General features: G+C 39.3%; 3 protein-coding genes across 3 annotated transcripts; 2 read left to right on the top strand and 1 right to left on the bottom strand.

Annotated features, from left to right (window-relative positions):
• Window positions 1–6,124: 6,124 nt before the first annotated feature.
• PBK (PDZ binding kinase) lies at window positions 6,125–19,917 on the top strand. The gene is made up of 7 exons (XM_054575918.1): window positions 6,125–6,182; window positions 10,193–10,286; window positions 14,206–14,348; window positions 14,891–15,060; window positions 16,118–16,247; window positions 19,054–19,227; window positions 19,718–19,917. The coding sequence occupies exons 1-7, from the start codon at window positions 6,125–6,127 to the stop codon at window positions 19,915–19,917; spliced, it is 969 nt and encodes a 322-aa protein (XP_054431893.1).
• A 4,612-nt stretch (window positions 19,918–24,529) lies between these two features.
• On the bottom strand, window positions 24,530–43,385 carry ESCO2 (establishment of sister chromatid cohesion N-acetyltransferase 2). The gene is given in 10 exon segments (XM_054575917.1): window positions 24,530–24,662; window positions 28,573–28,748; window positions 30,410–30,553; window positions 31,419–31,508; window positions 32,384–32,515; window positions 33,610–33,736; window positions 36,481–36,538; window positions 38,716–38,809; window positions 41,738–42,547; window positions 43,329–43,385. Coding segments are annotated over 10 exon segments (1,821 nt in total).
• A 2,886-nt stretch (window positions 43,386–46,271) lies between these two features.
• CCDC25 (coiled-coil domain containing 25) lies at window positions 46,272–85,878 on the top strand. Its single transcript, XM_054576008.1, has 9 exons — window positions 46,272–46,400; window positions 51,030–51,077; window positions 55,425–55,464; window positions 60,693–60,744; window positions 65,378–65,453; window positions 70,642–70,745; window positions 70,965–71,167; window positions 78,455–78,500; window positions 82,604–85,878. Exons 1-9 carry the CDS (start codon window positions 46,373–46,375, stop codon window positions 82,631–82,633), a joined length of 627 nt encoding a protein of 208 aa, XP_054431983.1. The 5' UTR covers window positions 46,272–46,372; the 3' UTR covers window positions 82,634–85,878.
• Window positions 85,879–112,575: the final 26,697 nt, after the last annotated feature.

Here is a 112,575-nt window from a genome sequence, read left to right as displayed (position 1 = left end):
ACTCCTCAATTTCCTTCTGATTCTTTTCCTCCCCTTCCCTTGTGCTGGAGTTAGCCACTCTCCAGGGAAGGGTCGGTGTCTTAGTCTGCCCAGGTCGCCATAACAAAATGCTGTAGGCAGGGCGGCTTAAACAACAACTCTGGAGGCTAGAAGTCCAAGATCAGTGTGCTGGCATGGCTGGCCCTGGTGAGAGCTCCCTTCCTAGCTTGCAGGTAGCTGCCTTCTCACTGTGCCCTCACAGGGCAGAGAGAGACGCGTGGGGGAGAGTGCTGTCTCTGGTGTCCCTTCCTATAAGGACACTACTCCCAGTGCATGAGAACCCCACCCTCATGACCTCATCTAACCTAATTATCTGCCAAAGGCCCCCGACCTCCAAATACCATCACAGTGGGGGGTTAGAACTTCAATATATGAATTTGGGGGTGGAACACAGTCCGTCAGTCTATAGCAATCAGCAATATTGCTCCAGGGAACATTGTTAAGACATTAAGTTAATTCAGACCAACTTCCCAGACCAACAGGCATATTCTTTGTCACTGAATGATGGATGGAATTCTATATGTGATAATGTTTATCAATCTTGTCATTCACTCACATATTCAAACTATCCTGAGCAGTCACCCAGGCATGTGGGGGAGGGATATAGACCCGATACTCCAGGGGGGCAGATGAGAATAGAGAGAAAATTCCAATGTACTGGGATATATGCTGGGGCAGGAAGAATGGGAAGGCACTGTAAGATCTTGGTGTAGGAATAACCTAGACTGGGGATATTAGAGAGAGTATCTGGGGCAGGCAGCAAAATGCCTGATGGCATGAAGGACAAAGTGTTCATGTATTTACGGTTCAGCACTCAGACTTGGTGCTGGAGGCTGAGGAGGCGCTAATCCAGTCAGAAAGAGGGTCGAGGACTTTCCTGCCTGAGGGGGAAGTGTGGCATGTGCAGGAGACATGGGAAAACATGAGTGCTCTGGGAACTACCATTAACTCAGTATAACTGCAGACCAGGTTTAGCGCTGGAGGGACCCAAGTTGGAGACACCCAGGTTCAAACCTTATGAATTTTTTCCCCTTGAATTTGAGGAGGAGCCCTGAAGGATTTCAAGCAGGCAAGTGACCTGACCAGATTACATTTCAGAGAGATTAACCAGGCAGCACTGTGGCAGTCACTGAAGGAGAGGAATGACCAGTGCCAGGGGCACAACTTCGAAGGCCATTGATGTCATCAATGGTGAAATGTGAGAATTTATGGTCCAAAGCAGAGGAAGATGGGGTGGGGAGGAGGAAAGAGGTTTTAGAGATGCATGAGGAAGAACCCTGGATGGGTGGAGGAAAGGGAAGCTCCTGGCTCATGCCCTGAAATAGATGGAGGTTCTAGCCACTAAAACTGAGACCTAGAAGAGAAGCATGATTGGTGGATGAAGAGGTGGGGGGCGTGTACTCAGGCAGCCTCAGCTGTGGCCCCAGTGGCTTCAGGATGCCTGAGCAGCACCTTACGGACATGGTGAGTTGGCTGATTGGATACGCAAATGTAACAAGATGAGATTTTTGAAATTTTCATTTTTTTCTTTCTCGTCCTGAAACGTTCTCACCATCCTTCTAGCCAATCAGCAACATATATATATATCCTCAAAGAGAATTTAAATGTAATAGCAGTAGAAAAGAAGGGAAATGTTAATATTCTTTTTCCCTGTTCAAAATAGAGACCTGCAAGTTAAAAGGGGAAGCCTTAAATGGAGCAGCAGTTGGAGTCTGTGCCATAAAAAGGTGATGATACATATGTCCCTTGGATGCACAACCAGCCAAGAGTGAGATGTGGAGTTCGGGGCTTAAGCCAAGGAATCCAGGCCATTTACACACTGAGAGAAATAACTGATCCAGGGTGGAAGCTATTTCCCATGACAACTAACTGGTATGCAAGATTTTGGGATTAATGATCACATTTCACTAACATTAAGCTTGTGGAGTTTTGATGTTTCTGCGAATAATCTCTGGAGGTACTTTTATGGTTACAAGATGGGGAACAGAATGGTTATGAGTATGTTTTTACCCCAGGGCCTTCATTCTTGTGAATATTTTCTGCCTCATCTCACACCTGTGTCAATATCCTCATCTCCTTAGAGTTTCTTTTCACAAGCAGTGGTTAATTAAGAAGCTCTTGGTCTCTGGCTTTAGGTAGGATTTTAGTAGCCAGTAAAAATAGAAAATAGAAGGTTTGTAAAAAATGTAGGACTTAATAAAACGTATAGAAAATTACAAATATTTTTTATAAGATGGTGAGGTCTATGTTATGCCTCCACAAAAAATTACAATGAGAATAGATTGAAGGTGTAATGTGACCATCTATACTTAGGAGAGGGTGACCAAAAAGGGGAAGGCTCTGGAGATGGAGAGGGTGTGTGTGTGTGTGTGTGTGTGTGTGTGTGTGTGTATGTCTGCCTGCCCACCTGTGTGTGCATAAGATGGAAGCTATTTTGAGCACATTTGTTAAAGAAGAAGTCTAAGCTCAACAGGGGTTCAAATCCTGACTCTACTATTTATTAGCTCTGCGACTTCAGGCAAATTAGTTAACCTCTCCGTGCCATAGTTTCCTCGTTTGAAAAGTGAGGTATATGATCATAACAGCATACATCAAGGTCTCTTTTGTATTGTGAAGTGTGAGTGTGTTTCTTCTTAAGGCACTCCTCCATCCCTCCCCACTGCCTCCACCCCACAGAGTCCAAGTTCCTCCTAAGCAGGAGGGAGTTCTGGCTTAATTGCCGTTGTGTCTCTTGTATTAACTGATAGAGTATTTCCTACGTAGTGGGCATTCAATACACTCTTGGAACGTGGTAGGTGCTTGTAGGGTAAGTGGAGGCAGTCTGGCTTCCTCACGCATATAGGAGGCAGCTTCTCACAACCTTGAAGGAGTCTGATGAAGCAGTGTTCCCATGGCCTTGTGCCTGGGTGCGATAAACTGCCCCGTTGCCTTGAGTAGGCTCACATGCGCAGCTCATGCTAGGTTACTTGACATTCTGGCTGCAGCCGGCTTTGTTTGGGGCTCATACTTAAAGAGTAAGAGCTTTGGAGGAGGGAGGGAGTCGGGCGCTGACGAAGACACGGGCTTGTGGCCTGTGTGCCTCTTCCGAAACAAAGGCATGTCAAACATCCCCACGGCTCCACACATCTTCTTCTATCTACCTGAGTCTTGAGTGGACCTGCACAGCCTAGGGAGGCTGCAACACAGTGCTCTATAAATACTTGTTGAATAAATGAACAAATGTTGAACTGAATGTGGTAATTACATGTCAGCAGAATTTCCAAATATCTATTTTTCTTCTTAGCCAAAAATGATTGCTACTCTAGGCTAATGCATTTTTTTAATTATGTTTCAAGGCCAAATAACTGTGTAGTAAAAATTTATACGATAATCATTACACATTCTTAGTAGAGTATTTGTAATTAGGGAGGAATTTCAGCCTTAAATACAGGCACATTCCTTTAAACCAGATTGTTCCTTTAAAAGCCTGGCAGCGGCTATTAAAAAGGTTTGTTATTTCCTGAGCTTCTCTTCCTTTTATGTGACTTCAAAGCATCTCTATTTGGTGATAAAATAGAATCAGTAAGAAAACCAAAAAGAAGGGCGGATACGACTAGTTTTGTCCTTCGCGACACCCCGTAGTTCGCGGCTGACGCTAGGGCGGCGCGCGCTTTTGAAAACGAGGATTCCAGTAGCAAAGACAGTTGGAGAGTGTTTTGGTGTGCTGGTTAGACGTTGTGGTGGCCGGCGGATCTTCCTGAGGGCCACTCGGGACCAGTTTTCAAGACATTCTTGGCCAGGACCTCTCGCCAACCGGATTTTTTTCTCCCTAGAGTGTGACTGCTGCGCCCCACGGCTTTGGTAAGGGGAGCTTTTCTCGGGCCGTTGACTGCTCGCTGCTCTGAGTGCGGGGGTTGAGCACACACAGTCCCTTCCTCCACCCTCGACCCTCCCGGCCCTGGCCGAGGTCTCTGCGTTTACTTTCGTAAAAAGCTCTAGTCCTCGAAGGAAAGTTGAAGTCGTTGGAAATAAAGCGTTAAACCGGGAATTGTCCTAGGATTCATCGTTGCGACCCAAACTCGAGTATGCATCTGAATCACGGGGTAGGGTGAGGATTTCGGTGAAAGGAATTGCTCTATCTCTAAGTGAATCTTGACAGTCCGTACTTGTAATGGAAGCGTCATAGGAGAATGCGATGGTTAGACAGGTTTGGGAACTCCTGATCTAGCAAGCTGTCATTGTTTTATTGTACAAAGGGCGTTAACTTACGGAATCCAAGGGGCCCGGACGAGACCTCGAGCTTCAGGCATATCTTAGTTGGGCACCAGATCCGAGCACGGGGGCTTGCACCTGGTGGAAACAGTTCATTACTTCAGCCCAGCGAGTCTCAGTTTCAATTCTTATGGGAGGCTAGAACTGGTAAAAGATTTCTGGTGGGAATGGAGGCGGTTGGGGGTTTAGAAAGGAGCGAGAAGCACAGTTCCCTACTTTGACACTCAACTAATGTTGCTTCCAGTGCTCAGGTGAGCTGACTGCGCAGGTGGAAGAAAGATTTTAACAACCAGCCCCTCTGTAAACTCTTGGATTAGGGATTAGGGAACGGACAGTCTGTGCCTTTACCCTTCAGGAGCCTACTGAGGGTTGTCAGGTGAAAAGGATCTTAGAAATAACCTAATCAGAACTTTCACTTTCTATAAATTCTGTGTTTTTCCTCTATTTTTTCCTTTTTCTCAATTATCTTTTTCTCTAGTTCTTTTGTTTTTCCTTTTTTACGGGCTGTCTGCACCTTAGCTTTGCCAGTAGTGTATGTATTTGTTTAGTCGAAGGGTGGGTTAGAAGTTCATGAAAAGGGGATCTTCAGTGGTCTCAATAAAGGCAAATCTGACTGAGGACAATGGTGATTGTGCCTACAGTTAAAACAATGAACACACTTCTTATTGGAAAATTAAAGCTGGGCCTTTGAGATGATTTCTTTGTTCTTGGCACAGATTTTTAAAGATGATACTTATTAAGGCCTCTATAAAAAATTACACGTTCTCTGCTTCCAAGTTAGACAAACCAAATGAGCTTATAGACATGTAGGAACAGTTTGTGGGTTCCTAAATAAATAACTCAATGTGAAACCTAACTTTTTTTTAAAAGAAAAAGTAAAAGATTTTTTTGTAAATTAAGAACTATGCTATGGAAGAAATAAAATACTGCTTGCATGTTATGTGCAGTATGTGCATTTTCTTTGCATAGACAATTTTTGTAATTGCTTATTGAGATATAATTCACATAGCATACCTCTGAAAGTACATAATTCAGTGATATATTCAAGTCTAGATTTGAATATATTAAACTACCTAATTTAGAACATTTATACTACTACCTAATTTAGAACATTTTCATTGCCCCCAAAAGAACCCCCACACCCACTGGCTGCTGCTCCCCATCCTCCTTTTCCCCCAGCCCCTGGCAGCTGCTAATCTATTTTCTGTCTGAGTTTGCCCATTCTGGATATTTCATGTAAATGGAATTAAATATGTGTTGTCTTGTGTCTGGCTACTTCTGCTTAGCATAATGCTTTCAAGGTTCATTTATATTATTGTATATATCAGTTTATTATTCCTTTTTATGACTGAAAAATAATCCTATTGTATAGAGTGTATTTTGTTGAATAATATTCTGTCATCATCTGATGGATATTTCTGATTCCTCTTTTTGGCTATTATGAATAATGCTGCTTGCATAGACAGTTTCTTTAAAGGGTATAAAAAAACCCGTTAACTATTTCCAGGAAGTGTGAGAAGGAGACTTACTCTTTATCTTTTTGTACTAGGTGATTTTTTTTAACCAAGTGCATATATTTTTAATTAAGACCCTTAAAATCCCAATTACTATAGTATGGTCTGGGGTATAATACCTCTGAATTTCAGTTCTCTTATTGTAAATAAATTTGGACTAAATATGTGTCATGGTCTTTTTCAGTTCTCAAATTTTATGCTTATATGATAAAATGAGTGATAGTATTATAGGAAGTTGGGGTTTTTTTGTGTTATATTCTTTATTACTGCAGTGTAATTTTTAATTTATTTTTGTCATAAGACCTACAGTGATTACTACGATGGACGAGGTCAATAATTTCAAGACACCTAGCAAATTATCTGAAAAAAGAAAATCTGGTAAGATATAAAAACTTTCCTCATTGTTATTGCTATTAGAACTGTCTTATTATTGTAGTTTGATGCTTTATCATAGACAATTTTAGAGTAAGTCCTCTTTATAACGTTGATTTTAACAAATTAGGCTTTTTTTATAGGCCAGGATATAGTTATTTGTGAGCTAACTTTTTTGACGTTTTAACAGATTTGGAGGTTCTTTCTAGTGAAGAATCAACTTAACTTGAACCATTAAGGAACTCCTTATGTTTTCATCCTCTCAAATGTGCATTGCTCTTGTGAGGGAAAAATATTTTTTAAGGCAATTCAAAGGACAAAGGATAATCCTCTCAACAAATAAAAACAATTGGATATTAATATGCAAATTAACCCTAATCTCACCTACAGGCAAAATGGATCAAAATTATAAAATTTCTTGAAGTTAACAGGAGAAAATCTTATGTCATTCATTTCTAATATATAGATTTTTGTATAGTGACCTGGCATCCTGCAAACATACTAAACTCACTCATTCTAGTAGTTCTTTTGTAGTTGCGTAGGATATTGTCCATTGTACATAGTTGGTAATGCTGTAATAAAGACAGTTACTTTTGTTTCCTCATCTGTATTACTTTATTTCTTTTTTCATTCCTTATGGCACTGTTTCCAGCATATTTTTTAATAGAAGAGGTGTGAGTAGATATCCTTGCCTTGTTCACATGAAGTACAATATTAGATGTAGGGTTTTTTTTAATTGTTCTGTTTTTTTTGTAATAGACTGTTTTTAGAGTAGTTAGATTCATAGCAACATTGAGTGGAAGGTACAGAGATTTCCCATACACTCCCTTCCCTCACACAGGCATAACTCCTCCCAGTCAACATTCCCAACAGAGTAGATGCAGGTTTTTCAGAGATGCCCTTTATGAGGTTGATAATCAGGAACTTTTCTTTAATTCCTGATTATTATTATTACTATCATGAATGTGAGTTTAACTTTGTCAAGAGTTTTTTTCAGAATCTTTTGGGATAGTTTTCTTTTTCAGTCTGTAGATATGGTAAAATAAATTGTTAATTTTCAAATGTTAAACCAACCTTTCACTCCTGGTTGATAAAGTACATTTGGTCATGATGTATTTTCTATATTGCTTGATTCAGTTTGCTAATATTTTCTGTGTTTATGAGGGATATTGGACTGTAGCTGGGGGGATTTTTGGAATGTCTAATTTTGGTATCAGGGTATTCTGTATTTGTAAAGTAAGATGGGAAATAGTTCCTTTTCTTGAAAAGCATGTGTGGAATTGATAGTATTTATTCCTCTGCTGGTAGAACTCACCAGTAAAGCCATGTGGTCCTAGAGTCCTCTTAGTAGGAAGATTTAACTGTGACTTGACTGTTAATAAGTATTGGGCTATTCAAGTTATCTCTTTCTTCTTGTGTAAGCTTTATTAGTGTTTTTCAGGGAATTTTTCCATTACTTCTAAGTTGTCAAATTTATTGGCATAAAGTTATTTATGATATACTCTTATTGCCCTTCTAATGTCAGTAGGATCTGTGGTGATACTTCCTTTTGATTTCTGGTACTGGTGTTTTATTTTCTTCCTTGATCTGTCAGATTTGTTTTATCTATCTTGGTGAATGTTTCATGCACTTGAAAAATATTTTCTGCCATTGTTCGGTGCAGAGTGCCATAAATACAGTTAGGCCAGTGGTTGACTTCTTTATGTTGTTTTGTTCAGCTCTTCTGTATCCCTACTCATTTTCTGTCTGTTCTGTCACTGAGAGAGGTGTATCTCCAACTGCAGTTACAGATTTATCTACTTTTTTTCTTTCAGTTCTATCACTTTTTGCTTTGTGTATTTCGAAGCTTGTTACTAAGTACATATACATTTTGGAATTTTTTTTTAAATGAATTTACCCCTTTACTGTTATGAATTGTTTTTCTTTATCTGGTGTTGCACTCTCTTTTTAAAGTTCACTTTATGTAATATTGAGCCACTCCAGTTTGATTAGTGTTTGAATATTACGTTTCATAACCCTTTTAACCTATTTGTGTCTTTATGTTTAAGGTAGGTTTATTATACAGCATGTAATTAGACCTTGTTTTATTTTTACCTACTTTGCCAACTTTTGCCTTTGATTGGACTGTTTAGCCACTGACCACATATGGTGACTTAAGTTTAGGTTCAAGGGAATTAAAGTTAAATAAAATTGCAAACTTAGTTTCTCAGTTTTCCTAGCCATATTTCAAGTGCTTGGGAACCATATGTGGCTAGTGGCAGCTGCACTGGACAGCAGATAGAGAATATTTCCATCATGACAGAAAGTTCTATTGGATGACACTGTTTAGACCATTTACATTTGGTGTAATTCTCTACGGTTGGATTTAAATCTATTATTTTTCCATTGTCCCATAGCAGATTGGTGATTTCCTTATTTTTTCCTAATATTTTCTCTGTGCTTTATTTTTGGTATTTTTTGTTGATTTGTCTTAAAATTTTAGTGATCTTTTGCTCTATGATGGTGTTATTCTTATCCCTTGTGTTTTTTCATTTCTTTAAGTACCATTAGTATCTTTTTTACTACTCTGTCTTGTCTTGTTATGCTCACATTTTCCTTTACATTATTGAGAATATTTTTAAAGATTTCTATCTTAAGGCGTTTATCTGCTACTTCTACATTACAACACTGTCATTTTATGGCCTGCTTCTCTTGATTTATTTTTCACCTGGAGTAGGTCATATTTTCTTGCTTCTTTCATACCTGGTATTTTTTTTTCTTTTTATTGGTGGTGAGACATTTTACATTGTTGAGTGCTGAACTTTGTTAAATTCCTTTGAAGGGTGTGTGATTATTTTGTTGTGCTCCACCTGCAGTAAAGTTTTCTGCACATGAACTTGTTTCTTTTGAGGCTTGCTTTTAGGCTTTGTACTAAACTTTTCCCTTGGGCTAAAATTTAGCTGTACTAAATGCTAAGTCATGACCCTTTAGAGGATTTTACTCAGTGCCCTGTGTGTTACAGGGTTATCACACTGGCTGGTGGTAAGTGACTGTTCCTAGACCTGTGTGATCGCCATGACGATTTAGCCCACTACTTGGGTTTGGTAGTTTCCCCAACCCTGGGGAGTCGTGTCCATTGTATGTGCAGAAAGTACTTAGGTGTTTAAAGGAAGACCTCTTTGCAGATCTCTGGAGCTTTCTCTCTGATTTTGTGGCTCCCTCTTTAGTTCCGTGCTCCATAAATTCTAGCTAAGTAGGTCTTCTTGACCTTCGGTCTCCACCTCCTAAGTTTGACAAGACCTCTAAGCTGTTTTCCTTTGTGCTGTGGCCTGGAAACTGCCTTTAAGGGGTAAGTTAGGGCAGTGATAGGGCTCACCTCATTTGTTTCTCTTTAAGATCACAGTCCTGCCCTGCCCATTGTCGGGTATATGAAAATGTTATATTTTGTCGAGTTTTCTAAATGGAAATTCCAGGAGCAGTTTTTCATTAGCAAAACGGCTCGTCTGTCTCATTTTTTATGACTGTATAATGCTCTGTAATATAAATGTAATTATGACAAATGATGATTACTTAGACTTTTTTTGTTTTCTGCAGCCACAAAAGTGAATCCCGACATTCAAATATATATGCTTGCTTGCATGTGTATGTACGTCATCTTGGGCACATGATGTACTGTAGGTGTTAGCAAACTCTTTGCAAAGGACTAGATAGTAAATAGTTTAGGCTTTGTGGGCCAAGTAGGGACACTATTGAATATTCTTTTTTACCCACTTTTTTCAACCCATTAAAAAGCAATTTTTAATTTGTGGGCCATATAAAAACAAGCTATTTGCTGACCCATACTTCAGTGTTACTGTAAGACAGAGCTCCAAAAGTAGACTTGGTCAAGGGGTCTCCATTTAAAATTAGGACAGATAGTATCAAATTGCTGTCCAAAAGATTATGGCAGTTAATACTCTTAACAATAGTATGTCGCAAATGTTAGAATGTATTTGCAGAGGTCTAACACTTATTTTTTATTTCTCTCTGGCATTTAGCATTATGTTCAACTCCATGTATAAATATTCCTGCCTCCCCGTTTATGCAGAAGCTTGGCTATGGCACAGGGGTGAATGTCTACCTTATGAAAAGGTGAGTAAAAGATTTTAGATTAACCTTTTGACATGGAACAGGAGTTCCACTGTACTTGGAGACAAAGGAATATGAACATTCAAATATTTAGATTTGAGATATGTTCCTGATCCTATCTGACTGCTATATTTCAGTCTTTGAACCTTTTATAACTCTACCAGAGCTCTGCCTGGTATACTTTTCATCCAGCTTTCTCCTGATGGATTATTAAAGAGCAGTAATTTACTGTGTAACTGTTCCTTAGCTTGTATGGGAAGGGAAAGGGAATCAGCCTGACCAACACAGCATGTTTTTATGTTTATATTGTTTCTATTATGGATAGACATTCTTTCTTTAATAAAAAACTAATGAAATGAGAGTAACATGGCAATATTATGGAATTGGGTATTGAAGCATTTTTGCAGTCTAAACACGCGTTAGGGTTTGAACCTTCTATTTTTTTAGTGCCTAAAAACTCTTGTTTAAGTTATTTTGAAAAAAAACTCTCATAGGTTCATGGCTAGTCTCATTTTTCTTTCTTGGAAAAATGTCTTTAAATGTAAAGTATGTTGTTAACAAAGTTATATTGTATGTAACTTAATCAAAAAGCTTTGTATGACTGATTATTGAAAAAGAGCAGCTGCTGCCTGATCCTACCCCTCCTCAGCCTGGAATTTTCCCCTCCCGGTAACCTGGAGGTTTCCTTTGCTTCTCTGGTGAAGAGGCTCCTCTGTTTTTCTGTACCTCACGTCTATTTCTTGGTTTATATCTTGGACATCTAGTAGCTCCCTATGAAAAGATACACAGGAGATAAATTTTTGAGAATTATGCATTTCTGAAAATGTTTTCTTTTAACCCTCATACTCGAGTGGCCATTTTTGTTTTTCTGGGCCAGAATTCTCATTTGGCATAATTTTCCTCCAGAATTTTGAGGACATCATTCCATTATCTGGTACCTTGCAGTGTTGCTAGTGTGAATTCTGAAGGCTGTCTGATTGCTGATTCTTTTTTTTTTTAACCCTAAAACTGAGGACATTTTTCATTGCTCTTAGTGAGAGAGGAAGGGGAGGGCAAGAGAGAGGGAGATAAATGTGAGAGGGAAACATTGATCTGTTGCGTCTCATCCTTGCGCTGACCGGTGACTGAACCTGCCGTCTTGGCATTTGCCCTGAGCAGGTGTTGAACCCGTGATCTTTTTAAGTTTACAGGAGGATGCTCCAACCAACTCAGCCACACCAGCCAGGGCTGATTGCTGTTTTCTTTTTGTTACCTGTTTTATATCATCTGTTCCTCCCAATGTTCTGAAACCTCGTATGACCATCTGTTTGTCACTATTGTTTTGAACTTTCAGTGTTGATACATGGGTGTGTGGCCTCTTTGATTCTAAAAATTCCTGTTCTTAAATTTTTAGGAAGTTATTTTAAAAATTACTGCATTGATTATTTTCACCCCTGTTTTACTGTTCTTTATGTGGAACTCCTATTATTTGGATGTTGCACTTACTGAATGAATCTCTGGGTTTTTTTCTTGATTTTCCTTTTCTCTTTGTCCTGTGTTCTGGGAGATTTTTCCAACCTCCTCTTCTAATACTTCAGTTGAGTTTTTCATTTTTGTCAATATTGTTTTTAATTAATTACCTGAAAGTTATCCTTTTTAAAGTGGCATCTCAAGTCTTTTGGGAGTGCTGGGAATGTTCTCTGTTGATCTGGATGGTAGCAACACAGGTGTATGCACATACAAAAACTCATTGACCAGTTAATATGCACGTGGTCATGAATTACTGTGTTCCTATCTGGTTCACAGATATTCCGCTTTGCCAGTAAACCTCGAGCTAACGACCCTCTGCTTTAGCCCCCTTTAAAGCTAGTTTTCAGTCTTGAAAGAGGATAGGAAATGAGCAACTGTCTAGTGATACAGGATCAGGGAGGTACCTAGGTAGGAATCCACCTGCTTTTGGAATAACTTTCAAGAAGTTCATTGGTCTTGTTAAGTCATTTACTTTCATATGCTTTCCAGCTTGCAAAGGTTTGTTGCTATTGTTTCTTCTTTGTTATTTCCATCCTTGTTGGTGGGTATGTGTCTGAAAATATCCATGTGCTTTTATTTTAGTGAGGCTTGAGAGGGATCAAAATTATGTGTGTATGTTTAAGCTATCATTTTGATCTAAAAGTATAATTTTAGTGTTAAATCAGGTTTGCATCTCTAGATTAAATCTAGTATACTACAATAGTTTTGATGTATTGCTTTTTAAATATGCAACTTGCTGTGTTTAGAATTTTTGCATCTATGATATAACTGAAATTGGCCTGTGATTTTCCTTTTACTGCTGTTTCTCTTTGATTTTTTAAAAATAAGGTTATACTAGATTTTTAGGTGTTTTCCTTTCCATTCCTTAACAAGTTGAATGGTAGTTTCCTTGAAAGTTTAGTAAACTCACCTGAAAAGTTAATTTAGGCTTTGCATTTCTTGTGGGAAGATTTTAAACTCCTGATTAAATTTCTTCTTTCATCAGTTTTCTTAGATTTTTTCTAAGAATTTGACCATTTTGTCTTTTAAATTTACTGGCTAAAAATTTTAGTATTTATTCGCTTATATTTTTAAATATTTGCTGTGTCTCTAGTGATGTCCCCATTTTTTATTGTAATATTATTTGTACCTCCTTTAATTTTTTTCCTTGTGCAATCTGATCAGAAATCTGTCTCCTTTATTAGCCTTTTCAATAACTCAGCCTTTAGCTTGACAAAGTATTTTATTCATGTTTCATAAATATGTATTTTTGTCATTCCATATGTTAATGGGAAAGGTAAAGATTTATTTGGTCACTGAATTCTAAACATTCGAGGGTTGTGGGTACCCCTTAGAAACTGAAAAATATATTTTCATAATAAAATGACACGAAAGAGGTTATCCGCAAATGCTGCTGTTATTAAAACTGGAAGGGTAAGAATAGTTCAGATAAATGTATAGATGATAGATGTAGATCTATTAAGAAATCTAGTGATCCTTTGAGTACATGTTTTTTGATTTTCTTTTTTAGAAAAAGGTCTTGCAATAATAGAGCTATGCTTGTATGTGGTATACAAAGCTAAATGGATTTTTGGTTCAATCTATTATGATCTTATAAACTTTAACTTTTGAGGCTGTTTACTAACTTTTGTACCTATATGCTTTATATACTTTGCTTTCATAATTTGCTGTACTCATAAATAAATGGCTACCTTGTTAAGTAAACCTTTCTCTTACTTTGTTATACTCGTTTGTTTATTTATTTAGGTCTTAAAACATTTACACTTTTAAGTATTAAGATGGCTGGTCTTCCTAGAAAATAGACAACTTACATTATTTTTTCTTACTTATATCTTTATTATTATTGCCTTAACTCCTGTTTTTGAGTATGCAGTGAAAGGTATAAGATGGATTGGTTAGTGGAAAGTCACAGTATTTGTTGGTGAAGAACAGTCTGCTGTTCTTTGGATGATTACATATGTGCCAAATATTTCTTGTATGTCTCTTCTTTAAATTGTTTCTTGGAGATTAGTGTTTATTACTTTAGCATTCTAGAATTCGTCTCTGATACATATAGTTAAATGTTTGATAATTAGTTGGTAGTGCGACATGCTTGAATAGAAAAATTTTTAAAAAGTAATTGTGAAGTTTAAAATTTACAACATTCCATCTTTTTCTTTCTTGTTCTCTTTTTATCCCCTCCCTTCCAGCAATAGATATCAGACTATTCTTGTAATCAATAGATATGTCAGCTATTTATATCAATTAAAAAGGAAATGTAGCAGAGGTATTGGTAGTATAAAATTTGTAAATATTTTTTTAAAAAACAACAAATTATCAAGTCCTTTTCAAAATTTGGAAGCTCTTATTAGTCATTTGAAATGTATTATGGTTATTAATCTTTATACATTATGATTAATTTTTTCTTCTTAAGATCTCCAAGAGGCTTGTCTTACTCTCCTTGGGCGGTGAAAAAGATTAATTCTAAATGTAATGGTCATTATCAAAGTATGTATCAAAAGAGACTAACTGACGAGGCTAAGATTTTGAAAAGCCTTCACCATCCGAATATTATAGGTAAGTTTAAATTTATTTGGTAGTAGTATCTGGTTTATTACTCTCTCAGAAACAGTTTATACAATTTCTTAACCAGTTTCAGTAATAAAAGTGAAAAGGATGGTGATTGGTAAGAATCAAATTAATATGAACATTCTAAAATAAATATTAGTGTATAATATTCTTAGATGCTTAAGTATATGCTTAAAACTTCATGGGAATAGTTACAGTCATGATGCTGGTATTATGGAGAATTCAGGAGTATAAAATGATCTTCATTTAGATAATTTCCTTGTTTTCATTTTTTAGTATAAGTAGGGCTCGTGAACCATTATATTTAGGAAAGCATAAAATACTTTAAAATATCGGTTTGTGATACTATTTGCAAATACTGATGGCATTTTAAATTAGATATATTGAATTAGTTGTATAAATAATAGCTGTTTCACTGTGTATTTGTCAGTGTTAACCCAGGTCCATTTTCAGTTGCAGCACTATAAAAAACTCAAGAACTGTTTGGTGTTCTTTCCCATTCTAGTAAGAAAATGTCATGTTTCTTAAAGGTTATCGTGCTTTCACTGAAGCCAGTGATGGTAGTCTGTGTCTGGCTATGGAATACGGAGGTGAAAAGTCTCTAAATGACTTAATAGAAGAACGAAATAAAGACAGCCAAGGTCCGTTTCCAGCGGCCATAATTTTAAAAGTTGCTTTGAACATGGCAAGAGGGTTAAAGGTAACTATGCCATTATATTTTACATGACTTTTATGGAACATTAAAAAAGGTAAATACTTTATATACCTAATTATATGGTAGGATTCCCCCTCTCTCCCAACTGCCCCACAAAAAGGGGTTGCCTTAAATGAAAGTTGCCTTATGGAATCTTTTATATTGCAGACTGCACTATTTTCTTATTTTGATCAACAAAGGCGACTGTTTGAGGCCTTTGCATAGCCTGAAATAACCCAAGTCAGGTAGTTTTGCTTACAGAAGATCCCATGTTAGATTTAGTTATAAAAGGATGAAATTTAACATTAATTTACTGATTATTCCTGGGAGTAGCCTCAGCACCCATTGATGTAAACAAGTTTCTTAAAGATTGCTTTGTGGGATAAGTTTTGAGCATCAAGACTAGTCATCTACAGGTCAAAAGAGAAAAAAGCTCTCACTTTGATGCAAATAAATTATTGCGCCTTTGGATGGACACAGTGTTAGAAGTGAAAAGAATTCTATATCCCAAATAACTTAAACAGAAGTAATGATGGCGCTTAGAAAACTGTTGGTTGACTCAAAAGCAGATCATGGAATGTAACTGCTGTCAAAGTTAGAAGCTGAGTTGAAATAAAATTGATTCATGAAATGTGAAACTGGTAAATGGCAATATTTCTAAATATGTATATATTTTAATGTCTATAAAAAAATCAAATGGATAGGGTAAATTAAATCAACAATTTAAATTATTTAATAAAAAATTAAAAATATATAGTAGAATTAATAAATTATGTTATAAATATATTCAAGCATAAACATATTCAAGCATATTCTCTTTTTAGGCAACATTTAAATTAAGCTCAGTGAGTGTTTCATGTTATATTCAAGAATTGTCTCTGCGTCATTTTCAAACCCAATCACATAGTAGATGCTCAGATGCTGATGAGTGAACAGATAACTTTTGTAGGATATTTTTGATTATGGATGAATATCATTAGCAATTCTAAGAAAGGGTTATATATAGAGAGAGATATATAGTTTGTATTTTTGCTCAGATGTGTTAAATTTTTCACTGTTTTAGTATCTGCACCAAGATAAGAAGTTGCTTCATGGAGACATAAAGTCTTCAAATGTTGTAATTAAAGGTGACTTTGAAACAATTAAAATCTGTGATGTAGGAGTCTCTCTACCACTGGATGAAAATATGACAGGTGAGTATTCTAATTTTTTAAATTTGTTTTTATAATTTTAAAATTTCTAATTTTTACATATTTAGATAGATATGTTCACATTCTTCAAAAATCAAAATCCATTAATAAAAATGTATACAATAAAAAGTATTTCTCCTGTCTGTTTCACTCAGCCTCCAGTCCCCTCTCTTGCCATACATACAATATAAATTGTTTTCTTATTAGTAAATATTTTAACTGAAGATAACTTTGGAACTATATCTAACCTAGATTGGGGTTTTTAAGTGGGAGAAGATCTGGGAATAGAAAATAAAATTTTAGTAAGGTTTCATAAAGGAATTTATTTAGTGTCAGTATAGTGACAAGGTTTGGGAAAATGAAAAGAAACTGGAGTGGAAGCAGGAAAGAGGTGCAAGTGAAGGCCAGTCTTCTGCTGTTTGCTCCCTGTCCCACCCCACTCATTCTTCTCACTTTATTATAAATAGTGATCATTCTCTTCTTAGGGATCCTAAGGATCCTAATTTAGGATATGTTCTTAGTGAGAACCAAGAGACAGCCTCAAAAAGAAAGCTTCTGCTTTCAACTATTTAATAAATAACATTTGAATTTTCTTTTTTATATGAATGTTGTTTAGAACATACACACACCTTAATTTCTAGGTAAAGTTAACGTCTACAAGTTGAATTAAAGGAAGAAGTCAAAATATATAAAGAACCCTCAGGCTAAATAACTGCTACAAATTTGAAATTTTGGAAAAGAAAAAAATTTGTTGAAAAGAATAAAAATAAGATTATTAACATAATTTTCTCAATCCTTAATACAGCAAATAGATAAAACTGAGATGTAGAAGATTGAGTAGATAATAAGGTCAATCTCTGCATTAGAATATTTATTAAAATTGACCATATATATTAGGTTACAGAAGAAAACCTGATTATAGAAAGTGGAAATAGCTTAATGGTTGACATTCATTGTCCTCAGTGCTATACATCTAGATATTATAATACAATTGGAAACAAAGAAGCCCAAAAGTTTTAGGAATTTAAAATACTTTTAATTGATTCTTAGTTGGGTTGCTCAAGAAAAAAAGACCACAAATCACAATATTAGGAATGAAAGGGAGGTTATTGCCACAGATTTTACACACATTTAAAGATCAGTAGATCATTACAAATAGCTCTGTGCCAAAAATTTGACAACTTAAACAATTTCCTTGAAAAATACAATTTACTAAAATTGACATAGGAAGAAATAGGAAATCCAAATAGCCGTACGTGAAAGAAACATTCCCCCAGAGAAAACCCAAAACCCAGATGCTTTCACTGTTAATTTCTATCAAATGTTCAAGTAAGAAATGACACTGATTTTACACAATTTTTTTTTTTCAGAAAACAAAAGAGTAGGGACCATTGCCTAATTTGTCCTGAGACCGGCCTAACTCATATCAAAACCTGACAAATACATTATGAAAAAAAATCATAGTCCAATATCCTTCACAAACATAGCTACAAAAATCCTTAACAAAATATTGCAAATTTAATATAACAGTATATAAAAAGGATAGTATATCTGACCTACTAGGCTTTATCCCAGGAAAGAAAAGTTAACATTCAAAAGTCTACACAACTTAGCGTATTAACAGATTTGAAAACTATATAGTCATCTCAATAGATGCAGAAAAATCATGTGACAAAATCCATCTTCCACTTGTGATTTAAAAACAAAAACAAAACTTGCTAAATAAAAATAGAAGGGAAGTTAACTTCAGAAAGGGTATCTACAGGAAAACCCACAGGCAACATTATACTTCAGTGGAGGACCAAGGCAGCATGCGTGCTCTGGCCGGTGTGAATTTACACTGTTCTATAGCCCTAATACCATCATGGAAAGAAAAAAGCCATCAAGATTGGAAAGGAAAGGAAATTGTTCGTATTTACAGATGATGTGATTGTTTATGTAGAAAATCTCAACCTACAGAAGAACTACTAGAATAAATAAGTGATGTTATCTGTTACATAGTACCAAACAGCATCAAATATTTAAGAATAAGTCTTAACAAAAAAGTCAACTAGGTAACTGAACACCATAACACATCACTAAGAGAATTGAATAAAGTGTAAGTAAATGGAGAAAGATCATGACTGTCGCTTGGTAGACTCAATACTGTTCAAGATGTTGATTCTTCCCAAACTGATCTGGAGATTCCACCCAATCCCAATCAGAATTTTAGCTGGCTTTTTCACTGAAATTGAAAAGTTGACTGAAATTTAAATGGAAATGTGAATGGATCAGTGTCATTTCCTGGGCAGAAGCCAATACATGATTAGACCCTTTCCCTTTTCCCTGATTTAGCAATCACAGGAGCATAGAAATGGTACTTCATTCAGCTAATAATGTTGAATAGCATAGTTTGAAAAACGAAGAAGCAGGCACAGAGATTAAATGATCTATCTGCTTAAGGTAACAAAGCTTGAAAATGTCTTTGAACCCAGGCAAGACAGTCTAGCTCCAGATTCTATACTCTTGACATCCACAATCTTTATATTCTTAAAACTTCTAAGAGAATTGCTGTTTCTGTACACCCTTGCCAACTATCCAGCTTTTTGAATATTTATCAGTCTGACAGGGATAAGTAATTCTTATTAATAAGTTGAGTGTATTTTTCATGTTTACTGGCTGTATTTAATAACCTTTAAACTATGTGTCAAATCATTTGTTCCCTCCCCCCTTTTTTTTTTTTCCCCCCAGGGTAGTGGGGAGTGGTTTGCTTGCCTTAATGATTTCCAGTGCTTGCCCTTAAGACCATTTTACCTGTATTTTGTTTCAGTAACTGACCCTGAGGCTTGCTATATTGGCACTGAGCCATGGAAACCCAAGGAAGCTTTGGAGGAGAATGGCATTATCACTGACAAGGCAGACATATTTGCCTTTGGCCTTACTCTGTGGGAAATGATGACTTTATCTATTCCACACATTACTTTTTCAGATGATGATGATGAAGGTATAACTATATTTTTAATGTAAACCCCAGTCTGTATGGTTTGAAGTAAGATTAGTTTATAAAATTTTATTTTATTTTTCTATTAAGTTAATTTTAAAACGAGCAAAGTGTTTGATTTAGTGGCATGAGGTATAAGTTACATTAATACTGATGACTAATTTGGTACCATCTTCATTTAATTTTATACAGTTGAGATGTAGATTAATTCAGAACAGGGAGATAAAAAAATTGAGAAAACTGAGGAGCAAGTTACTTTAAAAACTCCTCCTGCCTGAGATTAGAAAGCTACCCTAGTAAGGGTTCATGACCACGGATTAAATCCATGGCAGTTGCTAATCTACACCATGGCCAGACAATTGAAGAGACTGTGATGTAATGAAAAGCACATTGGATGATGAATTCTTGTTTCAGAAGGGTGAGTTTGAGCAGTCAATAAGTTTTCTTCATGATTTAAAGTGATTTTATTTGTTTCAAACTCCTTCATGAACAGATAAAACTTTTGATGAAAGTGACTTCGATGATGAAGCATACTACGCAGCTTTGGGAACTAGGCCACCAATTAATATGGAAGAACTGGATGAAACATACCAAAAAGTAATTGAGCTCTTCTCTGTATGCACTAATGAAGATCCTAAAGATCGTCCGTCTGCTGCGCACATTGTTGAAGCATTGGAAGTAGATGTCCAGTGAGCTCATACTCATAACTTTCTGAGCTTCAAGTATGGCTCATGTATATAACTGTTCTGTTTACTGTAATACACTTATGTAGTTACTATAACCCATAATTATTAGACTCTTTGAAAGAGGCCTATTTTAGAACTATAGCACCTTGTTAACATTTGAAATACTATTTCTGTTATAAAGATATTTCATGTGATGAGCAGTTGATATAGTGGGTTTCCTATAAAGTTTAAGAAACTATTTTGAGTTTAAGAAGTATTGAAACTTATTAATAGAGATTTAAAATAGCAATATTTGTCTAACTTTAGTTTGGTAGAGTGACCAATACTTTTATTAAGGATCTTAAATATTCTATTTTAATAAATCTATTTAAATTAGCACTTTGCTGAACAAACTATGTCTACATTAGCTTATCTTTTGAAACATTAAACTTTGCTGTTCTGGGCTGATGTACTTATTAAATATGGTCACTTGGAAGCTGAGAGAATATGGCTCAAAAGAGTAGCTCCTTGGGTATTCCTAAACACTCTTAGTTAAGGATTGTCTTGTGCTCCTGGTTCTCCCCAGATATTTGGTCTTTGCTTTTATTTATTAAATCTATTTTCTGTACTGAGATCCCTTTTTTATTTACTAATCTAAATCTTAAGCATTTCACAGTTCTGGTGTAAAAATAATAAAACTCTAATAGGATGATAAGAATAAAAGACACTTTAGTTACCAGAGGATGTACTATCGGTTTTATACTCCATTGATCTGAGTGTTGTCATTAAAGTTGCTGAGTGAATGTGAGTAGGTTTCTCTCTTGGCCTAATTTTGTTAATCTGTAAAATGAGGGTGATTTGGATCAGTAGTTTCTATCTGTGAACCACAGCCCTCCTGGGAATTTTCAGTTATTGAATTGTGCTTGTCAGTCTAAGTGGTATGCCCAGAATTGACTATAGAATTTTAAAAATTACTGTCAAATAGATGATCGAACTGTTGTGCTCTGAACTTTAGCAATTTTAGAATCCACTGGAGGTTCCTTTTTTTTTTTAGAGAGGGGGAGAGAGGGAGAAAAACATTGATGTGCGAGAGAAACATCGATGGTTGCCTCTTGCATGCTTCCAGCTGGGGACCTGACCTGCAACCCAGGTATGTGCCTTCACCAGAAATCAAACCTCTGACCTTTTGGTTTGCAGGACAATGCCCAAATCCACTGAGCCACATCAGTCAGGGCTAGAGGGTTCCTATTATGTGAGATTGTACTGTCAGTGGTACACAGATCATTAACAAGATTATCTTCTATCAAAATATTAATGTGACAGCTCTGGCTGGTGTGGCTCAATGGATTGAGTGTCGGCCTATGAGCCGAAAGGCCGTTGGTTCAATTTCCTGTCGGCACGTGCCTGGGTTGCGGGCCAGATCCCCAGTTGAGGGTGCACAAGAGGCAACCAGTCAATGTTTGCTGTTTCTCTCCCCCTTTCTCTCTCTGTCTCCTCTCTCTAAAAATAAAATCTTTAAAACCTACAAGATGAAATTTTTTTAAAAATGTGACAAGCAATGATCAAAATAAGAGATTTTTAATAATGAAAATATATATACATGTTATTTGTGGGATGTGGCTAAAGATATGCTAATCAAAATTTGTAGTCTTAATATTAGAAAAGTCTGAAGGCCCTGGGGTTTCCATTGCCAGGTCACAAAGCAAGACTTACCCAATCCTTAAAAGCCATGAAACCTGGCATTTACTTGGCCTCTTTATAGATGAGTCCTTTCCAGAATAAGGAGAGTTCATACTGAATTTTGGCTCTGGCACATAAATTTCCCCCACAATCAGCGTATCTAGAGTTTCCAAAAATTCTTGATTTTCCATTTGTACCTCAGACTCATCTCCACTTTCAAAATACTTTCTTAATCATTTAAACCACTCAGAGCTCTCAGTAAATTCAGTGTCATACTCAGGTCCAGCCTTTCAACATCTCAAGCAAAGTTTGCTTTCCAGTGATCATCAGGCTGAGGGGGTCATACCCATGTGTCTGGTCTTCAATCCAGGTTTAGAAATTTTTCCAGTTTTTGTTAGTATTGTGTTCAGGGAAGCAGATTCCTTAACAGCATCCATCACTTGGGTCTCGGTCTTCAAGAATGCAGCTATCGTGGAATGGGACACATCTGACTAGTGAGCAATAACCATTACTGATTTCCCACCTTCGTAGTCCTTCCTTAATCACTTTAAATTTGTTTCCAAGTCAGTCACTCCGGGTGGCCTCTTGGTAATGTTAGCAGTGGATTTTAGATGCTTAGGGGCCATGATGAACAAAGCATGAGATTAAATCAAGAGAAAAGGACGCATTCAGGGAATGTGTTAAACGTGAGATGAGGCTGCCGCTGGTGTAACAGCACACTGTTTTACAGTGGACTTCTTAAAATAAATAGAGTACACTGAAATAATAGTAAAAAGTGTAGTAAACACAAAAATCAGTAAGCCATTTGTTATCAAGTATTATGTACTGTACATAATTATATGTGCTATTCTTTTATACGACTAGCAACTCAGTAGTTTTGTTTACACCAGGATCACCACAAAAACTTGTTGCGCTGTGACATTATGGTGACTGACATTGCTAGCTTGGCAATAGGAACTTTGCAGCTGTTAAAACCTTATGGGACCACCATCATATAGTCAGTCCGTTGTTGATGGAAATGTCATGTGGCGCATGACTATATACTCATATTTTCAATGCCCTAAAAATCCTGCGCTGCTCCTACTCATCCCTCCCTCAGCCACATATATTTTTACTGTCTCCAGTTTTGCCTGTCCAGAATGTCATATAATTGGAATCATATAGAATGTAGGCTCAGATTGGCTTCTTTCACTAGTCATTTATGGTTCCTCCATGCCTTTTTGTGGCTTCTTTTTAGTGAATAGAGACAGTAATCCACTGTCTCGATATAACTGTTTGTTCATCTACTGAAGAACATCTTAGTTGCTTCCAAGTTTTGATAATTATGAATAAAGCTGCTGTAAATATGTGTGCAGGTTTGTGTGTGGATGGATATGTTTTCAATGATTTTTTTTTTTTTTTACAAAGAACATATAGTATTTTTATAATCACAAAAATAAAAAGATTAGTACATTCAATTGTATGAGAATAGACAGAATATTGAAAAGAATTTTAATTGATCCATCACAAAAGCATTGAACAAGCAAATAATGTTAATAAAATTTTTAAAATACAATATTTAAAACAAACAGCAGTGCAGAAAATAACATTAAAATGTTTGCATAATTACATACATTTTAACACTTTCACATTCTTTTTGGAACTTAGGCTTTTAATGTTTGGTACCATGTTAACTTACAGGCAAATAAAAGAACATAAATGAACATACTCTAAAGTTATAACCTGGAAAACTACTTCCCTAGAAAATTATTGCCAGATAGCAGTTAAATGTTTCTTAGAATCAACAATCTGAAAAATTCTTTGCTTTTCAAAATATCCAAGAATTATAATAGAAAACTTAGTTTTAAAAAGATTAGAACATTTAGCTGTAGTTATTTAAGATCATGTTTTCTGGCCCATCAGCCTAGATGTACAGGGTCCAACACAAGTAATGCCCCCTTTTTATTACAAAATCATAAGCATGTAATTCTGTAACATAACAATATCACACTCAAGCACACCATAGGACATTTTAGGTGAAATATTCAAATTAAAACTACAAATCATTATACCCACATTATTACCCTACCAACCACACTCAAGCAGGCATTACTTCTGCTGGACCCTGTATTTACTCAGTAAGCTTGGTTTTGATACTATGCATTTTGTTAGATGTCTCAGGACAACTATGATGTATATTAGACATGCAAAACAATTTTAAGTGTAACCAACTGTAGGAATCATCTAATCCCCACTGGGGCATCCATTTTGTTGATGAATTTCAATTACCAGTAATAAGTTCAGTAAAGATAAGTAGCACAGTTAGTTATACCAAAAATTAAATGATAATAGTGCAATTACTAAGTTTAGTTTAAATCTGGTGAGAACTGCTTTTGATTAATGATTTTTAAAGATAGTAAAACTTGAATTCTGTGCTACATAAAAGCATATGGAAATCTTTACCATCTTACTCTATTAGAAATTATATATTCATAACATTTCTAAATATATTTAAACTGAGCTCCTACCTATAAGGTGAGAGTTCTGTGTACAGAAATGAGGAATCACCTTTAAAAACTGGGCATGAAAATTATGTCCTTAAATTTGCCTGTTTACTTCTGATTGAGCATGAGATAATCCTGGTTCAAAAGTGCTCTATAAAAGGTAAGTGGTCACATTTCTGTCAAAAACCACCTTGCTTTGTCAGTGTTATTATGTGAGAAGTAATTTTCCAGTTATAGCTACTAAGTTTCATAAGGATTCAGAGTGCTGGTCAGTATACATCATCCAAAGATTTATCCTCTCTTTGAACCTCCAGGTACTTTTCAACAAATAACATCCCTGACTTTTCAATTCATAAGGAACAGCAGTTTGTGTGTGTGCATCTCAGTATTTTTATTTTAACATTTGCTAAATAGTTCTTATTATATAAGCTGTCTGAACTCATTCATATAGTAACTCTTCCATAGTTGAAATTAGCTTTAACTATTAAAATTGTATACAAGGAAATTAGGGGTGTTGCAGTACTTGGTTGCAAATAACTTGCCATCTGGTGTTGGGTCAGAAAATGCTATTTCATCAGTGCTGAGAAAACAGCCAAACATAAAGCGATTCCTAAAAAAAGAGGAAAAGACATTTTAACAATGGAACCAGATTAAATTTTGATTGAACTTTAGCACAACTTATTTTAAAGCAATCCAAAAATAAAAATTAAATCTCTTTAAATACTCGATTAAAATTAACATTTTGGCCCTGGCCAGTGTGGCTTGGTTGGTTGGGGTGTCGTTATGTAAACTGAAAGGTCACCAGTTCAATTCTGGTCAGGGCACATAGCTGGGTTGCGGGTTCAGTCCCCTGTCCGGGCAACGTACAAGAGGCAGCCTACTGATGTTTTTCCCCCTCTCCCTCCCTTTCCTTCTCTCTTAAAAAAATTTACATTTTACTAAGTGGCCAAATCACTTAATGCTTGATTATTTTTTTAATCCTCACCTGAAGATACATTTATTGATTTTTTTTAGAGAGGATGGCAGAGACAGAAACATCCATTTGCTGCTTCCTTTATGTACCTTGACTAGGGATTGATTCCTGCAATCTAGCTATGTGCCCTGACTGGGGAACGAACCGGCAAACTTCTGGAGTACAGGATGACACTCCTACCAACTAAGCCACTCAGCCAGAGCATAACTTAATACTTCAGATTTTAGAGATGGAAGTCTAATATCTCACAGAAGAGAAAACAAGTCCAGAAAAAATTCTGCTAAGACAAAGGGAATCCTAAAAACCCTGCAGCTGACCAGGTGATCCACAGTAACAAGCAACTAATAAGTAATATTGCTAATTAAAAGCCATAGGTAATGAAAACCAAAGAAACCCATCACTGATTTTAACCAATAACTATTATTTTCACCTATACCACATTCTCAGAGCTTTAAGGCAAAAACTAATCTGCATTTTGATTACAACTCTCCTTGATCCACAGCTCAATGAGAATTAAAAGTAACAAAATGGTTGAAAGAATTCAACAAAATTGAGGGATAGTCTATAAAGTAACTGGCCTGTACTCTTCAATGTCATAAAAGACAAAGGCTAAAAAACTGGTCCAGGTTAAGGAGAACAAGGACTAAAAAGGATATGACAACTAAGTGCATTATGCGATCCTAACCAGGGAAAAGGCTATAAAGGACATTTAAGACAAACGATAAAACTGAAATATGAACTCTACATTAGACAAAAGCATTATATCAGTATTTAACATCCTGAATTTGATCATTGAACTGTGCTTATATAAGAGAATATCCTTATTCTTAAGAAATATACTCTGAAGTACAAAGAAAGGAAATGTTAAAACTAGATTAAGATATATATGGGGGTTCTTTTTTTACTTTTTTTTTTTTTTGAAACCACTAAAATAAAAACTACAGATTGGATTCAATGAAAAGTTAAGCTTCTGGTATCCTTATTGTATAAATGAATAGTGTTCATTGCTGAATGTCCAAGGCAAAATATAGGCTTGATTAAATAGTTCTTATTACCTTTATTAGTGATACCAGCTATAGAAAAAACATTACATCTGTGGGTTTGAGTCCTAACTGTCCTTTCACTAGCTAGATCAGTGTAAGTTTGTACTTAATAATCCCACTTGACAAAGGGAATCTCAAAAACCCTGTAGCTGAGCCTAGTTATGTAAAATAACTAGGGATAATATAGACAAGAGACAATTCAGCCTAATGCTCCTCATAAATAGGATAGCCATCAATTATGTTACCTGTATCTTAACTCAGGCATGTCACAAAAGACATGTTCTCAAATGTTTTATGTTTCTCCTTTGAAGGCAACTTAATTTTTATTCATTATTGCTTAGAGATAACCTACTGCCTTAGTACTCAAAGTATGATCTACAGACCAGCAACATCCACCATCACCTGAGATCTTGCTAGGAATGCAGAATCTCAGACCCTACCCTGACCTACAGAACCACACCTGCATTTTAACAAGACCCCCAGGTAATTCACATGCACTTTCAAGTTTGAGATGCACTAGACTACTTCCCAGTTAGATACTGGTATTCTACATGTCAAATTTATGTATCTCTTAATATAAAATATAGGAAATAAAAGTGTTTCATAATTATCCAATAAAAATCTCTATATAGACACCAATTTTTCTCACTGCTCCACTTTATAAAGTATGTGGGCGAGTAGTAGTATGACGAAAGATTGGATCCCCACAGTGGTCTTTGGTGTTCTTAAAAAGTGTATAGAACTCAAAAGGTTAGAATAGTGCTACTCATTTTGTTCTTGTTTTGGTCAAGGTGTGGCCCCCTACTGGTTTGTAATCTGTTAGCAAGTACAGAAGTTGAGAGAATGTGTTGTGAAACTCACCCATCCAATCTAGATTAGGTAAATTAACATGAGCAAGAAATAAGCTCCTCTGTCACATTAGAAACTTTAAGTATCAATAGTGTTAGTGCATAGGAGTTTAAAACACAGACTCGCTAATTTATTTTTGAGATACCATAATTCATGTACCATAAGACTTGATCCTTCAAAGTGTACAATTCAGAGATTTTTAGTGACAGTACAAAACTCTGCAACCATCACCAATATCTAATTCCAGAACAATTCCACTACCCCCCAAAACACCCCTGTACCCATTCATTAGTCATCACCCTCCATTCACCCTTCCCTCAGGCCCTGGAAACCACTAATGTTTCTGTCTATGGACTCGCCTATTCTGGATACTTTCTGTAAGTGGAACCATACAATACGGGGTCTTTTGTAACTGGCTTATTTCAATTAGCATATAATGTTTTCAAGGTTTATCCATGTTGTCGTGTCTATCAGTATGCCTTTCCTTTTTGTGACTGAATAATATCTGATTGCATCACTGTATGGATATACCACATTGTACATACCCATTAATCATGAACTTGGTTTTTTGTTTTTTGGCTATTATGAATAATGCTGTTATGAACATTCACATACCAGTTTTTGTGTGGACTTAGGCTTTCATTTCTTTTGCATATATAGCCAGGAGTACAATTGCTGGGTCATATCGTAACAGTTTATTTCTGAGAAACTGCCAGACTGTTTCAACAGCAGCTGCACCATTTTACATTGTGATAGCAAAGTGAAAGGACTCTAATTTCCTCCACATCCTCACAAACGCTTGCTATTTTCCCTTTTTTTGATTAGTCATCCTAGTGGGTATGAAGTGGTATCTCATTGTGGTTTTAATTTGTGATTTGGCTTGGATAACTCTATGTTGAGTATATTTTCATGTGTTTATCAGCCATTTGTATTTCTTCTTTGGAGAAATACCTACTGAAGTCCCGCCCATCTTTAAATTGAAATATGTCTTATTTAAATTTAAATGCCTTTTTATTATTGTATTAAAAGAGTTTTTATTCTAGATATAATAGATCTTTACTAGATAAATGATTTGCAAATGTTTCCTCCCTCTCTGTGGACTGTCTTACTAATCCACTTTTATATTAGTTATGCTTAAAGAGTTATAATAAGTCTTTATTGATTACCTACTCACACACTATCAACGGACATGTACAATCTCTGATTCTTTTTTTAGCTTGCATTTTCTTTGTTTTTATATAGTCATATTAAATATTTATTGAAATGTTAACTTTACATCTGTTGAATGAAATTAGGGCTTGTATTTTCCATTTTTTGGTTTTTTCTATTTTATTTTCTAGCAATTCATCTTTTATTTTCTCTTATTAAAGTGTTGGTCTGTAACAAATTAAACTATTCTTTTACCACAGGTAGTTTGGAAAGCACTGGGTTAGCATATTTCAGACCTGGAATGTTGTGTTCTAAAATTGAGTATATTTAGTTTAGGTTTTGGGGGTCAGGGTAGGGGGGGTGTTCAGTGCCAATACTTGTCTTACTTAGCCTGACTCTTGATAGAATTTATACAGAAGTGTCTTATCAACATCATTCCCTTTCGGTCATGAGCTGGGAATGGTTCTGGGAAAATCAATCTGGGTCCATTTTATTTTATCTCTTACCTGAGAGTATCTACCAGTCGTCTTGCAATGCGCTTTCTTCTCTTCAATCTGAAGACCCAGATTCTACTTATCCCACAGACTGCAGGTACTGGCACGTTTGAACATTGCCAAGCCCTGTGACATTCTTTAGAGTGTGGGTATTCTGGACCAGTTGGTTCAGACAGAACACGGAAGGCCTTCAATGATAGAAAGAAGCACTGAGAGTTAACGATACAGATAAGTTCACATTTCTTTTTAAAAACCATTCCTTAAACAAAACTTAAGAGTCTAAAATAAATCTTATTATACCTTCACCAAAAATGTTAAAAATTCTTTCATATTTATTGAATTCTTGTTCTTTCATAGTCACACAATGCTTGAAAAAATTTTAGTGGCGTTGAGATATTCCCAACATGCCAGTGTACTGCATACCATTATGAAACTTCCCTTTTATTTAAAAAAAAAGCTGTTAAAAAAAAATCAGACTGATTTTTAGTACATAAAATACATAAACATCTCCTATCCTCTCCAGCCTAAAATGTATATTTTTTTAAAAACTGAAAACCCTGAAGATTTTTACATGTTAACTACAAAATTTGGTAGGCATCTGTTTAAGAAAATTTTTTATTTTGAAATAATTACTGATTCACAAGAAATGGAAAACTAGTATAAAGAGGACCCACGTACACTTTACCCAGTTTCCCCCAAGAGTTACATCCTCCATAACTGGTATAACACCAAAACCAAGAAATTAACACGGGTATAATGTATGTGTATAGTTTTGTGACAGTTCATTATACCTGTACTTGTTATTCATCTAACCACCACCATACTTGAAGTACAGAGGTATTCTATCATCACAAAAATCTTCCTCTTGCTACTACCTCTTTATAACCACACCTACCTTTCCCCCTCCACCAAAGAGTATAAGATAAATTTATGCTGCTTCATCTCATAACACAGATATTTTAAAAGGAGATGTAATTGTGGAGTATGATACAGATAAAGAGAACACATTTGAACTATAAATCTGTAGCTAAAGATTACTCTGTAAGCTCCTTGAAGGCAAAAACTACATCTCTATTCTAGAATGAGGCTTGGCAACTTTTTCTGTAAGGGGCCAAATTATAAACATTTTAGGCTCTTTGAGCCACGGACTCTGTTGCACCCAGTCTAACTTGCCATTGTAGCACAAAAGCAACCACATATAATATAGAAGTGAGTGACAATGACTATGTACCAATAAACCTTCATTTACAAAAACAGGTGGCAGCCACATTTGGCCCACAGGCTGTAGTTTGCTAACTCCTTTTCTAGAACATTGCTAATTAGTACCTAAAGTAGATTCTAATTAAGGGACAAGCAATGACTATTTTGGCAAATACACAGGGGTCAGAAAAAGTAGGTTAAATTACCAGCCAGTATTACCTAAAAGACATAAGAAAGGACATAAAATAATTACAATAATATAAAGAAAAAGAAGACAAATATTACAAACAAATAATACAGGCATAAACTGTTTTGTGTACAACTGTAAACCTACCTTTGCCCATCCCTGTATTAACCTGCACTAAGCTACATATTCAATAACTGGGATCCACAGATTTACTTAAATCACTGGACTTTATAGGCCAGGTATAGAAATGACTACATGAACATAAGACTAACTTACCTGTTTATATAGGGCAAAATACCAAATATTAACAAATAAATAACTTCAGGTATTCATATGGTCAAGGATGTTTCAGTAGGCAAAAAAGTAATTTATGGTAGTAGTCTTAAATGCTTATTGAGACTTCTTCCAGTAATTTATTTTGCTTACAAATTATGCCAATAATTTAAAAGACTTACAACATACCTGTGTAATAGGCTCTGCAATTAAACACCCAACTACTCTCTTTTCATCAGATATAAAGAGAAAAGTTTTGGTTTTGTTTGGACATCTGGGAACAACGTGCTGGAAGCCCAATTCATTATCGACAAGTTCTTGGACATCTTCTACCTAGTCATTTTAAAAAGCAAAAGAGGAATTTGTTTTAAAAAGTGCAGGAAACTATAATTATATACACAGAACTTATGGTGACTATCATTTAAGCCGCTTTTATCTCTATTTCCTAAATTTACATACTTCCCCCCTTCCCCAAATTATTTCACTATCGATGCATGTATCTGCCACTTAGGAAACAGGGTTTTAAGAACCTATTTTAAAGATCATTTTCAGCAGAAAGAAATTCAGACTCCTGGGAGGGAGAAGGAGTATCAGTGCCAAAACAGACTTTGTTTCAGCTTTATTCCCTGTTCACTGGGGCTAAACACCCAGCCAAATAAATACAGGCAAGACTAACACAAGAAATAGACTCTGGAGCCATTCATCTCTCAACATTGAAAAGTGTATTTACCTTTCTCAAGTGGAAGATAAATGTAAAGGATAAGTTCTTTCTATTTTTTTAAAAAAGATTTTATTATTTTTAGAGAGAGGGAAAGGGAGGGGAGAGAAAGAGGGAAAGAAACATCAATTGGTTACCTTTCACAGGCACCCCGACCAGCCGGGGACTGAACCCACAACCCAGGCATGTGCCCTGCCCCAGAATTGAATTGGCAACCTTTCTCTCTGTGGGACAAGGCCCAAACAATTGAGCCGTACCAGTCAGGGCACAAGCTGTTGTCTTTAAACTCCAACTGCCATTCCTTTATTTGTCTTATAATTCTAAGTTTAGTTTTGTATGAACTACTATGAAAATCATCCCTACATGTGTACCAAAGTGGATTATATCATCAAAAGTGTTTTATACTTCAACATAGGTGATTTCTTGGTAGGGAAGAGGAAGTAGGAGGAGAACAAGGATTAAAAAACTAATATTCCCTACCTTTTTGATAGCATAACTTGGATCATGTGGCAGGACCAACACAATTTTCCCATCCCAAAACTCTGCTACTACACGTTCTTTTTTCCAGCCCTACCAAAGGGGGAAAAAAAAGTCACAGTTTAATCTGAAGAGGAAAACAACTCCAAAACATTAAATAAATAATTAGTCTGGAGAAGATAAAAAGAATACTGAAAGACATAAAAAGAGAGCAAAATCCAATTAAAAAGTAGGGGAAGGAAAATAAAAGATCCCTAAAGCAAAGTGCCTCTCCTCAAGGGGCTGACAGTCTCCTGGGAGACGGGTACATACATCATCTATTATAAAACAAGGCAAAGTCAAATAAGTGCTCTTCATAGGTATATGTAGGATCCATCATACCTACCAACTTGGAGAAAAATTTTTAGGAGTGGGAAAGTGGGGGATGGGTAGAATAATACTCCAGGCTAAAAATATTATGATATCAACCATGGCAATAAAAACGGGGAAAAAAGGATGCATCTGAGTGGCAGGTACAATCATAAAGATAAGGCCAGAGATAGGATATATTTGGACCAGAAATTTGCTTGATAAAGAGACTTCTCTCAGAAAACAAAAAACGTGGAGAAGTCATAGAAAAGCTCTTTTCTAAGGCTACCTATAAAGAAGAAATGAAAGTGAGGAGGAAGCGGGGCATCCTCAAGTCTTTGAATTTTGTATCTTGACTGTTGAGTTCTGCTCAGGAAGCTAAAGTTAAGAATGCAGGGTATTCACTTAACCTAGAACAATACTTCTATTATATTAGGATAGAGGGTTTAAAATGGCGTTTTTTAACTTTTAAATACTGTTAGCCTCAAATATTAAGGATAAAACTACAGATGATGAAATATTTATGGATTTATAGGTCTTTCAATATTTAAGCAAAGGACATGTATCTTTTAAAGCAGTTTTACCTTTAGAACAAACTGAAAAACTACTTTTTGACTTACTGTGTATTTGATTCCCTCCAGAAACCTGTGGTGATACTGCACATGCTGCAGTTCATCTTCAGGGTTGGAAGCAGTGTAGATCATGCCACAAGACTTGCACATGGTGGCTCCAAAACGTCTCTGACCTGCGTCCTGTTAAGGGGCGGAAGGAGCCATCTAAACATATCACAAATAGCTCTACATTTAGTCCATATAACCATTCGTTCAAATTTCTCCTTATTTTTCTTCTATGTTGGCACAAGGGAAATACTAAATGAAAGTCTGGTTACTATATCCTCCTTCCCCGCCCCCCAAACAAAATGAAGAAGAAAAAACCTAAAAATGCAATAAATTAATAAAAGAAACATAACTACCTCTTGGAATGGACAGGTTAAAAAAAAACAACAAGATTCTTTAGCTAAATAGGCCCATAGTTCTAAGAAGGAATAAGATTAAATCATAAAACTTATAGCTAAGATGAATAATGTATTATAATTTCTTTATTAAACTCTTAAATAGAAACCTAAAAAAGCCTTGTTTCAAAGATAAAAGGCAAAAATTTTAGCATTTTTATATTCATTATATAGTATTTTTCCCTTGAGTATTTAGAAATATTAAAATTCCTTGCCTCAAGAGCTGATCAAAATAAATATGATACATAACAAAAGTTAAGGGAAAGCACAGATAAGTTAATAGGGAAATCAGGAATGTTTAATGTCATGGCTTAGTGACTACCCCCCATTCTATCTCATAAGACCTTGCTGAATGTTACAGAAAATACCAGGTTCTGAACAGGTTAAAGGCCAGAGAGTAAATATTTTATGCTTTGCAGACCACAGATGACTTGTCACATATTCTTCTCCTTTTTCCCCAACCTTTAAAAATTGTAAAAGCCATTTTAAGCTCAGCTCACAGACCGTGGTCTATACCTGGCCCATGGCCATAATGTGCCAAACCCAAGCCTAATAAAATGTAGCTATTCTCATTAAATCTTTTGCTGATCAACAATAAACTTATCTGAAGACAACTTATTCATCAGCATTCTGCTAAATTACTAGCATCACCCAACAGTATCAATTTGAAAATTCACTTGACTAGCTTTAAAGGCTATCATTACAACAAAGCTGGCATTTACAAAATTCAAAATATGTATAACCCACGTTAACTATGCTAAGACAACATGTCTGACTTCACATTCTGTATGTGAGAGCCATGTACAGGAGGCGCTTTGTTTTGAATCTACTCACAATAACGAGCTGGTCTTTTGTTTCTTTATTTGTATCTCTGGCATTAGTACTTTTCTGTGCATTGATCTGTTTCAAGAAGTTAGTAGGTATGACGGATCCCACAGAAGACTGTTCTTCAACTAGAGATCTTGAAATAGAAAGTTGATAAATGTTACTTAATGATTTAAAATGTTTTAGAAATTACAATGAAAAGAAAACTGATATGTATATAACATTTGCAGAGCACCTGACAATTTTTTGTGCTTTCTATAGATAATACTTGATAAAGTAAAAGAACTAGGAAAACGAGAAGCCTCAAGCCCACTCAGGATCAGTGATTTACTCAAGGTAAAATAACTAGTAAGGAATGCTGCTAACGACATAAATCCTCGTCTTGCAACTCCAAATCCAAGGGACTTTCATCTGTGGTATCAAATGCACATACGCAGGATCTCTTCGTACTTTGACTTCACTCATAAAAAATAATCTTTTGTTTGCTTTACACATGTTAGAACAATATTTACCCATGTAGGTATGCAGAAATTCCTAGAATACTACAACAAATAAGTAGACTCTAATATTAAAGCTTACAGATCCATAGGAAGTCAGCCATCAGCATATGCAATCCAAGAACTTTTTACGTGGGCAGTGGTTGAGGTTAATACATGCACTTGTCCTGATACCTAAAGCAGCACCCTATTATTCTCAAATTCTTAGGAAAAGATGTTTTTGGCTGTATAGATGTTGTCAAGGCAACTTTTTCCCATTAGGAAAGAATGTTTTGATTATCTTATAGAGGTTGCAGATTGAAGCCCCTCAGGCCATATTCAGCTAGCAAATAAATTGTGAATGACTCACAGTGTTTAAAACTTTGGATTAGCTACTAATATTTTAAAAATCTAGATATTTCACTTAAAAATGTGTATTTCCAATATTGCAAGAGACACCATAAGATCACTAGACCTCTATTTCTTCAAAGAACCTACTAGACGAAGCTAAACAGCACGTGCTCCTTTGGAAGGGGCATGCATTCTCCAGCTGGCTCCAGCCTCCACCCAGCTTTGCTGGCTCTGCAGACAGAGTTTGTGACCCTTGCCTTACAATAAAGAGAACCTTGGTTTTTCAAAAGAGCAAAGGAATAGATCTCTCTGGAGAGTAAAGGCATGAGAAAAATAGGCATGAAAATAAAAGAAGTGCCTAAAGCAAGGAATTCAAACAGGAAAAAACCTGACAATAAGAAAACTCTGGGGGGAAAAAACTGTCTAATGCTTTAAGCTAAGCCAAGCTGTCTCGTTGTCTTGTGATCATTTGATTGCAATGGCTTTCAAACTGACCTCACTAACCTATGGCAAGAAATATACTTTACATCATGACCAATGGAGATACACACATATAACTTAAAAAAAAATGAGAGAGATGCATTATTCCATTTAAAAAATGCTGGCTTATAATGCCCTTAAACTGCTCTGACAAGCTGCTAGTGGTAACTATTCAATACCTGTGATGCAGAAAGCACTCGTCTAGGTGGCTGACACTGGCCTCTTTAGGCAACCTTTGCTGGGTGACTCAGCTTTTCTCATCCCGGCATGCGTGACCACACTCTACTTCTATCTTAACAGTTTTAACACTTACTATATGTATTTGTTTAAATGCCTATCTTCCTTTAACCACAACTTCCTTGATAGAAGGACCATGTGTTATTTATCTTCACATAACTGAACACTCAGTATAGTTCAATACCACATAATTCTCTATAAATGTTTGCCAAATGAAGGAATAAACAAAAAATGAATGTGAGACTGTGAACCTAGAGAATTTGTTGTCTACCTAAAGTAAAACAGATTAAACCACAAGAAATTGTAGGACCTTTTGGGTCCTATATAAATATCAGTTTCAAATGACTCAACCAATAGTATCCTAATACCTCCTTATGCTAGGTTAAATTAGTTTACACACCTTTATAACCTAATCGTGATCTATTTCAACCCTTAATAAACAGAAGACATAGATGAGAAAAGGGAAAGGTAAAAAAATAGAACTATGGCCTTTGAAGGGGGAAGTTGCCCACCCAACCCAATCTCTGAGGTGATTTAAGGTGAGGAGCACCTCAGAGGAGAACTTACCTAGGAAGTTCCTTGCTCAATATCTGTAGTCATTTATCATTAAATGGGAAAGGAAGTACCAAAGCTGCTTAGGAAGATGTTCAGACTATAAGAAACTTCCTTTTCAGAGCTTTTCACCTGTCAAGGTCACATCCACCCATGCCTCCCTACATTCCACTCTTAGCTTTGGCCAGGACAGCGGTAGCTTCAGTGGGGATTTATAATAGCATCAAGCTGCTGCAAGTCACTTATTCCTCTAGCAAGAGTTTTCTCATCTATAAAGTGGGGGTAATATACCTATGTCTAAGGTTGTAAATGCTCATTAAACATTAACTATTACTAATATCACCTAGGGAAGGCAATATTGTCTAATGGGCTTTGATTCGGATACGGATTCTAGTCCTGGCCCTCCCACCTAATAGCTGTGCAACAGTGGCTGAATTACTATGTTTCCTCAGCTAAAAACGGAATTTATAATAATATCTTCCTTTTAGGTTGTTGCAAGGATTAAGTAGGATAATGGATATAAACTACTTATTATGAGCCAGGTTCTATATAAAAATGTTAGCAGTTATTATTACTTAAGCCCATAAAGATCTTTCTCTTCTCTCAACTCTTAGGTTCTTAGGAAGTTTCTATGAAAGGGTGTGATTTCATCATCTATTCTTAATATCCCCTTTCTGGAGAAAGAAAATGTGTTCTCCAAATTAAGTAGTTCAAGAAAGAAAAAGAGACCCATAGGACTCATAATTAAATAATCAATTAACATTAACATAAGAGCAATTCCTACCTTTTTGTATTAACTGAAGATGCACTGAAGATGGGATAGACAGTGAACTCAGGAGAAACTGGTGGGGGAAAAAGTGACAATAAAAATTTGTATTACAAAATAAACTCAAAGTTTTATAGCTTAAGATTTTACAGGCTAATAAGACCAAAATACTCAAATGGTTTGACATCAAGGATTAACAGTAATCAAGACCATATGGTACTGGCAAAAAGATAGACAGATCAATGGAACAAAATAGAGAGCCTAGAAATAGACCCTTCAAATATAGTCAACTGATTTTTGACAAAAAGGCAAAAGTAATACAATGGACAGAAGACAGTCAACAAATGGAGCTGGAACAATTAGATATCCAAATGCAAAAATTGAAAACACTCACATACATACATTAGCTCAAAATGGATCACACATCTAAATGTAAAATGTGAAGCCAAACCTGGGTTCAGTATCAAGAAACAAACAAACAAACATGGAAACAAGGAAAGGACTGAGAAAAATGTCACAGAGTCTTCTCTGTGACTAAGGAGACATGAAAAGTAAATACAATGTGGTATCTTAGGCTAGATCCTAGAACAGAAAGAGGACATTAATGGAAAAACTGGTGAACTCAAAGTCTAGAGCTTAGTTAATAGTAATGTACTAATATGAGTTTCTTAGTTTTGACAAAGGTACTATAGTAATATAAGATGGTAACATTAGGGGAAATAGGGTTAGGGATATATACAGGAATTATCTGTCCTATCTTTACAACTTTTCTATATCTAAAATTATTGTAAAATAAAGCTTATTTTAAAAAAGACCAAAATTAAAATAGTAGTTGATTAGAGAAAAATAACACGTTGAAAGTGGGAAAACCTTTAATTTTGCATTGAAAAAAGAATTAGAGCTCATTGTTTATTAACAAGGCCAAGACAGGTGTAAGTCTGATGTGCTATGGCTAAGTTACTAAACCTAAGTCTGTTTCCTCATCTATAAAATGTGCACATAAATCTATTCCCTAGGGTTGCTGTGAGAATTTAATAATAAACTATAGTTATTATGTAATAAACTTTCATCATTTGTATACTACCTTCATGAATTTTGCCATATCCTTATACCATCTGCATTATTTGTATTCACTAAATATTTTTCTTTAAGTAGACTAAGACAATGTACTGAAATACAATGATTCAAAAAGTTTTTATAACTACTATAAATAGAAAGCCATTATTTTTCTGTTACATGTTCCATTATATCAGTGATAGCACAAGCCGTGGGAAACATGATGCACACTAAATACTTAGCACTGCCTGATACGAGTTCAGTACCCAGTAAATACAATACTAGCTGTTACCACTATGAACAATCATGATATGTATAAATATTTATAAAATTATGTGTGTATGCATATATATGTGTATACCTAGTTTTATATGTATATATATATATGTAAAACTAGGTCCTCTTAAGAGCTGATCTTCCAGATTATGTTTTCAGTTTTTATCTTTTTTTGTTTTCTTCCTGTGAGCTACAGTTTCTCACTATATAGCGTCAGTATTTCTACTTCTAGAATTTAAATTGATTTCCAAATTTTTAAATATAACCAATGAGGTAAAGTTACCAAGAAGCTGGTTGATAAGTAAAATGTTAATTAACCTCTTTATAAATTCATAGCCTGGTAAATACTGTTTAACTAAACAATGACACCACAAATTAGTAATAGGATTTCAAAATGAAGAGGAATTTAAAAATTAAAAGTAGTCCTTACTTTAGCTATCTCTTCTGTAGACCACACAGTTAATTAGCGGCAGACATAGACAAAAATTCCAAGTTTTCTGATGCCCAATTCATTGTCCTTTCCATGGCTTAGTAAATTCTGCTTATACTTGGGCTTTGATCAAACATACAACATAAACTGTTTTTAGTCCTTCATATTATTTAGAGACAAAGGTAGGTATGGTAAATATGAGAATACCCAGCTCTAGAGAGCTTAAACAACTTGGCCACATCCCATAGACCAATTAAACATCAGTATTTTGCCTTAAATTTCAGCCTAAGTTCTCCTTGTCTCCTCCTTTTAAAAATGCACCTTATTGCTTACCCCTCAAAAAATTATCACCAAAATAAACACAAAACAGAGTTAGAAGTGCAGGCCCATACACTAAATATAAAAAATATGTATTATTGTGTATGGTTTCATGTTGATACATGTAATGCAGCACTGTCATTATAAACTCATTCTGAGACGTTTTCTCTTACCTGCCTTGTTCTCACTGTGAGAATCTTCCAAAGGAAAACACTTATTTTCATCAGGTTTATGTTCCCTTGAAGAAATTATTCCACTTGAGGAATCCTGAAGATAATGAATAGGTAAATTTAAAGAAAACCGGAAATTCTTAATCGTTTTCCATTTAGTGAATGAATTCCAATAAATGTTTCTAAAACAAAGTAACTAGTTTATTATTATTTTATAACAGTTTTAAATTCTCAATTTTCAGCTTATTTTAAGGACAGTTTCCTTTATGTTTACTAAATATACATAACCTTTTAAAAGACAGAGTATGCATATTTAAGTCGGCAATTTGTCATCGTATCAAAAATGTGTTATAATTCACGATAAAGATGGCAGAATGGAGAAATTCTTTCTATAATAAATTGAACAAAAAAAATTAGTGAAAATGGCAAAAATTCCCCTAGTAGATGCTATACTAGAAAGGGACAACCTTTTGTCGTAAGATTTAAAAATAGGCGGCCAAGGAAAGAAAAAGAACATTCTGAAGTTTTGGAGTGGCTTCTAACTCTCACTTTCTGGGCAGTAGCTGAGAAGTGGGAAGATAAAAGTAGAAAAAAATCCTGACAAATTTCACTAACATTACTAATTTGGTAAGACTTAAGTGAGAAAGTTCTTTTGATTAAAGTATAACTGTCCCAGACAATAATATCTCAGTAGAGATGGGACAACCCATCAGTTTGCCATTTCTTAGGGCTCCAAAATGAGCTGAGGGAAGGTTATTGTACCCAATAACGAAAACAGGATTCACCCCTCGCTATCAGAGATGAATACTAGTGGTGGGTATTTAACAAAATCTTAAGAGAGGAGAACCTCATTCCACAAATTTAAGATGCACAAAAGCACAGTTTCTCAAGCTAATGACACTAGGCAGAATCCAATACCCAGCCCCTTAAAATGAAGCTCAGAAAGTAAGGCAGAAAAGAGCATTGCAGAGAATTCATCATGTCACTGTATTGAATAGACATGGAGAATAAATACTAATCAGGAGAGGCCTGGCTGGCAATGCAGACCTCACTCTACTTTGTTTTGCTGGATTGAGAATTAATTTTAGCTTGAATTGTCCCCCCAAATTTTTAAAAATTGAGGGACATTTATATACAGTAAAGTGAAAAGATATAAAAAAATGGTTTGATGAATTTTGATAAACTTATTATATACCCATGTAACATAAACCCAAAACCCCCATCAAGATATAGGGTTTTTGTGTTATTTGTTTTTTTTTGGCAGAAACAATATGAAGAATTAGGAGAATTAGACTGACATTGCTTAGCTGGGGAGAACATCTTCCATTTAACAATAATACATAATTGGCATTTAACAATATTACATAATTGGCAATACTTGATAAACAGGAAGAAACATTTACAGTGGAAACTGCAAACTTAAAATGCCTACACGGACAGCAGGTGACTTAAATTAATAATGAAACTAAAATTAATAGTAAAATTAATAGCAAAACTGATCTAAATCAGTATACATGTGCTGATTTAGTGAGGAAAATGAAGAACCCATACCTGTCAAAATGGTAGGTAGCCTGATACTCTGTTCTGAGAGATCATTGCTATGCAGGAATGAGGGCTTAGCTTTGCCAGACCTCAATTTTTCATGATACACTAGAAATCTGTTATCTTACATTTTAAAAAAGAATGCTGGCTCAAAAAATTTTTTAATATTATATAGGCCAAGCAAAACATGGCTGGATTTGGTTCACTGGCCACCAATTTATAATCTTTGACATCGAAATTTGAAATTTAGGTGACTTCAAGAGGTAAGATCTGGGACTGAATTTGACAGGAGGCAATGAAGAGAACAATGAGAGAAGGTAAGTGAAGAGATAAATGACTATAAAGAGTTGGAACTGCTCAATATATAAGCCTCAGTGTGAAAGCCTACCATTTCTCCAACTGCAAAGATTGTGATGAATAGAAGTCGTCCCAGACATGGAAGACCCAAACTGGAAGGCAGCCTTTCTTAAAGCCTGTTGACTCAATTGCTTTCTGTCCCTAGCTACCTGAAAACAAACAAACCAAAAAAAACCCCAAAAACCAAACAACAACAAAAAACCTTTCTCTGTCTCTGATGAGATTACTGATAGGAACAAAACAATAGAAGGGGTAGACCTGTATTGTCTGTCCTGGTAGCCACTAGCCTCAAGTGGCTAATGAGAATTTGCAGAACAATTGAACAAAATTCAAATGTGCTACACGAGAAAATAAACATGGATTTTAAGAACTTAGTATAAAAAATGGTAAAATATCTCATTAATTTTTTATACTAGTTACACTGACATGGTAACATAAAATATATTGGGCTAAATTTTTTTAAAAAACTTAATATGGCCTCTAGAAAATTTTAAATTACATGCAGTTGGTCTTCTATTTCTATCAGACAGCACTAGTCTGGGCTAGCTGTGTTAAATTTAAGTGCAAGATCAAAAAAGCATAGAATGGCAACAATGAAAACATACTACATAAAATAAACAAAAACCCATCTTACTGTATGTTAACAGTGACAATCTCCAAGCAGTGGGTTTACAGACAATGTATTTTTTATACTTTCTGTCTTCTCTAAATTGTCCAGAATAATCTAGCACTTTAAATAATAAGCTGAAACAAAAAACAATATGCTCATACTCTGGAAACCTACTCATGGATTTTGTTATTTCTACTTTCTAAAAACAATGACTACCAAATAAAAGTTGTTAAGCTTCTCTGGACTTTAGTCATGAGAGAATTTAATAAAATGTATATCTTAATGCCAAGGAAATAATGATAGGCTCCCTTAAAAAATAAAAAAGGGAGAGGAGTCCCATCTTTTCACCCTGCCTCTAAATTCTTTATAGTGATTAAACTATACTATTTGGATTCATAAAAGCAGTCCTCCAGACTGCAAAGAAAATAAAATTTTATTCAATTATGTTCATAGCATGTATATTGAAGTTTTGTTATATAATCAACTTAAGTTTTTTAAATGATGTATTTTCTTTACCTTTATTAATTTCTCTTCATTTTTACTTCTTGTACCCAGCAGCTCAATGTTCAGTTCCTTTGCTATTAACAAGCACTCAGGCGCTTGCCTCGTCTCAAAACATTTTCTTTGACTGACAGTCTCTGCATCAGAATCTTTAATCACTTCCGATTTATTCTCTTGGGTGAGTCCCAGGATTGGCTTATTTTCCAGAGACAATTTTCTAAGAGAGGATTTTTTTCTAACAAAAAATGCTGCTCCACCCTGGAGCGTTACTTGTGGTTTGACTTTTTGGCTTAGAACTCTAGGAGCATGCAGATTATTCTCAGCTGAATAACAGTTGTTCTCTTTCTCTGCACTTGGTTTGTAGGCCACTCGATTTTGCATGGAATTTTTAGAATTCTTTGACATAGGCTTGATGCGCTTATAGCTTGGTTGACACTTAGCAGTTAAGCTCTTCCGTGGTTTTTTGTTCATCTTCTTGGAGCGGACTGGTTTTCCCTGAGTTTTTTCTGTCACGCTGGGAAGAGACTGAGCTTCATTATTAGTTTTTAGACAAATGGATCTACTCTCTTTTATTATCTTTCTCTCCAATGGATTGAGGTAACACTTATTTTTGTTGTAAAAGGATACAGTAGACACAGAAGATTTAAAAGGTGAACCTTGATTTGCAGATGGTAATTTATTTTTTTTAGTTGTTTGGAGCAGACTTGAAATGAAATGGCCTTGTTGAGAGTAATGCACTTTTTCTTCATTTTTATCACTGCTTTGGCAAATGTGTTTTTTATTCGGTGATGAAACTATGTTTTCAGTAAAGTCCAAAATTAATTTCTTTGATGGAATGTCTGATAATAGGCTATGAAAAAAAACAAGGTCCATTGATAAGAATTGTTATTTTGCTTCAATTTTTGTCAATTTACTGCTAAGTAATGAACACCTTTACCTATAGGTCACACTAAACATTATATCTTCTCCACCAAACATCCATCCATGCACATTATCTATTAGTTTAACAGTAGGTTTCTCAAATTGTTTTTACCAAGCAAAGCATTCAAATATTTTTCAAAAGATAATGTTTGTGAATAGAATGTTTACAAAGAAATTTTCTTTGTAATTGTGTATGTGTATGTTTTAAAACCTACTTTAAAGTCATGGCCATATACAAATTATAGCTTATATACTTTGCTTTGGTGGTTAGAAGTCTTCTAAAATGATTAATTCTATGTAACTAGGGCCTGTTCTATAGGGAGTATTTTGTATTTGGTGTGACATACAGTAAGTACTGAGTACACAGACTTTCTAGACTGGCTTACAGACAAGCATCTACTGTATGCAAAACACTATGTTAAGAACCACGTAAGAGCAGAAAGTAGCATGGTAATGAAAGATTGGACATTCGTTTTGAAGCCACAGTAAATAGCTCTTTCTCTGATTCCCTGCAAAAGCAGTAAATAATTCATTTTGAAAGCTTACTGTATTTCCAGACTAGAATTAGTATATAAAATTTAACTATAGCCAGTGGAAGAATGGAAATTTTAAGAAAAAGAGAGAAGGTAAGAAAGATAGGAAGGTGATTTTTCTTTTTTAAGAGTTTCTACCCGTAAGATGAGACTCACTTGTCACAATTCAAAGAATTCTGCTTCCTTTTCCTTGGAGTAAAAGCTGACATCTTCTTAATTGAAGTCCTAAAAGCAACAGGACACTTACAATAACCAAATTCATCCAATGTACATAGAAATCACTATATCAAAATTATACCTTAGAAGTCTAAATTAGTTTTTGTATGTGTGATGGTCCATAAAGATCCAAGAAAAGGGTTTTTAAGCAAATAACTTTAATAAAACTTTAAAAAGATTAAGGTTAAAACAAAGGAAAAACACTACATTACAGGAGCAATTAGAACAGGAAATAAAAGCAGTGATAGTACATATGTTTCAAGCTGGAAAATGATCCTACCAAGAAGGAAGTTTTTTTTACCCCATTTTAAGGCACACTCTCCCCTTTAATTAGCCCGATTAATTCACACTCAGTTTAAACACTCTTCTGTTCTGCAACGACTTCCTTGCCAGTGCCCTCACCCGACCCCTACCACCGTCCGATGCAGTCCTATACCTCCATTCCATCTACGCTTCCTTAATATCCATTTAACACATTTTCTTGTCGGTGTAACTACTTTTCAATAGTCTGTATATGCAATGAAGCTTTTCTAAATTTCATCGGAGTCCAGCAAGAAATACTCTTATTTTACTAGCTGAGGGGCCTTAACCAAGACACTTGTTTCCTTTTACAAAATACCCTGACCTCCTTAGGCTGCTGAAAATAAACAATCATGCACTTAACTCGAGCAGATGGCAGGTTGCTCAGTAAAAGTTTCCCCTTCCCCTTCCTTCGGACAAAATATATTTTTAAAAATGACACAAGCGCGGTTTCAAAGTTAAATGAAAGACCAAGGTCTCTGGGAATTAATGTCAGCGGCGAATTAAGGGAAGACCCTTCTAAGGCTGAAGGAGGAAAAGAATATCCTTCAGGGCAAAAACACAAGAAAACTCCAGCGTCAGGAAGATAGGAACCAGGTGACCTGGAAGTGCGGAGAACCGGTTGGTGGCTTTGGTCCTTGACATTCACCACCACCACATTCTATAGAATTTCCCGTTTTTCTCAGTCTTCCAGCCCACGCCTCGGCCCCCTGCAGCAATTACCTGCACCTCCGCGCCCGGGACCTCTCCTCAGTTAAGCCAGCTGCTCCGCCACTGTATTCAAATTGTCGCGCGCCAGGCAAGGCTGAACCTGCTGCGTTCTGATTCGCCACTTCTCAGCGCTTCCAGAAACTAGCTCAATGATTGGTCGCATCCCAGCTATTGCCCCACCTACTCAAGAGGAGGTCGCCAAGATTCTCCCGCCCTGAGAAAGTGAAACGCTGTCTTCTTCTGGAACCATGCCATCCATAATCCCTTGCGACCGCGCCGGGTTTCAGGCCCCAGACCTTGTTTAGGTGCGTTCTGGGAATTGTAGTTCTCCGTAGAATCAAAGACCCGCCTCCCCACCCCAACATTCTGGGGTCACTTAGTGTAAGATGTTTTTGTAAAGTAGCCTCTCGAGGTTCTCGAAGCAGTTACATTTGAAGCTTTAGCGTTAAACTTTTTTTTTTGTTAGTAGTATGTTAGGTTTCTAGCTTATTTTTTTATTTTTCAAGTTAAATTTAAAAAATTAACTCATGGCACTAGTATCTGCTACATGCATTCTTGCAAGCTTTCCATGTTTTAATTCATTTACTCCACACCACAATCTTTAAGGTATGTATTATCATTCCCATTTTACCTCGGTTAATAAAACCGAGGGCATAGGCCAAAGCTAGGTTCTTGCTTTGGGGAGCTGGAACGTTCCTAAAGTAGTCATTGGTACTTTTTATTTTTATATTTTTAGATACAAGCTATCGCTTTTATCTTTATGTAACCAGCTGATACTTTCCCCTTTAAATAGCCTGATTAATTCATACCAAATTTAAACACTCGTATCTTCTGCGACTGAACATTTTCAGTTCTAATAAATTTAAGTGATGCACTTAACTTCCTAGAATGCAGTCAGAATGAAATAAGAGAAGGAGGTCAAAGCGAAGTACTGTGTGAACTTTACCAGAGCGAGACTATTACCACTTTACAGCAGGAAGATCTCTGAGACCCACAGGCTTGACATTTGCTCAGTCTCACAGGTAACAATTGGCATACAATAAAGGCAGAACAGTCCTAGCCCAAATACCAGAGGCATGTTGCTTCTGGGGAGCATCACTAACAACTCACCAGAGTTGAGTGGTGTGTTCTAACCCTTTCCTCCTATTAATTTATTTAACACTACCAAAATAATCTATGAATTAGCTGCTCTATTCATCTTTATTTTGCAGGTGAGGGAGGTGAAGCACAGAATGTACCCAGATGTGGGCCTTACTAGTGGTGGAGCTAGAATGAGAATAGCGGAGGAATTTGGGTTCATTCAAAGTATAATGAACTACCCAAGTATCAACTGCCACGATTGGCTCAGTGAAAACCCAGCTGTGAAACAGGCCAACAGTTTCTGCTTTCTAGGAGCCCTTGCGGGGATGTTGGGAAGCAGATAATACCAACAAATAAGCCTCAGGACTTAACCGCCCCTGGGTGGATATCCCAGCCAATGGCAATTTTTTTTTTAAAGATGGAGTTTCGTGAGGGGTTGGTGGGGGGAGGTAGAAGAGGGTAGAGGGGGCATAACTGGTGATGGAAGGAGACTTCGTTGGGCTGGTGAACACACAATACAATATACAGATGATGTAATTATAGAATTGTACACCTGGAAACAATATAATTTTATAAACCTGTTACCCCAATAAATTCAATTAAAAAAGAAAAAAGGAAGATGGTGTTCTCCTCTTCCCGCCCATGTTTTCCAAGCACCAGCTGTGCCGGCCCCATCCTCTAGGCTTTGAAACACCCTGTCCTGCCAACACCTCCTCCTCGCCAGGATGAAAGATGGCACCGAGGGGCCGGCGTTGTGACGCGACCCAACACCCGCCGGAAGTGCGCGCCGGCGCTCCAGGAAACTGGTGGCCCCCGCGTCTGGTATCCTGCACTTCGCTAGTTGGGCGCTGCTGCTGCACGCTGGGGTCGCTGCGCCGCCGCCGAGATCATGGTGTTCTACTTCACCAGCAGCAGCGGTGAGTGGGCGCACAACCTCCGGGGTCCCTGCTCCACGGTGCGTTTCCGAAGCCGGGACGCCCCAGGCCGCCGCGGAGCGTGGACCTTGTGCTAAGGTGCCTCCTTCGCGTCGAGCTGCTCGTCACGCTCCCACTTGGTCCCCTGCCCCTTTGGGCCCGGTCGTCTCCGAGGGGCCCCTTGTCAGAGCCCGCGGTGGGGTGGGGGTGAACGGAGGGACTGTTCCCTCTGCTGTTTTTGCATCCGGAAGTGTTCTCTCGCCTAAGTCGGGAAGACTTTCCGACTTTGGGCAGTTTGTGGGCTTCTTCACACCCCATTTCACGTCCCCCTCCCCGTGGCCTTTATTCTGGCTGTACCCTGGTAATTATGCACTTTCATAAACAAAGGAGACACCTGCCAACAACTCTACCAAACGGGAAATACGCTTTACCTTCCAAGAGAAGGGTTGTAGGTTTTGGATGCAACAGCGTAAAAGACCTTAGAATGGTAAGAAAGCCAGTCATTGGGTAGACTTCATGTCCCAAATCTTGAAAAGTGACATATGATGATGTTTCTGATTTTTTGTTGGCAGTCAAAGAGAAAGGGTGCTATTCCCAGGAAATACTGTGTGTAGACCTCGTTTCTCTGCTTATGTTCTCTTAGCCAACCCCCAGTTAGCTGCTACACCCTTAAGACAGAGAGCTCTGGCTCATCTTTTTCAAATGCCTTTCCCGACTTAGCTTCCACCCAGGGATGGCTTAGGTGTACCTTTTCCGGGATCCCCTTAACACTCCGTGTATACCTTTCCTATTGCGCTCAATAGTATTAAACGCAGTCTGCTTGAGCTAGAGTGTAAACCCCTTGAAGGCAGGGACAGGATCTCCTCTTGTTTCCTAGCATAGTGCCTGGCTCTGAATAGTTACTCAATAGATGGCTTGTTGAATAAACAAATGTTACCTTTTTTAACTATAAGACTATTCTATTGCTGTTGTCTCTACTTACTTGTTAAAGGTGAGCTCCATGTTGTTTGTGTGGGTTTGAATAGAGGGTACTTTCTCTTTCGAGGTGAGAACATTGAGGCCCAGAGATGTTTTAACTCCCAGACTCCCACCTGCCATCCGCCCTACTCAATCACTGTTACCCCTCATTTTTTTCTTTGTAGTTTAGACTTCTGCTGTGTGCCATATGCTAATATTTCTCTGCCTTTGTAGGTTTGGTTTGTCTTACTCATATTATTAAAATTACTAGAGACAAAATTCAAACTAGCCTGAAAAATCATTTTAGGCCCCTAATAGTATTCTCAATCCCTCCCCTGTTCTGTTTTGCTCTGTCATAAGATAACTTGAACATCTCTTTGTAGCTTCTCTACTCATGAAAGTCCCCAACAACGTAGGTACCGATATGAGCTCAAAAGGGAATAAAAAGTACTGGGAGGGTATATAAGTACTAAATGTATTTTATGCTCGTTGCTTTAGCTATTCTAAACTCTTTGAGCCCTAGTCATACATATACAGATGCCCTTAATAGAACAGAGTGCTTCAGCAGATTTGTGGATCATATTTTTTTCATTGGCTTCCATTATAATGTCAGAACCGCTTCCTGTTGGAAAAATATTTAGCCTCTAAGTCTAATGAAACTGCCCTTGTGCAGCACATCTCTTAAAATTGCAAAGTTAATGGGAAAAATATATAACTTTTCCAGTAAAGTAGTGGTAAAACAACATATTCCAGTAGAGAAAACATTTTGAAATCCAGAATCTTCAAGGAAATGACTTCGTATAGACAGCCAAGCTTTCAGCCAAGTGGTTATAGCCTAAAACCTTTTTTAAAAGATGAGGAGAAAATCTCAATAGAAAGTTTTTGCCTTTCCTTTTGTTTTAAGATTAGTATCTCTGACTAAAATCTATTCAATTATATTCTTTCATGTTTTCTCATAAGGACATAATGAAACATTAGTTTTATTGTATTTCCAGTGTCAAATTCAAGACCATCAGTTTTATGGATGCACAAAATACCTGTACTTTGCTCATTAAGAGATACCTCTTGATAGCATTTATCTTAGGATAGTTTGTTATATAAAATATGAAATTATCACATAGCCTCTAAAGTTGGGTTGGTTGCCACACTTCAGTCACCTGTCTTCAAGATAACTAGTTCCCCTACTAATCAACCCTGTTATTTGTGTGGGAATAACAAAAGCACTAAAATAATTCAATGTATTTTTTTTCTTTATCTCTTTAACATGGACAAGAGCTTAATTCAGAATACTTGCTCAGCAATCATGCTCTTTTTAGTTTTGACATAATGTCAGTCTTTCAGAAAAGTTACCGGAAAAGTAAAAGATTTCTTTTTTATCCTTCTCTTCCATTCCCCAAATTCTAACATTTTACCATTTCTTACCAAATTCTAACAATTGCATTATTTTAATTTTCCCTTAGTAGTTCACTCTTCTCCCTTTCTCCCCTTCTCTCTCTCTCACCCTCTCCCCATACACACACACAATTTTTTTCCTGAACTGTTTGTTAGTAAGTTGCCCTTTACCCATAAATACTTAAGTATTTTTTTCGTAAAATCAAGGATATTCTCTTATTAAAAGACATTCTTCGTATCAAAATTAGGAAATTAACATTACAACAATACTATTATCTAATCAGCTTTTACTCCCTGAGTCTCTTTAAAAAGACTAAAGTTTACGCTTAATCTCATCTAATCTAGAGCATTTGCGCAGGCTTTGTCTTTCATGGCACTGTTAGTTGAAGAGTTATTTGTAGAATGCCCCTCAGTTTGGGTTTGTAGCAGTTATGTTCCTACTCACCTCATTTTGTAGGTCAGCCGTCCAAACAGTTGTCTGGCATTCTCTTGGCAGTAAGTTGGATAACTGGGCCTACACAGGGACAGCTTTGTTTTGTTTTAATCATTTTAAAAATTACTTTTGTTCTGATTGCAAAAAACCGTCTGTATATTTTGTGAACAAGCTAGTGAAGGTAACTAAAGTTAACAGATGTATATCCTTCCATACATGTAAAGAAAATGGGTGCATATATGTATACTGTTACATATTTATTTTTACAAATTGAATCTTACTGTATATAAACACATAGGAATACTGTGTCCTTTTCTTTTTCATGGGTACATGGCATTTTGTTTATGGGTGTACTATAAAGTGTTTAACCAGTCTTAATTAGTGTTTAGGTTGTAAAAAGAACATCATTCCTTGATGGAACATTTAATTAGTAAGGTATACTTCTAGTGGTGACATTATAGGATCAAAAGGGTATACACATCATTGCCAGGCTATGCACAGAGAATCTGTGCATTTCTGTGTGATTTCTGCACTTTTGGCATTTGTTATATGCTATGCTAAGGCCTTATCAAGCTAATATAATGCTCAATTATAGATAAGTAGTTCTGTCAACTAGTCAATGCAAACATTCCTTTTGAGAATTTCTCTCAACTACTTCCAAGTAATTATGGACTGTAGTCATTATGACTGCTAATTGAAAGAATTAGGAGTTTTCCCTCCCCAAGAGAGGCAACTGCAATTGATAACTGAGGGGGTGTCTCCTTACTGACGGTAAAGGCAATCCTGAGTTTTAGAATTTATAATGAAAGAGTGCTTGCTCCCTGGCCTTCAGAGTTCCCTGGTGTGTGGTAGTTCTGTGCTCTGCAGTGACAACCAACAGACTACCCCGGCCAGCCTTGCACCTGTCTGTCAGGCCTTACAGCCTGAGGCCCCAGTGACTGTTCATTCAGGAGATCAGATTCAGATGGTATCAGTTAAGTTTGGTAGATGAGCTTGGAAACCCATTGCCCAGTTAGAATTTGAATTAGGAAACTTAACTTTTTGTTTGATTCCAGATGGCACATGCCCACGTTAAAGCACACTATGTCAGTAAAGTAAATGTCATTCCTAACGTGAGCCATACCCAGAATATTCAGCTTAATTTAGGATAGCGGTTCCTAACCCTGACTTCACATTAGAATCGCTTGGAGATCTTCTAAAAAACACCATTGCCCGTCCTCCAGAGGTTAAGATTTGGTTAGTCTTAGTGGAGCTGGTACAGAATGAGGGGATTTTAATGTGTAATCAGAGTTCAGAGCCACTGATTTAGAAGTTTAAGGGCCAGGTTTCTCCCGAATGGGACAGGCAGTCCATTACAATTTGCAGCGCGCCTCAACATAATTTAACATCGACTAGTACAATTACGAAAAATAAAACTTGGCTAAGTCTAGGAGCCTGTTTTTAAATGATTGAAGTGAAGGTTGGAGTTTTCTTTTTTGAAAATTCTTTTGAAGAAGGCAAAAGTATAGGACTAGACTGGAATTACATCGGACTTTATCCAGGAAAGTAGCTCCTTTTTTTTTTTTTTAATAAGGGTCAGAAAACTTTTCCTGTTTGGGCCAGATGATAAATATTTCAGACTTGTGAGCCACATCTCTATAGCTTGTTCTTCCTTGTTTTGCTTTTTTTCAGCCTGCTGAAAATTAAAATTCACTCTTAGCTCAAGTGCTGTCCAAACACAGGGTTCGCTCTGGCCTGTGGGCCATGCTTTTTTGCCAACCCCAAATCTAAGCATTTGTCACTTGTTTTTCCCATGAAACACTTTAGGTGATGAAATTTTCTAACTACTTTTTATTTTTGTTTTGTCTTAGTTAACTCATCTGCTTACACTATATACATGGGAAAGGATAAATATGAAAGTAAGTTTTCAAAAGCATTTGATTTTGAAATTTCCAGAAGGTAAGTGTTAATTGCCTTTTCCCTCTGTGGTTTTTGTTGGATATGAATTTTCAACTTACTACTACTAACTAACCCATTATAAAGAATTCCAAGGGATTAACTTGTCTAAAATTTAGTTATATCAGACAATATTTGAGCTAATTGGACCACTTGTTGCTCATTAGCAGCTTCTATGAAAGTTTTGTGGTATCATTTTATTTAGGTCGATATGAATCAGAGGTTAACCTTTGCCAGCTTAGAGCAAATAAAAATAATCTGTGACTTGGACTCTGAAAAAATCATTTTCTGCACATTTTCACCACATTTAAGATTAGTGGAAACATATATTGGTTTTCTGAGGCTGAGGATGGCTCTTTTAAGTCATGGGATGTTAAGTTTTTTATCTAACTTTGCTGACCATTGTTTTCAGAATGAAACACATTATTTTGTACTGTATACACAATCATATAACTGAAAGGTATACATAGTCATAAAAAGAAAACAAAAATACCCACATTGTTTGCTGTGCCCTGTATTTTCTGTTTTATTTCGTGTTTCAAAAGCTAGCCTCAGCCTGTTAAATTAATTTTTTGACCCACTAATTGAACTAAATTTAAAAATAAAAACACTGTTTGAGGGGGTAACCTTTTTGACTGCAGGAATGAGGAGGGGGTGAAAGTGCAGCTCAGCCTTCTTGACTGAGAGGGCGGAGAGGAGGCAGCACCGACCCTCAGAGTGGGCGCTGCTCGGAGGTGAGGGAGAAAGGAACGGCAGTAGTAAGAGCTCTGGGAGAAAGTGCCGGAATTACTGTTCTTCAAGCTTGGAAAACACAGCTGCTCATCTCACAGGGCAGTGTAACATTTTGGAAGAGACAGCTCCTCAGTCACGCCAGTCTGGATTAAAATTCCAGCTCTTGAGAAAACTAGCTATGCTTACTTAACCTCTTTGAACCTCAGATTTCTTAGATGTAAGAAGAAGATCATGGATGGTATTTACCTTGCAGGGTTATGAAGGTTAATGAAAGAGCCTGGGTAAAGTGCCAGGGCCCTCGTGGGCGCTCAGTAAGTAGTAGTCACCTTCACTGGAGCTGCTTCAGCCGCCATCCCCACCCCCCAACTCTCCGGGGCTGGGCTCTGCCTCAGGGGTCTGAGAGCAGGGTGTGCACTGCGGTCACCCGTTCACTTCCAAGTCTTGCGGGTTTTTTTTCCTTTTTTAAAACCACCAGTGTCTGTTCTAGGTGCAGTTTGAAACTGACAACACTTTAAACTTGATCCTTTAAAAGACACAAGTATAGCATTCTTCAGTATGAGCCATTTGACATTAATGAAATCAGTAAGGCCAAAAATTAAAAGACATCAGGAGCGGTGATGTAATTATATAGTTAGTATATGTATACTTACACTTAAATTGCTATATTTGCATATCATAAATATGCATGTAATACATAGCATATATGATATATAATAATGTGATATGTAATTGTTATGTAACTATAGTTATAATTCAGATCTATATAAACAGTTTAGAACCTTGCTGTAACATGGTTGCTATAAAACAGAATCAGTATAAGCAAGACTCTCATATCCTAGCCAAGAGGAAAAGAAACATAGAATAATGTAACTCATTTATAAACAGTTTTTCCTTTTAATGAATTTATGACATTGATTCTAGGTGTGACTTAACGGAGAAGCGGTTTGCAGTATATCAGTACTTCAGTATATCAGAAGTGACCCATAGTGTGCTATGGGTCACTTCTAGTAACCCATAGATTGTCACAGGTACTGTGTTCTTCTCGTAGTGCCCTGCTGATGACTGCAGCTGAAGAGGGGACGCGACCTTCCCCTGTTACAGTGAACAATAAGGCGCCGCTGTAATAGCCGTAGTTATATCGACAGCAGATACAGATTCAAACCTGACCACATCTGCTTTTCTTTCTGTCACATCAAGTGTGTGAATCCAAGGTTGAGGTTCCTGCGAAGCGCCTCAAGCAGAGCTGCTCTGTGAGCTTGTGCGGGTTTTGCACCGTGCCTCTCGGGGTGTGGGCGGGGACGGGGAGTGGGCTTTATGTATTTCTTATAATGAAGAGCCGCCTTGATTCTGGTTCACACGGACGAGCCACCAGTGGCGCTGACTGAGTGAGGCAGCTGTGCCCGGGACATTCCCACCATGTCTCTTAGTCCTTCCATTTTAGTTCACTGTTTGCTGGCTCAGTGTGTGCCAGCCGCTGTGAGTGTCCGGTGAGGAAGATTGAGTCTTGGGTTTTCATAGTATTCAGGTGGAGCCACGCACTTAAACAGGTATGGGTCAGCCTTGCTGTGAACCTCAAGTTGCCTTAAAAAATAAGGTTTATTTAAAAAGCGTGGGCAAAATACGTTGCTATTAATAGCAAACACTGTGGAAATGGAGGCAGAAAGACAAACCTTGATTAAGGAAAGCTGAGAAGGCTTTGTGGAGGAGTAGATTAGGATGGGCTAGGTTGTGGAATCCTTCATGTTTTTTGTCTGCATATGTAAACCTAGATTCTATCTAGAGTCTACTGGAGTGATGTTTTGTTGTCATTAAAACATATGTAGGACAAATCTATGTATAGAACACTTTTCCCCCCAAGAATTCTGAGTCCTTTGGAAACGTTGACTTCCGTCGCTGCTCTGTGAGAAGGGTGTGGCATTTTTAAAGCACCCTGTCCTCTACTGCTCCTAGCACAGCCCTCTTAACTTCTAATAGCCTGGACGTCTTCAGACTAAGGGCTGCATGGAACACAAATGAATTTCTAATTGAATTACTTTCACTAAAAGCTTAAAGCTTTCTGGTGTGTTCCTTTTATTAGTCAGCAGGTGTCACCAGGGAGCCAAACATTGCCTGAGGAAGAGGTTTCCCTTTTCTCGTTCTGATTGCCTGTTGGCTCTTTGCTCAGCTTCCCACTCAGGGTAGTAGAAAGCCCCTCGGAAACTCACTGTGTCTGCCGCTAAGCGTGCTCTCGTCCGAAGTTGATCATCCTTTTGCTTTTGTGGGAAACAAATACCTCATTAAAGTTAGATAGGTTATACTCTCTGGGGTACATTTGAAATCACATATGTATTATTTTCTTTACAATTTTCAACTTTGTGTCTAATACTTTAAATATACTTCTGTATTAAATGCAATTAGTTACTAATTATTCATATGGCTGTTAGAAGTACAGGATAGGTTTTCAGTTGTGAGTAGGCAAAACAGTTTATTTTTGTATTAATTATTGCATTATTTTCCATTAGAACAACTGTAAACCTACTTTTGCCCCACCCTGAATATATAAATACAAACTTTCTGTGGTGATATATTTTATTGGTCTTAAAAATGTGCATAAATTTTGAATACTCGCTTTTTAGAAATACACCTTAAGGAAATCATCAGGAATATGAACACATTTGTTTAAAAATATTAATTGAAACATTTATAATTGGAAACAACGCCAAGTTAATGTCAACATTAGTGAATTTATCCATATGATAGAATTAAGTTGTCATTATTTGCAAAGAACTTTTTAAAATCTTATTTTATTTTTACCTAACATACATAGTGTAAAAATTCTAATAGTGCCCTGGCCAGGTAGCTCAGTTGCTTAGAGCATTGACCTGATACACCAAGGTTTTGGGTTCTATCCCTGATCAGGGTACATACAAGAATTAATTAATAAATGCATAAATAAGTGGAACAACAAATCAGTGTTTCTCTCTTTCCATTCCACTCTCTCTAAAGTCAATTTTTAAAAATTTAAAAATTCAACAGAATACTTCTAATAAAAAACATCAGTTCCCTACTGCATCCTTTCCAATACTGATGTTCTACTTTTCTATTTTATTTTAGGCCATTTTTAGTTTTCTTTTTTATACTTCTGCTGGTTTTATTCCCTAATTTTCTATGATTTTATAATTCAGTTTTTTTTTAAAGAAGTAAAATGTAATTCATTGGTTTTAAATTTTTAGCAAAACAATTTTAACGTAAATATTATTGCAATGAATCAGTTTTCTAAGACATCATCTAACGTCAGCTGCTCTGACTTGCCAGTTTTACTATCTTTAAATAGAAATATGTTTGAAGTTTATAAGTATTATTATAAAAGATTAAAACACTTATAATTATCCAATTGTAAAAACTTTTTACAGAAGTTTTCAAGTATCAAAGCCTCTCTGAATTACTCTTTTCTTCATTGAGGGAGGGAAAAATGTTGTGTGAAAGATTGATAGTTCCTCCCTTCCCAACTCTCTATAAACTCTGGCATATATTCATTTGACAGGAGGTTTTTTGTTGTTTTTTTTACCTTTTCTTTGTTTTCTTATATCTCCCTGTAGATGAGGATCTAATAAAATATGGCTGGCCTGAAGATATTTGGTAAGTAACAGTTTTGGTTCTGCTTTCAACAGATCGTTGTTTACCTTCTTAGAACTGGCCAACCAACCACCTGACTCCTTTGATTAAACCCAGAATTCGTGCTTTGTATTTTGTTTATGAATGTTCAATGGTAATTAGCTGACTGCCAGCTCCCTTCACTTATAATTACCATCTAAGCTGGAAATGATGTCTTAGGGTTAGATCTTACACCAGAACATATACTTTTATTTTTGCCTCCTGTGTATTTCCTCATAGTATTGGGTTGGCCAAAAAGTTCATTTAGTTTTTTCCTTACAATGGCGCTAGTAGTGCTTAGTTGTTATTAACATTTGAAACAGTTTTGTTAGATTGTATTGTGATAGCTGTCTTATCAGTGTGCATTAAAAAAAACATCAAAATTGGTGAATTTTTGTGCAGTCTTTTTAATGTTGAAGATGGAATAAGATAACGCAACATTTTCAGCATATTATGTTTTATAATTTCAAGAAAGGGGAAAACAACCAAAATGCAAAAAAATATTTGTGCAGTGTATGGAGAAGGTGCTGTAGACTGATCAAACGTGTCGAGTGGTTTGTGAAGTTTCTTGATACTATTGACATTTTGGCCAAATAATTCTTTGCTGTGGGGCTGTCTTAGGCATTGGAAGGTGTTTAGCAGCACCCCTGGGCTGTACCCACCAGAAGCTAATAATAGCAGGAGATAGCTGATGTACTCAAAATATCCGAATCAAAAAAGTTATTGGTAAAAATGAAAAATGTGTCTTTTATTTTATGGAAAAAAACTGAACGGACTTTTTGGCCAACCTAGTAAGTTACCGAGACCGCCGCACTCACACATTCGGACCACTCTTGAGTGGATGCACTCAGGCTTCACAAGAAGCGTTGAAGGAAATAGACACACGCTTCCCGGTAGGTGGATTATTGAGCATCTGACTCGGTCGAGCTCTAAAGAAAACACGGACTGAGTTCCCTTTGTCTTTCTAACTCTTCGTGAGTTTAGCCCTCTCTTGATCCAGTTTCTACCCCCTCTTTCTAAAATAATTTGTGGAAATTTAAATAATACATATTTTCTTAGCCTCTTTCCAAGATAATTGTGCTGCTCTCAAAACTTAGTCCAAAAAACAACAAAATAAATGAACAAAAAAAACCTCTCTTTATTCTAGTTGAATTCCATTCTTCTTCTAACTGCCTTAGGACGCCATATGGGTTTTTCTGCCACTCAGACCCAGGACCTTTCAGTAACGCATGGACTCCTGGTAGTTTGTTTCACTTTCTTGTAACACTCTCAGGCTGTTTGCTTGCTTTTTCTGTCTTCAGCTCCCACCACTCATTCTGTCCTTGTGATTTCTCTCCTGGAGCCTAAATCCACCTTAGAGAGGGATGTGATCTCCACAGCTCCTAACCCCTATCATATGCTCTCCCTGAAGACAAGCTCATGGATCCTGTTGCTTTAATGATGATAATAGTGAACAGTTACTGAGCACTTAACTATATGCCTGCTACTGTCAAGTGTTTACCTCCATTAATACATTTAGTTCACAACAACCTTGTAAAATGGTTGCTGATAGTGTGCCTGTTTTTCAGACGAGAAAACTTAGGCTAAGAGACCCTGAACAGGTCTGCGCCGGGTGTTGCTGGGCCCCCAGCTGCCTGTGGTTCTGAGTCACCACTGCTCCTCTGTCCCTCTAGGGGGCTGCTTTTTTGGGGGCAGGTCATTTCCCTCTTCCCTCAAGCTCTGGCTGTGGCACTGTCTGGCCTTCTTTTCTTCAATTGTGGGCTCCAGTCCTTCACTTAAGTCCGTCCCTACAGAGTTTAGGCTGCCACTTTTTAGAAGAGTTGATTGACTTTCAATGAGGTACACAGCATTGAACATTTAGCAGGAGAAATATGACAGAGACTAAGTGAAGCTCCCCCTAGACTCAGTGTGCGTCCTTTTACTGTCCCCAGCCTTGTCTGCAGGCACTGCCGCCTCTCCTGCTCCAGCCTACCCCACATGGGGGGGCTAACTCACAACCCCAGTGGAAATGCTTTCCTATCTGTCTGCCCTCCCTAAAGTCCACGTACCAGGAACCAAGAGGCACTTAGAAACCTGAGGAATTTTAAAGTTTGTTGTTTTTTTTAATCTGCCCCGGTCCCAGTACAATGGCCCATCATCTGAACTCAAATTCGTTGTTGTGGTAGACAGTGCTTGGTGCCCCTTACCTCAGGGGGGCAGTTTGCACTGCTGAGGGCTTCTGGATTGGGTGCTGCCTGCCGTCCTCGGACCCTGGACTATAAGCTGCATGAGGACAATGATCTGTTTTGTTTACTACTGTATTCTCAGTAGCTAGCGTAGGACCTGACTCCTAGGTGTTCAGTAACTGTTAGCTGACTTTCTAGTTGACTAGCTCTCCACCTGTCTAGAAATGGTCTCCACTGAACATTTCTTCACAATGACTGCATTCTGGTTATCACCCTTTTGAGCACCAGGCACCCCCAGCTGGATTACTTCACTTGTCTTTAAAGCCCAAAGATCTGTAGACTCTGTCAGGGGGGATCAGAATGGCTGCCCTTTCTCATGTAGTTGCCCTTTGTGAATGTTGAACATGTCAGGTTTGAGGCAGAAATATCTGCATAGGAAAGGTTCTGTATTCAGATGCACCATGAAAGCCAATTTACCTGACATTTAAGAAAAGAATAAGTGGAAGGGAAATTTCCAGTTTACGAAGTGCACCCATGTATTATGATTGGGTTTTCCGTTTCGTTAACGTTGGCTGTCTCCTGGAATACTACTTAATCAAACTGGTGTCTACTGATACCCAGACACCCTTTACCCTGTTTGACACTCTTTAATAGTCTTGAGATCAATGACTATTATGGAAAGTGATTGACTTACTTTCAGAAACTATTTGAGTTTTGATGGAAGCTGGAAGAGCGCTGAATTCAAGACATGTTCTGGTGCACTGGTGCATACACTGTGGATCCGAGAAGCAACCCTGGGCGCACTGGGAGGGATGCGGTTGATCTGCATTCCAGCGCAGGTTTTCCTGGTTCACTGCCTCGCTCTGGTGCGTTACCTCTGAATGTCAGCATCTGAGTTTATACCGGGAAACCTCCTGAGGTGCCGTTAAGCAAAGGATTTTTCTAGGATTAAATGAGAATGGAACTAAATTCATCTTTAAACTAAGGAAAACAGAAATAGTGTGTGTTTATTGGCTCCAGATTCCCCAGTGAGTCGTATTTCCAGAGATTCCGCTTGAGGGAGTTAACCCAGGATAGGGGCCCTGCGTCTCCTCGTCCTTCGGTCATTGATTCTTTTATTGAAGCTTGTAGTCTCTGCACTTGGTAAGGTAACAGTGATTGAGCAGGAAGACAAAGAACACAGAAGAGGGAACTATTGGGCATAATTTAAACTTTGAGTAAGCATTTTGGGAGGTTTGGAAAGGTTTTTTTAAGGAAACTTAATCAAAATCATTTATTTACAGAGATGGCCTTTCTGTTTCTTGTACATTTCAACCAAAGACCCACAGTTTTATGCATCCCCCAGGCCTTTAGGTAGAGGTGTACCTACGAGCCTGATATGCTTGTGTATTTTAGTACTTTGAGTACTTATGTATGAATCCATTAGATGCATATTGAATTATTTGTGTATTTCTTTTAGTAAAATTTTATATCAAAGGCCTTTAAGAAAAATCAGAATACAATTGGGCTATTATGGGTGCATAGGAGAGTTGTAAGTAGAGAAGTGGCTCTAAACAAATTGGAATGGGAGAAGTTACTTCTCAGTTGAGCTTGCTTACTAATGGGGTATTTTCCTAAGATCCTGAAAGAGGGTAATGAGATATATAATTTCTAGATTTGCAAAAAAAAAAAAAAAAATTTCTGGGGGGAAGAATGCCAAGCTCAAGATGACAATCTATAGGAATCTCTTACATGGGAACGCAAATGAGTCAGTGAAGCAGTTGGAAAAAAATAAGATTTTATACGCATTTCTGGTTATCAGTAATGGTTAAGAATAAAACCTAGAGTCATCATAGACTGTCATAAATGTGTAATGTGTTTCTATATTCAAAGTGACTAGCCAAGATGCTCATCCTCTTTAAAAGAAGGCATTAGAAACAGCATAATCTTAACTTTTATGAAGAATCACACTGAATGTGACCATTTCACTTCTAAAACATACACCAATGCTAAGAAAATGCCTAGAGAAATATATAAAGGTATGTAATGGTGCCTCCTGGGGTTTCGCCACCCGTTCTTCAGTCTGGAAAGGTAAGGACTAAGGAGGAGAAGACTGAAGTTGACAGAGGCACAGAGTGACGGTCCTGTGCTATCGTTGCTTGATGCTAGGATTCTGGGGCACCTCTGGGTGTTCGGAAGAGAAAGGGAATTTCATTTGGTAAATTGTAAAATATGAAAAACTTCATATCCTAAAATGTTCAGCCAAGTGAAAAAGAAAGTACATTTAAAAAAGGTTTAATGAAATTGGTAGATGATAGAGTCTTAAGGAAAGGTAAATTTCGGACATTGGGGCCAGTGGGCATTCAGAATGTTTTTAGGACAGTGTCATAAAGGGCAGTCACCGTGCTGTCCCAGGAGACGTATGTTAGTGTCGTTGCTGGGTTTAAGGCCGGGTGAAGTGTTGGGCTGAGCCGTTGTGTGATGTGTGCACTGTCTTCATGCCTCACCTGACTCTTCCAGCTCTGCTTGATCTTCTCTTTGTTTTGCCGTCACTTGGAACTCAAGATGTCCCATCTTTTTCCCTAAACCAGTGCCATCTCCCCCTGTAAGGCCTTTCTGTCAGCAGTCCTGCAAGCCTCCCAGGACTGAGGTGTTGGAATCTTGCTGACTACTTTCATCCCCCTCTCTTCTCAACTGACATTCCTCTCCCTGTTCCCTGTTTTTTCTAAGTCCTGTGCTTCAGTCAGGGACCCACCAAGTCTCAGTTGGCCAGTGAAGCCTTTGGTCACTGTTAGGGCCGACTCACTTGAAATAGCACCCGTCCCAGGGCGTGTAACATTTGTTGTCTCTTGCACTCATCTTGACACTTGGCCCCACCCAGCTGCAGGACTTCCCCTGTGCCTCGTCTCTCTCCCAGCAGATAGCGAGCCCCGTGGAGGCCAGGACTGCGTTTCATACTCCCCTTGGGGCCGAGTTAATACTTGCTGGATAGGAACGCTTTAAGTGCAGAGGGCCGGAGGAGATGGTTGTCTTGTACCTCTTGCTAAAAGTGGTTTTCATTCTTTGTAGGTTTCATGTGGACAAAATCTCTTCGGCTCATGTATACCTTCGATTACATAAGGTAACTGGATTTGAACATGGATTCATGACTTTTTCTTTAGTGATGAGCATCATATCTTGTCCTCTGTCCTTTTTTCTGCAATTGAATTGCTTAAAGTAATGTGTACAAAAGTCTGAAATTAGCAAATAAAGAGATGTCTTCCCCTGACCCAGATAATCACTAAGAGGAAGGCTGGTGATTTTTGAGACTCGGACATAGTACATATTTCCCAGGTAGAGGCACTGCCTTGTCCTGTCAGGTCAGGTGTGTTCTCTGTCACCTCTGCTTTCTCTCCCTTTCATTTCAGTTGACACTACTGGACTTACTATCTTCTCCATTGGAGAGCATACACTGGTTCTTTTTTTTCAGGCTCATGCGATTTTCCTGCCTCACCAAGGGCAGATGTTCCCAGTTATCAGGGGCTTTGGGAGGTTTAAAACAGCATTGTAGTAGTGAAGGGAAGAAAATTTAATGCTCCCTAGTAACATAAAACCACCATTTTTCTAATCTGTCTTTCCATCCATATGTTATATTTTATATAGTTGAATCATAGGGTCTATGTGCTTATTATATGTATTGCTTTTTACAGTGTTTTATTTTGAAATGATTTTAGATTTACAGAAAAGTTGCAAAGAGAGTGCAGAACTCCTATACCACACACCCAGTTTCCCTCACGGTTAACATCTTACGTTACTATGGTAGATTTGTCAGAACCTAGAAACCAACATTCGTACATTACTGTCAACTAAACTACAGACTCTATTTTGATTTCATCAGCTTTTCCATTAACTTTCTCTTTCTGCTCCAGGATCCAGTCCAAGGTCCCACATTGCATTTAGTTGTCATGCCTGCCTAGTCTCTGGTCTGTGGCAGTTTCTCACTCTTTCCCTGTTTTTCATGACCTTGACAGTTTGAGAAGTGTTGGTCACGTATGTTGCATTGGGTTTACCGGGTGCTTGTGCCACGCGTAGACTGGTGTTAGGGGCTTGGGGGAAGGATAGCACAGAGGCCCCTCAAGCTGTCACAGAGCTAGGAAGCACGTGTGTGTCTAACCCGTGCGTACGCTCATCTGCCCGGTTGCTTCTGTATCTCTCCCTGTCTGTCCCCACTAAGCTAAACACGGGCTCAGACAAATGTGTCTGACAGATCCATTCCAGCCTTTCCTCCTCACTCATCTGCAAGTTCCTCCTCAGACAGCGAGCAGCCTGGCTCTCCCACCGCCCACCCACCGTCACTTTGCTTCTCTCTTTAACTCCAATATGCGTGCAAGTGGTTTCAGACCTGTTAACCCACATTCCCATACGACATAACTTTATCAACTAATGCACAGTGTTGGTGTGCAGTGTTTTGGGTTTTTTTTTTGCCTTACAGTTTCCAGTCAAAACAGTTTTTCAGAGTTACTTTTAAGTCCCTCCCTGCTCCCTGCCCCAACCTCCTTCAGTGATACTGTGTCATACTTTTGTAATAAGATTAGATTCTTTTGTCTCACTCAATGTTCCATCCTGGCATGCCCTGGTTGATTGCATTACTTTTAAATGGACAGTTTATGAACTTTTTCATGTTACTCTTATTATTATTATTATTATTATTATTATTATATAGATATGTATTTTTTTTTGGCTGACTGCTTTGAGTTGGCAATATGCCACAATAAATGAAAGCTTATATCAAAATTTAGGTTATTTACAGTTTTAAGCATTATGACTCTCCAGCAAGAAATATCTTTTTATGAAGTGCTTTCTGTTTGTTTGTTTGGTTTTCCAAATTATTTTTTATAGTAAGTCTCAAATGGAATTACTGAGTCAAAAGATCTAAACAGTTTGGTAACTCTTTTTATGCCCGATTGCTTTCTGAAAGTATTCTGCTAATTTAAAGTACTATCTAATAATTATAGATTTTCCAAACACTTTGAGGAATTTTATAATTTAAAAAAAAACAACGCAACCTTTTGACCATTTTAGTAAATATATGATGCTTTTTCATTATGGCTATAATATGCATTTCTTAATTTGCTAGCAAGGTTGAACATTGTACTCCATCTTATACTTTTGTTTTTGAGAACTGCACTATCCAGGAAAAGACAAAGATTATGAACTCGGTGCTAGAATACAGTCCTGAATTCTCCTAAGCCACTTCTTGACATTTGGGAACTATTTAAAGTTTAGAAAAAATAGCATAGTGTTACCACCTTTCTTTTTGGTTCACATTAAAGTTTTTCCTTTGGGTTCTGCTGTGTTAGAAAATGGAAATAACGGTGATTGTCCCAAGTTCACCTTACCACCAGTTATTACCATATTTTACCGTGTATAATGTGCACCCACATTTTGGTGCACATTATACATGTGATTATTATACCCATTATGCCCATGGTATATAATCATTATACCCACGTATAAAGCGCATCCTTATTTTTCCTTCAAAAATTTGGACCAAAAAGTGTGCATTATAGACTGCAAAATATGGTGCTTGTTTGAATAGAAGTTTTAATGTTATTTTCTTTTGGAAGCACATGATGTGCTCAATAAAAATATATTCTCTTTAAGGAATTCTTACCTGGTTCATCTCCTGCAATAAACGGCATAGCCCTTTGTGCCTAGTAGGTACCAAGTAAGTGCTGGACATGCAGTAGGACTAAGTGGTTCAGAACCCAGACTCTGGGTTTGAATCCTGGCTCTGCTCCTTGCTAGGTGACTTTGAGTGAATTACTTAACTGGGCCCATTTTGTCATCTGTAAAAGGGAGCTAACAGTACCTATTTTATTGGCTCCTTGTGAGGATTAAAGGAGCTTGCCTATCTCAGGCACTTAGAATCATTATTGCTAAGCATTATATGTGTTAATTCTTTTTTTATTGAATTCAACCCAAACCTTGAAGAGCATAGATGTTCAGCTGAACTCTGTCCTAGGCCTTTGATTTTTAAAAACCCATAGAAACTATCTCACTTATCTAGAGGTTTCTTATCTTTTTAACAGAGATGACACAAAGCCCACAGTTAAAATTCTGACCTTTACATCTTGAGAGTACCTTAGACTCTCTCCACTCTGTGTCTTTACTCTGACTTTGTGCATAATGCTAGGCTGAATGAGGTTTTTTTCCTGTTCATACTATATTAGAAGTTGCAAAACAGGAATTGGAGATTGCTGCAGGAATAGTGACTGCCTCAGGTAGTAAGGAGGGTTATTAGGACACAGCCTGACATCGAGGCCAAGAAACTGTTTTACAAGAACTCCATAAGCACCACACTCTGGGGCGAGTTCTTAGAGCATGGTTCTAGCCCTGGCTTCATCTCTCAGCTCCGTCACTCAGCTGGATATATAGGACCTCAGCCCAGTTGCTCAACCTCACTAGGCTTCACTTTCTTCATTGGTAAAGTGAGGGCAGTACTTGCTATCCATTTCATATGCCTGTTTATGTACTACCTGGCATGTGGTGGGTGCTCAAAAACTGGTAGCGATTGCTTCGTTTTTTAATTATTCATTTTGATTTATTTAGCATAGGTTGATCAGCTCCTGTGTATTGTAGAAGCCCCTGAAGGCATCACTATTACTGTATTATAGTCTAGTATAATGGTTAATATTCATAATGATGACATTGTACTGTCAAGATATTAAATTCAGAATCCTCTATGTGGTCAGCGAATTGCACAGGATGAGGTACACCTTCTTTTTATTTTTTTCAATTTTTAAAAAATGTATTGAGAAAAGGAGAGAGAGACATCTGTTGCTCCACTCATTTATGCATTGATAGGTTGATTTTTGTATGTACCCGGACCAGGGATCAAACCCACAACCGTGGCATATTGGGATGACACTATAACCAACAGAGCTACCTAGCCAGGGTTCCAGATACATCTTTGAAGTAGTGACAAATTTTAATCATGTAGTTTTGGGTCAAAATTTATGTATTTGAGAGATTCCCATTTTAAACATTTAATATAAGCATAAAAAATGTAGAAATATATTGGAATACATTTAACTTATCTAAAATATTTATGTAGGTAGAACATTTCATTCCCAGACAGAAGTGCTTCTGTAATCCCATGCCTAGTAGGAGTCAGTGCTGAGTTGATTTCCATTTGCTCTTGCCTCTGAAATATTTTTGTTCTTCTGGAATGGCTTTGCTTATTCAGCTTTGACTTTGATACAGTGTCTGTAGAGGAAAGAATCAATATTATTCCTCCCTTACTGTGGATGGTTTTATTTAACACACCAAGACCTTGCTTCCTGATTAGGGCTGAGGATAGATGACCCACTAAATGTCTGAGATTCAACACTATGCCTCTTTGAGAGGAAGGTCATAAGGGACCTTGGCTAAGAAGACGTCCAGTTGTCTAGAAACCTTCCCCACAATGTTTCTAGAAGTAAGGAGAAGAAGAGAGAAATTACTCAGACATAATTATAGTTAATATTTTGGTAGTTTTCTTTTATACCCTCTGTTTGTATTTTTCACTTAGGTATCAGTATTTTCCATATTACTGCCTTCTCTTAGTTTAAAATGTTCCTGTAATGGACTTCAGTTTTCAGTGTTCTGAAATATATTTGAAGATCCTCTGCTTATAATAAAGTTGTGCCGGGTAAGACAGCAAAGCCCAGTGAGTGCTCTAGTGTTGATCAGCAATAAAGTGCTGGACCATTTGGTTTACTTTTGTGTTTCAGGGGGAGAAGATAGAAGACATTCCAAAGGAAGTATTGATGGACTGTGCCCATCTTGTGAAGGCCAATAGCATCCAAGGTCAGTTTTCCTAGAAGTGTTTTCAGAATTAACACTGATTTCTCCATGTCTGAAATGGATTGCATTTTAGGGAACATGTTCCTGACTTTGGCTTGAGTCAGAGGACTAACATGTTCTTTAAGATGGCAGTTCTGCCACCTATTAAAGAACTAAAAACTAATCTCCCCACCCCTCTGATGTTTATGGCCCTATCTCAACTCTTTTTTGCCTTGTTTTTCTTATATGGAATAGTAGGTTGTCTATACCTGCCTACCCTTAAGGTTATTTGTAGAGAGACTTTTGGAAATCAAATTATCTTAATAGCTAAGCAAAAAATGTGTCTCATGGCTTTATTTTTAATGTTGTTTCATATCTTCATTTCCATTATTTGTCATTTGATACTAGAACTCAAGTCTCCAAATCACTCTTTCCTGCTTTTTCTTCTTCCTTTCTCCCTAACTTTTTCCTCCCTGTAAACTGGGAAAGTATCAGATCAGTTGATCTTTATCCCCCAGAGAGTCTCCTTTATCTGGTGTGGGGTAGTCGGGAGCTTCAGCTGCTGCCAGTGCTCTCCAGGTGAGTCTAAGCTGCAGAGGGCTTGAGAACAATTGGTGGTAAGTGTTTTAGGAAGGGCCTGTAATACTGGGCTTGGTGCTTGTCTACGGTACGAGACTTAATCTGTCAATAGCAGTGTGCGTGAAGGAGGACAGTTATGGAAGCGGAGGTGGGAGTTGAGAAGGGGAGCCAGGAGATGGTGTTCTGCTAGAACATTTGAGTTAGTAGATTGGGTTTTAGGTATAGGACATAGACCTAGATAGGGTAGAGGTAAGTTTGGCTTGATATGAAGTTGCTGAAAGATCCAGAAGGTTGGAAAGAAATAGGTTTGGGTAGAAGATGAGCATGGGGCAGACACATAGCCAATAGCAGGTACCAGGAGCTGGGGGGTATACCCTCTTCTCTGTCACTTACACTGTGTGTGCTGAGTCTAACTCAAGCAGCTTTAATGTTTCAGGAAAATGGAAGTCTTATATGAAACCACTGACTTTTAACTTCATAAATCATTAAATTGCAGTTAGTTTTACAACATTCCTTTTTTTAAAATTTTCAGTCCTCACCCTTTTGGTGTACGGGACAATGCTCTAACCAACTGAGCCACTTGGCCAGGGCAGGACGTTCCATTTTCATGAATAGAACAGTGTCTTAAGATTTCCAGTTAAGATACTCAGTTATTGACAGTAAAAATGGTGTAAATTAAAACCATCGTTATCTTCTTTCCTTGTGTGTTGCAACCTCTTGAGTCCCTGGCTCGCAGATGTGACTTGATTAAAGGAGCTTCTTGGCCCAGCTTCTTTCTTCTTAGTCTCTTTACAGATGACTAGTTTTATAGAAAACAGGAAAAGAGGAAGGAAGAGTCTTGACACAGAATTACTCTTCTCTCTTCTTCCATCTTTCACAGCCATGGCTCACTTAGCAGGAAGAGGAGCTGGGCCGAAGAGGCTCACTCTTGTGAGGGAATGGCAGATGGTGCTGGGAGTGAAGAACAGTATCTGCCATGAGATTCACTACATACACTCCATTTGTGGCACTGTGTAGTTAAAATATTTTCCTCCATGGTTGACCACCTTCAGCATTCAGAATCAAGGAAATTGGGGTTAAACTTGTTTGTCTTCATAGAATCTGGTGATCCTGTTTTATATTCATCTTATACTCTCTTGCCAGATTAAACTTTCTAAAAGCTTAGACACTTTTCATGACACCCCACCTTGTCTGTACAATTAAGTCCAAACTTCTTAAAGCTGGCATTTTAAGCAACTTTGATCTGACTACAGAACTCTTTTTTTCCCTTCACATATTTCACACACCAGCCAAAGCAAATATTTGCTGTTTTTCTACCTTGTGCTTTTGCTTATACAGTCATGTGTCGCTTAATGATGGGGATATGTTCTGGGAAATGCATCGTTAGGCAATTTTGTCGTTGTACAAACATCATACACTGAATTTACACACACCTAGATGGTACAGCCTACTGCACATGTAGCCTATTGCTCCTGGGCTACAAACCTGTACAGTATGTTAACGTAGTGAATACTGTAGGCAGCTGTAATGCAATTGCAAGTATTGGTGTATCTAAACATAAAAAAGGTACAGGTAAAAAAAATGTGTAAAAGATAAAAAATGGTAAACCTGTATAGGGCACTTACCATGAATGGAGCTTTCAGGACTGGGGTTGCTCTGAGTGAATCATTGGGCGAATGAATGTGAAGGCCACGTGGAGAGGGAAGGCCTGGAATGTTACTGTATACTACTCTGGCTTTTATAAACACTGTGCACTTATGCTGCACTAAGTTCATAAAAAAATATTTTTCTTCAGTGTAACCTTAGCTTACTGTAACTTTTCAGTTTTTTAACTTTTGACTCTTTGTAATAACAGCTCAAAACACACATTGTACAGCTGTACAAAAATATTTGCTTTTTTAATCTTATTCTATAAGCTTTTTTCCATTTTTAATTTATTAAAGAAATTTTTTTTTTTTACTTTTTAAACTTTTTGTTAAAAACGGAGACACTAATACACACATGAGCCAAGGGCTACACAGGTCAGGATCATTAATATCGCTGTCTTCCACCTCCATGTCTTGTCCCATAGGAGGGTCTTCAGGGGCAATAACAGGCACAGAACTGTCATCTCCTATGATATCACTGCCTTCCCCGGGACCGCCTCCTGAAGGACCTGCCTGAGGCTCTTCTTGAGGAGATGCCACTCTTTTCAGAAAAAGATCCATGGTTTTTGCTCTTTTTTGTTTTTGTTGTTTTGTTGGGGTTTTTTTTTTAAGCATAGATTTGCTTATGAGCAGGCAATGCACCATAAATATTCTTCCCTATTAATGAAAACCTTTCTGTGTTGGGGGTCCATATTTTCTAACTTTGTAAGGGTTTTACTGAAGTTTGCAAAAGCTTCTGCTAAACCCTCCTTCACTGTGAATTTTCCTGGAGGTTCTTCTTCATTTTCTTATTCTGAAGCTTCCTGTTCTCTTGCCTCTCCTTCAGCTGTGCTTTGCTGTTCCAGTTCCAACAGCTCCTCATTAGTCAGTTTCTCAGGAACCACCTCTAGGAGCTCCTCAGTGTCACCCTCATCCACGCCCAGGTTGAAGTTGGTTGCCACCTCAACCACAGCCTTGTTGATTTTTGCAACCTCCTCACCCTTGGCAAACTCTTGGAAGTCATGGATGAACCTCTTGAGCATCTCCTTCCTGATGTCATTTATACATCTCTAGGCAATAGAAATTTTTCAGCCCCATTATAATTTCACGGGACAACTGTCATAGGCAGTTCATCATTGACCGAAATGTTACGTGGTACAAGATTGTATCTTTCCCTCTGTTCTCAATTTTGTTCTCCTTGTCAGTCATCACAAGTCCACATCCAGGCTAAGGTTCAAGGTCTACATAATAGTTGTAGTAATAGCTGACATTTAATGTTAATTATATGCCTGGCACTTTGCAAACTATTCCATTTATCAGCCCTACTAAATTAGAGATTATTATTGTCATTTTATAGATGGGGAAGCAGAGCTTAAAGAGAATTAAGGAACTTACCCAAGGTATCAGAGCTCTGACATGCAGGAGAGGCTGCATTGGAAGCCAGACAGTCTGACTTTAAAAGTCTTCTGTCTTACCCACCAAGCTGTATTAACCTCTTGTGGAGCCTTTCCCTTTCTCCAGCTCTGAGTGACCACTTCCCCCTCAGTATCACCTTAGCATTTTACCTGTCCCTTCCCAATATTTGATGAGTTCTAATTTTAACTGCAGTTATTTATGTACTTTTCTGCCCTCCTTTAGTCTTGGAAGGCAGGAGCCCTTGTCTAAAACTCAATTTTGAACAATCTCAAGCCTACAGAAAAGTAACCAGAAGAGCACAGCTCTCATATACTCTCCCGTTAGATTCAACAATTTTTCCATATTTATTTCCTTTCTCTCTGTAACACACTCATGATTAACTTTTTTAGCTGAATCATATAAAAGAAGATTGTAGATCATAACCCATCATTTCTGTCCTGAGAACAAGGACATTTTCTTAAGTAACTGCATTACAGTAATCAATTAAGGAAATTTAATGTGGATCAAATACCTGATGTACAGTCCGTATATGTTTTCTCAGTGTCCCACTACTGTCCCTTTGTAGCATCTTTTATGATCCAGAATCATGTGTTGCATTTACTTGTCATGTCTCTGGTCTCCTTTTATCTGGAGACACTTCTTTGTCTTTCAAGACATCGATACTTTTAGAGTGAAGACCAGTTGTAGACTATCCCACGGTATGGCTTGGCCCGGTACTTCCTACTGAGTAGGGTAACCGTGAATTTTCAGGCAAGAATACTTCATAAGTGAAGTGAGGTGGTGGTCATCAGATTTCGCCCATGTATGTAGTGATTTAATAAACTGTAAAATATATTGTCATCTAACTTTGAAGGGCCTTAAAGGGTGTTGGGCCAGCAATTAAACTGTGATTCCTCAGGCTGCCTGGGAGGCTGTCGGTGGGGAAAGGAAACGGAGGTGGGGGCGGCGAGGGGAGAGGCGGGGCGTCAACAGGGCGCCAGGCGTCCCTTTCATCCGGGGCGTCTCTGCTTTGATTACCGTGGTATGTTTCTTTGGTAAAAGAGGTTCCAGTGGTAAAAGGAAAAAAAAAATTTTTACTAGACTGGTTCAGTTTCCTCGTGTTTCAGATGGGATTCCGAGAGCCACGCAGACCTGCCCAAAGTGGCACAGCTGGTGTGTGGCAGGGCCAGAACACAGTGCAGGTCTCTTGAATCCAGGCCGTGACTTTTTGCTTTGTCTTGCTTCTTAACATTCATTGGATCAAGGACTCCTCTGAGAATCTGAAAAAACCTGTTCTTACACTTTCTCTGTAAAAAAATGCATATTATAAGTTTGCATTCAATTTTAGGGCGTCTCAGAAGTCCCTGAAGTGAACCCATGGACCCCTGCTTCCCACTGTAATACTGTCGCTTGAGCTGTGTTTGTCAGCTTTACCATTTGCCTTTTGTGGGTTTGTTTGGTTTTTTTTTAAGTATTTTGTGGTTTGAAACACTTGATGCCTTGTTCTTTCTAAGCTTCTTGTTGGGTTATGGTCATTTGCCAGTGGGTAAATTTGACACTTTGCTCAGTGCCATCCTGCCCGCACGTTGAATGAAGACAGTCTCTCTCGGCAGGCTGCAAGATGAACAATGTTAATGTGGTGTACACTCCATGGTCCAACCTGAAGAAAACAGCCGACATGGATGTGGGACAGATAGGCTTTCACAGGCAGAAGGACGTAAGTGTTCTGCGCCACTGAGGGAGGCGGGGTCCTGCCATCAAGTGGAGCGTCATCTTTTCTGTCTGACGCCTCTGTTGTTGAGTTCTCAGCATGTGACGTATGTTTTCTAAAGGGAGTTAAACTGGGTTGCTAAGCTTCTGGAAAGCCTCTCTCCCCCATTCTGGGGGATAATCATATAGTAAAGATTCAGTACTTTTTCCCCTCTCTCCCTCAAAGGTAAAAATTGTGACAGTGGAGAAGAAAGTGAATGAGATCTTGAACCGATTAGAAAAGACTAAAACAGAACGGTTCCCAGACCTAGCAGCAGAGAAGGAATGCAGAGACCGTGAGGAGAGGAATGAGAAGAAAGCCCAGATTCAGGAAATGAAGAGGAGAGAAAAGGAAGAGATGAAGAAGAAGAGGGAAATGGACGAACTTAGGTATGTTGGAGCTATGGTATTAGTACTGACTTTGAAGAGGCTTCACTGTGATTTTAATCAGGAATTAGCCTTAAAGAATGATACACGAAAGAAAAAAAAAAAAAGAATGATATGCTGGTAGAGGAAGGGACAAAAAAAGCTCAGAGCTTTAAATGACTTAAAAAGACATTTATATGAATGTGTTCATCAAGTGAATTGCCCTTCTATAGTGGCAGGATAGGAGCGTGTATAAAATAAAATAGCTTATATTATTCTGGAATAACTATCATAGGTAATCTTCAGAGCTTGGTTTGTAAAAATCTTCTGGAAAAGAAATGATGCTATATTAAGTGTTTAATGTTAACTAGCTATGCTATTTTAAAAAAAATCTTAGCTCTAAGGGCCAGTGCTAGTAACTCTGAAAAGTTGTTTTTAAAACCTCTTTTTTACATTTTCAAAGTTTAAAGCAATTAATGTAGTGAGGTCTGCTCCAAAACACTGCATTTTAAAATAATAAATAGTTAAAATACCGTTTGGATTCTGAAATTTTAGTGTATAAGACCATTAGAATACTTGTCTGTATTAGTTCTCTATTGCTATTATAACAAATTACCACAAATTTAGTGGCTTAAAACAACATAGGTCCACTGTTTTATAGTCCTGTATATTAGAAGTTTGATGTGGTTCTCACTGGGCTAAGTCCAAGCATCGGCTGGGCTCTGTTCCTTGCTGCGGCTCTAGGGGACAGTCTGTTTTCTTTTCCAGCCCTTCGAGGCCGCCCACATTTCTTGGCTTTTGACCCCTTCTTCCATCTTCAAAGCCAGCAACATTGCATCTCTCTGGCCTTTCTTCCATAATCATAGCCCCGTCTTTGATCATAGCTTCTTTGCTTTTAAGTTCCAACATGATGACATTGGGTTCACCCAGATAATCCGTAATATCTCCCCATCTAAGATCCTTAATCACATCTGCAAAGTAGTCCCTGTTTCCATATGCGGTAACATTCATGGGGCCCAGAGATTAGCCTGTGGACATCTTTACGTAGGACCATTATTCTGCCTACCACGCTACATCTGTACAGATGTATAGTTCTTTACCCGAAGAGTCCCCTTGTTTTCCTTTGTGAAGGAAGGAAATTGACCCTGTGACGTCTGGTCACAGAATTCCTAGATTTTTTCACAGCTGTCCATAGATATTATGTATGAAGTATACCAAAAAGAAAAAGAAAAAGAGGTATTGGTGTGTTATTACCTTTGGGATTGGTATAGTATCAAAATGAGCTGTCTTGCCATGTTCTGACCCCCGTTTCCTTGGAACCTGGACTGTTAATCATTCCCGTTTTCTAAGCTGTCCGAGACACTTGTAGTTTTTCCATTTGTTTCTTCAGGCAAATTTTTACATCACTCTGGTCCATGTATGTAAAAAGGAACATGTAAGTGGAATAAACTGAAAGTTGGTTTTCTAGTCCATGTTTTCCTACACAGTTTTATCCCTTCTGCTTTATTTTTAATAAATTATCATGGGCCTCAGAAAACCAAAAACAGTTGGTGTGTTTATTTCTGTGAAACATGTGCCACAAAAATGACTTCCACATGCTGCCGAAAGTAGGAGAATGTGAAGCAGGGCTATAACATGAGGAACCGAGGAACCGAGGAACCGATGTGGTGACATATCAAAGGTTTGCTTGGCATGTGTGGAGCCGCTGTTGGCACGCTGTGTTCTGCAGCTTTTGTGAAATTCCAACAACAAATTTAGGTTTCTGATGTTTTATACTGTGTGTTTACATCGCTAGTGCTGGCATCACTTTAATTTCTGGCTTTGACTCTTCCACCTAAGAAATCAAATGCTATATGCCTATAAAATCTCATTCTAAAGTCTTTCACTTGGCTTTTTGACAATGAAAATACCATTGAATTTCACCAACTATTGATTCTTTCATTTGAACCATCTGGTAAGGAATGTCCACTTTAATTGTTACAATTGCTTAAGAAATTGACTTTTGAGTCTCTGGGGATTCTACAGATAAATCAAGAAAATATTCTTATCCCAGGCAATATCCCCAGTGTTTCCATATGATTTCAGTGAAAAAGTACTTAGCCCAGTGTCTAAAAGAGCTACATTCCAACGTCTGTCCAATTCTAAAACTTATTTATACTACTCTGGACGCCATTCCAACTTTTTGAACAAGAATGACAGAAAGCTTTTTATTCTAGTTTCTAGTGGGGGGAAAAATGGATGGAAGTGTCTTGTATAGTCCGGGTTCTTTGAGCTCCAGTCAGGATCATATCCATCAGCCCCTTCGCTCAGAGGTGAACGGAGCAAAGCCCACAGCAGAGAAGGCGCTGCCCTCCTTCTCTGATTAAAGAGCAGTAGCCCTTCGAGCCCCGTCTCGTTCTTGCAAACGAGCACTTCATCCCTGGTCCTCAGTGTGCAGAAATTGCAGTCATGTAAACAGGCCTACATGATGCTCATCCTTTTTTAGGTAGTTTTTAGAAACATTGGAGTTGTTGGAAGGTTAGATAGTAGTATATTAACACCTTCTGTTAATCATTTTATTCATTTAAACAATAATGAAAGTTTTCCTTTCCTTAGACTTCACATTCTCACTTACCTATATTGTTCGTTAGCTCTTTAGCGCACATTTGCCCTGTCAGCCTAAGGGCCAGTGGGACTTCAGTGTAGAGACTCTTTGTACAGGGCTGGGTGTAGGGAAGAAGCCACATACTGTTTTCTTTCCGTGCCTGTTAGGCTGGAAGCCATCCATGGAGTTCAGAGAAAGTAGAAGGAGAGGCTCAACATAGATTTTGAAAGTCTTTGGAGCCTTAGAGGTGATCTTGCCTGGAGAGTTAGAGAAGCAGATCATCTTTCATTCAGCCTACATTTGGTTTTAGAGAGTGCGCATTTGGAGAAGTCCTTTAGGCCAGTACCTTTGAGACCCCCAAAGACACCATCAGGTTTGTTGTTTTGTTTTAGAGTGATTGTTTTATTATTTATTTACTCATATCATAAATTGACAGTCAGCTCAGGATCAAATCACTCCAAGCATGATAAGAATATCACTGATATCACATGAGATGAGTTTTGGTGGTATGTCCAAGGACATGTTTTAATAGTTAAGTAATTATTTTAATGAGTATGAGAAGAAAATAGCACACCATACCTCTGATGTAATGGATGTTATTGCTTAGAGCTAGGCAAAGTGTGAAAAAGGAGTGGGTGTAAAGTCCATGTAAAGAGAAATATTAATACTAGTGCAGGTGATGGGCAGACACAGCACACCAAACTTGCAGAGGATGCCGTCTCTTCCTGACAAGCTAGGGAAGAGTGTCCATGGCCGCCTTCAGTGTGTCACAGGACTGTTGTTCCATCTGAGTAGTTGAATTTGTGGTGTAAACAAAAGTCCAAAGGATTCTTTAGAGAAATTTAAAAATTTTATTCAGACAATGATTTGCAAACCAGGGAATGTAGCCCCTCATATGAACCAAGAAAACACTCCAAAATGGGATGGAGGGAGGGAGGCAGGTGGATAGGGCAAGGTTTTTAAAGGCAGAAGCTATAAGGAGCTAATGATTGAAGAAATGGTTTGCAAGGGGAAACAAGACCACAAACTTACATCATTTGTTTTCCGATCGGTGTGGCCAGCTGGGCTTTGAATGGTTGGCCGACCAGTGGTCAAGCAAGGGCGTTGTGCGATAAGAATAACGGGCAGTGTATGGTCAGGCATTTCTGAACATCTCGTCTCAGCCCAGGCATGTTGAACAAAAAGGTTTTTTTGGTCACACAATTACAGTACAGGGAGTGTTATTTATTGATATGCAAAGAGTATAATTTACCAAACAGGACCGTTAGCACAGGGGCGTTAGCTCGCCCTGCAGGTCGTGTAGGAGCCCAGCACATTGTGATACTAAAGTGCTTATGAGTCCTCAGTGGTTACATCCAGCGGTATAATCCAGGGAGCGCTTACCTGCTCTATGTTAATTTTGTGTTCTCCTAACTGAGCTTTTGTGTAATTGTAGCAAACTTTTATTAACATCAGAATCAAGCCTTGTGGATATTGAAAGAAGAGTCAGGGAAATGCAGTTAATAGAGGATACGTGAGTAACAGAGCAGAAAAGTCAAAGGGCAGGGACTGGCTCCCTGAGACAGGGATGATCCAAGTGGGAGCCTGGGAGGTCAGCATTGCAATCGAAGGCTCAGGCGATTGGAGTCAGGGAAGTACAAGACCCAGGTCAAACGGCAAGTCACACAGGTTCATGTATCATCAGCTTGAACATTGGCATGAACTTGATTTGGGGGCAAAGATTACTTCAGCAAGGAGGTACATGTGTGATAGGTGAAAGCTTATAGTTGATAAAATGACAGAGCAGGAATTCAGACTCAAGTCTGTGCTCCTGAAGTCCATGCTTCTGCTATACCACGCTGCCTGTGAGGCAAGAAGGAACAAGTTGGCAAGGCCAGAGTCAAGGTCATACATAGGGAAATAAAAAGAATAAAAGGTTTTGTTCAGTCCAAAATTTCATGTTGTAAGTGATAAGGAGACACTGTTGGTTTCTTGGGATGTCAGGAAGAAGAAGACTGGTAAGGATGATGAGTTTGGTGGCAACATGTAGCCAGGGGTCACGGTGAGACCATTGATTGAAAGGATGATAGTGTGATGTGGAAATGACTTCTAGTGGTAGCTGCTTTTGATCTCTGACACACTGCTACTGCTGCCTTCTGTAAATAATGCCGGGTACCATAGCTCCTCATTTTAATGATAAGCTCTTTCAAAGAAGCGCTTATATGCATCCTTGTGTCCCCTTATATATGACCAGTGCTTTGCATATGCAGTGAGTGAGTAGTCAGTATATCATGGATGAATAAGGAACAGAGATTAGCTTCCCTGATACAGTGGTTCGTGAGCTACATCGAAACTGCTAGTTAAAGAACGTGGGGGTGGGATGGAAAGAGTGCTCTGAGCAGAGGGAACTGTGTGTGCAAAACCCTGTGTGAGAGGGAGCGAGGCAAAACACAGGACTCAAACAGGCCCCCCATGTCGGGAGCAGCTGGCCTGCAGGGTCACTGGCTCAAGGTGCCAGTCCATGCAGGGCCTCAGTGACCATGTTTGTCCTCATCCTGAGAGTTTTGTGAGGTCATTAAGCAAGGGGTAGCAGCATAAGGTTTGTGTTTTGGAAAGGTTGCTCTACTGACCTGATTGGAAAGGGAACCAGGTGGGCGTGGCTGGGCCGGTTAGGAAGCTGTTGCAGCTGTCCACCTGGAAGGCAGTTGTGGAGGTGGAGAGATGTGAACCAATGACAAGTGATTTTGTACATAAAAGGACAGGATTTGAATGAAGATTGATTGGATTAGAGGGAGACGGGGAAAGGATGACTCCTGGGTTTCTGGTTTGTGAGGTGGAATGGGAAGCTATGCGATTCTTTGAGCTGGGGGGTGGACTGGAAAGACCCCAACCATTCTGGGTAGTGGGGAAGACTGTGAATTAGTGCGGATATACAAATACGAAAATAGCTTTGAGGCATCCAAACAAATGTCAGATAGGCAGTTGGATGAATGGGATGGATGGAGCTCAGAAGAACGTGTGACCTAAAAAAGGGTAAAGTGGGTGTTACTTCATGTAAGTGGGAATTTAGACCCAGTGGTTCTTGAACCTAGGTTGTAGATATCCACAGTGGGGCATCTGAATATATTTTAATCTTCACAGGTGATTTGAAAATGCCACCAGTGTTGAGATTTTCTGTTCTAACCACTTTTTAATCAACATGTCTTTCTCTTTCTGCTCATGCAGCTTATTGATCTTATCTGTTCACTTATTTCTTGCAGATACCACTTACTGTTACTAACATCTCTCTGGATGTCTTCTCCCAGCTTGCTCTCTGTCTCTGTGACAATTCTCCTGCCCTCTGGTCCTCAGTTTTCAGTTTTTATAGTTCATATTTACTTGCATGTCTCACCATTACTTCAAAACTAATATGTCCCAAACCAAGCACATCTTCATCGCAACATTTTCTCATTTCTCTCAGTTGTAGCGTTATTTCAGCCACACTAGAAACCTTGACGTTGTTGTCGATTCCTCTCAGATCTACCCCTTCCGACCAGCACAGCTCTTAAGTTGGGATACTGCAGTTGACTGGAGCATGAGGGCAAGAGTGTGGACTTAGGAGACAGACCTGGGTTCAAAACCTAGCTGCTCCACTTGGAAAACTTCCCTAACTTCCCTCGCTCTGCCTCCTGTGTGTTCAGTGGGTGTGATACAGTGCCTTAGGAGGTGGTTGGGGGGAGTAGCAGTAATTTATGAAACACATAACCCAGGTCCTAGCAAATAAAGGATACTTAGTAAATGATAAATACTGTAATTATTAAGTGATCTTTGCTTTAATCTCCCTTCCTCTCTTTTGTCTGCTACAGATTATTCTTTTTAAAACACTGCTATTACAGGATCTCTCTTTTGTCTCTGTGTATTTCTAATAGAAACTTTTTGCATACCTGTTGCTGAATAGGTCTTATTTCCCCTCCTGATAAATCCTTTGGGGGCTAGGCTTTGTTTTAGTCATCTTTTTCTATTTTCTTCCCATCCCATCCTTCACCCAGGCTCACTTAGCACAGGGTCTTATATACCATGGATATTTAATAAAATACTTTTCAATTCTTACATGTGTCTCCCCTACTCCACCGTGTACTGTGGCTTTTTGCTGATCACATTGTGTCAACTCATGCCAGTTAGACGGACATAATCGGGCCCCACACATCCAGCCAGATTTCCCACTACTTTGCTTTCAGACACCACTTGAGTTGGTTTGAAATGTCATCAGATACCATCTCTTGTCACTTACTGTTCACACTCTTTGTTCATACTGTTCTCTGGATCCATCCCCCTCACTCATCCCCACTTACTGGGCTCAGTTTGGGTTCTACCTCATCTGAGAAGAGTGCCCCAACAACCCTGCCCGTATGGATGCATTTCCTCTTTTGAGTTCCTACATCTACAGTTTGGGCAGTATACTGCAGCGATGAATCAGATCTGCTCTTGGCCATAGAATAATTTCCGCGTTTGAGTAAGGCCACCTTCCACACAGTTACGGAGGTGGTGTGAAATGAGTGTTAGTGAGCGCTTCGTAAACTGTGAAGTACTGTGTACATCTTATTGTTTACAGATATTTATCCTTTTTATATTGCAGTCTTCTGAGGTCACGGATTAATATCATCTTTTTTTTTTTGAAAGACCCTGAGCTGTCCTGGATACATGTAACGTCCACCTAATACTTGCCAGCTGTATAACCTTATTTTAAACTTTTTTCCCCCCCTTTCCAGGAGCTATTCATCACTAATGAAAGTTGAGAATATGTCTTCAAATCAGGTATGCTCAAGTTGTTTGCTCTTATCTTGTGCCTTGAAATAACTCGCTGAGTTACTGACCAGTATTGACTCACATGTTGTATGTGGCTTGATGTGATTTAGCAGCTATGGGACACTCAGGTGGATTCTATTAGGCATAGCCCTTCCTTCCTTGTGGACTTCCTGGTGTTTGTTTTTAAGTAGGTCGCCTGGTGTCGCACGTTGTCTCCTGTGAAGTGTGGGCCTGTTAGAACTCACAGGACTTTCCCAGTCCTCATTTCCCTCTTTCTAGTTGCAGACATGCAAGAGCCTTTATAATGTATTAGTGTTCTGTACTAATGTGACTGTCGATTCTATATTATATTATACTTGAGTGACAACAAAATTACCGCCTTCAATTAAAAAATAAAACAAGTTCTAACCCTAAGATCTTATCTGTAGTCTAAGTGACCACATTGGATGTTTTCATGCTCCTTGGGACCTGAGATAGAGAAATGGCATCTATGATATAGTACCGAAAGGATTTTCTTAGCATTAGCACCTGGCTATTTTAAACAGTTCTTTGCACAAAATTGAAACTGAGTGGATATATTTGCTCTATTAAATGTTTTATAGTATAGTTCACATATATGTGTTTTAGATCTGTGTTTTCCAGTGCACTAGGCGCTGATTACATGTGGCTATTTACATTTAAATTAATTACAATTTAATCTGATTTAAAGATTCAGTTTCTTTGTCATACTAAACCACTTGTGGCTAGGGACTACCATATTAGTGCAGAAATAGAACATTTCCATCATCACAGAAAATACTATTAAACAGCACTGCTTTAATACTTGGAAATAATTAACAGAATTTAAGGTCCCTTAAAGGTCATCTAGTCAAACCCCGTATTTAAATAGTGCATGAATTGGAATTGTTTATAGGATTTTACATCTCTTTCATGTCTATATATTCTTCTAAATTTAATAAGAACAGTATCTTTATTCCTATCTCTGTGAAGAAGTATATTTAATGAGGCTTCTTTATGAGTCAGAGATGTATCTTTATAATTCCTGAAAAAATCCAGAGTAGCAATATGTAATTAAATAGAGCCTTGAGTTTGAGGTTTAGAGACTTAAACTGTCATTAACTAATTGAATAAACCTAGGGAAGTTATTTAACCTCTCTGAAGGGTATTCATCAGCAGTGGAAAGGAGGCAGACTTCCTCATGGGGCTGCTCCAAAATTCAAACACAGGCATGTGTGAAAGTTCTTCTTTGACTTAGTCACTATGAATACAAATGGTCATTATTATTTCTTATTCCTGTCGTCCGTAAGCTATTTTCCCATCAACTATCAGTGTTAAAATATGAGACGTATTTAATCTCTCCTGGAAACTATTAGATTTCTCAAAACTCATAAAGTAGTTTAACAGTTAAACAGCAGTCTTTCACATGCCCCAAGTCTGATGTCTTTGCTGTGGCAGTTGTTGCGTGTTGAAGTTTTCTGTTACTTAGGGGCAACTTTCCAGCAGAAATCTGGCGCCTACGTTATGTTATGATTTTAAGCATTTTCATTCCTATCATTATGGATTTTTAAAGTTTTCATGTTGTTCTAGAATTATGAAGTAAACATACAACATACACACATATGAATATACATATATACACAAACACCATGTGATTATCAGCAGATGTTAAAAGTTCCCAGATTAGGAAATCAGACTTGTAGACCAAAGGGCCACTAACCCTGCTGCTTGTCCTCTCCCTCTGTCGCTTGCTACCTCTGTTCTTGACTCCACGTTTGAATCGGGCTCAGGTTTCAAGGACGTTCTGCACTGGGTCTTGATTCTTTCTTGCAGTGGAAGGAAGGACTCTTAGAGCTTTCTCCCATACTTGAAAGAATAAGCTTTAATTCTCCGTGTAACTATCTTCCATTAAGGAGATGCAGACCTTTTATAACCCAATTTGGCAACATGATCAGTGGATTTTCAGTTAAATGCTGGCATTTATGAAAGATAATTTTTAATTTAGTTTATACCAGTGGGAAAACTATTAGTCTTCCACTCTGAAACTGGCTTTAATTTTGTTTGTGCTCCCCTATTTAGATTAATTCTCTTCAATCTGTAATTTCTTTCTAGTCTTTCTAAATTTGGTACCAGGAACCATAAACAATTACTTTTAACATTTTATTTGCTTATCATGTTATAAGTGGATGCCAGGAAGCCTGTTTTGCTATATTGAAAAACATATTGACTGTTAAAGGGAATCTGAAATATAAAAATTGTCCTAACAAAGTCTTGGATCTCAGATATATATTTAAAAGTTACTATAATCCTAAAATACAGATTCTCAGACACATAAGAAATCTTTGCAAATGTATCTCAGAACATTTATAGGGAGTAATGCACTCATTGTCACCAAAGTAAATTATCTTGGTGAGTTTTCCATTCCCTGTGTTCTGGATCTAAAGCTAATCCTCAGAGAGAGAGGATGACTCAACCCCTCTAGTGCTATTCAGTTTAGGACTCTAGGGCGGTCACAGCGTTAGAGCTGGCCTAGAAGACAAATACTGGTGTGCTGTCTGTACAGTTATTATTGAAGGCATTTTATGTGTGGCCTCAGTTTATTGCACTAATTGAAGAGACTCGCACAGAAAACTACTAAATGAAACTGGAGATTAAGCCATTGTTTTCTACCTGTGTCTCATATTTGCCTGCCCACCTCAAGTAAGAGCTGTTAGGAAGGAGAAAAGCATATATAACTATAAACCTAAGTCTTTTCTCTTTCTCTAACAACTTGGGCATTATGCACTGGGAAAGTGAGAGAAACAGAAACAAGTGACATGTTCAAGTTGTGACATTTTCAATTGTGGGGGACCTCGTCCCGCAAAGTCCCCTGGAGCCACAGATTAAATAAATCTACCTACACATGATCTGCGTGGGGAGAAAAGGCTAGCCAGTCTCTCCGAGGAGAGGGGCCTTGGCCTCCTTTTTCCCTCGGCTTTCACTGAGCTCAGCAGGTAAGGGAGCACACGGCACTCACGCACAGCTCCTCAGTCAGTGCCGCATAGTGTTGGTCGAAGGAGAATAGAGATTGTTCACAGGTGAGAACTGCAAGAACGTAAGGGTCTTCTTAAATCAGCGTGTGTGAGGCAGCATGACGCTAGGCGGTCAGGACAACCTTGTACTTCGAACCTAAACATCCAGTGTACATTAACCCAATTAACTAGGAGACATTATTCTTAGCAAGACAGGCTTCAAAGGAAATAACATATTCTTCTTCAGGCCTGATTTCCCCAGGGGGCCACCTGCGCCTTTATTGGTTCATGCCTGTCGGCCTTCATTCTGGTTTTCCCCTTGAGACTTACAGGTCAGCCCTTGCTCACGCGGGGCTACAGTCCCCGATACGAGGCAGGGCGGTTCCCCACATTTAATCAAAAGTACCAGAACTTACACTATTAGTAAATGTTGGCCTTCAAAGCAGTTTTCTTAGAGTGTGCAGTATCTCCAAAAGGATTTGGGTTCTACTTTTATACTTGTTCTTTAGGACTTGTTTAAAACCACACAATAAAATCAGCCCATTTATACTATATACCATCATGTAAGATTTTTTACCAAAAACTTGGCAAACCAGGTAACTTAGTAACTAGGCTGTGGCTTCCTAATGACTTCCTGCTTTAAAAAAAAAAAAAAAAAAAGCCATCTGTGACATCACTAATATGTGACAACTTCTGAAGCTCAAAATAGGGTAATTTAGGACCAAGATGTTGTTGCATATCCGCAGCAGGGTTGGCAGAAGGTGTCACACGGTGCGTTTGTTGAAGGAGCAATCGCATTTTCTCGTTGCACCTGCATTCGGTCGCTTGGGCCTTACTGCACAGCTTGGATATCCCTGGTCTCCTGCTGTGTAATTCAGGCCATGCAATGACACCTTAGGGAACATAGCTGCTAACTGCCTCTTCTAAACAGCTAACAATTTAAGATAGAAAAGTGATGAGTAAATTTAATTATTTTACTATTTTTTTTCTGAACTTGACAGTTAGGCATAAGGAGGCTTGTTACTTAAGACTTAATTATAAATTTTACAAATTCAGTTATTTATTCTGAAGGCTCTTATGGTTTCACCTTTTTGTTTCCTACAGGATGGCAACGATTCAGATGAATTCATGTGAATGAAGAAAAGGATCTTTTAAAGATGTGAATTTAGGGACATTTTGATTTCATTTGTGTTCTGGGTTATAAAAAAACAACCAACCGAAACTCTATCTTCAGTCTACACAAATATCAACGTGGGAGTTTTTAAAAAAAATTCTTCCCTTTTTTGCTGATATATATGTATATATCAGATACAGTTGGACTTGAAGATAGCATATAACTTTAGGAAAGTGAAAATATGTGCACCTGAACATGTCTTGGTGGCTCACAAAAGTTGGCTGCCCTTGTTCTTGGGATAGGCTTTAGAGCAAACCAACTCTGAAAAGTATTTCTGGTATGTGGTCTGTCTCTGAAAACAGATGTCTTGAAAAGCTTTTTATATTCTTAAAATAGCTTCACTTCCGTTAAGAAGAATATAGTGGTGAGCAATATATGGGAATGTTCCTTTCACCCTTGACTTCCTGATTAGAAAAAGAAGCATATGGGTTTGAAGATGATAACAATATATTCAAAGGTTGCTGGCTTCATTGTCTACGTTCCCTTGTGTCGTCTGACTCGATTAGCAGAGCTGTCCTTGCCTCTCAGCTTTCCCTAGCATCTACATTCTGCATCCTTATTCTCCCTGAGTGAGGGCCTCCACCTAAGTACCATCAGACTTAAAGAAGTAGTTGGTATTAATCAAGGTTGGGACTTCTGGCAGTTTTTACCTGAGCACCAAGTGACTCGGGCCACATGGATTACAACCTCCCGGCCCTGGAGTCGTTTCTCAGCACTGAGGGGACACATAGGAAGGAATGCTCTGTGAATCATTGTGAAGATGTAGGTTACCTGATTTTTGTCTTGGAATACAGCATGAAGCAGAAGTCCGTGTTGTAATTATGATTTTAAGAAGATCAAGCATTTCATCAGCCAGCCAAGTAATTTGCGTATTTACCTTGAAATAATATTTATTTTGAGTTGTAACACCAGTTAAAATTTGTCAATTGCAGGCTCAGTAACTTAATATGTAATAGTACTGCTCATTCAAACTACCTGCTCTCCAGTGTGATTCTGAACGGAAGATACATTTTTATTAAAACTGTAAGGCAACCGCTGTAGAAAGAAACAAAGCAACACAATTAAAGGGAAAGAGAACAAAGCCTGCAGGTCAGGAGGCATATAGATTCACATTTTAACCACACCCAGAACTGTGTATGCATCATTCTTATTCTTGCTCTAACCCAGCAACAATGACCTCCAACAAATTTTCTATCTATAATAGCACTTTGGAACTGTGGCTAAAACCAAAATACTACCGTGTTTCTTTTTACTCCAAGTTGGTGTGTGGGGTTGAACTGGAAATTTTCCCTGAGACATAACTCAGCCAAATTTTGAGACAGAGTATTGTAGACATCTCCAGAAATTAATAGAGAGAGAGAGAGAGAGAGAGAGAGAGTGTGTGTGTGTGTGTGTGTGTGTGTAATGATATTCAGCCTGGAGTTCTGTGATTTAAAAATATAATAAAGAATTTTTTTTTTTATTTGGAAGGACATTGATAGATGAATTCTTTTAATTTCCTTTTTATCCCTATACTCAGGCTGCTTTGGGGGGGGGCTCTGGCTGTAGAAACAAACAAACAAACAAAAACCCCATCACCTGGTAAGTTCAATCTGGCCAGTTCGATGGAGGTTCCCTCTCTCCCGCTGATAAGTGCATCTCTCCCCAGCGCCCGCCTGGGCTGAAGCGGGCAACCGCAGTGGCTGTGCTCTCCTGCCTGGTGACTGGAACCACTTCTTCAACACTCTGCTGCCAGCATCCAAAATGGGGAGATTTTCCCCTCCAGCAGCCCCTCCGTCACCTCCGCTTTCTGCTCCTCCTGAAGGACTCCTCTGTACCCCACATCACAACATAGGCGCACAGAGGTTTGGAGGACTACATCTGTTTTTACTGTAGTGTACGAGATCCAAGAGTCCAAATTTTAAAAGTGTTGCGATTCAGCTTTCGCTGGTTTAAAGTGTCACAGCCTCTCTTCTGGAGTCTCCAAGTTGCAGTCCAAGCTCTCAAACCGTGCCAGCCGTCCTGGGCTGCTTTCCTCCAGCCTCTGCCTGTGTCTTGGGAAGTCTTCTCCCACAGCTCTCTTGGGCCCAGAGAAAGCAAGGATCTTTTCTTTTGAGAACATTGATTTTGGTGCCAATAGGTCAGGCTGTTGGCACTGAAGTCATCTCATTTCTTGCTGTTGGCATGTTTCCTAAACTTCCTATAGGAAAATTCCAAATTAATGGCACTTTTATGAGCTGTGCCCTTGATCAAATTTGTGCATCCTGAGGATTTCTTTCCAATTCTGTCGTCGGTTTTCCCTACTCGGCTTGATCTGCACGCAGGTGAGGTTCATGATGGCATTTAGTTTCCTTCACAAACTACTCTGTTATACTTCTAGAGCTTTAGAATTTGTTTCTTGTCCACCGTTGTGGATATAGGGTCACAGTCTCTGGGCAAGAGAGCTTTGCCACGGTGCTGGGGAAGCTCGCCAGCATACAGGTTTGTACGATAGCAGGCAGCCATAGGCTGTGGCTGCACCCTTTCAATATCCTTTATTACATTGTTCTTAACTTTAGTGAAGCATGGGTTTTGGTGAGCCTTATTAATGCCAACGGTTTCCCCTCCCAGGAGGGGAGGGGCACATGTACCACAAGGTTAAAGAGGGGCATTTCAGCTCTGGCCTCCACTTTAAGCACAAAGCACTTCCTTCCACTTCCGCATCTGTCTGAGGAGGGCACGCTCTTGTCTCCCAGGCTGGAACAGGTTATGGGGAAAACGGAGCATGATGGAGCAATGGAACACTCTCCCAGTCCTTCCTGAGCTGTGATCTTGGAAACTGCTCTCCTGTCAGTTTGATTTGAAGTATGGCATCGTGTATGACATATACCGTTCTCAGACTGATCGTAGTAGAATGAGTGGATGACGTTTTGATTTTAAAGTAGGCTGTAAAACAATCAAACTGTAATTAAAAATGTAAAATTAGAAACTTAAAATCCAACCTAAGTGTCAGTCTCGACCCATCTAACTCCAGCAAGTCTGTGACAGCTCAGACGTGAGGACAGCTCTGCTGGTGCCCGACATGCTCACGTTCAAGTCACGCTGAGAGTCTGCTGGGCACACGAGGGTCTAGCGCAAAGGCAAGAGGCTTTATGTGCACTGTATCATTTCACAAATGAGATGATGTCAAGTGTGTATGCATCATGTTCTGGATGAATGATAAGTAAAATATAATAAAGTTTATAGTTTGAGTAGAACCAAGCGTGTGTTTGTGTGATTTCACTTTTCACCTTTCTCCTCCAAGACTCAAGTCTCAAGAATGTGCAAGGGGGGAGAAGGAGGTCCCTGGCTACCTGAGGTGCTGCCTTCAAACTGACTTTTTGCTCCTTAACAGGACGAGGAAGAGCAAATCTGAGCAAAAGGAAGGTGGCCCAAGGATTCCAGGAAGAGAATGTAGAACCCGGACCTCAAGGACCATGATGTTTGAGCTCTAGTGTTTGAAGTTTACAGCTTGATTCCCCCACTGCACCCCCAGGTTCCTAGGACCCTGCCTGAGATCTCGACCAGGCGAGGCTGCCAACGTGAAGACGCGTTGGAATGGTGTCACTGATGAAGGCAGTGGCTCCGGACCCATGTTCTGGTTATAAATTCGCCGCCTCTGTGGCAGTGCCTGGTGCTAATGTCACTCCTCAGTATGTCCGCAGAGAGGTCCCGGGGCAGAGGGAGCCACGGAAGCATTCAAGCTTCCCTCCCAGCTGTAAAAGCATATTTGAATATTAGTGGGCATTTCTCGCTAGTCAGAGTAATGCCTGCATCCTTTTGTTTTTAACAGCCTTGGCTACTAAAAGTCTTGGGTTTAAGTTTTGGAGTAGATTAGTTTATATGGGGAATGTAGGTTGAAACCAGAATTTCTGTATAGAAAAATGCAGAGATCCATGCATATACTTAGTGGACTTGGGAGAATACTGAAAATACAAATACCTGTCAAATGCCACGTATGAACTATGGTTTATCATTAGGAAGTATATGCCTCTGGGTTTTTCTCTCACCTTGATTGCTTCATGTTGTCTTTCTGATTCCATGGCTCTGTCGATTATTGGAGGACCTCTGAGCTCCCTACCTTAGGGTGGGACCGCAGTTCTGCACCGTAGCCAGATGGAACGAGAACCACGTCTCCGCCGCTGGCAGGCACCGACTGGTGCTGACGGGGCATTTTCTGCCTTTGTTGACGGCCAGGAAAGGAGGCCAGGGGAAACGAGGGCTCCCCCGAGAAGCCCGTGTCACTTTTGCTGGTTTCCAGGCCTGGTGAGTGGGTGTCAGTACTTAAAGCCGAAAAAAAAAGGAGGAATTCTCCCGAGTCAGTATTATTTTTCATTCCCACATCAACCCCATCCTGCAACCACTGCAGTAAAAATATAAGCCTAATGGCCTGACATTTCACATCCTGCCCAGATGAGGCCTTCGCTGCCTGCGTCCTTGCTGGTATTTTGCTTTCTGCCTCAGCAGTTTGCCTTGCATAGAGAAGACTAACATTTGCTTATCGCTTCTGGGACATGCTTTTGAGAACAGGCTATTTCAGGTGTTACAGACTGGTCTGTCGGTCTTGAACCTTTTTAGCTCTTTGGTCAAATTCCGGGTCAACAGGTCAAAATTACAGACGGAAAAAGATAAAGAGAAATATTAGAGGCAGTGCCCATTTATCCAGCTCAGCCCTGCCAGGATTGTCTTCATCTGTGAAGCCCTTAGCTTCGTTACCTCCCTGCAAAACCCCGAAATGCTTATTTTATGGTTAATGTACTCAGCATCAATGAGGTTTACATAACTTTTCAAAACTAGAATTGCTTTAAGAATCTCTTGAAAGGGGTAGAAGGTCTGAATAGACAGGTTCAGTTTGGTTACACGAAAAGCTTTACTGGTGCCTATGGTTTCATTTTTTCAACAAGAAAGGAGAAGGGGGTCCATATTCCTGCCCCAAAGAGGAGCCCCGCCGCTTGATCTGGTCCCTCCTTGCTATGGTGGGAAGTGTTATGCTGCCGTGTTTGAAACCAGTTGTTGACTGGGGCTTTGTAACAGTAAACCCTTGGTGAGCAGAACAATTCATGGATTACCTGGACTACTTTTCTCCCTCACTTCTATCCAGACAACTGCTCACGTATCAGGGAGTAAAGACGGTAGAGGAAACGCAAACCTTCCCTTGCGTCAGCAAGCCCGCTCCTCCCTCCGTGCAGCGCTGAGCTCCTCCGGGGGAGGGCTCCCCAGGATCTGAGCTGGGAAGAATGTTTGAAATGTGTTCTTTAAAAAGAGCATAGGACACAGATTTCCAAGGAAGCGGAACTGTTCTGTTTGAGGCTGTAATGGTAGGTATGTGTCATTAAACATGTCCAAACTCACAAAATATCCAAAACAAGTGGCCCTAATGTAAACTGGATGCTGCATAATTATGATGTGTCAATGTAGGATCATAAGTTGTAACCAACATGCCACTCTGGTGGGCAATTTGATAATGGAAGGGCTGTGTGTATGTATGTAGGAGGTAAACGGTAAATATCTGTACTTCGCTCAATTTTTCAGTGAACCTAAAACTGCTCTACAAAATGAAGTCTATTTAAAAGAAGAAAAGGGTATGTAGGGCGATCAGTGTTTCCAGTTTCCCTTTTTGGAGGCAACCAGTGTTACCAATTTTTTGTTTTTGTTTTTTAAATTAAAGACACTGGTTCTAGATCTCTGCTCAATGAACTTGGGCTCCTGCCTGCCTTATGGCCTGGGCGTACCAGTGGCTCAGCTGCGGAATGAGGGCAGAGGAACGCCTCTCTGCCTTTTTATCCTGGGGCATTTAACCTAAGAGAGAATGTCCAGCCACTTCCCAGACATCACCCCTGGCTGCTGGGGCTTGGGGCAGGCAATGAGTTCAGACACAGAGGGACACGAGGCTCAGGAGTGCCTTGGTGTCCCACCCACTAACAGCCTCTGCTCCTAAACCAAGTTACAGAGCAGGCTGTGAATAAGCTCCTGTGTTCCCATTAAAATCTGAGCCCAGTGGAGAATGAACCACAGACAGGAAGAATGCCACTTGCTTTCATCTCAGTTTGTGCTTCAGGGTGGGGAGGGAGGACGTGGGAACAGGACTGGCCTCAGGCAACTGAAGATGTCTGCGCCCCAACTCCAGTTCCCTCTCCCACCCCCAGCCTGCCGCCCCAGCTACCCAGTGTCCTAGTGCCTCCTCCTGCCGGGTCAGAAGGATGGGAGAAAAGGTCTAGTCGGGGTGAGGATGTGCACACTGTAATGAAGTGAAGGAAGCCATACACCTTTTCCACCCCCCATCCCCGATTTTACCTTTAGAAGTGTGGGTTTTAGAATACAACTCACCTCCTTTTGTATGCTTCTTAGACAAGTCAGTTGCCCCCCGGGCCTCCTTGTGCTCACTGGAAAATGTGGACTAGGGCTGGGCAAGGATTATAAATTCCAGGGCTATTGGGGTCAAGCAGGTGACGGAAAAGAGGGTCCAGGAGGCGGGGTGAGCAAGGGCACGCATGCACCGTGTGTGAGCACCCAGCCCTGCTACGAAGGATGGCTGCCCCTCTGCTCTGGCTGAGGAGAGCCGTTGGGGTATGGAGTTTATAAGAGGAACCAATGAATAACTGATTCATTGAAGGGGCTGAAATTGATAGGGCAAGAGAAAAAGGAAATGGCTTTTTTCTCCCACTTTCTTCAATAATGCTCTGATTTCTCTTCCCCACCCTTTGATGACATCGTGGGTGAATAGACCAGATTCTGTGATGTTCTGATCCCTTCTCAATACAAGAACGGTTCCATTCTTAAAATCACAGCTTCCTTTTATGTTAAAAGCCTCAGTCTCATTTAAATCAAATTTGTAATCACAAATATAATTCAATGCAGCAGCTCACCTTCTAGTTCAGTTCTGATTCTTCATCCTGCCTCTTCTAACTCAACCCCCACGCTTCCCTCTACTCCAGCAACTGGCTTCTCCTGAAGCGGGGCAGAGGCTAGAAAGGTAGGTTTCAGGAAGGTTACCGCTTAATTCTCCACAGGGGCTAAGGGGAAGGGTCTTTGGTGACAGGCACTATTGTCATCTGGTTATGGATGTGTCTTGCAGTTAGGATGTGGAGGTACTCAATTACTTACTGCTCTCAGCTTTGAGACTTGTGACTATCCAGTAGCAAATGACATTACAAATCTGATTTTAAAGTCGAATTTCCCAATTTATATGTTACCTCAAAATTATTCAACATTGCTGGGCCAAACCAGGCCTGCCTATGGGCTGGGTGTTGCCGTGAGCTCAATGTTTGAGGGCTCTCAGTTGGAGCGGGTGCCAAGGTCTCGGGCAGTCCCCGTCATCCGTGGATTTATGACTCTCCTAGATTTAGCAGAAACCACCGGAAGTCATCCATGCTTTACCCCTTTAGGCAGCTGCCACCCCACCCACACACACACACTCGGGAATTCTGGATGGCAGCAGCTACCTAGAAATGTATTATCCTGAGTGCCTACCACCAGTGTCCTGGAGAAACAAGGGACGAAGGGAAGGGCCAGCAGGTGGCAGGAGAGAATAGCCTCAGCTTCCTTGTCCTTGTGAGTCCATATTGTGTTCTTGCAGTTGGACAGAAGGTTGAACACAGGACCTAGGTCCCCTCTGGTACTAAAAACCTTAAAGCACATGTGGAAAAGCTATACTTCTAGGGGTAGGACATGAGTTTCAAAGCCCTTTGCCACTGAAATCTCAGAATTATGAGGTAAGCAATGCCTAAACCCTCTAAACCAACACCATGTGATGATTTTAAAAGAAAATGGCTATCAAAATAGAATGCTTATATTTAAAAACAAATGTCTTTTGTTCCAGCATCAGCTTCTTGCTTTACTTTGCAGGCATAAGGCACAGGTTTTGTGGAATCATAGCCTGGGGAGGTTGGGAGGGAGTGGAAAGGTCATCTAAGCCAAGCGGACACTCTGTGCCCTTTTCCACATCCTGAGACAGAATCCCTCCAGTCTCGGCACGGATGCTTCCAGAGATGGGAAACTCATTACTTTGTACGGCCATTTGGCTGTTCGAAAGCAATGTTACTGAGCCAGAGTCAGCCCCACAGCGACTTCTAACCACTCTTCTGTCTCCTGGAGCCACACGGGGCAAGTTGAATTCTTCCATCTAACAGCCTTGAGAGGCTTGAAGGCCACAGTCAGTCGCCAGCGGGGACTGCTTCTAAAGGCCCATTGGCAGGAAAAGCCGGCATCTGAGGACGGAAGATGGCTCCTCACATCACATGGGTTGAGTCCCCCCAGCTCTCCCGTTTTCCTAACTCCCAAGAAAGCGCGGCTCCCGACTGCACAGGCCCACCATGGCCCCAGCGCTCGCACAGCGCAGGGTAGAGACCATTTTTCTCCACGCGCAGCCTGGACCACCTGACTCTGGCTCACTCTGCCAGCCGAATCCTGAGTCCCTGCCACACCCCACGTTGTCTGGACTGCTGTTGGGAATTTAGGGGGTTTTTGGAGCATAGGACTTGAGACTTATTCCTTTTAATTTTTTCTTTTTTACTGTAAAATATCATAAATGCCCAAAGGAGTACATGGAAATATACATTCATCTTCAAGGATAATAATATAAGTACCTGTATTCTTTTCCCAAGCTAAGAAATAGGACAGCCTCCCCCTCCAGCCTCCCTTCCCACCCACCCTCATCACACCCCTCTCTCCCTTCTGACCGGCCTGACTTCTGTGACCATCATTCCCTCTCCCCTCTTCCTGGCCTTTGTCCCCCACGTGCATTTCTCAAAACACACTGTTTGGTTCCGCCTGTTGTGAACTTTATATAAATGGAATCGTTGTAATTTTTTTTATTACTTCTTTCATTCGATATTACGTGTGTAATGAATTTTCCCTGTTAAAGATATGTTGTTAGAGCCTATTGAGTTAATTCCGGCTTTAATTATTTTCTCTAGCATAATCTCCTTTACAAATATTATCTACATATTTATAAACATCCCCTCTGTATTGTCATCCAAAAAAATCGGAACAACATTGGAAGGGGTAGGTCTCAGGGTTGTGCTTTCAGCCAATTTCTAGACACATCCTTTCTGACTAAGAAGAATCAGTTATTCAGCACTCTTTGGGCACACTTATCCAGTACCTAATCCTCCAAATTTCACTTGAATCCAGATCGTATTTTCTTACTTCCTCAGCTGGTTATCAAAACACACCTTGCTTGAAATCCAGGTAAAATATATTGATGGCATTTTCCTGACCTACCTGTCCAGGAGCCTGGTTAAAATGAGACTTAGAGAACTCACGGTGGCTCCTGGTAACTGCTGTACCGTTTTCTAAATAACAAAGCAGCTCTTTGGTCTCCGATTTTGCCTGAGACTGGTGGCAAGCTCACCGAGCCTATCGCTGTGGGAAACAGGCCTTTCGAAAATCACAACTACACTTTCTGATCTATTGCATGATATGATTTCTAAAAGTTCACAAATAACATTTGAGTGGCTTCCCTCCACAAGTTTTCAATACCTGGAGTGTCCTTTTTCTGGGCCAGGAAGTTTTGACTCAGAGAAAACAAGAGGCAACTAATCCACTGAGACAAGGAAGGCATTTTTAATGCAGAGAAGGGAACAGGACAAAACTCGTAATGATTGGCTTCCAGAAAGTCATAGCTAAAGTAATTTTAAGAAACTGGCCATGGGAGCGGATTTAAGAATTTGAGGGTGAAGGGGCAAGGCGGAGATAGCCACTGGAGTAATGAAAAGCATGCTGTTAGGAGACATGAACCAAATTGCCAAGAGGCAGTGCTGGAGTTGGAATGATCTTGTATTCGGTCCATTTAGCATGAAATAACTTTCTCCACCAGCCAAGGAACAGGAGAGGTGAAAGAAGACAGAATATTCCAGGGCCGAGGGTGTACCAGCTAGGGGGACATCTAGTTGAGTTTAGGCTGTTTGTGAGGGCAGCACTGAAGGGGCTGAGGAGCCCCAGGCTCCAGGGACAGGTTACTTGACTGGTGACCTGAGGAGAGGAGAGTAGATTCTAGATATGGCAGGAAAGGGAAGACACAGAGTCTGAGGTTGGGTGAATGGACACGAAGTAGGGTGACAGTGTGGCCTGGGCAAGTGGGGTACATGATGCTGAAGACACAGAGCAGAATGACGTCAGGAGGGCGGAGCAGGCACAGGCGGGGTGTCCCTGTGCAGGCCAGCACCCCTGGCCGTCAAGACATCAAGCCCACACATTAAGAGCCAGAATCCCTAGAGTTAAAAGGGAAGGTACCAGAACCAGGTGTGAATGAGCTTCAGAAGAGCAGGGAGACAACGATAGGTCATGGTCTAGAGGCTGCAGGAGGGAACACAGCAAGGTTTCCGACATGACCGTAGAGTGTGATGGCAGCGGGAGGTGTCCCCATAGCACAGGGGAAAGCCCTTTGGCTGAGGAGATGGGCGGAGGAGAAAGGGGGGATGGGAGTGAGTGGAAATTGGTCATGATAAAGCCGGAATGCCAGGGCTCAGGGCTTTGTGCCAGCAGCTCTAGGAGCTGGACTTTTGGGAACGGGGATGAAGCTGATCGGAGAGTTGCTGGACGTAGCAGGGGAGCTCGTGAATGGTTTTTCAAGGAGAGATCTGCAGATGATAGGGATGAAGGCACAAAGAGTTGGGAGGTCTGCTTGAGGGCCAGGAGTGATCTTGTTGAAGCCTCCAACCGCCCTGTGGGGTAAAGATGTTCTACTTTTTATAGGCGCAGAAGCCCAGGGTAGATAAGAACATAAGCAGGGAGGGTTCCACAAGCAGGGTCTTCCCGGGGCACCACCCTCCCATCCACAGGAGCACCTGCCCGCTGGAGTTCATAACAAGAAGGGCTATGCACTCGGCACAATACCCGCGAGCTTTTCCAGGATGTACAGGAATGGGAGACCTTCAAAAGCACGCAACGGCTTCCAAAATCAAATTAGAAACCAGCACAATCTCATATATATTTAGCTCATGTCTACAAATGTATTACTGATATGCCATCCTTATGTTTGGATTTAGCACTCATAAAACATTGCATTCTGTTTTACACTTGTAAGTTAGCAATGTGCATTGACTGCTGAGAACTCTTAATCATCTATAAACTGAGTTAATCAAAGCCAAACAACATATGGATCATCTCTGAAATAAGGTTGAGCCTGAGTCCTGAGTGTTCCTGGCAAGGCCCCAGCCTCACCAACTTTATCTTAGCAAAGGCCACCAGGGCTAATCTGTTTTATCAATCATTGCCAAAGACTAGAATGCCGGAACCCCAGGTCTTTCTGAGTAATAAACCAACCCAACTCTCATTCTTGCTGTATTTTTTAGTTAAAAATATTTTTTTCTTGCTTTATTTTTCTCTATAGCATGTGTCACCATCTGCCATACTGCATATTTCCCGTGTCTGTTGAGCTTGATCTCACCCGGGCTCCATAAGGGCAGGGATTTCTGTTAACTCGGTGCCCTGGTGCTCAGGGGGCCTGGCCCATGGCAGGCTTGAATTTCATGGAAAGACAGGGAACTGTTCTAGACGGAAGGAGACTAAAGAAGCCTGACAATTAAATGCCACATAAGGTTACACATTGGACTTTTGTTATCAAGGACACTGTTGAGACCATGACAAAACACCTGGAATGTGGTGTGTATATTACATGGCAGTAAAGTATCACTGTTCATTTCCTGATTTTGATGGTTATACTGTGTTTATGGAGGAAACTGTTTCTGTTCATTGGAAACACAAGTGAAGTCTGTGAGAGTTACTTGACATTCATGCCAGTAGTTTACTGTCAAATGGTTTTGGGGGAGAAAGTTCTTTGTATTTTACTTGCAACTTTTTCATAAGTTTGAATTTTTTTTCAAAACTAGAAAACAGTACCATTAAAGAACGTTCCTAGGCCTATCTATTAAAGAGACTCAGAAACAGTGATTAAGCAGTAGCAACAAGTGTTCTCTGTGCTCAGATTAGCATTCCTAAATACCATTTTCCACCAAGGGGAATCAGAGCTTCTTAAAGACTATTGGCTTAGGCATCTAAGACAGGAAATATACAAGATAAGCCAAAACCGTTTCATCACTCCTGAAAGCAAGGAAACTCTCAAAGTCTACTGAGTCTGGGTCAGAAGAATTTAGGGAATAACCTAAAGAAGCCAAAGATGGAACTATCTGAGCCCAAATGAAAATAAGTGCAATAGATTGAAACACATCAAAATCATTAAAACCCATGAGTTCATAATAATAAAAAGAATGTATAGGTCACCTTGGGATGATTTAGTGTGGGAACCAACTCATTCTGAAAACTGGAAAACAAAAAAGAATTCACTCTGCCTTTCCTATAGGCATCATTACTTGAGGAGAAAGTTTCTCTTTCAAAGAATTCCAGCTGGTAAGTGAATATGCAATATGAGAATCACCATTTTGTGAAGCTTTTAGGAGCTAATGGACTGAGATAGTGATCACCAGTATCCACTAACATCACAGAAAGAGAGACCATAGACGTGTGTGTACCTCCTAATGGCATGACATCGTGTGACCATAAAGTATCGTTGCTCAAAATCACATCTCACATCTATACATCTAACTATCATTTTACAGGAAACACCTGGGACAGGAACATGGTTTAAGAATGTGACCAGCATAATTCAGAATATGGGATACGGTAGGAAAAATGACCTGGCTTCTTTAACAATGAAGTTTACAAGGAAAAAGGAAAAGGAGGGAGCAGGAACCTATGGATTCAAAGAGACTTAAGAGACATATCAACCGAATGTTACATGGACATTTGGGGGAAATCTGAACACTGACTATTTAATGATAGCATGGATTTGCTTCAAAACAATCCATTTATAGAGATGAGGAGTGGAGTGGGTAAGGATACTGTTGAAGGAAGTGTGGCAGGAGTTGATTTTTTTTTTTTTAAATCTGTGCAGTCAATCCATTGCTCTCTACTTTTGTTATGTTTTAAGTTACCCATCATACTTCTAAATGCTATTAAACCCAATTGCCTATTAAACCAAATTGCCTATTGATTTCTGCCTGGGTTGTTCTGGCTCAGGTGCCTCCCACCTCATCTGAGGGGAGCCGGAGGTCCTCTGACACGATGTGTTAATAGCATCCTCTTTGACCAAAAAAATAAAAAAATAAAAAGCCTTCCTTCTCCCCCCACCCAACAGTAAGGGAACAGAAACAGGAGAAGAGGTTGAGGCCGCAGGCAGTGTAAGGTTTTGGGTTTCAAGCCTGGAATAACAACTGTAAAGAGTGATTGTGGGGCTCGAATATCCGAGATAATATATGCGAAAGAGCTTGTATGTAGAAAATGACTTGCAAATGTAAGGCGAGATAGTTTTTATTTTCAAGTCCTTCTCTCAAAGAGGATTTTTCTTGGCCCCAAGCTATAATAAGAATATAAGAAAAAGGAGTATGGGGGAATTATTCGAGCCTAAGAGAAGCCTCTCTTTGACTTTCTGCAACCACATACCACTGGATTTGCTGACCTAGGGATCCTGACATCTGCGTCCTAGGGCAAGAACTGCCCAGGCCAGCCAGAGGGAGGCCTGGAGGGAGGGAAGGAGGGAGGGAAGGAAGGAGGGCCAGTGGGTGAAGTATATGAATCAGAGTTGGCTGGAACCGGGCATCAGCTCTAGGTTGGCCGTGCAAATGACACAGCTGGATTTTCTGGCTCCAGCCCTGGGCCAACATCCACGCCTCTGGGCACAGAGGGCATTCGGGGAAGCCAAGCAGCTGCCCACTTCGCAGAGGGGCTCCATCGGCCCAGGGAGCCTGAGGTTGAGCAGGTGATCCTGAGCTGGCTTCCACGGGCCTCGAAGCCTCCCCTCAACCACTCCCCCGCCCCAGCGCTGACTCTCAGCAGCACTATCCAAAGAGATGCATGGTTGAAGTTTCTTGGACCCAAGGGGGTGCATTAAAGAGAAACCCAGGATGGCATGGAAGCTTAGGTGGCTGTGGGGAGGCCACAGCTTTGTGGGCAGGACACCAGGGACTTGTTCCAGCCCTGCCTCTTCCTGGCCTGGTCACTTATCCCACCTCCCTAGGTCCAAGTTGCCCCAAGTCTTGAGTAGGCCCCAGAAACTTTACTAATCCTCATTTCCTTCGCCCCTGGCACTGAGAGAAATTCAGACTGAGGATGTTTTGTGGGGGGTGGTGAGTGGGAAGTGTGAGGGAGGCCGCTTGTTGGTGTCCTCACTAATGGCTCCCTTAATGAGCCAAGGTGAGAGTTCCGTTTTGGACAAACCCAGAGAACGCTGCCCTCTGGGGAGAAGTCAGGACTGAGAGTTCAGATTATTTTGCAGCTCTTGAAGCAAACATCCACTCAGAAAATATGATGTCAGAAGGGATGATTTGATTACTCTGCGGGGTGCTGGCAGCTGACACCTCTCTTGCATCTCCAGTTCATCCTCCTCAGAGAGACAAGAAGAGTCTTTTCAAAGCCAGAATGATGCTTTTGCAGGGGGTTGGCCCAGTGTCTTCTGGCTCTGTGTGCCCGCGTGCGCGTGCGCGTGTGTGTGCGTGCGTGTGTGTGTGTGTGTGTGTGTGTGTGAGAGAGAGAGAGAGAGAGAGAGAGAGAGAGAGAGAGAGATACCCCCAAACCAGAGGGAGTGAAGCAAAACCCATGCAGGGCTTCTGTAAATGCTTTTAACTGTCCTCACAGCTGGAACCACAGCTAGTTCAGGAAGCTTTCCTCCAGGCCAGCCCAGCCTGTGGTCTGTAGTATTGACCCTAAGAAATATGAGGGAACACTGACTAATACTTTTTTCGTGTCCCTACGGCCTTACTCTTTGAGAAGCCTGTAGGGAGTCCCAGGAATCCATGAGGAGAGTATTAACTCTTCATGCCCACATTATTCTTATCACTCTCCCTTTCCTCTCTCATCTCTTTTCTTTTTTGCTCTGATTCCTTCCTCATTTCAGATATTCCTCTCTTTTTCCCTTTCCTCCTGCTTCCTCTTTTCATCTTCTCACACTGAGCTGATAATATCTAATGCTTATTTATCTGTTATTATATGCCAGCTCTTCATTGTTCTAAACACCTTATGCGCAGTATGTCATTTAATACAATTTTTCCCCTTGCATGCCTTGCATGTTTTACACAAGTAATTCTTGTTCATTGTTTAAAAGAAAAAGAACAGAATGTTCAGGTGAACGAAAAAAAAAAAAAAAAACTACAAAAAATTAAGTCACCCCTTAATCATATTGTTTACATTTTGGTGTATGTTTTCCCAGATTTCTCTGGAAGAATAACCCCTTCAAAATCTTCTAGAAGAGTCTTTGGAAGTCAGAAGTCCTGGGTTTGTGATTGGAGCTCCACCTTGAGCAAATCCCAACCCCTCCCACCCCCCACCACCCCCACCACCCCAACCACAGCCTGGACCTCAGTTTCCCCAGGCTGTGCCTGCACTGCAGGGAAAGGCCCGTCTGTGTCTGGGGTAGCCACGCCCAGGGTGAGCGACGACATTTTGCTCTCAAGGAAGCCTCAACCAGTTGCCTTTTTGCCACCATTGTAAGGGTCAGACCTGGATTCTCGGCCCAGCCACACGCCCCTTCCATCCCCTCCTGCCTCCCTCCTGACTTCTCAGCTCTCACTTTTCTGCCAACACATTGGAAATAGCTCCTGTTTTCCCTCCACCTGTACTAACAAACACAAAGTGCTGCCCCAAGCACTTTTTCCCACGTTCTAAGTGTCCTGGGCCAGGCACAGGTGCTGTACAAGTGGGATGGGTGCTGAGTGTTCCTGGGTTGTCTCCTTTCTCCATTGATGGACCCGCGTGGCGGTGCACTCAGGAGCTTCCTCTCCTGTGTGGCTCAGGGCTGTTTTTCCCTCTGGAGGATCCCGGCCAAGTTTCCGTGGCCCCGTGTTCAGGGACCCTGGGCCAGGGCTGTGGTGTGGGTAGCTTTTGGTTCCATGTGGGTTCTCAGCAGGAAGAGCTTTCATGTGGGTGCCAGCTGGACTCCCGGGCCCAGCCTCGGGCCCAGGCAGGGCCTGAGGAGGGAGAGCTGTGAGTATGATAAACACTCTCTGTTTGGGAGCTGGTTGGTGGAAAGGAAGGACAAGGGGATGGGGGACAGCAAGTCAAAGTGTTTGTCCAGGCTGAGAGGGACCATCATGACCCTGTGGCAATAAGACAGTATGGCCTTTTCCATCCATGACGAGGCCTTGGCGGAAACACAGGGAAGAACAGTCCATTGGGTGGGGATGGAAAACTGTTTCTCAAGCTGCCTTTGCTCCCTCTCTCTCCCCAGGCTCACGGAGCCTAATCAGGTCAAGCCTCCAGCTCCGGCAGCCAGACACAGTGGCATTGTTTTAATAGCCCCAGGCTCCCCCCTCCCCTCCCCCCACTGAGAACTGAGTTCCGACAAAGGAGGCCCTGAGGGACGGGCCTGAGAGGACAGACGCCCAAGGTCTGGGGAGACAGGGTCACTCCCTCTGTCACTCTCTCTTCCCTCCCACCAGTTATTTTTCTACCAGAGACCTGAGAGGGAAAACAAGTTGGCCTCTGGAAAACCTGAAGGCTGTTTTTGTTTACCTAAAGGCACTTTCCGAGCAAACTGCTCCCTGAAAGGTCAGCACTAATCCCAGGCAGCTCTGGGACTAGGGAAGGGTTTGGGAGGTGGGGGGAGAAAGGAAACTGGGGGCCCCTTTGGGTCAGATGACTTCACCAGAGCCAGGGAAGTGGCAGGCCAGGCGGCAGGGAGGAGAGTTTCCTGTAGATGAGGCTCTGGAAGCCATTGGCTGCTACGTAAAACTTAAATAGGGCTTGTTTATCTGCCTTCCAGAACACCCAAGAGCATGGCTGAGAGACTGGAACCATGAGCCACAGGAAGGACGCAACCACTCGCCATCTGGGCCTGGGTCTGCCACTTCCTCTGGCTCCACCTCCCTGGGCCTCAGTCTGTGTGGGGACATCAAGGCAGAGCAGCCTTGAGGCCTCTGCTAATCCACACACCGTAGGCTTTCAGCAAACATTTACTAGGCTTACACTGTGTACATGATACTAAACCCAAGGTCCCAGATAAGGCGACCCATAGCTCTAGTTGGCCAGGGACTCTCCTAGTTTTAGTACTGAAAACCTGGATGGTTGTTCACGCCAATTCTAGACCTCAAGCAGCTTAATGATCTGAGAACAGTGACAGATGCATAATAAATAGCATGTGGTAAGTGGGCTAACAGAGTATTCAAAGGCATGGAGCTCGGTGGAGGCAGAGACTAACTCTTGGCAGGGGAGCTGGGAAATTTCACCAGGCTGACGCTAGTGAGCCATGGGAAACTATGGGCAGACTTTTTAAAAAACCAACTGTACTGAGGTATAAATTATGTACAATACAATGTACAGTTCAATGAATTTTGACCAATGCACACACTCACATAACTGTGACACCAGTCAGAATATTTATCTCACCCCCAAAACTTCCCTAGGGCTCCACTGGAGTCAGTCCCCTCCTAATCATTCCGTCTCAGGTGACCACTTACCTGGTTTCTGTAACTGTAGATTAGTTTTACCTGTTCTAGAACATCATATAGGTGGAGTCATACAATCTGTGCTCTTTAGAGTCTGACATTCTTTGCCCAGCATAATGTTTTTGAGATTCACCAAAGATATTGCGCACATTAGTAGTTTGTTCCTTTTTCTTACTTCAGATTATGGATATAACCACGATTTGCTCATCCATTTATCTGTTGATGAGCATTTGAGTTGTTTCCAATTTGGGTTTTTTTGCTATTATGAAAACACTGTTACGAATATTACACTGCTATTATGAATATTACGTGCAAGTCTGTGTGTGGATGTGTTTTCATTTCTCTTGGGTAAATACCTAGAAGTGGAATTTCTAGGTCAAAAGTTAAGTAAGTGTTCAAATTGATAGGAAATTGCCTAACTTTTCCGAAGTGGTTGTATCATTTTACAGCCATATAATTAATGTATGTGAGTTCTGGTGGCTCTATATGCTTGTCCACATACTGTCAGTTTTTTAATTCTGTCAGTTTTTAACATTTTAGCCATTCTAATGACCCCTCATAGTTTAATTTGAATATCCCTGGTGATTAATGAAGTTGAACACTTTTCATTTACTTACATGTCATTCATATATCTTCTTTTGAAAAATGTTTGTTCAAGTCTTTCCCTTATTTTAAAATTGGTCTGTATGTCCTTTTTAAAATTGACTTTTAAGAATTCTTTATATATCCTGAGTGCACATCATTGTTTGTTTATATATAAAATATTTTCTCTTGGTCTGTAGTTTGCCTTTTTATTTTCTTTATTTTTTATCATTTTTAATTTTTTAATCCTCGAGGATATTTTTTTATTGATTTTTAGAGAGAGAGAGAGAGAAACATCAATGTGAGAGAGAAACATCGATTGATTACCTCGCATACATGCCCTAGCTGGGGATCTAACTGCAACCTTGGTATGTTCCCTGAGCAGAAATGAACACATGACCTTTTGGTCTATGGGATGATGCTCCAACCAACTGAGCCACTTGGCCAGGACACCTTTTTATTTTTTTAAAGGTATATTTTGAAGAACAAAGAGTTTTAATTTTGATAAAGTCCAATTTATCGATTTTTGTTTTATGGCTTTTGACTTTTGTACACTAAGAAGTCTTTGCCTGTTATAAGGTCATGAAAATGATCTCCTATGTTTCCTTCTAGAAGTTTTATAGATTTACTTCTTACATTACATTTATATATCACATAAATATATTCAAAGTACTAAAGGAAAATATGCTCACTTGACTGACAAAATAGGGAATCTCAAAAGAGAAGTCTAAGTTATAAGAAAGAAATTTTAAAAGTGAAAATTATAATAAACTGAAATAAAGTATTCACTGGATGAAATTAATAGCAAGTTAGCAATGGAAAAGTCAGTAAACTTGAAGACAAATCAATAGAAATTATCCAAACTGAAGAATAAAGAAAAATACAGTAGAAAAATGAACACACCCTCAAGAGCATATGGAAAAATATCAAATAGTTCAACAACATTTATGAAATTGGAAAGCAGGAAGAAAAATTGAGGATACGTGCAAAGGAAACCACACCTATGTACTTACTAGTCAAAGGGCTCAAAACCAAAGATAAAAAGAAAATTTTGAAAACACCCAGAGAATAAAAGACACATTATAGACAGAGGAACAATGATATGAAATATCACTGACCTCTTATGAAAAGCAATAGAGATGAGACAATGGAATGAAATCTGTCAACAGAATTTTATATCCAGTAAAAACGTCCTTCAAGAGTGAGAGGGAAACAAAAAATTTTCAGAAAAATGAAAGCTCATAGAATTCAGAGCCATAATAAGAATTATAAGAATTGCTAACGGTTATTTTTTATGCTAATAGGAAATACCAGATAGAAATGTGGATTTATAGGAAAAAATGAGGAGCAGCAGAAATGGTAAATAAGTGGATAAGTATTAAAATTTATGGGATTTTTATCTTTGAATTGTCTTAAGAGACACCTGACTGCTTAAGAAAAATAATAAGGTTGTAGGGCATGTATAGTGTATCAGGAAGATAAAACAATAGCATATTAGACAAGGGGAAGTGTGTAAATGAAATTGTGCTGTTTTAAGGTTATTAGTGAAGTGGGAATGTCAGCTGTGAAGTGAGAAATAGGAAATGTGAAGTCAAAATTGTTAATTATAAAGTGTGAAAGGGTACCATATTGATGCTAAATAAACTTTAATAAGCTAAAATGCACATTATTAACCTAGAGCAAGCACTAAAATATAACATGCATAGATAAGAAGCTATTACAAAAAATAAAATAGAATATTAAGATTTTTAAATTAACCATGAGAAGACAGGAAAGGAACAACCAAAGAATAAAAACAGAAGGAACAAATGAAAAACAAATATAAGACAGCAGACTTATAGCCTAACACATTAAGTGTTACATTAAATGTTGAAGGACTAAACACTCTAGTTAAACTTCAGAGATTGTCAGGCTAGATTTTTTAAAAAGACTCAACAAGGTTCTGTTTACATAAGATGTACTTTAAATACAAGTATAGGTTGAAAGTATGTAATAGAATGGCAAAAGACATATCACAGCAATAGCATGCCTGAGAAAGCTTGCATGGCTATACGAATAACAGATAAAGCAGATCTCAAGACATTACAAGAGATAAAGAGGGGAAAAAAGAAAACTTGGGATGTGTCAGAATAAAAGTTATTCATTTGCCAGAAAGACATAACGGTATTACATTTATATAAACTGAGTAACAGAGCTTCAAACTTATGAAGCAAAAATAACAGAGTTAATGAAAGAAACAGACAAGCTCACAGTCATAGGTGGGTGTCATAACCCCCCTCTTTCAGTAAATGATGGAATAAATAGACAGGAAACAAACAAATCCATAAGTATAGAGAAGATTTGGAGCAACTTGAACTAATGGATAATTACAGAACACTACACCAAATAACAGCATAATAAACATTCCTTTCAAAGAAATATAGGTAATCAAAATACAATATATCTTGGGTCATAAATTGTCTCAATAAATTTTAATAGATTAGAATCTTACGTAATATGATTTCTGATTACAACAAAAATAAATTAGAAATCTACAAAGATAAAATATCTAGAAAATCCCTCAAATGTTTGTAAATTAAATATCATACTACAAATAACACCACTTTAGTAGGAAAAAAAGTCGTATCTATTACAGAAACTTAATTTTTAATTTTTGTGTGTAGTGTGAGGTAATATCAAGGTTTATTTTTTCCATATGGAAAATAAATCATTTGTTGACAAGATGCTTCTCTCCTCATTGAAATTCTTTGGCTCCTTTAAGGAAAATCAATTGATAATATAGGAGTGGGTCACTCCCAACAGGCTGTAAATAGGCCCTTCTCTCTCTCTCTCTCTCTCTCTCTCTCTCTCTCTCTCTCTCTCGATGGCCAGCTTCCATTCCTCCTCCATGTCTCCTGTTATCCTGGAGAGGTCAGACTCACAAATTTAATCATAAATAACATATACTTACCAAACTGACTTAGAGGGAAACTTCATATTGGTCAGAGCTCCATTTACTTCTTATTCCCATACAGTTCCTTACCTTCTAAGCTGTTCATTTCCTCGACTATCTCCCCCATTCCCTTTTTTTTTTTTTTTTAAGTACATGCTTTTTCTCTATTTTCTTTCCTATTTAAGAAAAAACAAAAGTTGTCTCTTGGGTCATATGAATGTGATCTATAGATCTTTATGTAAATCAATTTATATGTATACAAATCAATTTATAGATGGAAATCATTTTACGTTTATAATATATTTACATACATATATATTATGTATGACTAATCTACACAAATTGATTTACTCATATGTGCCTGATGAGGGATGTTTCTGCATATATTGGTCAGAGCGTATGTGACATAGTTTCTGTGGAATTAGTTGGCAAAACGGAGTTGAACATCTGGGAGAGAGAACTACATGTATTAAGCACTGGGACTAAAACATACCCTTTACATACAAATTTCATTTAACCCTCATTATTACTCTATGAAGTAAGGAGTTTAACACTTATTTTTCAGAAGGAAAGCTGGGGCTCAATGAGGTAAAAGTAACTTGCCTGAGACACAGCTGGTAAACAACACAGCAAGAATTCAAACCAACATCTCTCTGGTTCAAATGTGCACTCTCCTCCCCAGAAAGATGTCTGTTAAGAAGTGTAATCAAAGGGCACATAGTTCCCAGACTCAGGAGTTTGGAATAAAGGGGAGAAGGTATATGGGCAGTAGACCCACACTCCAGAACTGCTTTGATGGAAATGGTCAGACCGCAGGGGTCCTGTATTATAATCTCCCACCTGGAGCCTGAGTGATCTGGGCGGGTTTAAGACGGCGCAGGAGAGCGAGAGGGCAGGGAGAATTGCATCAGAGGTTCAAGTAACTGAAAACCGCCAAAAGGGAATCAATCACAGGACTCCTAAAGAGATGGGCCCAAGGTCTAGGAGGAGGAATAGAACCCTCAGGTAATGAAAGGGTCATTCGGTGCAGAAATTTATAGGAATCCACTGTGGGCAGGGTTAATGAAGCCGCTGAGACAGCCGTCCCAGAAGTCAGTCCCCTGTGGAGAAACAGGAACTGGATGAGTGCGATCAGCCCCCCTCGCCTCAGCAGGGGGGCGCCAACAGCACTTAGAGTCGGGATGAATCCAGTGGTCTAGTTGGAGATGTTGAAAGTACATCCAAACGAAGCAGAACGTCATGACAAGTGCAAGAATAAGGGACGGTGTCGGAGAGTTTGAAAAGAGACAAAAGGAAAGGGAAGAAAGAGATTCTGCCACTCTGGCCAAGGGAGAGAGACTGAGCTGGGAGATTAGGAAAAAAAAAAAAAAAAAAAGCGCTCCCTAGAAAGCTCCAGCCTTATGAGTGTAATGATTTGCTAAACTTTCCCACTCTGAATTAAGTGTAAACACACCTGGCTTTGGAAAGGCAGCCTGGCTTCTTTACTTTTTTCAATTTCACAGTAAAAACAATGGCTTAAAAACAGTCACAAAAACCAAAAGAGGCAAAAGAATATACAGGAAAACTTAGATCTGCCTCCTATGGTTGTGCCCCAGTGCCCCAGTTCCCCGTCCCAGAGGCAGCTTCTGTCACCAAGCTTCATGCAACCCCCCAAAGATATTCTCAGCGTTGAAAACAGCTATGCATGTATTTACGGTTTTCACACAAGGGGCAGCATGCTGTCCATTCCTGTTGGTGTTTTGCTTTTTACAAATTTTAACTTTTACAGTTTATTTTCCTTATATTAAGAAAATTATTCCTTATCAGTACATAGAGAACTCCCTTATTACTTTTTAACATCCTTGAACATATGTCATTTTGTGTGTGAGAGAGAGAGAACACAGGAATGGGCTTGGAGAGGCTTTTGTCCAAGAAAGTCAAGCTCAGCAAGTTGCTGGCAATTCCAAATTAACTGGGTAACTTCTGATCAGTCTGTCAGGTGCCCTAATGCAGGGAAAGTTTGCATCTTTCTGAATAAAGGACAGAGATATTTGATCTCTAGAAGTATGTATGTGTGATTCATGACAAGTGACCTAAATCAGCTTTCCAATCCAAGTTGGTCTTAGGTTTGGGTCTGGGATTCTCAGTGTGAGCAGAGCTGAGACAGCACACCTGGCTCTCTTCCCATCCCACCAGGCTCTGCAATGCCCTAGGGCGCTGAGGTGACCCGGCTGAGCCACCCCCAAGCACAGTGTTCCCAAGATGCTGGAGCAATTAAGTGTCTTCTCAGTGCCCACACATCTAAACACAAGAGGACTTTTGTTTTCAAAGACAGGGCCTTGGGAAGCCTGCTCTACCCACCGCAGTCCCTCCTGTGTGGTGTGGGAAGATCATGAGATAGAAACGGGACACGGCTCAGTGCCTTAGTAACCTTGCATCGGGCCACTTGGTTTAGTTTGGAACCGCCGCACAGTGACCGTGCTTTTGATCAGCGGCTCCCGTTTCACTTCCTCGTTCCTCAGGAGTGTCTACCTCCAGCCTGGCTTAAAGCCCTTTCCCACTTAGCTTTCCAGATTCCAAGGAAACCGAAGCTGTTCCCACGGTGTCCCTAAGTCAGCCCTTTGGTTGGAACTTAGGGAGTCTGTAGACGCCCGAACCCAGAGAGTGTCTCCCCCAGACACTTCTGGAACGGGCTTATCAAATGTTTCTCTCAGGACCCTTCTGGGCTGTCTGGACAATCCTTTTAGGGACTGCTCCTGGTTTTCAGGCTTTTCTGATTGACTGGATTGGTCACTAGTGTTTTCAGAGTATTCCCCACGGAGTTCCAGGTTCTCAGGAGGTGCCTTGGGTAGAGAGCCCCTTTACCCACAGTTTCCCCACCTTTAAAAAAATGCAAACTATATATCCTACATTCTGAAAAGTACAAAAACATATATGTGCAGTTTAAAAGTAATTAAAAAGCCAATACCCATGCAACCTTTACCAGGCGAAGGGGTAAATATTGCCAGTGCCCCAGAAGTCCCCTTTGTGGCCCTCCCTAGTCAATTTTATGACGGACATTCAGGGAAGATTTCTCCTCCTAAGCAAGTCTGAAAAACACTGAGTTAATGTCCTTCCTGGATGTCCCTCCAGCCACATTCGCGGCATCTGATCGTACACCGTGCTGGCTTCTCTCCAGGTCTACGAGGCTCTGAAACTCAGCTCTCTCCCGGACCCTGCCTTCCACCCCACCGCCCAAGCGAGTCAGGAAGAAGTGTTAGTCTGGAAAAATACTAAACAAAGTGTAGAGGCGAGGGAGAAGTTGTTTGCCGAGGTAAATCTTCCCTTTGCCTTTTCTTTTTTTGAAAGAAGAACTGTTGAAGGTTTTTGGCCACAATCAAGGACTTGGGCAGCTTTTTCCCTTTAACTAAAGTCTTTTTATCCCTGTCTTCCTTTCTTCCTGATCATAAGTCATGACTGTCCAATCAGTCATGAGTACAACAAAACATTGTAATTTTAAGGTACAAACCATACACAGATCACTAATTACAGGTACAATGACTGGGCACAGAATCCATCTCTGTCCATCACTTTTCTTTAGACTACCTAACGTACAGGAGGCAGAGTCAATAAATGGTTTTGAACAAATAAAACTTTCCTTGGACCAGTTCCTGTTGTCCACCCCTACCCCAGGCTCAGAGTTGCTTTCTACCCGAAACCAACCAGCTTCCTGGTTGTTCCTGGCTCCTCTTTGTTGTCTAAGTTGAGTACCTTCCAGTTCTCATGGCCGAGGCCTTGACAGAATGGTCCAATTTCCCACCCTTTTCTTCCTGGTTTGCTGTATCTTCAGGGTCCAGGGTTGCTGTTACTGGTAAAGAAGGGAGGTATGGTGATGCTCACAAGACCCAAAAGTTTGCAGGAAGCCGACAAGAAGGAGTGAGCCCCTTCTCCCCCTCTGGTCTTGTATTCTGCATCTAGTGCTCGCTCTGGGCAGAGCCGAACCGGAAGCCAGGTGGGTAAGAGAACTGAGGCACCATAAAGCAGGTATTGAGGGGTGCAGAGCTTGGGACTGAGAGACAATAGCTTAATAATAACTGACCCCGTTGGTCAGACAGGCAGCTCAGGACTAGCTCCCCTGAAACCACCAGCTGAGGGGCTCTATTTGGTCTGTGTCAGCTCACATGGATCAAGCACTCAATTCTGGGGAAGCAGAGATGAACGTACAAAAAAACGCAGTGCCTGCCCTCGAGGACTTACAGTCTTGTGGGAGAGTACATCTTTATGCGGATTATTACAGTGCGAATGGCCAGTGTGAAATGCTCCCTGTCTGCTGCTCACCCATCCTCATACACTTACTTTCTCCCCCTGGTTTTGAAGAATTCATCAGGGAAGGGCCCCCTGAAGAGGTAACATTTAGTGGGTTCTGAAGGATGAGAAGGAATCAGCCAGAAGAAGGTCATGGAGAAAAGAGTTCTAGGCAGTGGAATCCACAAGTGTTTCTGCCCTGAGACTGGAACGTGCTGGCCTGTTTGAGGAAGATCAAGGCCACTTTGCTTGGCAGAGTGAGTGAGGGGTGGAGGGACAGGTTAGAAAAATAAGCAGGGTCTGGAGCAGGCACAGCCTCCTGAGCCTTGTTAAAGAGTTTGGATTTTATTCTAAGTGTGATGGGAAACTGCTGGAAAGGCTTAAGGCCCGGAATTGATGTGGTCTGATTTACACCAAAACAAAACTCCAAATTCTGGTTGCTCTAAAGAGAACAGCACCATGCATGGAAGAAGAAAGAGCAGTGTGCTGGGACTTGGGCTGCGCGCCTCACACGCAGCAGGTCCCCTCCAGCTCCACAGCCCTGCGGAGGCCTTTCCTTATCCTCACTTCACAGACACGGAAAGTGGGGCTCAGTAAGTCACACGGGTGGCCGGGGCAGAGAGCCAAACCTGGACACCGGACGCATGCTTTATCCAGCCCCGCCAGGCTGCAGCCTTGTTCTTCTGTTTCCCGTTCAGCAGGGAAGAGAAGGCGCCCAAGAAAATCTTCTCCAAGTTTTTGGGGGGCAAGGGGAGGAGAGGGTAAGAATCCTCTGACTGGCAGGCACATAATCACGTGAAAGCCAGGTTATTAAGTTCATGGCGAAAGGTGAATGGCGAAATAAAGGGTGTTGACTGAATTAGCTCATCATTGTAGAAAATAAGAGCAAAAAATACCTCAGACGCCAAGTGCCTTTTACCTTTTATTACCATATGTCAGCTCCTATGCCTTTTACCATTTATTTCTTTTCATTACTTTACTGAAAAATACAGGCCCTCTAGTTCAGTGTTGAATGCAAAGTGTCATAGCAGCAGACACCCTTGGTTGGTTTTCTTTCTCAGCATTTAAGTTTTTTTGTGGTGGTGTTTTTTTTTACATTTTGGTTGACATGCAATATATTAATTTCAGGCAGATACCCTTGTTCTTGATCCCAAAGAGAATGCATATTCTCTCTCTGTCTCTCTCTCTCTCACCCTCTCTCCTTCCTCCTTTCCCTCCCTCACTCTCAAGAGCATTTTATTAATTAGTGAACCGCAAGGTGGACGGAGAGGACAGTTTGAGGGGAGGAAGCGTGGCTATAGTCAGGGACCATAATGTTGTCATCAGGCTCTGAGCCTGCTTCCTTACTGTGGCTTCTTTCTTAGGCAGGGTCTGCATCTCTTTTTTAGGCAAATGGCCACTGCCACTCCAGGCTTTTGGTCTCCTGACTTGTTTATCCATGAAGAGAAAATGCCTCTTTTCTAATATTTCCAGCAAAAGTCTAGAGGTGACACTCTTTGGCTAATTGGGTAACGTGCCCATCCCACAATTAGTGTGGCCAGACCTGAGTCACTGGTCCACGTCTGGGGGATGTGGGTGGTGAGGTCAGCCACACTGAACAACATGAAGTGATTATAGGTATTTTTACAAAGGAAAACAGGGGCACTGCTACATGAAGACGAGGGAGCGGGTGCTCGGCGGGCTGACAGCGGCTACCTGCCGTAGACAGCGCTGGAGCAGGGGTGCCAGATAGGCAGGGTTTAAGCCTGGAGACACATCACCATATGTAATATTTTCTTACCATGGTCTTGTAACAGACCTGTGTTCACATTTCTATGATTCCCTAAAAAAAAAAAAAAAAAAAGGTCTTTATCACTTGATTTGTTTGAATTAAAATCCAAGCAAAGTCCACACATTGCATTGGATTGATACATCTCTTAAGTCTCTCTCATCAATAAACTTTTACTTGGAGATCATTTTAATTGACATACAGTATTAGTGTCAGGTGTACGGCACAATCATTCCGTATTTGTATATGTTGTGAAATTATCACACAGTGAGTCTAATTAGCATCTGTCCCCATACGTAGTTACAAACTTTTTCCTTGTGATAAAAACTTTTAAGCTGTACTCTCTTAGCAGCTTTCAAATAATATGCAATACAGCATTAATTAACTATAGTGGCCATGCCGTACATCCCATCCTCGTGATGTATTTATTTTATAACCGGAAGTTTGTACCTTTTGACTCCCTTCACCTATTTTGCCCCCGCCCCCATCCCCTGCCTGTGGTGACCACCAATCTGTTCTGTGTATCTGAGCCTTTAAAAAAAAAAATTCCACACATACGTGAAATCCTATGGTATTTGTCTTCTTCCACCTGGATTATTTTGCTTACATAACACCCTCAATGCCCATCCATGCTGTCACAAATGACAAGACTTTACTCTTTCTTCTGGTTGGGTAATATTCCATTGTATACATGTACTATATCTTTATCCATTCAGCCATCAATGAATACTTAGATTATTTTCATATCTTGGCTATTGTAAATAATGTTGCAGTGAACATGGTGGTGCAGATATCTTTTCTAGTTAGTGTTTTCATTGTCTTCAGATAAATACCCAGAAGAGGAATGTAAGTCTCTTTTAATCTATAATATTTCCTCTACTCTTTACTTTTCCCATAGCATTTATTTGTTGAAAAACTGAGTCATTCTGGGTTTGACTCGTCAACAGCTCAAGATCATGAAGATGGTGCTAACAGGTTTCTCTCTCTGGACCAGTTGTATGTAAACTGGAAGACAGATCTAAAGACTTGATTACAGTTAGGGTCAATTTTCTTTCTTTTTTTTGGCAAGTCTACGTAGGTGGTGCTGTGTACTTTCTATTGCATCATATCAGGAGGTATGTAATGTCTGGTTTTCTTAAAAGGAATGATTTCAGTTTTTCACCTTTATGAGAGATGTTTGCTGTGGACTTTTTTGGTAGATACTATATTTTTATCTTTAAAAGTTCCCTTCTATTCTTAGTTTGATAAGATTTTCTTAAAAGTCATAAATATATGCATAATTTACTAAGTGCTTGTTTTTTTTTTTGTTTTTTGTTTTTTGCAGCTATTTACCTATTTTCTTTTCTGGTTTGATAACAAGGGTTTCTTTCCTCATAGAAAATTTAGGGAGTACTCCTTATTTGTTCTTTTCTTTGGAAGAGTTTGTGTTAGATTGGAATTGTGTCTCTTTTTTTTTTTTTGTAAGTTTTAGTAGAATTTACTTGTAAGTTTTTGTGCACAGACATGGTGTTTGTTTTTTGGGAGGAAGAGGGGAATACTTTAAAACACTGATTCGGCTTCTTTAACTATTTCCAACTGTTCATGTTTTCTATTTCTTGAGTCAGTTTTGATGAGTTACATTGTGCTAAGAATTTGTTCCATCTAAGTTTACAAATTTATTGATGTCAAATGTTTATAATGTTTCCTCTTAGGGTCACCTTTTTCATTTCTAAAAATCTTTATTTTTGCCTTTTCATTTTTCTTGATCACAGTGCCTACATTTTATCAATCTCACTAGTCTTTTAAAAGAACCAACTTTTGGCTTTCTTGATCCTCTCTATTCAAAACCTCTTTTCCCCATTCTGTTAATTTGTGCCCTTTATTCTTCTTCTTCTTTACTTATGTGTATTCTTGTGCACTCCTTGAAACTTGTTAAGTTGGGTACTTAACTCATTAATTTTAGACTTTCTTCTTTTTTCTTTTTTAATATAAATGTTTTCTCCCCAAGTCCTGCCTTCGCTACATTCCTCAACTTCTGAAATTTAGTCTTTTCTTTATAAAATAGCTTAAAAGTATTTTCTATGTCTATTTCAACCTAATTTTTATTATAATTTCTGTTTTGACTCGAGCATTTGGAAGCAAATTTCTATTTTTTATGTTTTTAAAAATTGATTGTTAATTTACATTTAGTGAAATGCACAGATCATGAATATAGTTTGATGACTGTTATCTAGTGCATACAGCTGTATAAATCACACATCTGTCATCATATCGACCATCTCCATGACAGCAGAAACTTGTCTTATGCTCTTTCTATCAACTGCTCTTCCCCAGCACAACCTGATGCAACAGCTATTCTGACCTTGAGCGTGGTACAGTTGCTTTGCCTTTTCTAAAATTTAATATAAATGGAATCATACTATATGTGCTGTGTACTCCTTTAGCTTTTCTTCAGTATCGTGTTTTTGAGTGCTTTTTCTCTTGTTGCTTGTACTTTTTGTTGTTATTTTCTCTCTTCCTCTTCTTATTCATCCTCCTCTCTTTCCCTCCCTTTGTCCTTTCCCTTCTTTTTCTTCTTTTTGAGATTTCATTGCATGAAAATAGCATAATTTATTTATCCTTTCCTCTGTTCATGGATATTTGGATTGTTTCCAGTTTGGGGCAATTATGATGATGAAAGTTATTATGAATGTTTTTGTACAAGTCATTTTGTGGAATATGTTTTTATTTCTCTTGGGTAAATACCTAGGAGTGGGAGTGCTGAGTTACAGGGTAGGTGCATGTTTACTTTTATAAGAAATTGCCAAACAGCTTTCCAAAGAAGTTCTACCATTTTATACTCCCATCAGGGACATCCTCACTAACACTGGACATTTTAAGTCTTTTACAATTTAATTATTCTAATTAGTAAAATGTAGTATCCTACTTGTTTTTTATAACCAATTT

The sequence above is a fragment of the Pteronotus mesoamericanus genome, unplaced genomic scaffold (genome assembly GCF_021234165.1).
Source record: "Pteronotus mesoamericanus isolate MK-2021 breed Mesoamerican mustached bat unplaced genomic scaffold, CSHL_Meso_final contig_32, whole genome shotgun sequence".
NCBI classification, from domain to species: Eukaryota; Metazoa; Chordata; class Mammalia; order Chiroptera; family Mormoopidae; genus Pteronotus; species Pteronotus mesoamericanus.
This window is presented reverse-complemented; position numbering and strand designations above follow the sequence as displayed.

Coding starts and splice junctions, on each gene's coding strand:
- PBK (XM_054575918.1), top strand. CDS start 6,125: ATGGACGAGGTCAATAATTTCAAGACACCTAGCAAATTATCTGAAAAA. Junction 6,183..10,192: donor ATCTGAAAAAAGAAAATCTG/GTAAGATATAAA, acceptor TCTGGCATTTAG/CATTATGTTCAACTCCATGT. Junction 10,287..14,205: donor AATGTCTACCTTATGAAAAG/GTGAGTAAAAGA, acceptor TTTCTTCTTAAG/ATCTCCAAGAGGCTTGTCTT.
- CCDC25 (XM_054576008.1), top strand. CDS start 46,373: ATGGTGTTCTACTTCACCAGCAGCAGCG. Junction 55,465..60,692: donor GGCTGGCCTGAAGATATTTG/GTAAGTAACAGT, acceptor CATTCTTTGTAG/GTTTCATGTGGACAAAATCT. Junction 78,501..82,603: donor AGAATATGTCTTCAAATCAG/GTATGCTCAAGT, acceptor TGTTTCCTACAG/GATGGCAACGATTCAGATGA.